Source organism: Prinia subflava, chromosome 3 (assembly GCF_021018805.1).
Source record: "Prinia subflava isolate CZ2003 ecotype Zambia chromosome 3, Cam_Psub_1.2, whole genome shotgun sequence".
Taxonomy (NCBI): Eukaryota; Metazoa; Chordata; class Aves; order Passeriformes; family Cisticolidae; genus Prinia; species Prinia subflava.
In genome coordinates, this window is record NC_086249.1 from 28,087,995 (window position 1) to 28,232,173 (window position 144,179).

Here is a 144,179-nt window from a genome sequence, read left to right on the forward strand (position 1 = left end):
AAGAGAACTATTTCCCAATGAACAATTAACCAGTCTAAATCAAGATCTGCTGACAGAAAGAGGTATTGGACTGGGTAACATCTTCCAAGCTCAGAAAAAAGAAGGCTCCAAGGAGACCTCACAGCACCTTCCAGTACCTAAAGGGGACTTACAGGACGGGGACAAGTTTTTTCACAGTGTCTAGTGATAGAACAAGGGGAAATGGCTTTAAACAGAAACAGAGCACTGTTCACTATGAGGGTGGTGAGACACTGCTGGCACAGGCTGCCCAGACAGGCTCTGGATCCTCTCTCTCAGGGGCAGAGCTGTGCAGATCTTGTTGATGATGTAGGGAAAAATGTAAAGGTGTTTGTTGCTTGCCAGGAGCCACCTCATGGAAAGGCAGTTTTTGAGAACCCGGTGAGTGCATTTACACAGATATTACTCATAGATAACTGCAAAATAAATGAAAATTAAACTCACCCCAAGGTAATAAATTTACCTTTCTCAAAATTAACAGCCAAGAAGACTATAAATATTTATGAGAAAGGAGAAAGAAAATAGAGAAAAAGTCAGGTAGAAGTCATAATTTGTTCCTCTGAGTGTTGAATAGACACTACAACTGTCTGACTGTGAAATTTAGTCTTTTCTATCATTAGTTCTCACCTTTCAGTTCCAGAGTCTTCTCTCCATGTCTCTCCAGAACAGAAAGACCAAGATATGAGACATTACAAAGTCTACATTTTTAAGTGTTTCAGCATTTGGCCAGTAGCTCAGGGTCCGGAGTGTCCTGCAATGTGCGAAAGGAGAAATTCTTTGAATTAAAATGTTTTGAAGCATCTATCATATAAAGCTGGTACATACTTATTAATCTACCAATAGCCAGAAACAAGAAGATACCTTCTTCTATTATCTCTATTCAGTGCAATAAAACAAAAATGAAAGTTCTGAGACTCATAGCTGGGTTATAAAAAGCAACAGAGCCATTGGATGGGATATTTGAGACAAGCAAACATGAGGTGATGGCTCCTCAAGATGATCGGGCAGAAAGATTGGTTTCCTAATGCATGTATGTGTGCCTGCCCTGTTATTTTGGCAAGAAAGAAAGAGGAAATGAGAGGACAAGAGCTGTAGGTGTTTGTCCAATACAGCTGAGAGCTGTGCATGGAGCCCTTCTTGTTGCATGGCACTGATTTTGCTGCACACGTTGAAGCATTCCTAGAAATTTGGAATCAGTTAATCCCAGAGCTCCTCACATGGCTGCAGGGAGTAGGGATTATTCATGAATTAAGCAAATGAAGAGTGAAGCTATGCTTGTAGATGATATAGACAAAGAGACATGGAGGTTGAGATGTACACAGGTAGGGTGACCCCATAGCAGTAACAGAGTTCAGGAAAAAATTAGGAAAGCCTTAATAAAAGTTTCTATGATGATGTAATTTTCTGTTAAAAAAAAAAAAGCAAACCAAACCAACAATACAAATCAAAACAAAAAACCCCCAAATAACTAAAGAGAAAGATAAAAATAATTGCTAGCAAGGTGTTTCATAACACAGAGAAATGACATTTGCTCATGACATGGATCAATCAAACAGAAAATCCTGTTTTGTGCCAAACTTTGATGGAGATAATCGAACATGAGGTGACAATACCTTCATATCTTCTTGTATACTATTCTACAGAGGAGGATGTGTTGCATGGGTAAGACAGCAGCTAATAAATACCTGTAACTTTCAGCAAACATCACCTGAGGTGAGCCACCCCTATCCACATCTCTGTGTGCAGAGCACTGAACATCTGCCATGACTCCCTGATGGATGCTCCCTTCCTAAGTATGGATGTGCTGATAGGAGCCAAGGTCCTCCAAAGTAGCTATCAGACCTGGGCATCCCACTTGCATGCTTGACATGATATATTGCAAAAAAAGAACTTATACTGCAGACAGTTTTGGGTAACTGCCCCTCCAGTTTTGATCGTTTGATAAGAATACAATTGCATTATTGCTCTTGAAGTGTCATCCTTCACCAGCAAAGAAGGGAAAGAAGAAAGAAAACAGGAAAACAGGTATCAGTTATTCCCACCTGCTTAACTGCAATGGTGAGCTAAACCCTTGCTGATGCTGATACAAATCTGAACCATTTCCTCAGAGCATAGCGCACTGGAGATTATTTTACAGAGATGCTTCCGAGGCAATTCAGTGAGCTACAGCTGTCTATAAGTGAGAACATTGCAGACTTTATGGCAGGTACGTTCTTCAGGGGAATGGATTTATTTCCTATGTTTGCTTGTCGAGCCCAGCATCTTTTCTTCCGTGCTAGTAAGAACTTTACTTTCTGTTTGGTTTCAGAGTACTGTGATGGCTTTACACATTTTTCTCTTTTATTCTTTTATGTATTGAACATAACTACTACTCTTGCCATATCACTTCAGCTAACTCTAAAATAACACGGAAAGGGAGAGATAAACCATATAAACCATACAGTCCCAATAAAAAAATGCAAACCCCCCAATTTCTCTCATAAATACAGAGGTGTGAGAGTAAGGGCTGAAATATGGCAGTCAGAAACAACTGCAAAGCCAGAAGTTATGCAGTTTGAAGTAAAGTCTCCAGGCAAGCCAGGGACTTGTTTGCAGCCACAGGGTAGTTGACCTCACCGCAGGACAAATTGCACATTTCTTCCCCTAAGCCCCAAAAGAAACCAACTACACTGGGAAAATAATGTTGCAGCAAATTTTGCTGGCATTGCAGGGTCTGTAAGGGATCATTTGTCATCAAATTGAACAACATGACTGTTGTAGGAGAACTGTGATGCCAGCCTGGCCTCTGGCAGTCACAAGATCCATAGCCCTGTTCTATATAAAAAGCATTATAATTTAGGACATTGAGAAGGGTCATTCTGCTCCATTTTAATTAAGAAATGTAGTACTTATGATTTAACAAAGGAAAAAAGTTCTGTAATTAAATGTTTGACAAGCTTCTTACAAACTTGCCTCTAGAAAAAGCATTTACAAATGGGACAAACGCATAGAAACTCTGATAACTGGCACTGCATATGACAGTGCCAGGCAAGGCATGTTACTGAAATAAAATGTAACATGGCAGAAATGCAATTGCAAAGAGGAAAGATAATCAGCTGAGCTGGTTGAATCTGACAGAAACAAACTGCTGAATAGAGAAGGAAGGAAATATCTGGAAGAACAAGAGCTTGACTGGTGCAGATTTTTGTGAACAAAGCACACCTTCAGTGGGTAGTTTGAGGCTGTAGAAAATAGGCAGGACAGATGGTGAGTCCCAAGCCAGCCTATAAAGGCCTCAGGAAAGAGCTGAGGCCACTGCTTGTTGCTGGTGATTTTCCCAACACCAGATCAGGTCTTGTTAGTTACGACCTCCCTGAGTTGTCCCCCTGCACTTGGACTATATCCAGAAGGGTGTTCCAGCTTCCAGCCTGGATCTTCATCTCAGCTTCTTCAGCTGCATTTCTGCTCAGACATGGTCCACGCCAGAGCTGCTCTCATCCCACCACCCCAGCCCAAATGGTGTGTTTTCCAGAAGAGAGCCATGGCCCACCCTGGCCAGGTCTTTGAACTGAGTGACTGCAGACCAGAGGACACCTCTAGATATTTGAGACACAGCCCGAGTGCCCTCGTGAGCAACCTTTGGAGCTTACCTGAGGGGCTCTGCTGCAGTCACAGGATCATGGCTATTTTAAGGAGATTTTATCAAGGGCACACCTGAGACACTTCTCTCATGGAGTTGAATTAAATTGAATATACCTCATTTTGTTCCTTGGATAACTCCACTGGACACAGGCACATTTGCTTATTAGAATCACTGTCAACAGAATCCTTGAACTTCCCCATATTCTCACCTTTAAAATGAGCTGTGACACCTGGGTTCGATAAAACAAGCAGAAATTTGAGATTCACAAGAAATATAATTCAGATGCATTTACAATATTCAGGTGTTTTGAACGAACAAGGCAGGCATAAACAACAGCTTACAGCATGATGATGAGTACTAAAATTGAGAGCCAGGGACAGAGCTAGCCTTGCATTCTGAGGCAGGAAAGATCATTGGATACAAGGCACAGCAGTGATTTTCAAGAAAATAGCTGAGGTAGGAAGAGAATGGGTAATTTTAATAAACATGTGTATGAAATGCATTTATTTTGATCTATAAAAAGATCCTTTCAACCAAACTGACATGAGTTCAGCAATTAAAACAGAAATATAGAACTTTAGATGGCACAGAATTCACTAAAAATAGAAGAGTAAGGAATCTCCCAGTGACAGTGAAACATTAGGTTGAGAAGACACAAAATTTTCCACGGAGTGATCAGGAGAGAGCATTCAGATGCAATCACCCTGCAGAGGCAGCATACACACCACGGGTTCTAACAGAAACTTGAGACAACAAAGAGTTGTCAAGTGAGGGGAAAGCAAGGGGATGAATCTGATCCAACTATCCAGGCGAATAATCTCAGCAAAATTTTGGAGGTTAAAGTAAAGTAGTACCTGTGTTGCAAAAGCTGTGTAGTCTTTGAAGGGTGGCTTTTAAGGCTGACAAGGTGAAAGAGGCTAAGTTCCCATTGACAGACTTATTCCTGTATATAGGTGGGTCATATTTAGTAACAGTAAGTTTGCTGAGCATTAGGCTGACACCCTCTGGAGCCTACCCAGCAGCAGGAACAAATGGATTCTCTATCCTGTGGGCCAGAATTGCTCCAATAATTTATTATTCAATATGAATCCATTAAAAGCAACAATGTCATAGGCTTTGGAGGAGATGGTGTAGCACAAATGATGCTGAAAGACTAACAAATCCTCTCAATGACTTTTTTAACCCTGGGGAAGTATGAAAAAAGAGCACTGGACTTAGTTTCCCAGGACTTCGGTCTCTCAGGGTTGGCAATTGAAACCAACAAAAAAAAAGTTCTGTTCTGCAAAGAGAATATATTAGATGTGAAGATGGTCCAAAAAAAATCAATAAACTCTAAAATTCCCAACAGCATGTATATGCCAACATTTAGAGGGCTGGATACATTAAAAGATTATTTGAATTTTGGAAAGTTGCTGAAAACTAAAATATAGAACAATCAATTCTCTCTAAGTATCTAAGATACAAATAGAAATGTTCCCAAAATAAAACTTTGTTTCTGAGTACATTTGTAAGAAACTGAAAGGACTTCACTGGCTTCAGTAGTTTGAGTTCACTCATTCAAAGTCAAATAAATCCATCAGGTCAAGAGACAAATATTGTACGGCATAAATTATCCAGAGACGTAATGAAAAACATCTCACAAAATGCCACATCCACAAATTTTAAGAAGCAATTGAGTTTTTTAAAAACCACTAAAGAAACTATTACATAAAGAAAAGGAGCGCTGGGGAAGCACATGCACCTTTTACCTGCAAAATGACAGAAAGGCCAAAGCTCAGCAGTATGAGGCAATGATGCTGAGCCCCAGAAAAACTACTTTTCTCAGGAAATACGAGGCGGGTCTGCTAGGAGCTGCCAAAGCTGGTAGCAGGAAGGAAGTGAGGTTGCCATAGCTTCATATCCAGTGAGGCTGAGCACATACTCCTGATAAGCACATGACTGTGTGTATGCGCACCCCAAGCCAGGGTTTGAGCCAGGTAAGGGAAGAGGCCGATAAGGAGAGGATCCTCCGAGGTCGGATAATGCTTTTTATCATGCCAGTGTTCTCCCAAACACAACTGGCTCAGGTGTGGAAACTCCACTCCAGGGGAGGTATTGGGACATTGTTGTGGGTGGGAGCAGAAGCTTCAGACAAAGTTTACTATAGATGCACTCCCATTGAGTCACAAGGTGCAGAAAAGCCCCCTTGCTTTCTAAACTCCTTCTCAGAGAAAGGAGCCCAGGCACAGCTGGATTCAGTCCTGCTTCAGTGAGAAGACAAGACAGACTGCACTGGTCAGGCACAGGCATGGACAGACTGACACCAGTATTGACCATTCCCAGCTCATATGGGATTGACTGAACCCTTTTATCTCTACATTCACAGAATCAAAAAATTCCATTTTTCCCAATATACTTTGATTCATCTCTTCTCCCACTTTTGGTTGCTACTCCAAATTTCCATTACAAGTCCCATAAATACCCAAAATACACTTCCCATACACCCTACAGGGTGCTCCCTTCCCCCTTTAAGCAGTAATGCTCTCAGTTTATGCAGTGGTCCTACGAGATGTTCCCCAGTCAATCCTCTTTGGTGATTTTCTCACCTGGACCATGGACTGATTGCTGTGCGGTGAAAATCCTAGAAGAAGCCGGGTTGGGGCTCCATTTCTGTGGTGAGGATATTTTGGTTCCCCCCTCCCCTTTGTGCTGAGATTGGTCTTTAGCCACACCAGTGGCCCCTGTTCACTTGCCTTGCTGTGCTACAAGACAGGCGCCTAATCATTTGGTGCAACCTGTGAAACCTGTTCCTTTGAAATCAACCCTCACCTTGTAAGAACAGAAAACAAGGTGAATTTACTTGAAGTGGGGTTCATCCCCTCACAGTTGTGCCTCTGTGCTCCTTTGTGTCTGTGGAGATGAGTGCTTTGCCATATAACCCTGCAGATCCTTTTTCTGTAATTTGAGAGGCACCTCCTTTTGCATCAGAGAAACTTTTGCTGAACTCAAACTGAATGTCTACTTAGATGCTGCCTTCTACACCCCAGCTACCGTCTCCTTGGAGTGAATCTACAGAACTGTAAATTGAGATCAATTCTTAATTGTTAATAAAAGCATTTTAGGAAAAACAAATTACACCAAGAGTAAACAAATTACTGCTACCAGATGGTACTCATCCAAGAATTCTAGAATTTGGAGATGAAACCACCGAGTTCCAAGCTAAGTGCAAACTAATATTTAGACCAGTCTCAGTACATATGTCCAGGGCTGTAGTCAGCTCACAGACCTACATTAGCATCAGAACCATGATTCTAATTAGAATCAGACCTACAATCAGAACCATGTGGGAGTCTGGAGGGTAACTCACCTAACTGTGGGCAAGATTCAGACTTCTTGTGTCACATTAGGATGGTCCAGGATAACCAAAACATCTGTAGATAACACACAAAACCATGGAGAAGGTTCTCCTCCCTTCCTGAAAGCCCACCAAGATGTTGCAGTGGTTTCTCCCATGGACAGCATGAAAAATTAACTTCAATAGATGTTGTAGTTATATTGCTTGTTTTCTACCAGAGAATACTTTGACACTTGAGAACTCTGTAAGCAGCAGAAATACTGATAAATCCATACAGAACCAAATAAATTAAAGCAGAAGAACGGGAGGTCTGACAAGGCTCATAATACATTCCAGTAATTATAGAATGGTAGTGAGTGATGTATACAGCTTCTCTAGTCCTTCATCTGGAAACATTTTAATATAGTATTAATAAAATAATCACTTTTCAATTACATCCCTCTCACCTTTCACTCACCCTGAGATGAACTGAGTGGAAGCTCTTAGGCTGTCCATCAACTAACCTCATTCCTCATTTCTAGTCAAGAGTTTTCCAAGTTAACACTTTCCCTTCTCTGTCAACATCTTGAGAAAGCAATCCATCCTTACAGATAAGGCCAAGTCCAGAGCAAATATGTAGAGGCTTGTCCCATTTTAAAATGTCTGGAATTTTCTTTGTGGTTTTATATATAGGGACTGGAATTTCAGTGAGAACACCTGCATCTCTTTTTACATTTATAAATTATTTACTACAGCACTTCGAAAAAAATGCAGAAGCCTAACTTTAACTGTGCCCTCATGAAAATCCTTTGAGTGGAGGTGGGATTTTTCAAGAGTGTCTGTGTGACTTTAAAGTGAGATTTATTACCAATGAAAAATCAGCTCTGGAGCTTGCCTGTGAGTCTCATGTCAGTCACAATTGCTTGGACAACTTTGAAGGTAAATTCTCCATTAGGACAGCTATTTCTTCTAGTGTCGCAGTAGTGGGGACAGGCAGGATAACACTGAGTTTGCAGGGTAATTTGTAGTTTTATTGAAACAGAAGATTAAAGTTTTACAGAACATCAGGCAAACCCATCCTCTTATTTGCCCAATACTTGAGGATGAACAGTTACAGACAAGAAAATTATTCAGTAAAATTATTACCTGTAGTGCACCTAATGATTAAATTACATTAAAACTGTTAACAATATCATATTGTAAAATATAAGTTCATGTACAGTATATAAATACAATAGCTTTCTGCTCCTTGTCAGGAACATAAGCTAATCACATACGTTTTGCAGTTTAATTTAGCTTGTGCTAAAGTACATTTCCATCTTAAATATATACCTTAATGTAAACCACACCTATGAAATCCCTCAGTTTCACTCCCTGCCTCTTAACTTGCAACTAATATTACAGCACTTTAAAAGCTGAATGGACACTCTTATTCAGAAGAGGTTTCTGTCCGAATGTCCTCTCTTTTAAATCTTTGGCAACGCTTCACAGGACACTCTTATTAGTCAGACTTAGTTTTTTACCACATGACATTTTAATCTTATCCAAAGCAGGACACTCAGATTCCTGACTCTTTCTGTCTGAAAGAGCAGGCCATGCAAATGTGCTGTATGAGTGTTAAAATTATAAAAATCCTACACTGTAGGAGAAAATTGACATTGTGCAAAATATATCAATAAACATTTTAAAGATTCAAAAGATACAACATTGTTAGACTTGGCGACACTGGCCAACTGCATAAAAACACTGCTTCATACCTGGCCAGTTGGTGGCCACTCACTGCTCTGGACACCTGTGCCTTGACAGGTTGCACTGCAGTAAGACAGAGCAGGAAGATGTGCATGGCTTTGTACTGGGGCCAGCCTTTCCAAGGTCTGATGGCTAAGATTAGAACCCTCAAACCTATCAGGCTTCTGAACAAGTTCTCTGACTTTCACAAGGATATGTTACATTCACTGGGTACCAGGGCCACCTTTGTAGGCTGTAGGTATCCAGCTCAGCTCCAGCTCAGCAAATATTCATCAGTAGAACCGTGGCAGTATTCACCTGCACCTGACAAAATCACCACCAAACTCTGAACTGGACAAGTCCTTCTGCACCCTGGTAGAAGCACCTACTCAGAGGTGCTCACCAGGACACAACTGAAGCAGAACAGATATGAATGGACTTCAAAGTCCTTTACTCTCCCAATACACAAGTAGAAAGATGAAAAACCAAGAGGAAACATAACTTGCATTTAAATCCTCTCAGTCCCACTAAAGATGTTTCTTTCAGAAGTATTTCATGTCAAGTAAAATATGCTGCACAGAAATATATTCTGTTGGTGTGTAGTGTGTGGGTTAGGTAAACAACAGATTCACTATGAAACAGATGGAAACACTGACATTTAATGTCTTTTAAAACAGATTAAAAACTAAGAAACCTTCAAGATGAAAAGCCGAAGTTACCTTTTCCTTTTCTGCTAACTACCTGTGTTTGCTCCACTGTGGCACTTCCAAAAGAAAGGTTGATTCTGTGGTATCACACAGGCAGAGACTCATCCCTTCCAAGTGCCTGCCAAGTATTTAACTTTGCTCATGCTAAAATCAAAATTAGAGCATTACTCAGAACTATTGCTTGAACAAATACATGCAGTTTAAACTACATGCTATAAGAAATCCCTATCAGAAATGCCCTCATCAACATGGAGATAAAAGTGCTCATTACAGTCTACCAGATGGTAGATGACAGTGGAAATATTCTTAAGAGAAAATATAAATATAGATATATTTAGCAGTATATTACTCTAGCACTGTAATGCCAAATGGTAGATTTCCAAATGGTAGACTTCTGAGGAATATACTGAAGGCAGGCAAAATATTACATATATTTCTATCTTAATTTGTATGACTACAGTGGAGAGGTTTTGGCATAACATATTTTTTTGGGGAATGTTATGATTAAAAATTTTCCTTAGAAAATTTTGTTTCTTCATAACAGGAATCAGTATGATAAATAGTTATGTTATTGCACAAACTATAGGGTTTTTAGAAAAACAAGACCAAAAATAGTGCTTCAACGTTTGGAGTGAAAGTCATCTATGAAGTGTGAGACAAAAAGTCAAATATGAATCCTAAAAATCAAGATCGTACATGGGGACTCAGCATGCAGGCTTGCTGAATAAAATTAATTTCTACCCAGATACCAACTTATGAACTTATTATTTTTCTCTTCCAAAACAGACAAAAGAAGCAAAAATACGTAAAGAGCATGTTACGTACTACTTAAGGCAGAACATAAGAATGCAAAAATAATTATTATATATTCCAATAGAAATATAGATATGTAGTCTACAGACTTCTAGCCACAGGTAATAAAAAATACAGTATTTCATACTTCTGTATAGTTGAAAACAAGGATAAAGAAATTGTGTAAAAAATGGGTCAGGGTAACAGTTACCAAAATGTACAAAAATAAACTGCTTATCAGGTGTGATGCTGAATGTTTTTGCATGAAAGTAATATTGCTTTCATAAACTAAACAAAATTTTGTAACTTTTCATTCAAAGTCCAGAAGAGATATATAATTACTTTCTAAAAAAATAATGTATTTTCACATGTATATCCTACATCTCCTACAAACTGTACCTCCTTACACAGTACCAGTAGTTGAAAGCAGGTCCTGAGTCAAGAATTTCTAGTTAAGGAATGAAATAGTTCACAGTGCCTGGTTAATTACTTTAACCCAACCACTAAGTCTGTAGCATTTAAATCTGCAGGAAAGCTCCCTGTTGTGTTAGCAAGAACTGTGGATGCAGGATAAATGATTTCTTCAACCGTCACATACGTTCCTGTTAAAAATCCCACAAATCCAACAACAGCTATAAAAACATCTTTAAATATTGTCCATAAACTTAGGTTTTCCTTGTAGAAAGTGAGGATTTCAACCAGAGGTGGCAGAATCAGTCCCAGAGTGCTGCTGCTGACGGCTCCGACAAAAGAAATCACCAGGTCTAGGCGAGGGATCAGAACAGCTACAGCACCTAAAGCACAACAGGAGAAACAGTGACTTCAGATTCAATGTCTTCCTGAGAAACAAAACTGCAACAAACACATCGTCAAGTGGTTCAGGCCTTTCACAAAGCTCCATCATTCAGTATTGTTCCAGCTCTTCCAGAGCTGGAATCAGCTCTGGATTGAAACAGCTCTTCCAGTTTCAATTCTGAATTTCTGCATGAGCTGGCAGAGCATCAAGTTGAAGTGTTCTTGTAGTTACAGAGTAAACAGATTTGGCCTGCAAATCGTAGAGAAATGAAAGATATGAAACTGCAGGGAAATGTTTTACCTTTTTCGTTGTCAATAGATTTTTAGGATGAAAGAATAAAAGCTGAGGAAGAGCAGAAGGAGCTGTTGCATGCTGCCCAGAAGACAGTGGGCAAAAATATATTATTAGTAACTTGTATAACTAATCTGAAGATCACATAAAATTATCCAAAATGAACAAAGCCTGTGGATGGCTTGGCAGTCACACAGTCATTTAAGTGACTTCTACCTACAAACTTGAAAAATTTTGGTTTGTACAATTGCATTCAGATTGTAAAATGTTGCTGTAATAGATGCCTAGTTAACTAAATAAGAACTCAGCCCTGCCAAGAGGAGTCTGAACACAAGGCCCACTAAGTCTTTTAGGCTTGGCCAGTCTCACCTCCTGAAACTCCAAGAGTTACAGAAAAAGAATCTGTCATGTTGGGCCAGAAATACTTCTGGTTTTAACCACTTTGGCTGGCAAGGTCCCCTAGAATTAGCTCAGATACACCAGTTGTCATGTCACATTTTCAGTCCTGGATTAGAAAACAGCTTTCAAAAGCCTCTATGTGACCCCTGCATGTGGTGGAAATATTTTTTTTCCCTTCCATGAATATACTGCCTCCTAACTATCAGACATTAGTGTAAACACCCAGAGCATCAGCCTGTTTGCACCCTTCCACCACATCTCATCAAGACAAAGAAGCAATCATAAAGAAAGGGAAAGCGGAAAAGAGGTGTAAAAGCCACCAGCTCACAAAAAATACCATGTAATATGTTTTGGCTCTTCCACAACTCCCTTCTTCACTCTGAAGACAAAATAAAAGTATGTTTGGTTTTAGAGCAACTTCACTGACCATATGTTATCCAGACAGTGTTTATGGAACAAACAGGAAGGAGATCTCCACATAACATGTAGGATGAAAACCAGAAGGTGTGTATTACCTTTATAACGTATAACTATGAAGTTGTGCTTTCTATTTGCAGAGTGTCTTTGCAGTGGGCTGAATGGCACCAGCTACATCAAATTCTGACACACTGTGATTATGAAAGGCAGCATACTCAAATGATGTTCCTGTTGATGTTCTCCATTGAGAATAACTTGGGGAAAACTCAAAATTCACTTAAGGAACACAACAGTTGTCCCTTGCTACCTGGCAACTGTTTGCTACACATCTTAATGAAACTTGCAACTATAGAGTTCTCAGATAAAGGAACTAAGACTAAAAGGTATAAACCTACAGAGGGACAGATAGGATTCTCTAGCCCATCCTATTTGAAAGGAACATATCATGCACAGATCTGCCAAAAATAAATCAATTAACTTGCTCCTGCTTCAGATTACTATAGTTTGTTAACATTTTGGGATTCTACAGAGATATGAGAGGCACTGTTTGGCCAAAAAAAGACTGGGCAGAGACAGAAGTGGAAACCTTAGAAACACCCTGGCATTCAAAAATACATAGAACAAGTTTTTTTATCGCACTGTTTGGATGGACATACTCAATGCCAAACAGTTTCTTCCATTACCTAATATGACATTTGAAGACTGGAAATGTCACATGTTTATGCATTATCCACGACAATGCAGGACATAAGAAAGGAATTATGCAAAAGTTAATAAAAGTCACCAAATACCCACCACTGTAACTTTTGCAGCCATAATTGCTCAAGACACAAGAGTAGGCACCATAAATGTACAAACAATACAAGATGAGCACTCAGACCAGATTGGCAAGTGTGATACTTACACAGCCATACAGAGTCCAAAAGTAATTGAAAAGTGCAGCTGAAGTGTATTTGCCATGTCGGGTAAAATTCTCAGCTAATGACTATGTTGAATGTGTTGTTCTGAAGTAAAAGAGAGGGCTGCACACTTATTATCTTGCCAATTTAATAGATGTAGTGGGTGTATTCATTAAATATAGATTTTCAACTTCTGCAATAGACCTCTTTCAGTTCCACATGTGTCCAGAGTTTAGAAGGCACTCATTAATTTATAGTTCATAGTTTTGACTCAAACACTTTGCTTTATTAAAATAATGAGACTATGTTTCATATTTTTTAATTGGAAAAAAAATCCAACCGTAGTTTGTAATTGCTTCAAGTTACAGAAAAACAAAGTGCTGTGTGTTGATTTGAATCTCATCAAACGTTTGTCTGACTCATACAAATTTGTATGAATCTGGATATTGCTGTGGGAGGAGGTTTGCAAAAGTATTTCAAGGTTTTAATTAGTGTCTTATTTATTCCCTAACAAGCCAAGAGAAATACAATGCATGTTTATTATCTACCAAAGAATGTATCCAAGAGTTAAGAAAGGGCTCCTTTTTCCAGAAGCAAACAAGGGGCATTCCTACAGGTAGGGAGCCTGATTTTCCAAGCCATTTGTAGGTTTCAAAAATACAATACAAGAAGAAATTCTGATCCTTTATCAGCAGTCATGAAACCTTCTGGTTTGGAACCTCTGACAATCTCAGCTGAAGAAGTAAGTTTGGTATTAGTAACAAGACACCTTTTTTTGGTCAACAGCTAAATTGTCTTCAGGCTTAAATAAAAGAGTGGGGGCCATATGAACAAAGAATTCTGCAGAAATAACAAGAGGTAGCATCACATTGCTTCTTAAACTCTGAAGCCTAATCTCAAAAACTACAACTTATGGTTTTTCCAGCCTCTCTCAGCTCTGTAGGACCACATTGGTGTCAGCTGAGACTTTTTGTGGGGAGGAATGCTACAGTACAAAGTTTAGATTTTCTTAAGAGACATAACACTCCAGTGGGAACATACTCTTTTATTTATTCTCTTTATTTAGTAGTGCTGCTTCTTTTACAACTTTTTCTCTTTGTTACAGAACCAGCATATTACTTGCCAGAGCTGCTTGTTGGGAAGTAATTCCAGCGAGATTACTGGGGAAAAACAAAGTTTTGCCATTTCCACCCAACCTAAATGCATCATACCTGCTGATGAAGTCAAATAGGTGATTACCATATTCCAATACTTCCTCCAGTAATCAAATATTGAGCTACCTTATTTATATCAGAAAGTAATGCATATTCCATGCTAAATCCTTGAGCTAGATGTGCACAACTGTAATTAGGATCTACGGATCTAAGTAAATATTGAATATAACTTTGGTCCTATCCATACACAGTTCAAAAGCAAAGCATATTATGACTTCATCAGGACACTTTAATCACAGAGCTCACTTAAAAAGCCTTTTTCCCATATTTCTAGTAGGACTTAATTAATTTATAAGCATCTTTAGGAAACCAAAAGCCAATTTTGAAATTTAAAATGCTAATAATAATGATAATTTTTGCTGTATTTTCCTTTTGCTCAATAATAAAGCTGTTTAATATTTCTTCACTGACATCATTAAAGGAAATTATTTTTCTGATATCAGATTTTAGATTTTATCTAGGTATTCAAACATAATTCTGACAAAAAACCTAGGTCAGTGGTATTCAAACGTTGCATCTGAAAAAAAGTAGACATGCATCACCAGATCAGTAGTATGGCCCAAGCAAATTGTCCTAACATCGGGTGTCATAAATAGGCATAGTCAAAAAGACTGGGGGCTCCTTAAGTACAAAAAATGTTGGCTATTACTAGGGAATGGGAACTTCACACAGCTGAAAAGCAAAATAATTGTCTCAAGTGACACACAACCAGTTCTCTTCAAATGCAGTGACAGTGCTGAGGAGGCCCCCTGCAGGAAGCCAGCACACCCCAAACTTTCTATTTGTACCACTTTTCCAGGCCCAGATAGCAGACTACAACATTGATGTATTCAAGATGGGTGTCTGACATTCATATGACTTTCTAAAAACACAAAACAAAATTGTATTCTTAGTACATAGATGTCTATGATATGGCAAAGAAAGGATCCCTTCTGGGAGTTAAAAAGGCTTAAATTAAATATTTGGTCAGGAATTCTGACTGTAGGTAAAAAGGCAATTCAAAATATCAGCCTGAATCCTCTTTCCCAATCTAACATCCCAGGCAGCACTCTGTCCATCTTTCTTTACTGCTGTAGTGCTCAGCCACTCAATTTGGCACCCTCTTCTTTCCTTCCACCTTGCTGCAGTTCTTCCTGGATCCCCTTCCTTAATGCAGCACCTTTATTTTTTCTTCCAACTCCCTCCTCCTCTTCTGCAACACTCCTCTCCACATTTCCCAAGGTTTTTTTTTTCCCTTTATCTCCTGTGAGAATGGAAAAACATTTCTCTGATAGGGACTGGCCCAGAAGGCTCAGCCAGTCTGGCTGCTAGGAGCTCACATGTGCAGGCTGGACAACTGGCAAGTCAAGATAAAATGATCTTCTCAAGTCCTACATCACAATTAAAACTATTCACTTTTCAAAAATAAATGTCCAAAATCTAACAAAATTTAATTTTTCCATGAAAGGTTGTTCATATAAATTAATAAAAAATAATGCCTTCCCTGAGAGAATGCCTTCCATAGTGGACACCAAAGTGTTTTGATACATATGTACAAAAGAATGTGAGACCAAATAGAAACTGTTACCCATCTCCAGATAAACCAATGCAAATAATAACTTAAGAACATTTGTTAATAATTTATATGTTGATGGTTAAAAAAGGATTTTAGTTAAAGATCCTGGTATTATATAACTGCAAATTAGAATTTTACTTTTTTTTTCCTAAAAATGGCAATTAACATAGGGTTTTAGCTGGTGTTTGTCTCAACTGTTGAGACATTAAGACTGTAAGATAGATATAGAGGATAAGGTTTTTTTAAAATCTATTTTAGATTGTCTTTATGAAAAGTAATTTTCTTAATCCAATTTTCTTAAATATGCTCAATCTCTTGCTCACTTTTAAATATGCTCAATCCCCAAAGCAAAACCAAATGGGATAAGGAACAAAGCAGAAGACAGATTGCAGTTATACTATGAGGTGACAAATTCTATTTGCACACTGGAGAGAAAAAGAGGGACAGCTTGCACACGGGACAACCACACACATCATCTAGTTTGGCTTTGTTCCCTTTGCAATGAAAAACTCCTTCATCATCATCTTCCTGCAGCATACAGAATGAGAGACAGAAACATAAAGTACTTCACATTACTTGCCCTCCCACGACACCACATTTTTGATTGCTTTGTCCTGTGTTAGTCAGAAAGACCGGACTCACACAGGAGAACATGGTTTCAATATCCTTATCCTTCATAATGGGAGGTGACACAGGACACTGTCCTGACACAGAGCAGGGCCCTGTTCAGGGAATGGGCAGATCCATCCCTTCCCCAGAGCCCTCCACTTTTCTCAAACATGTAAATAAATTCAGTTTTTGCAGCACTTTGCATCCAAGATTTCAAAACTGTTATCAAAAGGTTTTTTATTATTTTTATTCCTTAAGCAGAAAGACACATGAAGAATGACATCAGATCAAAGCGCAATTTAACAGCAGCATTGAGTCCAGTCTCCTTACCAGGCTACTTAAAATACCTACAGCCAGGGCAAAGGACTGGCACATACCACTGCTATGAGACATCTGTTTCAAGGCAGCATTCCCCCCTTGCTCTACGAATAAGATCACTCCCCTCAAGCTGTCTGTGTTCAATGTAACCCCAAAACTCAGGCAGTGCAGCTGGTTCAGATTTCAGCTTCCACAGTCTGCACCCGTTTTGAGAAAAATCCAGCGCCACAACATTCCAACACAGGAGGAGGCTGTGTGAGCAGGTGTAGCTTTACGGGGACAGGGATGAAGCAGCAGTGACACAGCTATGAGGAAATCCCTCTCCTCCTTGGGACCAGCCAGACTGACTTCTCTCTCTAAGCCACCTGTCTAAGTGGTAGTTAATGAACTGCCTGGCCTCTTCCTCCTGTTCTGCCTGCCTCCATTAGATCTTCAGAATTAATCTATTTTAATAAGCATCCCCCTTGGATGGTAACACACCCAGAAAACCAGGCTGTGAGAGGCCAAGGAATGTCCTTGTGCTGCAGTTTGTCCAGAGCTGCCGTACCAAGTGATCTTCATAAGACCAGCAAGCAGATGTGCTTGGTGCAGCACACACCAGTTTAGGTGAAAATCTAACTGACCACTTAGTTAACTACAATCCATGTGGTCAGAAATGGCACCTGTTTTAGGCTGACAGATCTGAAGCATTTTATTTATTCATTTGTCTCTGCAGTAAATTTATTTGAGCTTTGCTGCTGATACTTTATCATACAAATCTTTTTAGACATTCTTCAGTGAAATAATGCAACCAGCTGTTAACATGCATTTCTGGATTTGAGAAATGAATGTAAAGAATACAGCAAAACTCAGTAATACTGAGCTCCAAATGGATGATCCTAGATCATAAGAATGCTGACACTTCCCACTGGCAGTCAGTCTCCTGATTCTACAGGCTCACCAGAAATGAGTCCACAATTGAACTTCTGTCCTCTTTGTCTCACTCTGTCAAAATAATCTGTGGCTCTGAGAGAGCTGAAAGGTTTTGAACTGTGCAAGCAAAAATTAATGCTTGCTTATCCAAGGACAAGACTGTCTTTGCTACAGAGAGCAGAGGTGAAGAAAAGAGTCAGGAGGAGCAGTTAAGCCTTGAAGAGCCAGCCATGCTGCTTCCAATGCTGCTAAAGAGTTTTATTTTCCAATATTTACCATCACCATGCCATACTCCCCAATCTTTCTCTTGGATGCGCTGCATATATCAAGCTATCCCACAGGAAAATAAGCAGGGACACATGGCTGCTACTTTGTTGTCTCATAACAAAAGCAATAATAAATTAAAATAATTTCATATTAAAAATTTTATATTAAAAAGTTTGTCTTGTCATTACCCTTGAAAATAAAATTTTAATTATATACCTTTTGATTACTACATAAAGCAAGAAATAATGTGGTGAAGATGAAATTGAACATACTTAGCTTTAATCTCAAGCTAATATAGTTTGCTCCACAAATACATAAATATGAAGGAAAACATCGCCAAATACACCTTTAGGAATAGTAAAAATTACTTATCTTTATCCTTCAGGCTCCTTTTCCTGTTTCATAATAAAATTTTACATTTCTTTAATAAAGATAATTGAAGAAACAGAATATTAAGATGACAGAAAGTATCTGTTATTTTGGAATCCTTTTGTATGTAATAGAATCCATCAGGCTGCCATAAATTGTAACAATCATGCCAGGTAAATTATCTTCTCTAATCACCATCTAAGGACTAAACAATATATTAAGTAATAGAGTAAGTTAGCTCTCCCTCCTCTCACCAAGTATTAAGGAAACAACATAACAAGGAGATTTTGTTCTTAATAACCTTAAAGAAACTTCTGAATATCTAATCCATGTTTTTGGGGAAGGGGGGATTGTTTATATGTGCTACAGCTTCCACCAGCAGGAACACATTAATCTGCAGAAATTCCAAACAAGGAAGTGTACCAGACCAGTTTGCTTAACAAGAGAATTCATGACAGAGCTCAATACTAAGAAAAATCACAAAGAGGAGATTTAAGTGAGGACATACTACAAAAGAGAAATTTAGAAACATCACATAGACGAGTCTGGATGGTCTCATGAAAGGCAAAATTTTACTAAACAGACACATTTAAGGGATGCTACAGGCAATAAGAAAAGCTCTTACAACCACACCGATAACAAAAGGCTGAACGGAGGAAAGTGAGCCTGCTCCTGGATGGAGTGTGGGATTTATTGACAGCACACCCAGAAAAGGCTGAGGTATCCAGTGCTGCCTTGGCCTTCCAGTCCCTGGTGTCAGTGAAAGATCTCAATAAGAAGAATTTCCATCAGGGGATGAAGATCGAATCACGGATTTTTTGAGACAACTCAAACCTTAAGGATATACAGAACATGAAGGGTTGCACTCAAGAGTGTTGAAGAGAACTGGATATTTCCTTCTAACATCACTCTACATTGTCTTTTACAAGTCATGGAATTCGGGGGAAATCCCTGGGGAGAAGGGAAATTACATGTTGTCAGGAAAGGCCAAAAGAATAATACAGGGGAATACAGGCAAGTCATATTTACTTTGGTCCTTGGAAAAATCATGGAGCAAGTAATCTTGAAGCATATTTCAGGGCACATGAAGGAGCAAAGGGTATCTGAGAACAGAAAATTAATGGATTTATGTAAGAGAAATCATGTCTGACCATCCTGATAGCCTTCTTTGATACAATGTCTGAATTTATGGATGAGAGGAGAGCAGTAGATGTAATTTACCTCAATTTTAGAAAGGTCTTTGACACTGTCCTCCACAATATTCTCATGTCTGAATGGAGGGAAAACAGGTAAGCAAAAAACCTCAATGAACCAAACAACAGTTGTTAATGGGTTGTGCTCTACCTGGAGGCTGGTAAAAATCCTACAGCTAGTAGGGAAAGTAAAAGCTTCCTGTAACTGGTAAAAACATGAAATGATCACTTAAGATGACATGAATTATGTTCTTTAAACTTAGAAAATGATAATGCACTCACTACAACACTAATACCTAAATATGTCCCTGTATCACAAAGTACCAGTGTTGAAAGTGAGTTGACATCACATTTAACTAAACATTAATTTACATAATTAATTTTTAATCCTGATTCAACACTGGATTAAATTTGACATTTTAACAGTGATACTTCACAGTACTTTTATGCAAAATGGCTTAAAAATATATTAATTACTACTTCTTGCTAACTTCAGATTACACATATTTAAGTAGCTGAAGTGCTAAGTACCTTACAAGACAAAATGCTTTATTCCACAGAGAAATTTTAGCTATTTTCACGTGAAGTCACACTCTGATTTCACACAATGTAAAAGGCTTTTCACAAAAAGCAAATACATGGATTCTCATGCTGATTTTAAGTATCTGAATTGACCTGCTTATTTTGGGCTGCGAAAAGCAGAGGTTTTGGGTTTGATTAGCAGCTATAGCATATGGCATATACTCTGTTATTACTGATATAGTAATAAATAACTTGTGAGCTTGCTGCAACACATCAAAAAATATTAAAAAATAATGCCCTTAGAAGATAATCACTAACAATCACACTGCGGTGGGATGACCAATGCATTTCCAAAGTAATGCTTTGCAACAGCTGGTGTCACAGGCACGGGCTAGTTAAAGCCTGCTGTGGTGATTGATGACATAGAAACAAGAAGCTGCCAAGAGCCTTGGCTTCCTGGGGAGGATCACATGCAGTAGCTGGTTGAGGTTCAGCTCCCCGTGCTGTCAGGCTTAGGCAGATTAAGTACTGAATTATGGCCTGCAGTCCAAATCCATCAAAAAATGCAGTCATCTGCAGATGTTTTTAGTCTTAATTTGTTGGTATTTCACCTCACAAAATGAAGTTCAAAGAGAGCAGCTTGCTTCATCATATGGGTGAACTGGCCTCCAGCTCAGCACAGGGAAATTCAGGCACAGCTCGTGTCTGGAGCCCTGTGCTCTCCCAGCACCCCACCAGCCGTGCTGGCTGTGCTGGGGACACGCCTTGCCACGTGGCTGGGGACACTCACCGGGTGCCAGGCATGCCCAAGGGAAGGGGCACCTCCTAGGCATCCTCTCTTAGTTTTTCGTGACCCAAGTAAATCAATGCCCAACACAAATACACGATTGTGTATCAGAAGCATGTACCAACATATCCTTTATCTGTAATTTTCTAAGAGCTCACCATCATCTTTTGATGGGAGAGGAGAAATAATGACCTAGAGCTTACAGCAGTTACACAGGAATAGGGGAACTCAGGTTGGACATGTTCCTTGAGGGACTGAGGTTTAAGTCCCAAATACTGGGTTTTCACCTACAAAATTACCTTTCATTTCTTTATTTATCTAAATAAGGAATTGGGCTTGTGTTATGTGAGCAGAAACATTTTTTTCTGGCTATCCTCAAGTGCTTTACATTCTGTTTTAGGAGTGAGTTTTTTCCCCATACCAACTCTACCTTCAGTATTGCTTTTAAGTAGACAGTGAAATGATTATGTGTAAATATACTTTATAAATCAGTATAAACTCCTGCAGAATAAAAGGCAGTGCTATACATCAAGCACAGGCTATTACTTTGTTATAGTGCCATTTTTTAACTAGCAGACATTACAGCCACCACATCAACTAATACCACCAAAAAAAAAATCTTCAAAGTATGTAATACTACCTCCATACTTTGATACAAATACTTGCCTTAATTAAAATTTATTGGAATATTCTTGTGGGAATTATTATGTACATTTGCTGTCTGTGGTCCTCATATTACTAAAAATGATTTGCAATTAGTTATAAACTAGCTTAAAAAATTTACTTGTAAACTAGCAAAGAAAAAAGGTAAATTCTAGTACATTTGAAATTCATGAAATCCGTAACTTTTTACTGTCCAAAAAATTCCTCCAATAATTTCACTGTTAGCTCTGGATCACACTATTATTTATAATGTAATATTCAAATCTAGAGTAGTTTTGTAAAACAAAATATAGGAAAACAAAAACAAAGTATAGGAAAGATCTTACATTACTTTAGTGTTCCCAAAACACTGATCTGAATGCCGAAGCACTGTTTTGCTCTCAACCTAAATGGAGGGAGCACTTTATTCCTTGCCAAGAGCTTTGTAAACATTGATTTAAGGATGTGATTATAACCATGGAGTTAGAATATTGATCTACCCATTGTCAGCATAAGAATCAATTTAGAAAACAAGTGAAACACAAAATTGCCACAATTTTTTTTCAATTAGAGGAGATAATACTGCTGTTTATAAATCAGATGAGCAAGAATTTAATTAGTTTCCCTCTGGAAAAAAAAAAGTCATGAAAGAAACAAGAAAAGGGAACAATGAAAGTACTCACAGGAGGACAGTATCATCAAATGGTATTTGAATGGTCTAGGATGATTTCCAACATAAATAAAAGGACAAAAACCTATAATAGATCTGTATTTAAGTAAAAGGCAGCTTGTGATAAGGTAGGTCAGTATTGACTGTTGGTTTCTGGGCATAAACAAAAACTGATGGTTGGATCATCTTGAATGTAAACATCAAGTCAAAGAAAGAAACCCTATTTTATAGGTTGGGCACAGCTGAACACCATGGAGAATTTGGAGAACTGTTAACATGGTCAGACAACGCAGCAGGTCAAAATTTTGTTCTCAGTGTCATGAGCAAATATCCATACCTCAGTGGTAATGCTCTCTATTTGCTTTAATGAAAGTTTAGTGTTTTACCCCATGGATGGAAATACTCAGTCTGTTTACTGAGTAATTATATTTAATTAGCAAAATAATTTTTAATGGCTTAATTTTATAAAATGTGGTTATGTAATTTGCATGTATTATATAATATTGATTACAGTTCATTATAAAAATCATACTTCAGATACTGTATCAAAACCCAAAATGTACAAGAAGACATTCTGTATTTACCAGCACCAAGAACAGGTCTATGAGATCCTTTCCCAAAGACCTTGAAGGATCTATTACAAATTGAATGAAGAACAGTTTTTGTGCTAAGGAACATTCTGATTTTATCCCTTCCTTTTGTTATCACAAGACATTTCATACACTGTCAAGTACGGACACAATTTTGGATGAGACAAATCACTCAATAATTATAGTGTAAAAAAAAAAGTCCTTCAATGAGGAGAAAGAGAAAATGACAAGGTTTTATCCATCCCTCCTTCTCATGGCATGACTTTAGCAAGTATATCCATACAAGCAGGTCGTACAGCCATTTCTAAGCATCCTCCTCCTCAGAGTGAGGTGCAGTATTTCAGTAAGCCAGGAGAAGGAATAACACAAAAAAACTCCAAAATAGAGCAATAATGCCAAAAACTGTAACACAACAAGGATTTAATTAATTTAAATATGCTATAAATTTTTCCTTTTCTTTTTTTGCTCTAACACTTTAAAGCTGCCTTTATTATGACAAGCAATCTTTGAAGTCCTAACTCTGCAGTCTGGTGCAATCATTATAATCAATCCACAGAGGACTTAATTCTCAAAGTTCCATCGGCGTGTCAAGACTAAGAGTCTTGGTGCTTATTACACATGGTGAGGGTGGATGAAAGAAAACAAAGATTAAAAATTTGCTTATTTTGAATGCAGTTCTCAAAGCACAACAAGCTGCTACCACTCAGCAAGCGCTCTCCAATCCTTTAAAAACAAGGCAGAAATTTGAAAGCCTTTGTGAGGATCAGCTTATCAAGCCACAAATCATGAGTAACACTCAGACATCATTAATATTCTAGCTTTTATGCTTATTTGAAGCACTAGCAAAGAAAATGCCTGGAGTGACTAATTCCAGCTATGAAGTAATTTTTTTAAGAGACAATTGGAAGCAAGGCAATGTTTCACCCTTATTGAAAAGAAAAAGAGGCACTAGGATGCATGTATACAAACCAGCACAAAAGTTATACTTTAATGGCCCTGAGTATCTGATTTATTTCTGTTTTCAATATATAGTGAAAACCTCTCAAACATCTTCAAGGAATACTTTTGCTACCTTGCAATTTTCAAAACACTTACTTGCAACCTGCTTATCATTTGTGGTATCTTGAAACAACTCATGTACATTTGGCTCTCTGCACAACAATCTATCTATCTATGCTTGAGGAAAAATGTTATTTCCTCATTCAATAAATTAGGAAAGCACTTTGAAAATAAGTTGCAACCCAACTTTGCAGCAGTGGACCTCATTTTAAGAGAGTGACAATCAATTTTTAATTTTTTTTTCACTCAGTATATATTAAATACAGTATTTAGCTATTCGAATTTTAAAAGCTCTCTCACGCTAACCTAGAAATGCAGATGGGTAAGATCAATTTTCACACATTTTTACATGAGCTCATACCTTTTGTGTGATGCTGGCTGCACTTCCCCTGCCTCTCCTGAGACAGAGCTTGCTCTTCAACAAGTAGTGCTGGTACAGAAACATAATCAGACTTCTTGTCACTCTTCAGTTTGCATAAAATCCTACCTAAAAGCCCCCTGTCAGTTGAGTGATCTTCAGAATGCCACAAACATAGCACACAGAAGTATGTGTCAGTTCTCCAGTGAATTCTCCATGTGGACAGAGTCCACCGCAGGGAATTCACTAGACCATAGTTTGTCACTAGAGTCAGTATTTTGCTGGTCTACTTATAGGCCTTAAAAATAATCACCACCAGAAAATCAAAATCAAATGTCTGCAATGTGCAAATGTAAAACATACCGGGAGATGTTCAGCTGAATGATTTCCCTCTTGCTCAGTAGCCAAATCTTTCCATGTGCTGCATTTGTGGCTAAAACATGAAAGTGTGCACATCACTGCTGTAAACACTTCCCTAATCAGTTAGCTGAACTAGTGAAACCATTTTCTTCTACCAGCTTATTGAGAGGACAGCATATCCAAAGAGAAATTAAATCCCATAGGCCACAGCTGAGACAGGGTTCTCTTTTAATTTTGTTTCCCAGTTTGAGATAGAAAGCCATACTCCAAGGGAGAAATGGCTTCTGTGTCTAAGTTGCAAAGACTGGTAACAATCTGACTGGTAACACCTCTTAGCATTTCATTCCACATTTCATCCGTACATTCCTGAAGGGAATTTGACAATAATTTTCAGCTTCCTTTTCTCATAGAATTACCTAGCTCCCCAGTCATATTCATTTCCTTGCTCAGTAGAATGTTTGCTAGGTCTTAATTATAGTATGTATCTGAAAATTACTTTGCATTGTATCTAAATGACTTTCAGAAGTATTTTAAGTAAGGTCATGAGTCTCCCCGTTAAGTACTCAGACTTCACTGTCAATTAGTCAGAGGAATGTCATTGAGCAAACAGTGCTTAGCTGGTTTTGCTCTATGTTTTTTATCTGATTTTCCCAAAGCTGCATCACTCCCTAACTAAAATGTTTACTGAGCTCGCTCCTCTGGAGAGGACAGTGTTCAGCATCTCCCAACTTACTAATTAGCCTGCTTATCTTTACTGGCAACATAAATATCCTGTCTGCAAAGAGCAAAATCAATAAAGGGATTAACTGGCTATCCCACTCTTCTTTTAAGCCACAGCCACAGGGAAGACCACTTGACCAAACACATCACTCTGGGCTGATTGATGCCACTGAACATATAGACAGAACTTTATAAGAAAGTGAAAACAATTTGAGCTAAACAATAAAATTAGGCAGACACAACCATGGGACAGAGTAAAGATTACAAGATACAACAGCCTGAGGCAGATTTCTAACGCTTAAAATTCCCAAGATTTTACTGAGTAGATTCTTCAGACTTCATTTTGTGCTATGCAGAGAAATACAGAGAAATAAATATAAACTTCAGAAATGTATGTTTTTATTAATGGGATGGCTCACATAAGTAGGCTTCTTTATTCAGTGCTGCAAACCAGAGAAGTCATCCCCTGGGTAATGGACCCATTTGTTCTTTCGCTGTAAAGTGGCTTCCACAAAAAGACAGGCACATTCTGTGAAAATCTGTTTTGAGTTACAGAGTCACAAAATATGTCAAGTTGGAAAGAAACCATATGGATCATCGAGTCCCAACTCCCTGTTCTTCACAGATGCCATCTAATCTGGTTTTCCAATGTTAGGAAGACTTCATTTCCCTAGGCCATCAGACGCCGTCCGCACAACACTTTCAGAAGTTTGTTTTCTCTTTGCTGACTCACCTCTGCCCTGAAAGTAGATCAGTTTCATTTTTATGTTAGTCATTCACTGTTGATTAAGAGTTTATCCTGGGCTGTGTAGGCTAGGATTAAGCTAGAAGAGCAAGAGATCAGGAAGAGTAAATGATTTTAAAAGAATTTCTGAAGTGCAAGCTGTAACCTACCACTGAAAGGACAATGGAATACCAATACACTGAGAATTGGTAACAATGCAAACCCAAACCCAACCTACAGGAGGGCTTTGGCCATGACAAAAGCAATCACTTCAGCTGGCTGCTCCACTAAGAGATCACTAAGGTAAAAGACCACTATATAAATTATACTACAACTATGATAGCTTTATGTTTAGAAAACAGTTCTTTTCTTCTTTTATTGGTTTTACCTCTGTTGTTATGATCATTTTATACTTATTCATGCTAGTTCAATTTGCTTTAAACCTCTCCATCAGAAAACTGAAGTTTTTTCATTTTTAACTTCCATACCAAAATCAGTTCAGCATAACTTTTTCCTGAGCTAAGTGCTGTAACTCTGCTAAACACCACAAAAAAAGTTTTGTCCAGAATAGCTTTAATCTTTGCTACAATGTTTAAGATGTTTTCTTTAATTGATGACAACATTGACAAAGGGATTGAACACATACTCAGGAAGTCTACAGATGACACCAAGCTGAGTGGTACAGCTAACACTCCTGAAGGGTGTGATGCCATCCAGAGGGATCTGGACAAGCTCAAGCAATGGGTCCACAGGAACCTTAGGAAGTTTAACAAGACCAGATGCCAGGTGCTGCACCTGGGTTGGAGCAACCCCTGGTATCAGCACAGGCTGGGGATGAACAGATCAGAGCAGCCCTGCCCAGAAGGACTTGGGGGTGCTGGTGATGAGAGGCTGGACATGACCCAGCCATGGACACTCACAGCCCAGGATGCCAAATGTGTCCTGGGCTGCATCCAAAGCAGAGTGGGCAGCAGGGCAGGGAGGGGATTCTGCCCCTCTGCTCTGCTCTGGAGAGACCCCACCTGCAGTCCTGCAGGCAATTCTGGGATCCCCAACATAAGTCTATTGGAACAAGTCCAAGGGAGGGCCACAAAGCTGATCAGAAGAAAGGAACAGCTCTTCTACGAGGAAGGGTTGAGACACTGGTGAGAGTTGGGGTTGTTCAGCCTGGAGAAGAGAAGGCTCTTAGGAGACCTTCTAGCACCTTCCAACACCTAAAAAGGGCTTACAAAAGAGCTGGAGAGGGACTTTTCACAATGGCATGTAGTGACAGAACAAGGAGTAATGGTTTTAAACTGAATGAGGGTTTATATTAGATACTAAGAATAAATTCTTTAACGTGAGAGTGGTGAGGCACTGGCACACATTGCCCAGAGAAGCTGTGGATGCCCCATCCCTGGCAGTGTTCAAGGCCAGGCTGGATGGGGCTTTAAGCAACCTGGGCTAGTGGAAAGTGTCCCTGCCCATGGCAGGGGGTTGGAACTAGAGGGTCTTTAAGGTCCCTTCCAACCCAAACCATTCTATGATTCAAGTGTGCGTGCCCAAATGGAGGCCATCAAGAGCACTGGCTCATATAGTCCTATTGCAGTTGAAATGGCTTCCTGAGAGAAACACAGTTCACTTTTTGATCTCAACAGACACCACTTTCACTACTGGCAGGCTTGCCACTTTCAATTCAATGTACTGAGTGTCAAACAGTAACAAAGCTGCATCAGGATGAGTAGCTGAAAAGAGCGCATCAACTGATTCAGTTGTTGCCATACTAATGCTCTTCTGAAAACCCTGAATTAGCTACACTAAAAGAAATGGAGATGGAAAGAGATGAAACAAAAGGAAAAGTAATGATTCTCAAGGAAGGAAAATACCAGAGTGATGATAAATGTAATAAGGTAAGATACTGTGATTATCAATATTTGGACATCTATAATATAGCTGTGGAAAGAGTTCATTGGGATAAATGCCAAATAAAAATACTTTCAATTTTATTTCACACAGGTCTATTTCCTTCCAGAAAATTTTTCATGCCTTCAGAGAACAAAAATTTCACTTTTGACTTCAGACAATTTTGTTGTAAATAGTTATCAATAGAGAAACATGGAAATACTGTGAGGAGGATATATTTTCATTTTTAATTCTATAATAAAATTGATGCAGAATTGTGCTATTTTGCACCTAGAAGTCTCTGCCATGCAGAATTTATCATCAAACCAAAATCTACATATAAGAGACAGTAGTTGCACATCAGGACACAAATGACTGCCTACTTCAACATGAACTGTGTTTATAGCACAAGTCTAACAAAATATAGTCAGAAATAAAAAGATAGCCTACTCTACGCTACTGTTCAAATGCCTGTAAAATTGAACACTAAAAATGAAGCCTTTCAGAAATGATAGTGAGAAGGATCCAAAATTGTTTCACTTCTCCATTCGAGAAAACAAATTTCAATGTAAAGAAAGGCTTTTCCTGTATAATAATACAGTTTAAAATTATATAAAATAGAAACTTCAGAAATCTAGTGGTGTTGCTGGAAACCCATACTTTTAGAAAATATCTGCTTCAGTTAAGTATGGGGAGCAGCCTACAATGCTTGACAAGCTGCAATCAACACCACAGCACTGCTAGTTGAGGTTTAACTGTGCAACGTGTGATGTAGCAGGTGCAGAACGCTCACAGTCACTCTCCCAACAAGCACACTTCTTACATCCTAAGTGTTGACACAGTAACTCTTTGTAACACTAGTGGAACAGAACTTGGATGTTCTGGTCATCTTTCAAGCTTTTACAGTGTTAAAGACAGAAAGAAAGAATAATTCTATATCAACGTAAAGCACAGTAAGTTTGTTTCATTTTCTTTCCAAATTCAATTCAACATTTAGTTATCAGCTTGGGAATTACTTTAGGGATGAGACTGGTCCTGCTTTTTCTGTTCCCTCATAGATCACACTGAATTTCAACTCAAGTCTGTACCTTAAAAGAAGCCTGCCTAAGCACAACTCCCAGTACCCCTAACGCTGTCACACACATCCAACAGAGAAATCTTTCTGCATATTAAGAGACACAATCTGTTTTCTCAACAGGTTCATATTCAAAAGTTCTAAAAGCTTTGTAGCTGTTTTTATCAAATACTTTAACCTATTTCAAATAAACAAAAACAATGCAAATAAACTTAGAGGCCCTTCATAATCATGTGCATACATTATAATCTATAGATGTTCTGTAATTAACCAAATACTTTACGGTACTGGATATTAAATAGTCTAAACTTTACCTAGTCTCATGTTACCATATTATAGTGCAGATTGGACTATTTATGACCTTACTCAGTTTTGCTGACAAAAAACCCCAAAGTGTGGGACAAAATCAAAAGCATTATAGTACGACCTTAGAACACAGCAGTTTGCACTGACAGTTGTTTTAATGGATCATTTAAATAAAAAAATTCAAATACTAGGAACTTTCGAAGAAATTGGATTAAAGTTACTTCACAGTTGGCTCAGATGTAATACTCAACTGCAGAAAGACTGAAATCAGTGCAACACCATTTTATCCAATGATTTGCTGTGGTCAAGTTCTCCAAGATAGGTCCCCAAAAGTAGTCAGTATTAAACCTCCCCAGTATTGTATCTGTGTATTATGGCATCTAAATAATCTGACTGCTGTCCTCACAGCCTGACCACCTGCAGCTGTATAAGACAAACTAATGAGATAAACCTTGTTGGCACACTGCACAAAAGTATCAGGCTGTGTAAATCTGAGTATGGTTATGTTTTCATACAGTCAAAGCTAAATACCCCTCAGGCACCTCATCAAGCCTTAAATTGCTTCCTATGGATGAACTGAAATTTAAGATGACTTACATGTATCAGCACAAGGATAATTCACTACAGGTGTATGAATGACAGCGTTTAATGTGTCAGACACAGAGCAGTGTGACTTAAAGAACAAAAATAAATCCTCTGCAATATCCAAGGACAGCAAGAGAAAAGCACTAGGAAAAAACTCTGTCTCATACACATCAAGACTTTCTCAAATTTATGTTTAATATTTGAAATTTTTCTATTTGGCCTACTTATGGAAATCAAATTCTAAGGTATATTTTCCCTATTCTACAGAGCTGAATCTTTGGCTCAGTAGTCAAATGAAGGAACTGCTACATTTAATTCAGCAATAATGAAGTCAAAACTTGAAATGCTTAAGCAGAGATAGTGAACATTCAAACAACAGAGTTAATTACATGCAGATCAGACAGGTGATGAGAACATTATGAAAAGTGATTAGTCTGCACTGGGAGAAAAGAAAATGTAGAAATACAGTTAGATTTTTTGAAGGATGATGTTTCAAAAATTCAGTGACTAAAATCCAGATAGAATTGGGCAGGAAATGAAAAATAAAGCTTGATAAGCCTATTTATTTTGGCTCATAAGCATTTGCTTAAAATGAAAGAAAATTGCTTTTTTACTCCAATAGACTTTTCTGATTTTGATTTGGGTTAAAGTATTAATCCCATTCTATGAAAGGTATTTCAATAAATGTGCAATATTTTTACAGGAAGACAAACCCCCTTCCTATGTTACCTGTACCAGGGACAGATGAAGGGGATCCAAACTGCAGAAGTTCAAAATAAAGCCAGGAATGCATTCTGCATCCTTATTGTGTAGGTGAATGTTTAAGGGCCTGGTTTTGAAATTGTAATATGGACAAACTCATGGCATTTTGTAATATGGACAAACTCATGGCATTCACTGCCTTAGTGGCCTATTTGTGAGAGCAGGAGCTCTTACATTAGATCTTTAACGTAAATGCTTTTCACAAATCTTTTGACAACCAGAAGAGCATGTAGGCAATGTACATATTTGTATATATAGAATATGATTTGCTCTTTTGATAACAGGAAGGATCAAGACTGTACAGACAATCTTGATTTCATTTGTAATGTCAAAGCTTCGTAGCAAAAATATGGAATACAAAACAACACAATTTGAGACCAGACTTGAATACAAAACTTCATGTTGCATATTGAATGTGCTTGACTGCTTTAAAATAATACCAAATTTTCCAGGTCGAAATCCATGCAGTTTTTCAGCATTCACCCTATCATATTGACAAATATGTATTTAATCAACAGGAAAAAAAGGCTGGGAAAAACACTAAGAAAATCATTATTCCTGAGTTAACAAATACTTGACAGCATTTTGGTAAATGCTCATTTTCTAGCTGCAGGATTTGATTAAAATGTAAAACACTGAAGTTTTGCACATTTATCATTTTCCTTCCCCTTTGTTTCAATAAAAACCCTAAAATCCCATGTCCCATATCCAACTTACGTAAGCATCTATACTGACAGCTCCCATCATCACACTACTCACATTAGCTTTAAATAATTTCCTTATCAACCTTAGAAAGTTTAGTCCTCCACAGGTATTTCCAGTATGTTCTGCCTTCCATGGGTACCTTGAAAAGCTAGTGCCAAGGGCAATCATGAATTTCCTTCTCATCTAAGAAGAATGAAGTTTCCACCACATTTTCCAATGGAAATGGAAGCCTCCCGAATAACTCAGTTTAAATCAATGCAGAGATAATTAATATGTAAATGATACACACATGTTCCCTCAGGATGCCATAATTCTGGGGTTTTCTCTCAACAGGAATGTGATGGATACAAAGCATACTGAATCTATTTCTGTTTATCATAAAGTTTTTCTACAAAAGCAACCTGAGAAATGTCTCTGCTTTTAGAAGCATTATAATTAGTAAGGACTGGGGTAGGTACATATCACATGTTTCTCTCTCATTCCTTTATTTGCTCATTTTATCTACCAAGACAGAGAACTTCACAGAATCAGTTTTTTAGCTCCTCTGGAACAGGATAAGGTAGGAAAATTATTTCGTTTTGATTATATTTTATTTCTTTTTGTGCAGTGAAGAAGATCTGTCCATGATTACTTCAATGTCCAAGGTATCCTTTATCAGCTTAAGTAAGTATGCTTTATATCATGACTGATTATGAGTAAGAAATCCCTGGGAAGATTTCCAGTTTCATTTATTGGTTTAAGAAGCCTGAATTAAAAAATGCAGCAATGATGCCATAGATCAGGTGTACATAATATGTTTCTTGCAACATAGTAATTCCTAACTTGAGTGCAATGAAAATCTCTCCCCAGAGAACTTCAATTGATAATCCATTCTGCTCCTGAAAGTCACAATACAGCTCTGCCTCACACACTATGGGAAACCTCGCTTCTGTGGTTTCTTCTCCTCTTTGTGTTCCTACAAACTGAGCAATCAGATGTAAATCATCACCACACTTAAGATTTTTGCGTCAATTTTTTTTTTCCTAACTACTAAACAATGTACTGTAAATTATTTTGGCGTAAAGTAAGTTATTGATGCTATTTTCTGAGAGCAGGTTAATTTGCAAACGCAATAGTATTTTACAAATCCTTTATCTACTGTAGAAGTGATGTTTACCTAACTCATGTTTTCAAGGTGCTCTACAATCATGACGCATGTGAAGCACCAGCATCACTTTTCTGCACTGGAATTGCCTTTGGAAATTTGCAATTAGAATGTAATTTCATCACAGTATTGCAAAAGTAGAGAACTCAGTAATCTGTGACTGAGGCACTTCAACACCCACCATTTTAACAAGACCAGCTATCCTCTTGTTGTTTGTCACAACCATCTGACAAAACCCAGTAACTGTTAAAAGAATGAAAACGCAGACACTTCACCAGAAAAGCAAAAATAGCAGAATTGACTCTTCATGCAATGAAAAGTAGACCACATTAAGATCTAGTTATACCACTAGAAAATGAAAGGAGTTTTCATATGCCTGAGAGTACATTCCTGTACCAAGTTTAAGTGGGCTGACTTTGGAAGACTGATTCACTCACAAGAAGCACCTCTGTGTTTGCCTCATCATCAGATACTTCATGAAAAATGCTTATGTAAATGAAACAACCTTGAGAATGTTTTAGATGTATTTTTAAAATGAAATGTTTGTATATTTTTCTATCTCACTTTAGTAATTATTACCTTGTTTCTCCAACTTTCTGCTGCAACCACTGCTTTGCCTGTGTAGAAGTCAATCCCTCAAAGCTGAGTTGAGCTACTCTATGATTTGAAATCGCATTTGTCCCCTCCAAAGGATGCTGATGGCAGAGATGCTCCTAATTTTAGCATAACAGTCTAAAGTTGAACTGAATGAGTCTGGTCTTGTGATTTAAGCTAGATAGGGTAGATCTGTGTGACTCAGAAAAAAATAAGCTAAAATGTTATGGAGTTCTAACATACACCGAAACAGCATATTTTTAAAGTTTTTATGTATGCAATTTTGAGTCTTTTCTCAGAGATAAAAGCACCTCATCAGGAAGCTGTAACTTTTTCTGGTAGCAAAATATTCCTAGTTCACTCTTGCAACAGCATCTCTACTGCCTACATAAATAGGAACTAATGGATTCAGCTCCAGAACTCATTTTTGCCGATGGAAGTTTCAAGGCAACAGGAACCAGCAGATAAAGGAAAAAAATGCTAAGAAAAGGGGAAAGCATCACCCTCTTTAGGAGGCTGGGGGAAAGAGAAAGAGCAGCCTAGAGCAGACCAGTGCTACAGAGCTCCAGAACGAATGGCACAGGAACATACAAACGGTGTGTACCCACTCTTCATGAGCAGGAACCACTCAGAAACTACAAGCACTTGTAAAGCATGATAGACATGAGCCCAACACCTGCAACCACTCTGAGAGAGCTAAATCCTTTTATTACCTCTGCTGTTCAGGGCATGTATTGATTCTGAAAACATTTCCAAATTACTGCAAAGCTGAAGGATCAAATCTATCTTGTTAGCTATGGGTGGATGCTTCAAATTTGCTGAATAACCTCTCAGTAGGAATGTTCCTCACTGACAGGTATCAGGAACTAAACTGTGAAAACAATATTCAAACATCTACTGGATGTCAGAAATGTCAATCACCACTTTTCTTCAGTTACATTTGTTGCGTGGCTCAGCACTTCAGAAAATGAGATAATTGTCTAGATCTAGGCTATACTAATTGCAGGCTTTCATTCCTTAAAATGCTGTCATCTTATAAATATATATACCACATATACCTTACTATTTGGTTTGCCATAAATATAAAAATCTTTTATGTTTATATGATGAGTTTTAAGGAACTGGCTATCTTGTGTCCTACACATCTTTCACTAATAAAGATTTCTTAAGGGCTTTCATATTTGTCTATCTATCAAATGTTCCACTGAGTTGTGACTCATAATCTTATACAGGAAATACTAGGATTTAAAAATGCACTCCTTTTTCAACTAAATCTCATATCTACCCTTCTGAACCCATCCTCTTCCTCATTTCAAGTGTCTCCAAGAGTTAGACTGAATCTTCAAAGTATTGCATTAGCTTTAAGAACATGGAGAACTGAGAGCTAAAGAAAGTTTGCTCCTAAAACATTTGCTTTTAAAATGCTAAATGCATTTAAAATTGTGGTTTTAGACTCAAAGGTTGTACACTTGCATAGCTCATGAACATGCTGGTGCACGTTTGACAAAGAGCCACAAAGATGACTCAAGGATTGAGCATTATTCATGAGAGAGCTGAGAGAGCAGGGACTGCTCAGCCTGGAGAAGAGATGTCTCAGGAAGACCTTGTCAATGTGTACACTTACCTCATGGGACGAAGCAAAGAATACAGTCAGAATCTTCACGGTGCTGCCCAGTCAGAGGACAAGAGGCAGCAGGCACAAACTGAAATATAAGAATTTCTTCCTGAACATGAGAAAGAACATCTTCACTGTGACAGTGGTCAACACCAGAGCCAGTCAACCAGAGGAGCTGTGTAGTCTCCATCCTTGGAGGTGCTCAAAAACCACCTGAGTAGGACAACAGGGCTGACAAGCTCCTCTGGTGCCTTCCTTCCTACCTCTTCCTTCCTTGTCCTATGACTCTAGACTTGCTTTCATGTTTTCAAAGACTGTTTTGTTGTTTGTTTGTATAATGGAACTGCTTTTATACAGGTGCTATTTGTCTATTTTTTTCCAGGTTTTTTTCTTTTTGTTGTTGTTATTGGAAGTAATCCCTGGAAAGGTGCATAAAGCAGCACACATACTTATACACAAATAGATATATTAACAACTCAGAAGTTCAGTATTTTCCAAAAGTCAAAGAAACCCATATCAGATTCAAATAAAAACAATTTGACCAGATAAAGGATATAAAAGTTGCACAGACAGATTAGAAGAACATGACCAATTTAAATGGCAACACTGAACATAAAGTAAGATAGAATAAAGGCTGACTTCATAAAGTCTACACTGAAGAAGTACTTGCATGAACTTGGTAATAAAAGCATTCACATTTTTCAGTGTGACATAATAGCTAATGAAGGTGTAAGGCACAGCATGTTTTCACTAATCTGATTTTTGTATACTTATAAAATAAACAGAATGAAACAATTTAACCTATTGATGTAATGGATTTTACACCACACAGGAAGAACTAGAAGACTTTTCAAGCTTGTATGATTGTAAATTATGTGCAATTCTCGAAGACAGGCATTGTGAATACCAACAAAATACAGACATAAAAGTCTGTATTTTATACTGTCCCAGGTACCGTGTCTTATTATCTCGATACTGAGATTCCTTGTAAATGACCACAGAGTGCTTCTTTTTCTCTAGAGCCTGAACCTCCCAAGGCGATTAACTGCACTGTGAGAACACCGAGCAAAACCAAAGTATTTGCAATGAGTCACGTATGTGCTAAGTGGCAGCAATTCTCCAGAACTCTGAAGTACCTAATGATTAGGACATCTCCTGAGAGCACTTGGATAAGCAAGTAGGTGGCAAGAACATAAGATGGTAACAAAGGAACATCTAATTATCCTAGTATGTGTATGCATCACAAGCTCAGTGGCCATCCTCTACAGAGAAGGTAAGGCCTAATGCAGACAGTGTAAGTACCATGTTTTACAGCTCCACAAGACAAAAATATACACACTAGCATTGCTATTTCAGGGAGAAGAGATGATGTTGATGTAGATAAAGGAAAACAGAAATAATTATTTGTCCACATTAAAAAAAAAAAAAAAAAAAAAAAAAAAAAGATTTAATGTTGATGAAGCTTCAAAACTAACATGAGGTTTCTAACAATGGAATGCAATATTCAATTCTTCCATGAATATATCATATTGCCATAAGTTGGCAACTGACAGAATGAAGGTTTCTTATCCAAGGAAAGGGAAGATTCTGTTGTCACAAAAAGCTGGTAGAGAATTGAGTTGTAAATAGAATATGAAGTCTTTAAAATATCTGATATATTTGAAGTAAATTTTTCCAACAGTTATGCATGCAATTTGTCAGCATTCATAGCAGTATTTTAAAATGGAACTTAAACATATAAGTCATTAAATATTATTTTGCTACAATCAGAAAAAGTCCACAGGCTTTGTACACTCTCAAAGCGCAGGGTCTCTGGATTTGTCTGGACTTCTATTAGCCTGAGTCAATTTTAGCTTGTTTTAACTGTGAGAACAATTCTTTAGCCACCAAACAGTCAAACTGACTTTTGCCTAACTTGTTCTAGCTCAGTCCTGAGACTACAGTACATGTTAACAATCTATTAAGTTCATGTACTCATTGAGCAACCTTCCATTTTGTAAAGCAAATTCACATTACATATAGCTTTTCTATCATAGTTAAGCCCATTTGAGTATTAGTGTCACTATACCCAGACTGGTAACAACTGCACTCTATTTGAATTATACTCATATAATATTAGGCCTAATAAATAAAACCTTGCACCTGTGTAATGCTCTCTGTCTTAGCCCATAGCATAATTTGTGTAAAAAAACCTCCAAACAACAAACGTAGGAAAAAGTTGTAATTGAGATTTTAGCCAAACGTTTGTATTCTTATGTGTTGTTATTGTATCACAATAACAATGATGTTGATAATAGAACTTCAGTCCTAAGACACTGTATGTTTCTTTAACACAGTTACAGTTTCAGAAGAAACCATCAGATTATTTGATACTGATCAACAGCACATTTGTACTAACCCACTTCCACACTTTCTCTTGTGGCTGTTAAACATTTCTCTTTCTGACATACCACCTCATATACGCTGTTTCTTGTCCCATCATAACAATGAATGTGTTTCACTTCTCTAAAACAAGGATTCATCTTTTCCCATTCATTTGCAGGAAACTGCTACACACAAACAGATCCCAGATTTGTTCACCTGTCTTATCCTTCAGGATCTATAAAAACCACACACACGAAGGCTCAGCCCCAAACACTTCACTCAGTTCACTGGCTTGGGATCAGGTCAACGGCTAGGGAGATTTTTCTTTTTTTCCTACTAAACATCTAATTAAAGTTTTCAGTTATTTAAGGGTTTTTTTAACTACGTGTTGATAAGCATCAGCATTTATAAAATGGAAAATCCCTACAATTACATTATAGTTTTCAGCTTTCTCACATGAAGGTCATTGGAATGAAATGAAAATGGAGAGAAAATTGCAATTTGATCCATAAGACAGAATTACTACCTGATTATATAGCAGAGTAATTAAACTAGACTTAATTGAGATACTGCAGCATGTCTGCCACTGCCAGCTATGTGCAGTGTTAGCCTGGTCTTGACTAGGGTCTCTGCCTTTGTTTCTGTACTGTGAAAGCACTGTCTTTAACAGGACTCTGCATTTTATATTGAAATATACTTTTTACAAAAAAATTATCTCCTTATTTTAAAAAAAATTCTCCCATGTCCTGGATTGTAGGAGTACCACACCAGCTACAGACAACTTCAGGAGAGAGCAAATCCCCGCACTTAAAAGATGGAGATGCAAACAATACTGTGGAGGACCATAAAAGTTGGGAGCCATTCCCTAGAAGTACATGGAGTGTCTTTAGTACAACACTACAGCAGTGCTTGACATTTCAAAATCCAGGTTGAAAACCACCATACATACCGCATGAAAATCCTGGAATGGATGGGACTTGATGGCTCTGATAGCAGATGGTTCTGCTTTATATGCTTTGGAAAGGAAATCAATCACATTCCCAACATGAACAATTGAAAAGTCAATTCACATGCCTGTTAAAGGGAAAAGTTTTGCTTGGTTTTGAATCCTCTGCTGCCTTTTAGAAGGATGAGAAGCTATTGCCTGTATCTGTAAACAATTTATTGGAAAAGATCACAGAAGTTCAACCACTATTTACACTGCTGTAGAATATTTGTTTTCTATTTATGGAAATCTCAGATCCTGACTGCTACATTTTAAATGAGATATCCAGTTGCAAAATTAAAGGTCCGAATTTGTTTGCTCCCAAAAGCATAAGTACAACATTGAAACAGATTGTGCAATTTGTCTCCTAATTTCCAAATAAACATAGGAGACAATGCAATTAAAATCTGGAATGTAGAAGCACACACAAAAATCGATTTTTGTTCAGAATAATGAAAGATTTGGACCTGTACAGAAAGAAGCTAAATCCATCTGAGATAATCTGTGCATGCATTGATCAGCTTAGCACATAAACTACTAACAGCTGTATCAAACTGCTCTAGTCTCTCCATCCGTGTTAATGTTGTTGATTGGAACTTCCTTGGCACCAGAAAGAAACATTTCCTGCACCATCAGCACTCTCTCTTTCCTGGAGGTAACGGATCTCCAGGAAAAAACGATGGTATCACCTTTCTCCTGCCATTCGGCTGTTTGGCCCTACTTCTCCATGTGTAACCTGTCCTTGCAAAAACATGCCTTTCCTGCATGAGCTCCAGAAACTCCCAGATCCCCAGTGGATTGTTTTAAGCTTTGCCATCATCCCTCCTCACTGAGATAGAGGCCAGACAGACACATCACCTGCTCTGCAGCTCTCTGCAGTGGTGCTGCAGCCAATTCCAGCACCCACCCCTGGAGAGCAAATAATATCTCGCTCCTTTGCGTCATAGTTTGCACAGTTCTCCACCGATTTAAAAAACTGTGATGAAAAGCAAATTGCAACCTTCTGAAAAGGCTATGGAATTATGAAATTAAGGGAACTACAATTATATACTCAATTACCTGGTATTGTTATTTGAAAAAGCTGCCATTTCAGAAACTCAATTCTAAATCAGGAGCTGTAGTAAATTACTTCACTGTACATACTAGATCAATTTAAGGTCAAACTAAATTACATTTTAAGTAACTCACTGGTCTTTGAACAAGTCTCAAGATTCTAGTGCAACTTTAGGATTCAAAAAGTAACCAACAAGATAATGAAATTATCAACCTCAAAAAGTTCACATTCATCTGTAAACAAAAGCTTATACATTCTAATCACCGCCTTTGCTCCAAAATTTAAACTGTACCATTCTCAAAAGTACTACAATGCAGGAGTAAATCAGCACAGAAGAACTTCCATCAAAATGAAGAAAAGCACAAAAGAGTTAAGTTTTGTTTTGTAAACTTACTGGTACTAAGGATGGAAGATTTGTTCAGATATAAAAGCTGAAATTTATGTCCAATTTTAGAAATTCTTATGCTCTCAAAATGCATTACTATTATTACCAGTAATTCAGTTAATATTCCTGCAAGTGAAATACTTAAAAATATTACAAGTCTTTCTCCTTCAAAATTATTTTTTCCTATGCTTTATTTTAACAGTATTTATGACAAGAGTATTTTCAAAACCATTGAATTTTTATATTAGGAAACTGAAACTTTACCTTAGGAAACTATTTCATTTCTGTGAAACTCCAATTTTCCATGGTTCTATGCACATGAAAAAAATTAAATATTTAATACTGCTGCACAGTGTAGGAATTCCAAACAAATGAACTTTGTGATGAGAAAATGGCAAAAGAAACTAGGAAATTAGTAATAAAAGAGACCTTGAAAGGACATACAAGCACATTCTCTCTCAGGCCCTCTCAACACATATAAGTAGCCCGTTGAAATTTTTAATAGCCCAGGCAATACTGAAGATCATAGCATGAGTTCCAAATAGAGAACAACATAAGTATAAAAGCTTTTAAAAAAAGAGCAGGTGTTTTCATGCAGAAAAAGAACAGCAACAGATAATTTTTATCTTTTAATTTCCTGTGGTCCAGTGAATTGCATCAAAACCCATCCTAATGTTCAGTATCCCATGCAGGATTTATGCTTTCACAAACAAAGAACGAGGTGATTCTTGAAGCAGTTACTGACACCTTGAGCATTATCTCCAAACTATGCACTATCCCTGTGGTAATACTGTCAACCATTGGCTTCTATAGAGTCTCTTCAAGGTCCTCTAATTTCATAGTTACCTGAAGTGCATCAGTGAGAACACAGTCTCATGACTCCTGATTCAGCCAAGGAATTGATACCAGCAAGGGATGCATTTTATTGAGTCTGTCCATAGACATAGGTATCAGGACTCTGTTGTTGCAGATTTTTTTAAAGTCAATTTTAGAATTTCACTTTAACTTCATATATCACCTTTGCAGAAGCTCTGTCACCAGCCACTGGCTTGCAGCAGAGCTGCACTCTGAATTGTGAAGACTAAAGAAGCAGAACATGAACTTCTCAGCTGATTTTCCTCAAAATATTTCCTGCATCATCTATATGCCCAATAGCTAGGAATTTCTCAGTGAACTAAGCTACAACCCCCTCAGTCAGTAAAATACAGTATTAACTTACATGTGCCAGTATTCTACCATTTATGATTTTTTCTTTAACTTATAATATCCAGTCCAGTAGCCACTGTCCAATATCCATTAATGCTGTACCATTTTCAAGTACAACGAATTTGTGGAAGGAGAGGGGTATGCTAAATTGCCTTTGGTTGAAAAAAAGAAAAGCTACACATCACATCATTCCTTCAGATGACAGTGATGAAACTGAAATTACATGGGGTTTTGTTCATGACTTCAAATATGTTTGATGTTTCCTGTCTTTACTCACTTTACTCCATTTTTTTTTCTCTGTTATACATACACCATCCAAATTCTCCAGTGTCAGATAAAAATATTGTTGGAGGCATCCAGCAAGTGGTTTTCTTGAAAATTATTGATATAAGCACAATAGATACTTTAAACAGGTCACAAGAAAGTGGTCTGCAGGTAGGAGAAATACATTTACTGGAAGTGAAATGCAGGAAGTGCCTTGGTGCTTTAGTGCCTGAAAAGCTGCTGTGCGACTCACCACCAGTCAGGGAAAAAGGCTAACTCGTATTTTAGCTGTTATGCATGTTTTTTGATCCCAGCTATTATTTTGGTGATTTCTAGTCTTACTTCATACATTACAGCCAATAGTATAAGGAATGCTCACCTACTCTACTGCTGTGTGAGACTCAATGAACCTGACTTTACACCAGAGTGGTTAGGGTCTGCTTCATAAATTTTCTCTCTCTCTTATGTTCTCTCTCTCTTTATGTGTTCAGCATACGAAATACATAGGCATATATCTGAATATACATCATAGTCCATTTTGTTGCATAATGTATTTTGCAGTTTATTTCTGTGATATTATTAGAGAAAATTATTTTGATTCTCAGCTTGTGGGATAACTTTATAGCTGTATATAAGCCAGCAGGCAGCTTTATGGAAACACTAAGCCTTTCCAAAACACAGAACAACAAATACTAATGATATCCTACATTGAAACTCCTTCTCCAGTCTTCTCTAAAGCTTCAAAGGAGGTTCAGCATGTCTAGTGTTTGCAAATACAACACACAGAAAACCAGCCTTAGATGAACTATCCTGAAAATAACCATAGCAGTTTTTCTAGGATCTTTATAGTATAGCTATATACTATATTGATTCCAAGCAACGGAGCTGAATAAATGAGTCGCAAAAAAAGTTAGCCATAATTTCTCTGTGTTCTTTTTTATCTAAGAAAGACCCTTCAATAACAAGTAGAAACGAGACCTTGCCTACCTAAGGATCTAACTTGTTATTATGCTCCATGTGCTGGCAAGTGAGAGGGGCCATATTCAGCACTGAGAATTGAATTTGGAACTTGCTCCATGAACTTGCTCTAGGTTCACATCTTCTAGATTTAAGTTGGAAAATCAAGAACCACAGGATCCAAGATCCTTCTGAGAAATCTTCTCATGCTTTTTATTACACACAGTCCTTTGTTGCAAACTAGTTGAAGACTGATTATCTTTGGTGGATTCAAAATGTTACCCTGGACTTTGGTAACCAAATCAGTAATACTGTATTCTTGCTCTATATTTTGCTATCAAGTACTTTGTATTTAATCATAGCAATTATTTCTATTGTGCTTACCCCCTGTAATTTTATGTTATATAGAATGACAGTTATTTGAGCTAAAACAATTGCTCACAATAATTTGTGTGTTTATTTTTATTGTGATTATTGCCATTCCAGCTCTCTCATGGCAATAGCAGAGCACTCTAAGTTACGCATATACACCATTTAATAATTAAGCTGTTCTTTTCCTTGGGGTTCAATCACCTACTTAATAAAAAAACACAACAACTATGCACAGAATGAAAAAGTAAATGAAAATAATAAGTTATCTTTTTACTCCTCTGATAATTGCCAATGAAAATTGTAAGAGTAATATGAGAAAATAGCTACTGTATTATTTATTTTTGCATTGAACTATCATATATATATTTTTTTTCTTTTGGCAAGGAATGGCTTTTAAAGACATATACTTACCAGCATGTGTCAATAAGAAACTGCCTCCCCCAGAGCTGAATGTGGGCTGAAGTCAGAGAACACTTCTTTTTCTCCACATTCTCCCTCTCATACCAGTATGTCCTTGCCAAAATACAGAGTCCAGAACTGCACTGACACTTAAACCATAGAAAGCCAAGATTTATATTATAGAAAAACAAAGCCCTTTGTCTTGCTTTCTGACAATTTCACTGTCCTTTTTGTTGCCAGTGGATACTGAGCTCACGGCTTCAGAAATCTCTGGACAATGACTCCAAGATCCCTTCCCAAATTTTAATGTGTACGTCTAAGCCCAGCACTATTGTAAGCACAATTTAAACTACTTTCCCCTTGATGGATAAGAGAATAGAGACATAGCACCTTCCAGTACTTAAAAGGGGCTTACAAGAAAGCTGGACAGGGACTTTTATCAAATGCCTGGATTGACAGAACAAGTGGTAATGCTTTTCAACTAAAACAAGGTAGATTTGGATTAGATATTAGGAAGAAAATACTTCAAGAGGGTAGTGAAGCACTGGGAGAAGTTGCCCAGAGAAGTCGTGAATGCCGCATTTCTGGAAGTGTTCAGTGTCAGGCTAGACAGGGCTTTGAGCAGACTGGTCCAGTGTAGAGTGTCCCTGCTCAGTGCAGGGAGGTTGGAAATGAATGATCCTTAAGGTCCCTTCCAACCCAAACAGATGTGAAAGAGACTGTACGAATGTTAGCATTCTTTTGTTCTGGGTATGAAAAATTATCTTAAACATGAAGTATTGGAAAATGCCTCCTAACATCAGTCTTTTTAGTTTATGAAAGAGTAAACCAACAGCAAGCTTATCATGGCCTGCTTGTATTAACGTGTGGAACAAAATATGTGTGAGAAAGGATCCTTAAAACTAGCAGACAAAAGAATGGCACCTAAAAGCTGTAGCTTGATAAATGCAACACAGAAAAAGGCAAATTTTAAATACACTGGTGAAAGAGCAAGGATAGTAACTTAGTGGATTGATCTTTACAATCAAGATGCATATGCCCAACACTTCAAGTACTTTTCTCTGCTTTGAAGCAGACACTACCAGAGTTACATAGGACAATTCCTTTCAGCAATTAAAAAAAGATAAAAAGAGTTGTTTCTAAAACAATGATTCATGAAAATGTACCTGGGATAACCCAAAACATAAAGGATTCTGGTTACTTTTCTCATACTGAATAAATGCTAACACTGCCAAATAATTCATATTTTTTCCTAATTCCACAGCAGACTCTTGTATCCTCAGAAGGCAGGTTAATTTATCACTACTCCACAGTTTATTTGGCACAAAGATGAATAAGAATTATATCTTAGATATCCAGCTCAAAAGAGCCACAAAAATGAATAATTTTAGTTTTCATTCATGATTCTTTAACCTTTCCTTCACTTCAGCTGGCTGCCTTTCAATTTCTTCCCAGCTCATTAAATATTATTTTGACTTGACTTTGTTAAAAATTAGCTAACTGTACAGACAGGTCTTTAGTTAACACAATGAAGTCCAAAATTACTACCCCTTTTTTTCCCAAAAGTAATAAATCTAGAATCTGTGCTTCTGTAATCAAAAGTCATTCATGTCTCTGAGCTGTATCCTAATTCTACTGGACACTTCCACAAAGTAAGTAACTTCTAGACGTCCACCTTGAAGGAGGATCAAAATGTTAAATCACACTCCACATACACTTAGAATGTACATTTAACTGCACAGTAAATTCTTCTAGCCCAGTCTATATGCTTAAGTATCAGGTCTTAAAATTAAGCTCCTGCCATATTCTCAGTGGTGTACTTTGCAGCAAGCATTAGCAATCATTCTGCCTTCCAGCAAGAAATATAGTGTGTAGCTATCAAGTAGGGATAATTAAAGTAAACATAAAACACATAATTGCAGCTTCCATCACCACTTAGTCTTTAGAGCTGGAATACATCATGTCAAGTTGATTACTTGTCACATAACAATAATGGCTCATTTGATACATTTATAGTAATAATCCTCTGGCTTCCTGTCTGATATCACAGATGAATTATGTCCAACAATTAAAGCATGAAATAAAGGGAAAGGCATAGAAATAAAAATGGAAAAATAAATGCAGCAAAGTTATAAAATATAAAGTTTATGGTTACTGAGTAAGTAGTGGACAAACACAGAACAGGATACTGAGTGGCTTTTCAAAAAAAAAAAGCAAAAATGGGGGGTTGAAAAGTCACAGAGGATGCAATTACCAAGATCATGGTGAGGTACCAGTGAGGGGAGTAAAAAAGCAAGAAGAACAAAAATATGGCATCTGATCTTGTTCCAGCAAAGACAGAACCACTTTTGGGGGAAAATGTTGATGGAACAACTATATACACCTAATTCCTTTGATCTTTCCTAAAGACCTGACTTTGAACCAAGGAGTCTTCAGTAAGGAGGTTCACATCAGTTTAGTAAGACAGCAACAAGATTCAAGATGTCTTTTACTGAAGGAAGAACTATAGTTGAGATAACCTTATCACAACACCCCATATTAAATAAGAACATCATTCCACCTCAAAGAACAAGACACAGAATTTTTGACATCAAAACAACATTATTGTGACAACAGAAGAGCTTTATCAGTAAGCATTACTGCAAGTTAAAACACAATATGTTCCATTGTTGCTGAATGAAAAAATACACTAAATAGCTAAACAGAGAACAGGGGGGTTGTGATTAGTGAAGCCAATCTGCTCTTTTCTGACTGAATGCTAGAGCTAGCATGATGAAGAATATGGAATTACGTGCTGTGGTGGGATAAAGAAAACCAAAGCCAAGACAGAAGATACTCTACATTTGTAAGCAGTAAGATGTTAATTTGACTCACATATCATAAAAATATACTGTAAAGGTATTCCTCTTTCTCCCCCCATTCCCTAAACTCTAGAAAACAGCTTTTCTGTTTGTGCCAGGACAACAATCTGGGGCGACAGTGCAAGTCAGCTCTAGGAAAACCTCCAGGTTAAAAAAAAAACTCAAGGTAGAATAAGGTTTGCAGGATACAACAGAAGGGAACAAACTACAGAATCTTTGAACGTGATGAAAACAAAAGAATTAAAAAGTGAATGGGATGTCATTTGTGTTACAAGTTCCTTAGACTTTCTGTAGAAGCAAATTAATGTTGCTCATTATCACAACATCTACACTGATGGACCTTATCAAACAAAAACGTACAGATTAATATTCAACACTACTCAACTCACATCAACCAACTAAGTGAAGCACGGCATGCTATTACTTTTCATATGTCCATGAACTCAATATACTTTTCTATTCTGTGCTGTTTCACATCAGGAAGACATATGCCAATGTTCTGGAAAAAAATGGGGAAATTTTTAAAATGCCAAACACTGTTATCTATTTCTTCTAACTGTGCACTAAGAAACGGATGTTTTTCCATCTGCTGAATCCTTTACTTTCCCCTTAGGAAACTCTGGATCTTAAAGGAAATTGCAAGTTTACGAAGCACCGAAGAGATGTAAAATGCATAAGGGGTACATACAAAAATAGCTGCTCCACTCAGTAAGCATGACAGAAAATCACTGGCTTGTGTATGACATTTAAGAAGAAACCTGATAAATGACCTTCTCTTCTAAGTCAGTTCATGCATAGAAATATAATGGGCTAAAATAATGGAAAAACACAAATTCATGAATTATTGAAATATTACAAATAAAGTTCACTTTCTATGAGTTAGAGAACATATATATATATATATATATATATATATATATGTATGTATTTGTTATTTGGACAAAGAGTTTTCACATCACCACTTTAGTATATTTGTAAGCACACAGATGGAAAATATAGAGATGAACTAAAAAATAAAAGCAGGCCTGATTAGTTTTAAAATTATTGTTAGAAAGGGAAAATGGGATTTAACTGCAGGCAGCTGAGCATGATATTCAGCATCATTTCTCACTTTTCCCGAGAAGGACTCATCATACCAAATGCTGGATATATTTCTCACCTATACTACTTCAAACATGCCAAAAGGAGAATAAGCACTTCTGTGGTCCACTTCAACTTGTCCAGAAGCAAATATGTAAACCAGATCAGAGCAACTGTGCCCTTCCACCAATTCCTCTTGCTTCCAAGGAGTCTAGCTTGGATAACCACTGCAGCTGTAGAGGTGCAGAGAACAGAGTTCTCCATACTAAATGAGACAAATCTTAACACATGTAGCTCTTTGCAATTTATGCAAGGCATGACCTCAAATCTCCAGAGCAGCGACTGGCAGGTACATTTACACTGTAAATAGTATTAGGAATCTTCTACTTGTACTTCACCAAAAGTGAATACAATTTACAAAGGAGATTTCTAAAAGGACTCATAAATTGTTTTTAAAAAGATTAATAATGAAAAAGTTAATGCAAATAATTTAATAATTAAAATAATTATTGCTCCAGAATATGATCAGCTGCTTCAGAGTGCATGAAAGAATTGCTTAACTATTTGTTCTTCATTTGTTTTGTAAATTCTGGAACAAATGTCTCAGAATGAAAATCAAGCTAATTTCATGACAAGCCCTAAATTACTTTTTAGTTTTCTTTTTACATCTTTCAAAATTTTCTATTTTTCACTTCAATCACAAATCATAGAATCACAGAGTTACAGAATGGGTCAGGTTGGAAAGGACCACAGTGGGGTCATCTGGTCCAACCTCCCTGCTCAAGCAGGGCCATCCCAGAGCACATGGCAAAGGATTGTGTCCAGACAGTTCTTGAATATATCCAGTGCCCAATATTCAGGCCCATAAGTTTTCCTTCTTTCCCATAAAATTTTGTACAAAATCATAATTTATTCAGAATCCTAACTAATACCTGAACAGAAGAAGTCTAACATACTCCAAAGTAATTAAAAAACCCCAAACAGATAAAGCAGGACTTGTTTTAGCTTTTCAGGAATTTACTTTACAACCTGAACTTTCTATATAAAGCTTTTAAAAAATGAAATTTTGCAATGCAACATCAGACCATTCTGTGAGTTCCTGTGGCTCTATTTGGAAAATCTATTTCCACATTAATGTCTCTACAACCATGAGCAATAAGAAACACTTCTAGCACCATTCAAATAAACCATAGCATTTAACCATTAATCATAAACCACAGGTATCTGGTGATTTATAGCTGACATATTAATATATACCCATATATTAGAATTGGGTAAAAAAAAAAAGAATATTTGCACAGTTAAAAAGAATGTAAGTTACTGTATGCCCATAAATTGATGCCTACACCAGTGGCATCATGAGTGGCATGATGATGAGTCTTATGAGTGGCAACTCACAAGACAATTCATAATGGAACATCAATACAAAGGACTCATGATCAGGATATATTAACCCTGAAATGAAGAGATTTCTTTTTCTTGCAAAGATACTCAAAAAGGTTGGAAAAATCTGTTTCACATATCTATTTTTCATGCCCAAAGAATATGTCAAAAAAACACAAAGGGATCATCTCCCAGCTTAAAACCAAAGTACAGGATCTTCTACTTGGAAGCAAGAATTATGCTCACCAGCTCCCCATATCCAAAAAAGCCTGAGATAAAACCCCAATACACAGTGGGGAAAAACTAACTGAATTAATTAAGTACTATTTTATTCCTTTGACAATTCATAAACAATTACTTTGTGGTAAAGCCCACTTTGATGAACCTGTTAGCAGAAGCCCACTTTGATGAACCTGTTAGCAGTCTACACAAATATTTATACAACGTCTGGAATTTTCTTAAATCACTAATTTAACTATTCCATTTTTATGTCATTAATATTACTCTCTGAAATGAACAAACTCTTATTAAAAAACTCTGTGTCTAATAACTGATACATACGCCTCTTCTACATAAATGATCACCACTTTATCCTAAGGGTATGCATTAAGATCTATTAGATCTTAAAACTCCTTCATGTTACCTCTCCTGAACCTACTCTAAGCAAGTATTTTATTGGCACAATTTCAAAAAACAGTGTAAGACATCTGGTAAACATCATTTTATCTTGTGTCTAATTGTTCAGCATGAAGAACTGCTCCTTTCTAAAATCAGGTACACTTACAATAGGGAAATATTTAGAAAATGCAACTGATAAGCTCAACTGAATAATGCATTTATTCTCCTCTTGGTAAAATTACACACTAAGCTCAGACTTAATGGCAAGCAGCTCAGTAACAGCTTCATTCATGCTCAGCTGGATCAGCCCTTCAATTAAATTTCTTTCATTTCAAGGTAATAATCAAAACAGCTGACAATTCAAGTGATATCCCCACATCCACATCCACAACCACATGCAAATGCAGTATTTCTTAATTTTCCTTTTAACAGGAGAACCACAGCTGCAGGAACACAGCCCTAAATTATGCCATTAAAAAATAATATTATAAACTTCTTGTGTGGATGAAAGATACTATTAATGCTCAACTCCAGTTTTCTCCATTGTATTTGCTGATATTCTTAAGCAGCTATTATCAAGTCACAAAAAAATTCCTTTCACTACTATCTTTAATAAATCAAACACAACTTATTCTTTAAAAATGAAAGTAATGCTAGAATTGTTCTTTTCTATTTTATTCCCTTACTTCTTCAAGGATTTGCTGCCACCTTTTCAGATAAAATATTTTCTCAGTACTACTTTTTTTCCCATACTTCTTCCAACACATCCAGCAAGCAGATTTAATTTCAGTGTCCTTTAGTCAGAAGACAAGAGGAGGCCTTTGCTAGACAGTGAAATATTTACATTTTCATTATAGCAGAAACTTATATTCTTACTCATTCTAAATGTTTTACCACAACTCCTACTGTGAGGCACCAGAAGTGACTATGTCTGATGCCATTTAGCATCAATACTGACTAAAGCCTGGCAGATCTTCTCTCAATCTCCAAGTTCTCAGCACATTTTGAAGCTGTTAACACAGGAGAATTAATTGCTTAAGCTGAAAAAAATAGTCTCTGAATTCTCACCTCCCAGAATCACTATGATGTCAGTACCAAGTAAGCAAAAGAGAGTAAAGAACACTCATGATGTAACACCAGTTTATTTCAAGCAATGGGCATAACTGATTTGAGTAAAAAGAGGTTTTTTCTTTTTTTCCCAGACAAACTGACCTCTGGAAAGGTAAAACTTACAGCTTTCTACATAAAAATATTAAATGATCTTTTAAAAATTCATCCAGGATGGTCCAGTTCCTTCAGAAGTAAACTAAAAAAGCTTCACATTTTACCAGTTAATCCCAAGGTGCTGGATGTACAATTCTGTCGTGTAACAGGCTTGGCTAAGGGCTGAACCTTGAGCAAGATGCCCAAACTTCACCCAAGCAGATGCAGCAAACACACATCCAAACTATATTTGTGACATGTGTTTTAAATACGTAAGATCAGGGTAAATACTTTCAACATTATAAAAATTCCATCCCGACAAATATTTCCAAGCACTGAGGTAATCTGACATCCCAATATCACAAATACCAAGGCAGTATCCGCACGAAATTGCACCTGCATATCTCTTCTAGTGCTGTCCAAATCCCTGGGCACTCTTGTTCTATTCCTTCTATTTTCCTATGTTCCTAATTTCTTACTTAGCCCACCACAGTGATGCTTAGTCCAACTTTCAATCCTATTTCTGCCTAGCTAGCTAGACAACCAGCTCCCACCTGCTTTCAGCACCCACCAAACCCAGTCCCCAGCTCTAGGCTGGACTTTAAACACAAGCTTAGCCCACTCGTCCACTCAGTGCACCACGTGCTCATCTGAGTTTGTAAAACAATGATTTGTGTCATGATCCATGAAGTATGGTGGGATCTTCCACCATATACAGTGAAATCCAAGCGAAGATGAAGAGACCTTTGTCTCTTGAAAATGAAATAGAACAAAGCAGAAGAAGCACAACATGGAAACCCAAAAATCCAAAAGATTCTTGTGATCATTCTGCTGCAACACTGAGTGTCCAAAAGTGAGCAAGTAAGTAATGAAAAGGCCTAAGCAATACAGATGGCTTTTGGCTGTGTGTTACATCCCCAGTCAATTGTCAAGTCCTTACTTAAAACAAACCTTATCAGACCAGAAAAAATAATTTAAAAAAAAGACTCCTGAGTCTGCTCCTTCCAAAAAAGTTTCTCATATACTCCAACAATAAAACAATGACATAATTTTTGAGTAATGCAAATGCCCCAAGAATTAGTAATAAGTGATTTCTCCTGTCTTCTCTTAAAAAGCTAATGTGTTACTAACAACACAGCTTAAGTTTCTCTTCTTAAAGAATTATTTTCAAGCAAGCAGATTCCCTCTAATCAGTGTGACCTCTGAATGGTCCAGACATTACAACATACCCTGTCACTGATATCAAAACCATTTAATTTCTAAAACTCAATTTAGAAGGTTTTGGAATTTTACTTTTTATTAAAGAAACCGTTTCTGAATCATTTTAGGAACCATGTTCTGCAGTTAGACTAAGTGCAGCTAAGTGAAAAGTGATGCTATTAAATTAATTCTGTTTAAAACCAGTGCTTCAATGAATAACGATAAACAGAAGATGAATGTAAGCATAGGAGTGTACACAATTGTTGGTGAAAAAGTATTACAGCTACTGCATGTATGCAAGTTGTAGAAATCAGTTGGGAAGCACCAAACATGCCATTAGGATAATATAATATATATGCAAGAGCCTGGCAAATATCAAACCTTTAAGAGCAAACTTTTAATGCTACTTTTTTGTGCCTTGCAGCAAACAATTTAATATCCTCAAATATCCCAGTAAGACCCGTAACACTTCAGCAGGTCCATTTGAGAGACTCATATCACAGCTGAGTTGCAATGGCATATACTAGGTACAATTTTACTATACATATTTTTCAAAGACATAAAGATACAGTATTCTAATGTTACATCTTTTTAATATATAGCTATGTCTTTTGTATATATGTATCCTTACATATATAGCTAATTTCCTTTATTTTTCTTTATACTTTCTTTTCTTGGAGATTGTTTCCCAGATTTCCCTTTTCAGACCACCCAGAAATTACAAATATTAATGAAAAAATTAAGAAAAAAACCTATGGGCTGAATATTATGAAGTAATTTATAATTTTCCCAAGTCAACCAGGAAAATGTGTCTTTAAGCCAATTCACCATTGGCTCTTCTCATCAGATGCATACATGAAACTATTTTTCACCTATAAATCCTTGAAGCCTTTGGCTGTAAGCAACAGTTTGGATCTCCAAGACTTTTAGCTTTTCAAATCTATTGTGATATCATTACCAGGGCAGGTGATAAGGGGCACATAAAGGGCAACAGAGAGTGAGCAGGAGTTGAGGGTCTCAAGACAGCAAGGCGTGGTTAGGACTGGAGATCTTACTGGTGACCTTTTAGTGTCCTGGAGAGACACTAAGAAGTGCTTTGAACCTTGAAGTTTTTTGATCTAGATGTCTCTCAAGTATTACAAGAGCTCATCTATCCTCAATCTTAAAATCTTAACGACTTGATGACTTGAAATAGAATACAGGCTATATGATGCTTCAGGAGATACGTACTTCATCATCCAAAAAAGGATGGGTTTTCTTTTGATATTTTTAATCTCACAAAGCAGATATACTTTCAGAGCAGCAAGTTATTAGATTGATGGTATTTCCCTTTGTTTACTGTGGTAATTAAATTGCACTGACATTAAACTGTTTTTCTCAACAGGCTTGACCTTAAGAAGGTCTCACTGAATGTTAAAATTCTCTTTGACAACAATCCTTAGGTGTCATCCAGCACATTAGCTACTGCATTCATCAAGGGAATGGAGACAATAAGCCAGATATCTTCTCTTTCATAAATACTTTCCCCTAAAACACAAAGTTTAGCATTTTTTTGCTTATTTATCAGTTTTGATTGTTTTTAAGGTATTAGCAGCTTATTTCAATACAAATGGTGAAGTCAAGAAGCCAGCTTTGTACTAGAAACAATTTTTTAACAATGTCTTAGAGAAAAGGTTGCTACATTATTGAGCACTTTGGCTGGGAGCTGTAAAGGCAAAGCTGAACTTCCCCCACAGTTCATTATCTTCAGGAGTATTGATTCCTAGATAAGACCACACTCACCATTCAATGTCAGCTCTGCTGACTCCTACTAGTAGATCTCAGCCAGCTGTGAGAAAGCAGGGACACAGTGGGAGGGATGGGAAGATTAGGGGACAAGCAAGAAAAACAACAGTAGTAACAGGCAGTGAAGGTAGCAGATGCAAAACTACTTTGGAGCACTATCACCTAAAATGAGTGGCACTTCATGAATTCTGTGACCGGGCATCCATGTTTGCCAATGCTACTTTATGGATACAGACCCAGCATACCTTTAGGCTTAATCCTCAGATCAACAAAATTAGAAATGATTTCTCCATGACAAGCATGTACTGAAGATCACATAGATAAATGCTGACAAATCTCAGTAATGTGTGTCTCACTTAAAAAAAAAATATTTGAAAAAGGGTTATTTTCCAGTTGGCAACTTTAGGGTATTACCGACAAAAGATACTGTTGTCAAATAATTGGTCACACCTATTAACAAATGGGGTTAAAATACAAATACAACATTAGTTTCACTTATTCATAGAAGTCAAAATGTAGTGAAGTACTGAAACAAAATTTCAGATTTGCTAGCCTCTGGAAAAATAAACAACAAAACATATATTTTAAAAGTAGGTCCCAACAAAATGTAATAGCAAGTTTTTTAATGGATGCTCTGTACATACTTACAGGTTGAGCAGACTAATAGTGCTCTGGCCACAAGCTCGCTGAGTAACTTCCACTTCTGCCTCACTCTGGAGGTGACAGCTGGAATGAGAATCTCTGCAGGGACGTAGAACTGAATCGAATACGTCACAAAAATCCCAAAGGAGTACAGAATTTTTACAGACTGATATAACCTGTTGAAAACATTTACAGTCATGTAAGTATGTAAGTTGCAAATTCTTCATAAAAAATTAGCTTGATAACAGCCCTAAGAAGATACATACATATTTATTTATTTATTTATTTATTTATTTTATATATGAAAAAATATTTTTCCCCCAGCAAATATGAATGTAATATTTTAACTGCCTAAGAAACTGCAGAAGATAAGCCAGCTAGAGTAAAACTTCCAATAAAGTGCAGACAGCCTTACCACTGTTACTTGTGGCAGAGTAAACAAATGACAAAGAGCTATCCATGCCTCCAACAGTTTTAAATTTGGATATATTTTTAATTCATGATGCATTAACTACAAGCATTTGTCATTGCTTGCAGCAAACTGACAGAAATTATGAGTCTCTTTGAAATTATGATTTTCTTTCTACGGACATTATAAAAATTTTGGGTGAGGGCTTGGTTCATTTGCCATGGGATGTTGTGTGTCACGAACGGCAGAGGGAATATTTCTCATAAACAACCTGTTTTGAAGATGATGCCAAGTAGCCCAAGTGCTGAAAACCTTGGCTTTTGCTTCAGTCCTTAAAAAGATGTTCAACTGAGGCAAAGCCAACACACATAAGTAAGAAAATAAAAAACAGCAGCAAGAGTAGGGATAGAACAAATAGAACCTTGATCTCTGTATCTCTCAAAGCCTAGCAAGGGTCACTTAAAGCATCCTCTCTTTGAGTACCACAGTCTGTATCTGCATTAGGAAATAAAATCCAGCCAGGACTGCTTTTGGCCCCTTATCCTGTGACCAAATGGCATGGCATGGCAAAAATTGCATCTGTACCACTCAGCTCTTTTCCACCGTACTTTCCATGATTGCATGATATGAGGAAGAAAAGAAAAATAAGCTCCAATAAAAATATTTTATATTTTATTTGACTAATAGGTCCTAAATTATCTGTATCAAAGGTTTGGCCATCACTGTACATAACTTAGGGAATCTCCAAAGGCACATTCAAGTGGACAGAAAAACGATTACATCAATTTACATGTTGACATAATGGTGCAGCTAGTTTAGAAGCCACTGTTTTTGTGACACACAACTTTTTGACTGCTGACTAGCTTTTAGAAATCTAGAGAGAACAAGAACTCTGCAAGACTGTCCTTATTCCAGAAGCTTAGACAGATTTTAGTTGGTTAAATTTCAGCTGACCAGATACCCAGAATTCACCTCTACTCCTCAGCCTTTAGACTGCCCCAAGCCTTTACAAAAGTAATTTCTAGAAGATATTCAAAAACAGGATTCAAAACTTTAAACACACTGTAGTTCAAAGTACGCATCTCCATTACCCTATTTTTCTACAGCTCTATGAGGATTAAAACTTTCAAAATTAAAAAAATACTTTTTTATTACTGAGGTAATTTTACTAGTAATTCAATATTATATTCCAATCAGAAAAAGATGACTCCTTAGGCTACCTTTTAATAAAAATCTAAATCATTCGTATGTGCTAAACCTCTTTTCAATTCTACATTTCAGATTTCATTACACCCATTTTAAGGGTACAAACATTGGCAAGTAGAGCAACAAAACTTGCAGAACAACACTTTGCTGGACCAAACAGAGCCGTAACTATGCGAAGCTTTCACTGGAACTAGTCCCATGTGAAGTCTTGTCGAACTTCAACACATAAACGTTTGTATGGTCATTAACCTCTGGGATTCACAGTAAGGGAACTGTTGCACAAGGACTGTCACTTAGATCTTAACAAAGAACAGATGGTGGGAAGAACCTTCATATTCAGCCTCAAGAAGACAAGAACCCAAGCGATAACAACAAAGAAGAATTTTTTTACAGTGAGGGTAATGAAGCTGTGGATGCCCCATCCCTGGAAGTGTTCATGGCCAGGCTGGATGGAGCTTGGAGCAATCTGGTCTTGTGAAAGACTTCTCTGCTCACGGCACGGGGATCAGAACAGATGATCCTCAAAGGTCCTCTCCAACCCATTTTACAAATCTGTGAGACCCAAACCAAGGACACTACCAAGTACTAAAGCAGAATTTTCTATCATTTACATCTGCAAATACTAAAAACTACTCTTTAAGTCCATTTTCAACATATTCTAAGTAGTATATTATACTGAGTGACAATTTGTACTTCCAAACACTATCTAAAATAGAACAGCACCAAGTCATTTATCCAAAAGCACTAATCTAGCAGGAATTTTTTAAGAATACCAGCAGTTCTCTACTGAAATTAAACTTAAGAACTTAACCAGTCTAGGGCCTGTGTATGCCTTCCAGTTAATTCATCTGTGAGGACATCAAATAAAACTCAGAAAGCAGCAGAATTCTAATTTAATTTTCGTTATGAGGAAAGGCTTATTTTTAAGACAGGGGTTGTCCAGCTGGAATTAAACACATAAGCCAAGTGTCACTGCTTAGATACATTCCAGGCTCTCTTGCCGGACTGTCTTCTTATAAAAAAAATTCCTCTGCTCCTCACAATTCCTCTAGTTCAAACTGGCAACTTACTGGCTTTTTATGTGAGGACCAAATAGCAAAATACTGTCCTATGGTTCACTGGAAATTTGTTTTGCTAGCCCAGTTAATTACAACCATTTGTCCCTCAGTACTGTATCAGGTAGACCCATGGTCCTGCAGAGCAACAGCATCGTACATCACAATCCCTGAGCACACCACTGAGCTGCTTCTCCTAATTTTGTTTGGTGCTCTGGGGTACTCTCCAGGGTAACACAAAAACAGATGACTTTGTTAACTGTGGATACGTGCCCTGAGTAGCTTTGAGGTTATTACACTTATAATGCCAACTTCCAACCCTATAGAGCACCAGTTTCCATCTCTTTTATTATCTGTTTCCTGCATTAGGCCTGCAAAGCCATCAGGACAAATATCATCATCATCACATCTGCACTGTAGCCAAGAGCTATTTGAAAATTCGTATGTGAACAGCTCAGTTAGACAGCAGGGATGCAGAATAAAGTTCACTCTGTTGCTTCCATGAGCACAATAAAAAGCAACAGTGAGTAGCAACCTTAGCTTATTCCACATTCCTCTCACTCCTTATTTTTTAACAGCACCTCTCTTAAGGCACAAATAAACCCAAAGCTACCATTTAAAACAAGCTTTTCACTAATCTTATAAACAACAAGGACTGCCATGTTATATTAGAAATAAAAGTATTTTTTCTTTCAGCTGCATCACATAGAATAAATAAACATTTGCAGATTTCAGTTTGCTTTTTTTTTTTAATGTCAGAGAATCACAGAATAGTTTGGGCTGAAAGGAACCTCAAAGATCATCCAAGTTCCAATCCTCCTGCCATGGGTAGCACCTTTCACTAGATCAGGTTACTCAGAACCCCATTTAGCCTGATCTTTAACACTTCCAGGGATGGGGAGTCCTCTCTGGTCAACCTGTTCCAATGCCTCACCACCCTCACACTACAGAATTTTTTCCTAATTTCTAATCTAAATCCACTCTTCTTTAACATAAAGGCATTCCCTCTTGTCCTGTCACTACATGCCCTTGTGGAAAGTTCCTCTCCAGCTTTCTTATAAGCCCTCTTTAGGTACTGGAAGGTGCTGTAAGGTCTTCCCAATGCCTTCTCGTCTCCAGGCTGAAAATCCCTCACCTTCCTCAACCTGTCATAGGAGAGGTGCTCCAGCCCTCTGATCATCTTGGGCTGTCCTCTGGACTTGTTCCAACAGGTCAACACCTTTCTTGTGTTTGGGGTTCCAGAGTTGGCTGCAGCACTGCAGGTGGGGTCTCAGCAGAGCAGAGGGACAGAATCCCCTCCCAGCCCTGCTGCCCACGCTGCTTTGGATGCAGCCCAGGATGAGGTTGGGTTTCTGGGCTGGGAGTGCACATTGCCAGGTCATGAAGAGCTTTTCATCCACCCCAAGACTTTCTCCCCAGAGCTGCTCTCAATCCACTCTCTGCCCAGCCTGTACCTATGCTTGGGATTGCTGTGCCTTGCTAAGCTTCTTGTGTATGTATGTACAATGAAAGGATATAAATATATATGATGAGCACTATCCTCAAGAGAGGGAGGGAGGGAGGCAGGCAGGCAGGAAGGAAGGAAGGCAGGAAGGAAGGAAGGAAGGCAGGAAATGAAAAAACATTAGGGCCCAAATCTCAGTTGTTACAATAGCAGTATAAAAATAGAGTAAGCAAACAAATAGTAAGAAATAGATGGAAGTTCTAGCAATGAAAAAAACATTCATCCTTCAAGACACATTTTTTTATACTTTCATGTATTAAACATTGGAATCAGTCTGGCAATTAAACAAAACCTAAGAATATTAAAAATGCATAGTTCACATTGACTTCAAGGAACAAAAAGGAAGAAAAGAGAGTGAAAAAGTAACACTTAAAAATTAAGAACATTCTTTACATGTGTTCTCCTCTTTTTCTTTTAAAGAATAAAAGAGTCAGCATTCAGCTCCTCAAAGCAGGGGGTTTTATTCCCATAATTTGAGATTTCACTACTTTACTAAGCTAGTACAACAGATAATGAGCAAGTAGATGCAAGTATATAACCTGTAAGACATTATTTGATCAGAATGAAAACAATAAAATACTTTTCAGTTTTAGCACTTCTGCACTGCACTTCTGCACTGGTGATATACCTAATTTTAGGACTTTCAGATGAAAGTGCTAAAAAAATAAACTATATTAGAGGATAGTTAGTGTATATCCATCCACAGGCAGATACAAAACTAACAATACAGCAGTTGAAATCATCTTCGGTGCATCTGCAGCAGGCGACATGTGCAGCCCTCATAGCACTGAAAAAAAAAAAGCTAAATAAAAACTGTAGTACCCTCGAGACACTGGCAAACATAACCTTCATTCTGCTGATAGGAAGTCATCATATACACTACCCATGGACTTGCACCTGAACTATAAACCTATTCATCTTTGATATCTTCAATTCCATTTGTTCACCTGCTAAACTCAGTGATTACACTAAAAAAGGGCACTATTTACCAGGATATCCAAGGTAAAAGTAGATCATTTCAAAACTGCATGACAGCTTGTTGCAAACTGCATATTCCCTCCTTCAACAGTCCTGGAACTAGTTCCTTCTAGAGATGGAAGGATTTATAATATCATTGACCAGTCTCCATATGCAAGTCCTTTTAATGTGGAAGAAGTTACTGGCTAGGACCACAGCTCTATTGCAGATACATTAAAAGTCTGAGCACCCTGATGGCACTGAGGCATGGAACAACCTTGGCAATATTTCTGCCTTCTAGCTTACTGCTTTTAAATCACAGAGGCACTTACCACTTATCCTGTGGCAGGTTTAAAGTTATGCTGCCTTTGACTTCATCCCCAAAGCGCAGATACCCCAGGGTGGCCAGGGAGATGTACAATGCCATGACTATTGCCATCCCGATGTTCAGTGCCTGGGGGAAACGTGTGGGGTCCTTCATTCTGTTTTCCAATGGCAGTACCTGGAAATACAGGGACAATCAATTACATTTTATGTTCTCAGAGTAAAACTACTTGTCTTCCCTCTTTCAATGTCAACTTCCAAAATTTAGGTGATTTCATAAATAAGTAAGATTATTCTACAATAATGTTTTACCGCCTGGATGGCCACAATGTTTTATGTACGCAACAGAAATACCCCATCTTGAAAAGCACGTATTTTGGTTGGAAAAAGGCATCAGTGTGGAATTATAAAGCAGTAATTAAAGGTTAGAAAAACTGTCAAGAGAAACTTACGGTGTCCAGATGAAAATACAATGAGAGTAATATGATTTTTTGTTTGTTTGTTTTGTTTTGTTTTTGGTGGTTTTTTGTTTGTTTGTTTTTGGTTTTTGTTGTTGTTGTTGTTGTTGTTGTTGTTGTTGGTTTGGTTTGGTTTGGTTTGGTTTGGTTTTTTGGTGGGTTTTTTTTGTTATGAAGTTTTCAGAATCCAAGGATATTTCTCCAATTCCCGTCAGGTATGCCTGCACTATCAGCCTCCATAGCAGACAAACCTGGAGCCCATGACTAACGCAGTCCCATGCTCTCTTCCATCTCTCTGACAGAAACAGGGCCAGGCAAACTAAGCACTGATTTTCCTAAAGCCTTCAAGCCTCATACAGTCAAGCCATCTCACTGGGCCTGCCACCACTTCAAAAAGTTAAGACACAGGCGTTGCAACCATTACTGCATGAAAATTTCTGAAGATTGCCTTTTACTTGTACTATACAGCATTCAGAAAAATAAACTCAGTAAGTTCCAACTTAAGTTTTTAGACATCCAAACAAAATTTCCAGGCAAGGCAGTAAAACCAAGTGACAAGCTCACATATTGCTCTTCCCACCTTCAATTTCAACAGCAAAACAAATCCTTTTACATCATTAAAACACCAACTGAAGGTACATGGATACTCCTAGACCAGCACAATTTCCTCACCTCTTTCAGGAGAACTGTACAGTCATCTCAAATACTCAGTATGGGATATTGTCCAAGATTAAGACACCTAATACTGTATGTCTATATCTAGGTGAAACATCTAAGCTTCTATTCATACCCTGGGACTTTGGCTTTAATATTTTTCATATATTTTTAATCCTGCAATTCTTTAGTGTATAACTCTAAACTCCATATAGAGTGTTAGCTACTCTTTTCCCACTTTGGTCAGACAAAACAATTCCTCTCTAGGCCTGGGGATCAAGGACACCTTACTGCCTCGGGCCTGAGAGATGTAAAAAAAAGTGAGTTGGGGAGGAGAACAAACTTGGGGTAAAATTAAGTCATTACCTGAAGGTCTAATTGGATGATTAACCCCCAATATGCAAATGGACCAAATTTATAAAAGTATGGAAACCCATCCATTTTTGGATGTAGCCCCACGGGGGGTCTTCGTCTGCCCTAAATATATTTGAAGGCCCTTTAATAAATATAACCACTTTTTATTATCTTAATTTTGTCTGCCCTCTGTTTTTAGGTAGTCCCAAAAAGGCATCACTATAATGAAGTTAGGTAATGAAGATCTAGGCAATACAGACAGTGAAATAAAGTTCCCAGTTCAGCTTATCTTTCAGTAGACATGCAGGTTATATTTGATGAACAGTGTGGCACTGTTAATTACAGAAGCTTGTCATCCCTGGTTAGCACTTATGTCGTATCTAATACAGACAAACAGTCTCAGTGCAATAGGCTTGCCCTGTAAAAGCTACTGTTCATCATACAGAATTGCTTTTTAATTGACTGAATATTTACTATTTAAGCAATATGAGTTATGAAAAAAAGCAGATTTCATCCTCTAATTAACTAACAAATTGACATATCTGAATTCCTGGCATATTTTCTATAGAATAATTACTCTTTTCCTCCTAGTCACCCACTGACATTTACTTCCTGACTTGTAGTAGCATATCACCACTGCCAATCTATCCCACATGGCTCTATTTCTCCTATATTTGAAATCCCAAAGTAATTTTACACTTGGAACCAAGAGGTCCCTAAAAAGGTGCACTTTTAGTGGCAATTTTCAATCCTATTCAATTAAAATGCATTATACATGTTAACTTCTTCATATATTTCAGAGCCTCCACTGTTGATGTTGTTTCTCAAGAAAAGAACCTGAGCTTGGACTATAACTTGATCTGCTGGAGAATACAAAATTTTTTAAAAAAAGAGGTTCAAAAATTAAATCAATTTTCAAATTAGTGTTGAGCAGCAAGAAGAATACAAAAAGCGATGGGGTCTGTAACAGACTGTGACCAGGATATTTGCCTTTTTAATCTTTTTACATTTTAACAGAATTCTTTTCACAGGCAGACAAGATTATCATAGAATTGTGTATCTGAAAATTAGTTCATAAATAAAGGACTAGTGGCAAACACTATGTTCAATGTGCTTGAGTCCAAAAGAAGCACTGAAATTTTCTTCTTTAATTTCTAACCATACTGAAATTTTTTATCTTTAGCATTTAAACCCAACCAGTTTAACATTCAAATCCAGAAGACCCATATTTCTCCAAGAATACAAAAGCTTAAAAAAATTAAAAGCAATTTAAAACCATTATAGTACAATGTTCTTAAGAATACACACTCTGCTTTTTAACTACCCAGTAAACCAAGTTTATTCATTAAACGCAATGGTATAATTTCCTGTATACTTATAAGTAAGTCAGAATAAACCGCACCCATTTAAACTCATGTTCTCATATCATCATCCTCTTTAATGTTACAACTTTCATTTTTGCTGAGTTTAAGGAAATGAGACACTAAAAGAAACACTGGATACTAAGACTGTTGGTGAGAGACCATTAACATATGTAGATCTTGAAATTATATTTAAAAATGGTAATCCTTCTCAGCTAATCCTTGAGTTAGTACTGGGACTACAAGTGCCTCCAGGCTGAACAGATGAGAATGTTAATGTGGCCTTTCCTGCATCACTCAGTCCAGGTGAGAGTGTCCCTTCCCAGCTCAGCACCAGCCTCTCCAGGTTCAAGTACCCTCTCTGAGCAGCAACAGCAGCAGCAATCTCAAGATAGCTGTCACTGCAGGAGATGCTTCCCTCAGTAAAACTGATCACCAAAGAAATTAAGCAAAGAACTTAAGCCAGATTTTATCGAGTATCCCGTATCACCTACTCCAGACAAGCTAAAAAGTTCTGTAATTCACGGGATTAACATGACGCCGAGTAACACCCAATTACACATACATTACACAAACACCCAGCTCCCTAAGCTGTTGAAGCCCAGCAGGATCCAAAAGATCAGTGGAGCGTTCACAAGGAGACAGAGGCTGATGGGAGATATGAAGTGAGCCAGTGCTTGTTCTGACACTGAGTCACTGGTGGGCAGCTGCTGCATATGTCTCTATAAAATATTTTTCCAGCCCCTGCACAGTTCCTCTTGCAATGACTTCAGAAAACCTAACATTCCTCTGAAAGCAAGAGACCAGGTTCTTTTGACAAATGCTTCTTAGTTCTGGCTTTGTTGCTCCCTTTCTGGAACCAGGAGGTGAGATGAGTTAAAGTTCAGTGTCAAAGATATATTTTTTAACCTTTTAGTTTACTGACTCTTTTCTGTGCTTCTGACTTCCATGCTGTGCCTCCTTCAAGCTCTTTCTCCTTCACTTCACGCTAATCCCTGTCATAGCCCTAAATGCCTATGAAATCAGATATTTTTGACTAAGCTTATTTTTTTCATAATCTCTCCATTTCCATGCTTTTTTCTTCCTCCTCATTGAATGAACTGTCTATCATTTTTCTCTGTCACCTGCTTCACAGGGTTTTTCCTATAATTTTTGAGACATTTGCACACATCACTACTATTATACTCCTTGAAATTTAATACCAGGTTCTTTTAGTTATAATCAACCTTTGGTTTCTTAAAATCGCAAAACAAACACAGTACATCTTGCTTTCATCCACCAAATAAATTCAAAAGTACCCATAATTAACTGGCAAAGAATCATAACTGAATGTTTGAAATAACCTAGCTAATCTGATATCATCCATTATGCAAAGTGCTTTCCCCTTCATTTCAAGCTGCTTGAAGTAGGTATAAACATCCCCAGTAACACCATTGCCTCCTCATCCCTTGCCTTGAATATCCTGCTACACTCACTGTCTTCCTGCAAATAAGATGCAGGGGACTGCCTAATTTTAATCAGAAATCTCTATTGTATTTTTCATGTAACTGTATCAAAAAAAAAACCAACCCAAAAACAAACCACAAGAGAATTCGACCTGCAGGCAGTGAGATAAACTTTTATTTAATTTTCATAGCCACTGAAAGATAATCTTGTAAGGGATAGCTTAAGAGCAGACATGCTTAATATTTAAAAACGTATAGCCACTTTTCCATTTCTCAGGAAATCCCATTAAAATGGCCATCCTTTATTCCCTGCATTTTTAAAGTAAGTATTTCAGGTAGACAGCTGTATAGAAGTTTTGACTGGCTTAAGTCAGAGACAACTCAAGAATTCTGGAAAATTAAAACAAATATATTTCTCAATTTACTGAGTGAAAAAAACTCTATCTCTAATCATGCCCTACAGCAGCAAAACAAAGCTCTGTTCAGTCAATGCAAAAAAGGTACCAAAGATATTCAAAATATGTAAACCTAAATTCTACTACCCAATCTCCAAAGTATTCAATCCTTAGCAAATCAATGCAGTGCAGGCCTGGCCCCTTCCTTCTTGTCTGAAGAAGGTACCAATGAATTCATCTGCTCACTGAAAGGTGGATTTACAACCACACAGCCCATGGGGGAACTGTCTGCAGAAGAAGTATAGTTACATCAAGTAAAAGAATAATAACAACATACATCATTATTACACTGCCATGTTTGCTTGCCTGTCCTAGTGCATCTTCTCTTGCACTGCACAGAAAAAGGCCCATGCAACATTCTGAGCAACAGCCTTCTATTCCATCCCTTTTAGATACATTTGTAAAGCTCACTCTCTTTAGGAAGCTACAGAGCATCACTATTTGCAACACGTACAATAAACAATCCAATTTTCCTTAACAGATCCCTCATGACTGCAAACAAAAGGGCAGCTACTATTATCCAAGAAAAAATGCAAGCCAAATGGTGACTGTACATCAATTTTTATAGTAAAAGTTTTATATGAAATAAATAAATCCAGAAGACAAGTTCTCACTACAGAACACACTACCTTCTGAAATCTGCTGAGCAATTCCAATCACTCCAAAAACCAATCTCCTCAGATTCCAGTAAAGCCCCCTTCAGCTCGTTTCACCAGGAAGAAGAATTACTCACCTACACAAAAAAACCCAAACCCAATCTACTGCCCTATTCTGATGGCCTTGATTTAACAGTGCTTGAAGGAATTGTGTAAATCTTACTTAGCTTGCCATCCAAACCTTGCATTTTTACCCTTAGGGGTTCTTTTTTTCTTTTATTATGTTCAAGAGTTTATTTATCACTTCATGATTATATTAATCTTTAGCTTGCTCTGAAACGTAACAGAAGTTCTGCAAGCTTTTGTATTATCATGTCTTATGTGACTTTGTGAACAAAATCAAAAAAATTTCTCTCCTACGCAAGTTGCATTTTGTTCAGTCATAAACATTTTCAAATATTTTTAAATATTTTTAAATATTTGTCCTGTCACAATCACTGAAGTGTTATATGCTTTGCTGGCTTTTACAGCAGTATGCAATTTTATCCAGCAAAAGATACATGTTAATAGAAGATTGCGTTTCTAATTTATCAGACAGTTCCAACCCCCAGTCACTTGGACTGCAGCCTACAGAATTTACAGTACTATGGTCTAACATGTTCTGTATAAGTTATGCTACTCTCAAAATTTCTACACGGTAAGTGATAAAAGAAAAAAATTACATAGAAATGCAAGTGTTACTGGAGGGTATATTTCAATCTACTGCAATAATACATAAAGATATAGTATTTGATTGTGTATTTTCGGACTCTTTCTGGCTCAGGAGGTAAAAAGGAAATTTCCCAAAGCTGCACTGGCACTTAAATGTTTATGCCAGCCAATGATCAAACCCACATTGAATTTAAGTACCCTCAAAATAAGTCATAATGATTCCTAAGTTCTAACCTATCTGTATCTGCTTCTTCATAGGCAAGACACAAAAAATTTACAAACTTCAACGGGTTTCAATGCAAATGATTTAAAATAAAATGTCTTCCCAAAAGGTCTTTTGTCTTTTATCTGAAATGCTCCTCCACCCATATGTTGCTTTAGCTTCTAAAGGGATACACAACAAAGTATACACATATTGCAAGGCCCTGAATGGGGCTGTGCAAATGCCATTACTGCAGAGGTGAAAAAATAAATTACAATGCTTTCCACTAAGGATTAATGAGTATGACAGGAAATAAATGGGATTAAGGATCTACAAATTTTTATAATTCTAAATACAGGAATTTCTCTGCCCTGGGATAAGGAGCCTTGAAAATACAGCTGTGTACACTCTAGATCAACAGTTAATAAACAACAGGACCCCAACACAGAAAGTGTTTAGCACGTCATACCTTACATTTTACATGGCCATCACTAAAAGAAATAACCATCCAATTCTGAAAAAAAAACCCAATCAATCCAAATAGAAGGAAGAGAAGACATTGATGATTTTACTTTTCCTAGAACAATTCCATACACTTGAGCTTGCCTTGAGAGCTCACCACCTTGACAGCTGCACTGCGCATCACCTCTCCCGTGAAGTGCTCACACAGCTCAAGCACAACGCAAACCAAAGAGCACACCAAGACAAGCTCAGGAACACACATCACTTCCTGCTATAATCTTCTCATTCCAAATGCCATCACCATTACAACATTTTCCCTTCCCACCTCTCCCATTTCTTTTAGGTTTCTTTCTTCTGCTGCTCCTGACAAATCAGTATAATTTTTCAACCACGGTGTTTATTAGGGAGCTGTTACTGATGCCTGCAGAAGTGTTCAGCACTACCTTATTAGGGCTCTCAACTCTGGGAGAACATGGATTAATGAAAAAGTTGAGGTCCAGGAAAGGTACTCTTCAGTGAACCTTCAAGAACGTTACTGAGTTAAAAATTCCTTTGACAAAAGGATATTAAGTCTAGTCTATAAAAGGTCTATCAATACCTAGTATTTTCAGCCATACAGTAAAATAACTTTTTTCCCCAGGTGTTGTCTCTATCATCCTTGCTTCAGTAAATGTAAATTATTCATGATTTACAACAGATTTAACTAAAAAAATAAATATGTTGGCAAAATATTAAAGAGGTAAACTAGAACTTAAAAGTTTATTTACTGTTACATGTAGACACAAACATGCACACACTGCAATGCTACCTTCATCAATGAAAAGCCTGCACAGAGCCTATTATAGATGGCAAAGTTAAGATGCTGCTGATTAAATGACAGACATGAAAGTCTAAAACCAAGTATGTAAGTACTTAGTCTAGCTAGCTGCTCTCTCTAGGAAAAGTTATTAACATTTCTGCCTCTTCAGGGTTACATTCAAAACCTTAGTCAAACCATGAAGACATACACTTAAATATGAGATAATTCAATACACTGCAGGTAAGTACTCACTCAGAACACAACACAACGGAAATCTTATTCAACCATCACAACTACATTCAAAAAAGCAGCAGTTTAGAAGACTTACAGAATGATGGGCCAGGGGAAAATCTGGCTCCAAATAAGCAAAATAAACTGGATAAATATTCCTGCCTGAAATTATTTAACTATGCTTCTTAATTACATGTAATATCAGCATAAGTAGTATGTGCAGCACTCTGCCTCTACTGCATGTGTAATTGAGGCAGATTCATCTAGGACAGGATCACATCTAAAAGGAAAACTAGCTTCTGTACCTCACTGAAGCTGTGTCTCAGACCCTAAAGCCCACCGGCCATAAGCTGGCAAGGCAGAGCATGACAGCTTGGCACCTGGTCACTCTGGCTCTTTGCCCCCTTCTCCAAAGTCAACAATCACATAATGATTAAAAAAAGTTTCAGGCTAGTAAGCAGTAAACTTAAAATGCGTTTGTTCTGTGATTGTGTAAATGCAGGTGTATCTTAGGCTTCCTACGGAAAAAGAAACATTTGAATGTTGCAAGCATGTGTGTGGGACGCTGCCTGAAAGAAAGTTATCCTAAGGGGCCTTCTGTTTGTGTTATTAAGAATTGCCTTTAAAAGAAGTAATGAAAGTACAATATGTACAAACAAATAGTTCTCCAGGGTGAAAGCAAGTTTCTCCATTTTCAGGAAGTGCAGATGACTGGTAAGGAATATTTAACTTCATAAAGAGATGATATCAATTGATACTTTATCAACATTCATCTGAATTGGGCAGATGTATCTTTTTTACAGTTTTGGATACAACATCTTTTATCTGGTGTATCTAACAACATTCTCTGTTTCTAACACATTTGCTCATAATTTTTGATTTTTGATAGTTTTAATTTGATAATTTTTGATAGTTTCCTGATTTTGCACAGTAGCTACAACACACTTCTTGCTGACACAACTAAAACCCACATTTACCATGTACGTTTAGTAGTAGGGCATCTCCACAGTCATCAAATCCAGTCAGCTTGCTTGTCCTAATACAAAAGAACTCCCACCTTTCATATTTTGAGGATACAAGCCTTTGCATCATCTCAAAAGAACAACAATTTAATTGATATACCTCGGTCCAAAGAGCTGATGCCGCAAGTAGATTTAGATGATGTCATGGTATCTGTTGAATGTCTGCTTCTGACAAATACAGTCTGGTCTTAAGGACAAGGAAAGCATGCCACTGGGTTTCTTTTTTTTTTTTTTTTTTTAAGGACAATACTAATCTGGCAAAAGAGTTTTTGACAATGAGAGGCTTTTATCTCAAAGCCACAGGCCTAACAAGCTCATCTGCATTACTTTCAAAATCCAAATAATGACATTTTAAAATGATAATCCACTTAGTTTTCTCTTTTTAAATCTTCTGGAATTGGTTAGCTGTTGCCTAATGTGATTCCAGAGCCTGTCTTCTGGTATACAAATACCACCCTATCTTCGGCTGCAGAGCTGTGATATCCAAGTTCAAAAGCAGTTTGAATAGACATCTTCAAGTAATAGGCCAAAATATAAGAAGTCTTATTTTCCAAACCTGAAATTAACATTGGAAAGTAATGTTTTTCTCTTCACTAAGCTAATCTGTCTGCAGGACTCAACAGGAGGGAAAAAAAAATCATACTCAATTGTAAAACCTGTAGTTAACTTAGCATATTTATATGTAATGGAGAAGGAAAATTATATTTCTTGCTTAAATGTTATGATTCTATTGCTTGCTGCTTCCTCCTGAAGCTTATTATAAAAGATCACTTCCACATTTGGATTTGTTTTTTTATATCTAGAACAAGAACCCCAACCAGACGTTTGACGCAAAACATTCATTAGGTGTAACTGGTATTACATAAGCACAACATTATGCAAAGCTATTACCTGCACATGGCAATGCTACAGACAGAGCCAAGCCTGAAGGCGTTGGTTTACACCCTTCTAAAAAGGGCGTTCAAGACTCTTAACTTCATTTTGGGCAAACTTAGTCTGAAGTTACTTTTAATTCAGTAACAAAATCTCACATCAGTTTTAAAACCAGGCCCACTCACCTTTGGAATATGAAAGAGCCACAGAAACATGGTTATTACAAAATAATGTTACATGTTCTCTGAAAGACACCTTCAAATCAACATCACCAACAGCTCCTGAATTCAAGAAGTAGCATTGGTGCTCTCTTCTGTACTGTGGCCTGAACACCAGCCCTGTGATTTGCCAGGCAGCATCATCTGGCACAGGGAACCCACAACCAGAGAGAACCAAACTACAGAGGGAAAGCAGCAAGCTGCACAATCTCCCAGCCCTAGCACAGCCCTATATTCAAAAAGGTTCACTGAAGGCTGAATATACATTTTCTCGACTTCTGAATCAACATTTTGCCTGCTGAAGTGAAATCTTCACTTGAAAGCTTAAACAAAACCAAGTATTTTATATGGTTTGTTGCATCCACTTAAGAGTACTGCATTTCTGTTGCCACTGCTGTTCCACAAACGGAACTGATGTCAGTAGTCAGTAGGATTTTCACAAGGTCACCCCGATGATCTTAAAATTGAAGCTTACAAGTGTTGAAATCCCAAAGCCACTCTCAACACTACAAATGGTAACCCCGAGACTGACAGTACTGAGCTCTCAGCTGCTGTTTGCTAACTCGGGGTCACTGGGTGCCCCTGCTGCCAACTTCTCTGTTCCTGCACAGTAATGATCCCCACCCAGCTGTCAAGAGAGCCACCATTTGCAGCAGCAACCTTAGACTAATCTGCAGTAACCCCATTGCTACAGACATCTCTAAAAGGCAGCAACTAAATTAATAGCACAAGCAACTGACTGCAGCACTTCTTAATCCTGTTACAAGCATCACTCAGAGTGTGATGCTTGTAACAGAGGAATTAACATTAACCAGGTCTTCAATAGCACTAACCTTACTCCTTCTACAGCAGTTGTAGCAACAAACAACTTGCCTGGACTTTAGCAAAATGACAGAATTGTTCAAACCTGCCATCAAGCAAGAGTCTAGACAGACCACATAAGCAGATATGAACAGCTCAATTCATCACATTCTTATCATCAATTCATCATATTAATTGTTTTTTTATTTTAATGAAAAATATCTCAAAATAGTTTTACAACACTGGCTGGTGAAATGTTTAAACTAGCTCTTAGTGTTATCCAACTGCTACTTTCTAGGCACCAGCCTGGTTTCTTTGAGATTCTATATTTCAATTATAAATAGTCCACCTTTGAGTTATTACAGACTCAAATCAGTAAAACTGAGGTTCTTCAAGCCTACTTATTTAGGGATGGACTACAGCCAAAGCAGCGATATTCCAAATTCCATACTGCCATTTTTCTTATAACACTATGACAGCTAATTAGTCCTAAGCTAACGATAGGTTTTAACCAAAATCCATGTTCATACACTCATCATCTGTAAGACAAACATGATCTCTCAAGATCAAGAAGAAAATTCTAGTAGGAATCTGCTGAATCATTGTAGCTCTCTGAAACACATTCCATTTAGTGAATAGGTCCTCTGTTTTATTAGTGTCATTAATTTTTATGAGTTACTAATGAACCATAGTAATATTTTAGGTGATGACAGGTGCCAAACAAAATGAAAAAAAATATATATATATATATATATATGAACAAAGGGATGAAAAAAACCCAAACAAACACACTGAGGGCAGTTTTCCTCTCTTGTCAGGTTCTGCTTAAGATGACTGCATCAGCCCAAAACCTCAGAATTTCACTATCCCTTTTTGTAACACCCAGTAATCTGGCAGCTCTCAAGATGAGAATTGGCATAACACACATTCAGATGCAAGGAAAAGGAAAACGAGACCTCATAACTGCTTCAGGCCAACTTATGTATAAAAATTAAACAATCAAAATCAACTTTTCTGAGAATTAAGACCTTAAGGCTTCTATTTATAATGCCATGTTTAGACAGCTTCACAGTAATATGAGATATTTGCAAGACATTCTAGAACAGAATCTAAAATCAAGTCTCTAAAATCAAGACCAAGATGACATAAATCCATTTTAAGTGCCTGCAGTCAGACAGAGTAGACTAAGGAGCCAATCTAATTAAATGGAGCTTTTTTTTTCCTTACCAGAACAATTTAACCACATGAATATAGGAGCAACAGTAAGACAGGGGCTAACAAGTTACCACATACCAGCTACACAACAGGTTTACTGATGGTAACTACCTGTAATAACTAGTTATCAATTAAATCATTCACCAAGAATTATATGAAATATTAATTATGTAAAGAGGAAATGTCTTGTCTTGCTTTAGCTCACATCTTTTTTTTTATTTCATGCTTCAACAACTTTGTTTAGTTCTGATTATTCAAAAATATGAAATAATTTTTTCTTCAAATCTTCTATATAGTGCATGTAAATATAGCATAAGTATGCACAGCAAACATTCTGCATGTCCAAAATATCCCTGAGAGGCAGGGACATCTTAATATCATTCTGCATATAAGGAACAGACATTAAGCTATAGATTTTCACTTTCATTTCAGTTTGTAAAGCCATGTTATATTAATGGTTTTGTGTAATATAAGCACACACATAAAGTGTGCACATAAAGCACACACGTAAACATTTAATTAGTTTGCAAACACTAATAACAAGGTGAAATCTTAACCATGCTTTCCACTTGCTTTGAAGAGGGAGTAAATTATGACCAAGTAAAAAATAGAGACAGCCTATGCAGAAACGCATGCAAAACCTATAGAATGCTAATATCTAATAATATAAAGTAGTATTTTGACATTTTAAAGGTATAAATAGAATAAACCCAAAATCATTAAGCTCTTGAATAAAAGAGAGAAAAAAATCTGGAGTTCTTAAAGATGTCCTTAGTAACAACCATCTACTGTGATGACACACACAGCAAGGGCTGTCTGTCCCAGGCAGAATATAACCTAAAAGTAACAAGCTTAGGGTAGTCCACTCTGATTCTTTGAGCCTGGGGAGGTTTCTTTGCCCAAGACCTGTAGGCATCAAATAATCTCAGACAAACAGCTGATTTCCTATAATGAAACTTCCAGATGACAAAAGGAAAGATGTTCAAATACAGTCAGATACATGGTAGCTGAACCTCTGCATCCATCAGTTCATATGTGAGAAACAGTGGAAAACTGTTTGAAAACACTTTTGTAACATAGTAAGCTAAAAGGTTTTCATATTTGGCTCTTCTGCCATCGATAACACAGCAGTAAGGTAAAATAATCTGGTTTAAGTAAGAGCTGACAAATCCAAAAAAGAAAATAGAACTGAAAATCATCTGTGTTATATGAGTGACAGATGATCATTTCAGATTAATTGCATGCTTAATTGGAGTTGTTTTAGCTGGGGTTTGTTCAGGGTTCTTTTGGGGGATGGGGTGGGGACAGAAGGAGGGATTGGTTGGCTGGTTGGTTTCTAATCTTAAGCATAAACTTTACGCGTAACACTTGCTTAAGTATGTAAATATATAACAAATAAAGCATATACAGTAATTTCCCAACAATTTATGACCTACCATTCCCAGAAGCCTCTTTAAAATATATCATGTGGAACAAAAGTGGTTACCTAATGAGAGGAATGTCTTTGCAAATAATTTGATGGGTGAAAGTATGGGTGTTAACATCTCTGAAATGGCTCTTAATGTCTCCCCTAACTCTGGGCAGCAGGTTTGTTGCAGAGACCAGACCATTTGGCTCCTGAAACAACCACATGGGTCTGCACAAGCCTGAACTTCTGAACTTTGGGGTAAAATAGTAGGTTCAAGGGGAGAGTATGTGGTCGGCAGTTCAGGAAGGCCATCTAAATAAATAGATAAAGTTGGAGGACTCCTCTGTCTCCTTTTTGGACATAAACCTTAGGTGTTTGTGGATTTTCCTGACACTTACTATTTGAGATTAAAGGCATTCTTGCAATTTGGGACAGGGTTAATCATCCAAGTGATGGGGAAGCTGTGTCCACAACTTTCACCTTATTTGACCAGACAAAATAATCCTTTTCATACCAAAACAGGAGATTAGTGCTTCAACAAAACCAACAAAATAACAACAGGAATAAAACTGCCTGTATCCCCAGCACAGAACCAATGATTCTGAAGACTCAGTGAAAAGCACTTACCACACCGATTCCTTCAAAAGCAAATACTGCAGTCCCAAAAAACAGTGGGTATTTCTTCCAGCCAACCACAGGAGGCAGCTTTCGAGGATCTGCTAGATCCTGAAGGAAACAAAGCAAAACACTGCATTAGCTCTTGCTACAATTTCGATTGACACATTATGTTATGCGAAAGAAAACTCAGTACATGTTGACAGTGGTGTATATGTTGCTATTTATAATCCCTGGTTTTCCTCCCAACTCAGTCCTTTACACACATTTATAGCCACCTTCCCACACAGAAACTTGCAGATGTATTTATTCTATGTTCTACCACTGTCACTAGAAATTTTCATATTTAAAGTATCCCATTGGTGTGCATAAGGGAGAATCAATTAAAACAGAATGGAAAATGAACATCTCACGTTTTATCTTCTGCAAACTTCTTAGTGTACTGCTCTTTCTAATCTGTTTTCATACTGCACAGACACTCTTCATAACCACGAGGGACACTAAAAAACATCTCTTCAATACAAGCCAAAGTTCTGCAGAATGATTAATCACTATCTTACCCATTTTTTTTTCAAAACTTCTCCTGCCTCCTTGCCCAGTCTATGTCTCTCATTGCCTTTCTCCCCATGCTCCATTTCCCACTCATCAAAATACATATTTTTATTATCTTAAATTAAGATGCTTCAAATACAAGATAACACTGCCTTTCAGAAACCATCAGTCAGTATATACCTATCAGAAACCAACTGCCACGTTCAACAAACACAACTTGTCACACTGAAAAAAACAAGTAATAAACTTTTTATACTCACTCTAACAATATACTGGTAAATAATCACCAGGCTGACAGCCATGGACAGATTGGCAAGCAGTGAAAGCAAGGACATGCTCTTAAGGTCACGAATGAAGACCAGGAGGACCAGGAATGGCAGGAAGCACAGCATGTATATTCGTAAATCAGTACTCCTTTTCTCAGAGGAACTGCTGGTGGTACTAATGTTCATGGGCATGGGAGCAATCTTACTTTCCAAGAATCCTTCATGGACCTTTATTAAAACAAAGAAACAAACAAAACCAACACGTGAAACAGCGGTGGCAGTGAGTATATGGTCAAATTCCTGTTTTCCTATAGGGAAGTTTGTGTCTCAGCTTCAGCTGTGAGTGACAGGAATTTTGAGATCCCTGTACATGTACTCTTGGTGCAGAGGGGAAGACAAGGCACCTCCAGCAAGTGTTTCACACTTAAGGCAAATGATGACATCAGGGCTTGAAAGCATCATTATCCCATCACTGACTAAAGAGGAAATTCACACATGCAGTTTAGATCAGAGTCCTTTCAGAAAGGGAGGGTTTGGGAAACTGGAAGGAAACCAGATCTGGGCCTAAATCTTAAGAGTTTGATTTTTTTCTAGGGAGAGTAAGGGAGTTAGATGATAAAATGTTATTGCACCTGAGTTCAGTGCCTAACAACTTTATGCCTTCACCACGCACATCACAGCAGCATACATACAAAATAATGTTAAAATATTAACATCTTTCATATTGGGTATTTCATATTTGGGTTTCAAAAACCCAAATCAAAAATTCAGTTCAAATGATTTTTTTTGTTCTTTTTTATTAATATACATTAACTCAATTTTAAAAACCATGAGCTCCAACAGAATTGAGAGTCCTGTATCTAATTAACTGATATAAATTAATGCCTATAAATTTCACACAGTGTGAAAGTGCATTAGATTTTTTGTACATAACATTACAATAGTCGCCTGTAGTGCAAATCAGAAGATTGAGTTTGGGACTACTCATGACTCTCATTGCTTCTTTTGGGAAAAAGTCAGCATGGCTGCAACTGCCAAAAATTTGTTTTGTGGAAATGTACACAGCCATCTGTGCTGTGTGCACACCAGAATCAAAACATCCCGAGCTGGTGGTTATTCTGCTTGCTGCAAAATGAGAACAGTTCAATTTGTTTTAAATCTCATCATGCTGTTTCCCTTAGGTATCCTTTCCTTCTCTACCATTGCATTCACCATCTTACAAATTAGCCTATGACTGTACTTAATCTGCTTATGCTGCATAAAGCCTTTGGCTTGATAGCTACAAAAAGATACCTAGACAGTGAAAAAATAATTCCTTATAGCACAGAGATAAACAAAAATGCTAAACCGATATACAGCTGAAAAAAATCACTTGATTTCCATTGTTTCAAACAATCCACAAATTCAGGAAAGAGAATTAACTTAAAACTATTCTGTCTGTAACCAAAAGTACTGTACTTTTTTTTTTCCACAATGAAAAAGGGAAAGCTAAATGATACAATTCTGCAACCACATGTTTTCCAGAAATCTCACTTTATATGAAAACATCACTGGTCATTATGGAAACACTAATGGTTTCTACCTTACAAGAATCTAAACTGTCACTTGCAAGACATTTAACATCTGTTAGTTTTCATTAAGATTCCATTTTTAGAAAGCTACAAAGAAGTTCTAATTACATTTAGAATTGAATTCACACAGCTACAATAACTTGATTTTGCCAAGCAGTAAGTCAAACACTTAACCAAATTACTTCCCTAATGCCACATGAAGTAAAGCTCTCTGTAGAAGTTTCTTGCTCTCCCATCATACTTAAAACAAATACAGAGCAAGCACTCTAGGCCTTCCACTTTAACAGGTCTTGTGTGTTTACTTTCTTGCATGCACTTGCAGATAGCCAGAGCTGCTCTGCACACAAGGACATGTGAAAGAGCTTCAAAGAATCACAAAGTGATTTGAGCACATCAACTCTCTGCTGCAATAAATACTTAGCCCAGCATATCTTCAGTTTATACAAATATCTGTAGCCTGATGAGCTATTAGAAAAAAAAGATAAATAAAACATTTATTCCTTTACAAACCCAAATCAAACAAGAAACCACCAGCAAGATACAGTTCAGGTTATAAAATACATTTTACAATACCACAATATCAACCAGCTTCTACTCAAATAATTTCAAGCATTCGAACACTTCAATCTTCTCTTAAAGACAGAGGCATTCCCTTAGTACACATAAACTCCATTAGAAAAGTGCCTGAAGTCAGAAATATTTTTTTCTTATTACCACCACCAAATTCCAACCAGACATTCAACTGGAGTTTACTGGCTAATACAGCTGGAAAAATGCAATGTACAATACTCTATAAAATGGTATTGAAATTTTGGCCCAATGTGATCAGATACCCTGACACATGGATGTGATGAGATCACATCTCCACCTTGTGTTAGGTAAGTGTGGTCATACAAAATAGCCTTTACAATTATCTGCCTTTTGCTTTCACAAGGGTACTGAGGAAAGCACCGAGAAAGAATACGATGGCTACTCACAAACTCTCCATAACCTTCCTCAGGTGAATGGATACTGATGCACAATCAGCAAAACACAGCTGACTAAAATTCTCAGACTGACTCCCAGGCCCTACCTTCCCACCTCCCATTTGCACCTTTCAGATATGAGTTATATTCCTGCAATAAACCACAACACTATAACCTGCTTTACAATATAGTGAGCGTGCTAACCCTTCTCCCTACATTGTTCCCTGCTCCAGAATTCACTGGAGAAGGAAATGAAGGCCAAACAGATTCTCAAAACCCTCATGACTTGCAGGAGCCTGTAGCAGGTCTTGTTCCTTGAAATACAGTTTAAAGAAAAAAGTCAGGGCATCAAAGACATTCTAGCTGGGAGAGGAAAACAATAAAAAAAATATAAATGGTGACATTCTGAATCTGCTCAGTACAGATTATTATTCTGCATTAACTAGATTTGCAGTCACAGTTGTCTTAAGTCTGAGACAGGAAAGGCATCTACTTCTTGAATGTTTTCTGACAACTTTCTCTTGTCCTCCTATTTGACCTCACCAAGTACAGAACTTGACTTCATTTTCTAGACAAACCCTTTGCAGTCCTCACTGCTCCTAAGTCCTCCAAAAGCCACTTCTCCAAGCTGAGCAAGCCCAGTTTCCCCAGCCTTCAAGGACAAGTGCTTCAGCCCAAATCATTTCAGCAAATTCCCCTAAACTCTGTTGAGTCTGTCAATGACATTCCAGTACTAAGGATATCAAAACTCAGCAGAGTATGCTACATATGGTCTAACAAACGGGAAGTGAAGGATGACAATCACTTTCCTCCATCTGCCAGCAATTCTTCTGTTCATACAACCCAGGATGCTGTTGCTTTCAGGTCAAATTGCTGGCCCTGAATCATGACCTCTGAATCTGTCCATACAAACAGCTTTTTTCCCCCCCAACTAGTTACCCATCCATCCATCCATCTGTCCATCCATCTATCTATCCATGCATCCGATAACAACCTTACTTGGATACAAGTATGTAGTCAGAGACAGCACGGAAGAACTTGCTAAATTCAAAGCGGCATCCAGTGCTTTTTTATTGTACAAATTCAGACTCACGGACACAGTTATACTGATAAAAATGCACAGTTTATTAGGAGGACACAGTTTATTCCCTTTTGTGAACATTCCTTTAAATCAACTTCGTATCAAGAGAAGACAGAGCAGTACCACTTATGGGCTTAGGCAAGACCAGAGAAAATATCCTGCAAAGGTGGATTTTGAGATGGGACAGAACAGAGATCCTATACATTAACTCAGAAGAGGCATACCAGGTAAGATCCAGCAAGGGTTAATCTTGTGGGAGAACTAAACAAACAGGCACAAGTTACTGATGAGTTACTGAGTCAGACTGTAAAATGCAAAAGTTATACAAAGTAAGGATCACTCTCTCTTAAAATGGAGCAATTGGCTGTGGGAGATCTGACAGCAGAGTAGCAAAGGAAAACTTTAATGAAGATGAGATTATACAGACTTTTTCAGGAGAGGGCTAACATCACCATGACTTTGAAAGTGTTTTCCTAAATTCTGCTTTTAAAAATTGATCAGACAACATTTAAAACTGTTCCAAAAGTACCAAAATATGAGTAGCAGGAAGAATTTTGGGTTTTTAAACTTTTTCATGTGCTTTTTAGTTCTGTGCAAATCTACTGCTGATTGTGCTAGGATGGACTATGACGCTCTTTCTATCTAACCTAGTCTCCTAAATATTAGAATTAATATTACCTCAGATTCCTATTCTGGACAATAATCACTTTCAATCTCCTGCTGCTCTCTGCTAGTGCATTACTGCATATGGCAGTCATGGTGAGCCAAGAACAGCCAACACTCTATGCAATCATCTTTGTCCCAAACACAGCAACATGATCTGGTATCAAACATTTCCTCAAACCATACAAGGAAATATCATTATAGTTTTAGAAAGGAAGCAGCCACGGAAGTCTCTAAGCATAGTGATGTCCCCACACACAAGATTCATCAGTAGTTACTTCAGTTACTCAAACATTAATTTACCATGCTGGTGTGATGTCTGAAACAGTTTTTTTCACTCATTTACACAGCCCAAGCATAGCATTCATCAGCTTCAGCTGAATCCAGGAAGATCAAACACTTGCACAAATCTAGATATCAAGTTCCTTCTCCACTCAGAAAACTAACACACAATTAGAGGCTGCAAAAAATCAGTTGAACCAATGAACACTCTTCCTTGTTACAGGAACTATCTCAGAAGGAAGAAATAATTCTATTTCCTTAATCTTTTCAACTGAGATCACTGTTTCCTTGCCTTGTTTCCTTTCCTTGTGTCCCAAACCACACTGTGTCATGCAATTTTATGGACTTTTCAACATCTAGTAAGCTCAAAACTGCAGTCCTTGAACTCACTGGTTCCTACTAATTTCTTCCTTTCTCAGCTCAGAGCAACAGCCAGTGCAAAACACAAGGTCAGATCTGGGACAAAATCAATATGTTACCAGAGAGATAAAGGCTATATTATAACCCTGTAATTTTGCATGAACAGGCCAAATAAATGTTTCGCAGTTCATTTAGTTCTGGCACTTCATTACATACTGTACTTTGCAACATTTTTAACACATCCAGTTTTATGACTAAGCATGGTTTCCAAAGTTTTGTGAGGTTTTTCCCTAAAAAATGGAAAAAATCAGAATTCCACTACACAGTATGCTACTGATGGGTCATCTTCAGGGTGCTAAAGATCTAAAAAAATGCTCACATTAATCAAGAAGGTGTTTTCATTTCTTAGCTTTATCAGCAAACAATGAAAGAGGACACTTTTCCAGAGAACTCAGCAAATATACATGAGACAGCTGATAAACTTTCCTTCACTAAAAAGGGTGGTCAGGCATTGGAAGAAGTTGTCCAGGGAAGTCTTGGAGTCACCACCCTTTTAAGTGTTCAAGAAATGTCTGGATGTGGCATTTAGGAACAGGGTTTATTGATGAATGTGGCAGTATTGGTTGCTCTCAATAAAAATCTTTGCAAAGCCAACCTTCCCAACTCCATGCCTCAGAAATGCCAAGACACTAGATGAAGGGTCTTCTGCTGTCCAAGCAGGAAATGCAAAGCAACTATGGGGGGATCATGTTTTTTGAGCACAGCTTCTCTTTTCCTATCGTTCCCTAGCCTTGCTGCATCAAGATTTTTGTTCCAGCTTTGCTGTTCTTCTCCAGTCTGAAACATTTGCACCCATAAGCCTCTTATGATCTCCTGACAGAGTTAACCACAACTTTTGTCACCAGGCTAAGTTTCTTTGGTGCTCCTGTAAAATATTCCTTAGGAAAAGCTTGACTTGCTATTCAGTATAACTGAAAATAGGATCTTGGAGCACAGTGTCTGGGAAACACTAATGTAACGCAGAAAAATCCCAGTGTAAGTTCCCACCAGTTTTGATGGGTTTAATTTGCACACAACATGCAAATATGATTACATTATATATAACATGCAAAGTACAGATTATGATGCAGATGTATTGGTCAAGGTGTGCTATTAGTAAGATTTTTACTATGTTTTTCCTTTATCTGAGTTCTCCCCTTCCCCCCTCCCTCTGTCCACCTTCCCCAAACCATTTGATTTAGGCTGTACCAATTTTTGTTCTTTGGTGCCCTCTACGGGACTGATTTCTGCAACAGAAAGTTGCCAGTTCCCCTCACAGAAGAGCAGGTACAGGGCAGTGCAAATCAAGCACATTTGGAAGTGGAAGTTCTGAACTGTTAATGACTTTAATCCACCCATCCATAGGGTCCACGTCACAGGTCACTGCAGCTACTGCTTTTGCAGCAGTTATCTTCCTGTAAGAGCTTTTTTTTTCCTCAAGAAAGTAAAAAGTTTCCTGAAAAACATTTTAGGGGTTTTTTTTTCTTCCAAATCTACAAAAGCCAAGGTCAGCAAGTATTCAATCTCATCTTTTGCCTAAGGCCACAGCACATGCATAATCAGTTGATCAGATAAGTATTTGGTAAGAAAGGTTTTAATTTAAACTTACATTACAAAGTATGCATTAGAGATCTCATTTCAGAAGGCTAGCAAAATGACATCAGATAGTACTTTTAGCTTTAGAGATAGATTCTGACAGTAAGAGTGTAGTTTTTAAAGCTGGGACATTTTTTTTTCTCTCACAACATACAAATTACAGAGTACTCAGCTTCCAAATACACCAATTAGCCTCATTGTGACACATCTTCATCCACAGAACTTGGAGCACTTCTTAAACACAGTATAAATACTCATCCACAGTGGGATGAAAAAACCCAAACTATCTTCTATGTGCCAACTGCCCAAGGGACACCCTTCTTCCTAATTAAATTAAGGAAAGCTATGCCAAGACACCTGTTGCCTACATTATGGGAAGAGTAAGAATCCATATGGACAACTAATGCTCAACAACCTACCACACCTTATTCCTCACTTCACTACTCACAGGAGCACACACAGAATCAGTCACAGAAACATTTGGGTTGGAAAAGACCCCCAAGATCACTGAGTCCAGCCTTTGACCAATCATCACCTTGTCAACTAGACCATGGCACTGTGGGCCACGTCCAGTTGTTTCTGGAACACCTCCAGGAACAGTGACTTCACCACCTCCACGTGTAGTCTGTTCCAGTGCTTAACAAGCCTTTCCATGAAGATGGATGCCCAACCTGAACCTTCCATGGCACAACTTCGGGCTATGTCCTTTCACCCTGTCACTGGTTGCCTGGGAGAAAACAACAACAGCCTCCTATCAGGCAGTTGCAGTGAGTGATAAGGTCACTCCTGAGCTTCCTTTTCTCCATGTTTAACACCCTCAGCTCCCTCAGTCACTCCTCATACTCTCTAGACTCTGCCCCAGCTTCACTGCCCTTCTCCAGACTCACTCCAGCATCTCAATGTCTTTCTTAAAGTGAGGGACAGAACTCAAGGTGGTGCCTCATGAGTGCTTGTATGGATACAGGCCCAGATTTAGACCCCTTAAGCTTTATGACGACTGACTAAGCAGTCTCCTGAGCAGAAAACACAGTGGAGCAGAGCCCATGGAAGAGGGAGCACCACAAGCCCAACGTGTCTGAGCAACCATCCTGTGCTGGCTGACCCTCCACATGCTCAGACACACAAACTGCTGACTGCAACAGCCCAGTGTGCCCCAAGGAAGGACCAACACCCACCAGGACCCCACCAACAGAATCCCCCTGGGAGAAAGAGCTTAGAAGGGCTGGAGAGCAAGAGACAAAGCAGGTGAATGAAAGCAGGAGCAGCTCTCACAAAAGTGACAGGCATGGTTTTGTTTGCTCTTGTCGGTGATGGATGGCTGTAGGGAAGAAAAGGGGTACTTGGGTTTTATTGGGGTTGCTTTCAATGTGTAAAGCATTAGGGGTTGTGGCGATCCATTTGCAATGTTTAGTTGACTTAAGCAACTTCAGGAATAAAACTTGAAAGAAAGAGATGTGACTAAATGTAAAGCATTCACAGAAGAGCAAGAACAATTTTAAGATTGTATCATGTCTCCCATCTATTAGATAAAGGCAAAGCAGGATAAAAATATTCAAAAATATAAAAGGTATCCACAAATAGAAAAGAAAAAATTACTTATAGCTAGAACATGAAATAAAGAACTTACAATATCAGTAGAAATCTGAAGCTTCTACAAAGAAGCAGCTGTCTAACAGATAAAGAAAGCATTTGAACTGACTACTGAGGAAGCTGTAGAAATGTCAATGTCAGGCATTTTTTGGAACAAGAATCAGGATTCATTTAGATACAGAGGATTCTGTGAATAGAAGGGACTAAACAAGAATCAAAAAAAAAAAATCCAGTAACATGAAAAAGATAAAATATGCCCAGGAGTTTGGGGAGAAAAAAAAGGGAAGTCAGCAGAAAGACTAGGGAAAAAAATCTGGAACAACTGGCTCCTACACCATTTTATGCCTTATTTTCCATAATTTCCACAATTAATTTTTAAACTCAACAAACAAGTCAGGAAATATACACTTTCACAAGATCTGAATTTAGTTCATCTTGCCCAGTGCCTCTTTTAACCAAAAGCTTTATAGGAAATAAAAGTAAGGGAAAATGAATCTAAACCCATAACTGCTCCCATATGGCCACATTACTCACTTGTTTCACATTTTCTGCCAAGAACACAACATAAACGCCACAAAATCCTAGCTGTGTTATCACTAGGAAAAAGTCCACAATACACCTGAAGAAGAAAAAACAAGCATATATTATACTTAAGATCCAAACAATCACCCATTGCTACCTAATACTGCTCCTTTTCAGAGTAGTTCAAATGCTAGATTCAAATGCTACATTAATCTCACAAGCAGTGCAGTGCAGGTTCCTCCTGTGTCAAAACAGGGTGGTGATCATTGAAAGACCACCGTGGCTCAGACTGTTTTTGAAAAAAGTGATACACAGTGGTGGCCTGGAGACAGACCGTAATGAAACTCTGCTAGAGTCAAGCACAGAGCAAAGATCTGCCCCAGAGAATGGATCTGCTGCAGCACAGAGTCTCTGGAGACCCAATTGCCCATTTGAGGCTTGAAACTCTTTGGTGCAATAGAAAATTGTCATTATATATCAGAACAAACCAATTTTCCTTCTAATTGAGCTCTACTCCACCCCTATGAAGTCATCACAACACATCTTAAAACACTAGCTCACTAGCAAGATGTTGCATCCTTGAAACTAACAGAATATAAAAAATTCTTCCGCAAGTGAGGTAAAAACCATTTTAAATTAAGGCTAAGCAACATGCCTGTTTCAGATACACAATTTCACTACTGTGCAGTCATACCATAAACTCTACAAACAGCAACAGATGGCAAAGCAAAAATAATGTGTTTTTTGTAAAAGAGCGATAAAATATATAACAGACACAACAAACCATTTATAAACCATCTTCATGTCTTTGTTGAAAAAACAGTAAATATTTCTACATTTTTGTATATTACTGTTTTCCTGTTATTTAAACAGGAACCAAAGAATTGGTTTGCTTCCTCTCAGAATACATAAATTAAACTAATTAACCTTTGCAGTGTCAACTTGCAATGCAGAGAAATGTTGCGAAAAGGGAATCAAAACTTAAACTACTTCACTGGATTAGACAACACAGAATACATTTCTAGCTATAAGACATCTCTTCCTATATTACTAAACAGAATTCTTTTTCTTCAGAGCTCTTGTAGAACTGAAAATTGAAATGCCTAATAAAGTCAGACATTCTCCAATCTCACCACTACCAGCTGGCAGCAGGAAATAACAAATCACACCGCATAAAAGCATTTTTAAGGAAGGTAAAATCTTAGTAAAATGGAAATCTCCTAATCACTCCAAGTGTAGCCATTAAAATTTAAACATGAATTTCCTCAATTAAATTCTAGTTCAAACTTACCGGCCCCAAGAAGATCGTTTCTGAAGAGCAGGCAGGGGTCCCACTTCCATTGCACAGCTAACTGTATCACTATATCCCAGGGAGGATTTCTTCATCCTAAAATCAAGTAGTGAAGAAAAAACAGAGTTACCAAAAACTATGAGAACCTAGAACCCTACTTTGAAAATACTGTTGGTCTTCCATGATTATAACAAGTTGTCTCCTGTGGCAACACTCTGCTGCTGCTGAATTTCAGAGGTATGGTTTGGGCTTCTTTACCCCAGAAAGAGCTATTTTGCACTCTACAAGCATGTGAAACACAGTGTTTCTTCCCTCTAGTTCAATAGCATTAAACGAGCTTCTTACAAAACAGGAGGTTTTTTTGATAAACTACTGCAAAATCATACTATATGAGCTTAAGAAATTAATCTCAAATCTAAAAGTCACAAAGAACTTAAACAGAATTCAACTCTTGTTGCACAAGCAGTTAATCACAATTGATTCAATGATCTTATTTTAGTCATCAACTTTAAAGACCATTCAAAACTACTGAAGAAAAATTCAGGAATGACAGGGTCCATTCACAGTACAATATCGTATTAATGTGGTAAAATAGATTTTCCAGTACAGGAACATGAACAGTTTTGTGATTCTACTCAGTTCAAAAGTTCATTGCACTTTGAAACATGAGACCCTCCCACTGCTTCTCTTTAACACTTGACAGTACAATAAAAATGTTTAATGAAAGTCACTACTAATCAAAATACTCTGTCAGTCAAAACTGAGTAACTGCTTCCTTGCAGTACAGCACATCTCACTTGGGGAATATTTAATATTTACCTGCTCAATACCATCATTTTAAGACATTCCTTCAGCTACAACTACAACTTCTAAGAATCAAGTTGCCACAACTCAGAGACAAGCTCACATATAATCATGAAACACATCATCAGCATTTCTTAGTTAATCTTTTGCTCCTATAAAGTATTTATAAACTGTGTATTCATAAATTATTTACATTTTTCAAAGCTATGAAGACTCAGAAGCTCTATGAATATAAGAAGGACTGAAAATAAACAAAAACTGCAATCAGAAAGACCTGATTTGCCAGCAGGGAAGAAGGTACTGGGCAACACAAGTTAAACCAGCCTCACTTTGTGTATGAGCAGAGAACAAATAGGTTTTTCCAGTGTGTTGCACAAAGCATAGCTATCATTATTAGGTGCAGACTAAGAATTTGAGAAGATTCTAAACTGATAGAAGAAACTGCTACAGCATCAGACTGTCCTGTAGACCAAAAATAATAAGCAGAAAAGAGGAATTAATAAGAAAAAATACTTCAACTCAGCAACTGAATGAGTAGTTCCACATTTACCTCTGACATAGACAGTGGCTGCAACGTACCAAGATGTGCATACAGTGAACAGATATAAATCCTATGAGCACAAGGCTGATTGGTCCAACCTGGCATGGAAAAAAAAAGGGATGACACAGGAGACACAGAAATTTTCATGAAAATATGCTGCGGAAAAAATCTTTACATGAAAAAATTTCACATTGTAGCAAATAAAGTAATAATTAAAAAGTTCTGCCCCTCAGTGGGGTGTTGCTGCTGATATTTTATGTCATCCCTCAGTTTCAGTTCACTGCTTAAGAGAAGGCTGTCCAGGGGTGACCAAGCCATAACTTCCAAATAAGTACTTCACTCCTCTAATTGTTTCACTTGCCAAAAAAGGTTTGTCAAGAAGACTGCATAGACTGCACAATTCAGGGGTTTGAACCACTTGGAAGTGGCAATGACAGCAAAAATTACAAGTTACAGATAACTATCAAATTACATCATTTGTTTCAGAATAGAAGCTTGACCAGAAGTTTTCACAGAAGGAACTTGCCTTACACACATGGAACTTTCACTCTCAAACTGAAAAACCCGTACTATGGAATTACAGGATTATTTAGCTGTAAGGTGAAAATTTCATTTGATTAAATTTACCCTGCCCTAGGAAATGAATTGTTTCTTACCAGGTATAAACAACCTGGGCTATATCCTATTTCTGAAGAAACACTAGATGGATTTAACAAGCTGATGCTTCATCCTAAGACATACAATCTGTCTCTAGAGAAGTTTGTACAAAGGTAAGACAACCCCACAGAAACAACCCCATGAGACATCACAGGAGTCTGCGTAAATAAAAATATTTCTTTTTCTGAAAAACTTATTGCTTGGACCAGAAAAAATACTTTGGCTAAGCAAAAATGCAACACATGCAATGAAGTCTTCAGGGTGAAGCAGTAACTTTCTTTAAAACAATAAAATCTTAATCTTCAGTACTGATTTCCGTAAATTAAAGAGAAGAAATGACACAACTCTATTAAGATGGCAGTGACAAATAAGAAGTATTGAGATTTTAGTTTTTCAGGACATATATCTGTAAATCCTTCTAGATGATCTTTCTAGTCAATGAAAAAAGAATCCTTACCACAATGCCAGCATTTTTTATTGCAAGTGGAAGACCAAGAAGTCCAGTCCCGATGTTTCCCTTGAGGAGGTGAGTCAGTGTTTGTATAAACCTGAGGATAAAATGTCACATTAGAAGTACACATAGATGGGGCAGAGGGCAAAAAACAAAAAACCCTATTATTTGTCTATAATAAAGTGATAAATTTCAAGTTTCAATTTACAATTTACAGGGGTCCAGCTATTTTAAAGGAAGTCCAGCACATTCAAATAATGTTTTTATTCATCCTTACATGTGAGCACCCTCAAATAGAACACACAAGTCTGCTCTTCAGTTCTTTACTCCAGCTTGTCAAATGCTAATTTCTCAGCAATTCCATAGTTCTTTTGCTCAGAGTTAAAATTACCAAGTTTTATCAGTTATTTTAAAACCTATAACATTTGAAACAATCATCAGCTGCAGATCACAATTTTGTCAGCCAAAGCTTTATCCAAAGGAAAAAAATCCCAAAACATTTACAAGCTTTTCTAATCAAACTTTTGAAACGGGTTATTTCCAGAGTCTCTCAAAATCTGTTTCAAATCATGATTGGACTTCGAGTAGCCTAATCACTTTACAAATAAAACCTTGAAATATTTTACAGCCAATACACTGTGACCTTCAAAAGAAGTGAGAACCTACTCAAAATGGGCTGCTTTTGGGGAGAATTATGCAAAGCCCTTATGTATAACCACCAAACTGTTATGCAGGTGCAAGAAGACCCCTTCAGAGTTCAGAAAACTGCTCATAAGAAACAAGTCAGAGGCAGGAAATTTGAACAAGCTGATACTTAAGATTAACACATACGTAATGCCTTCTTTATTATCAAGCTGGTAGTGTGTCTTAACTGGCAGGAAAGTATTTTCATGCTCTTCATCTGATATGCCATCTGAGTCTTCTTCATCAATTAATGGCTTCATTACTTCCATGCCTGTACAACAGAGTTAACATGACATTAGCTTTAGAAACAAGCTTACAGTTCAGAAGTAAAACATGATTTAAACTTTCCATGGCCCTTGGTTTTAACATGTTCCTAACTATAAAGATGATTTAAGCAGCTATATAGAGCACAAGTTTGCACAGGATATTCTCTCTTTAAAGTGGCACATCATCTAATTATTATTATTATTATTATTATTATTATTATTATTATTATTATTATTATTATGGCCAAACACTACAGTTTTTCATTAAGAAAGGCAACTTTCTATCATGTAAATTATACTGGTTTAAATCACTTTGCAAGCTAATGCAACACAAAGCAAAACAGAAAAGTCATCCAGCATTACAAAAAGGTGAGATTTGTCTTAACCACTGGTAGCTACTTCAGAATTAAACACTCAGTCTGCACTCAGAGAGGTAAGACAGATACCACAGAAAGTATCTCCATTCATTGAAGAAAGAACTAAAATACAGGAATCAGGTTGCATGCTTTGAAAGCTGCAGTTACAGGAACCTTTTAAACTAGCACAAGATTCCATCTAAATAACAGCACCAAGTAACAGCAAGCAGTCAGTAGTGAACAAAATTGCCTTTCAGGCAAAACTAACTGCTTATGCCAGTTTAATGTTGAGGAAATTATAACCATTTTAAATTACTACAGTTAAGCAAAGCAAATCCTGCCAAGAGCAAAAACATTATTTATCCTACACTTGCCTACCACAGTATTCATTCATAAAATATACTGAGTAAGTCTTAAGTTCCATAACTTTCACCGAAAAACAGAGAAATCCCTGTGATGTTGACATTTTGTATTAAAAACAAACAAACAAACCACACCACATTTACATTACACAACAGCCACTGCATGTCAGGGTTTTGGTAGTGATGGGGCTGCCAGAATGGTTTCAGTGAGAAGCTGCTGGAAGCTTCCCCCATGTTAACAGAGCCAATGCCAGCTGCGCCCAGGATAGATCTGCTGCAGGACATGTCCAAGCCCATCAGCAATGTCGGCAGCACCTCTGCAATAACACAGTTAAGAAGGGAAAAAATACCTGCCAAGCAACTACAGCGGGAGAGTGGACTGAGAATATGCCACAGGAACAGCCCTGCAGACCCACGGTCAGTGCAGAGGGAGGGACACAAGGTGCTCCAGGCTCCAGAGCAGAGATTCCCCTGCAGCTGCTGGTGCAGCCCTTGGTGGGGCAGCTGTGTCCCTGCAGCCCATGGAGGGCCATGGGGGAGCAGAGATCCACCTGCAGCCCCTGGAGCATCCCAGCCAGAGCAGGGGGATGCCCAAAGAAGGCTCAAGGGAAGCCCACACTGGAGCAGACTTCCTGGCAGAGGACCTGTGGCCCCATACACAGAAGAGTCTAAGTTTGGAGCAGGTTTGCTGGCACGTTTCTGACCCCATGGGGACCCACACTGGAGCAGTTTCTGGAAGACTTTCTCCCATGGGAGGGGAACATGGAAAGAGTGTGAGGAGTCCTCCCACTGAGGAGAAAGGAACAGAAGAAACCACAGGGTGAACTGATCACAGCCCCCACTCCCCATCTCCCTGCACCACTGGAGGGGAGGAAGTAGAGAAATTGTAAGTAAAGTTGAACCTGGGAAGAATGGAGAGATGGGTGGAAGGTTTTTTTAGATTTATCCTTATTTCCCATTAGCCTGCTCTGATTTGACTGATAAGAAATTCAATTAATTGACCCAAGTTGAGTCTGTTTTGCCCATGACTGCAATTGGTGAGTGATCTCTCCTTGTCCTTTTCTCAACCCACACACACAAGCATTTGTTTTATTTTCTCCAGCTAAGGAGGGGAGTGATAGACTAGCTTTTGTGGAAACCCAGGGTCAACCCACCACAGCCATTACACAAACCATTAAGGTTGTTATGAAGCCTTAGAGAGATGTCTAACCCACCAGCAGAGCACTGAAGCCAATGCTAAACAACTTCTAAAGAACTGTTGAACAAGTATAAAAATCCCACAAAGCAGAAGGCAGTTTATCCAAGTCATTAAAATTAAATCATATAGCTCAAACTCCCCTGAAAACACCACAGGGTTGTAAAAATTTCATGTCTGAAAAGTTGAAAGCAGTAGTGAGAGCACTTGACAGAAACAAAGATGCCCAGTCAAGAGCAAAAATCAGAGGTCACAGACTCAACCAGAAAGTACACTGTAAAGCAAATTTATACTCAGTGATATTCTAATTATACAAGTCAGGATGAACTTCACATTTCTCTACACAGCACACAGCCTACAAATTGATCAAAAGAAGGATCACCAAAGTTCCTTCCCTCTACTCCCACAGCATTGTGCTGAGTAGTTCTCGAGGATGCCATGACCATCCTCCCCCTCAGCTCTGAGTCCCTGTCAGGCTCACTTGATGCTCACAAAGACCTGTATACCCTGGATCTGGAGTAAAAGTTTGCCTCCTCAGGGATCAGAGGGAGCAGGAAATTTCACCCAGTGCACAATTGATTAGGTTGACTTTCATTCTTTAAAGTATTGATTCTAAACTAACAATCTGAAGTAACAAGCCAAACTACAAGTGTGCGAGTCTGTGATCACATGAAATTCAACAACATATAAAAGAAATAATAATTAATTTTCCATCTTTGTCCCCATCACATTTTGTAGGATGCTCTTCATAATGCTAAACAATAATGTCAACATGTAGCAAGTAGAGCTCTTATTTAGCTGTAGCAGGGCACCAGCATGACCCATAGGACCAATAGCTTTGGTGAGTATCAGCAACTGCTCAGTCAAGGGAGAAGAGTAAAATTTTCTTCTTTCATTGCAACCTGAGACTGGAACGCTTGGTATATACATATATCTACACTCTTTACCATGATGACACAGCTACACTCACACCATGATGACTCTGAACTTTATTTAGACATCCCATTTTACTTTCTCTCCCAACTTCCTGATCCACCTTCTGATCACAAAGGTAGTCTGTTAAGAATAGATTTAGACATATGCAAGCATTCCCTCATCTTTCAAGGAATAAAAATTTTCCTAATACAAGCTATTTTTCTTCTGAAAAGTCATTTCCCCATGCTTAAAGCCATCTAGTCATCTCAGGGTTATTGTTATCACTGTCCCACTGCCTCATTCACCCACTTTCTCAGAAAAGGCTTAAATCAGATCAGAGAATGTCCATTTACAATATGCACACTAAGGCTGAGAGTTTGCTGTTCCTATTCTAATGTAATAATGCATTTGAAAATAAAGTCCATTAGAAGTTCTAAACAGGCTACAGCAATGTGAGTTCATCAACTCACACTGTCATAACTATACAGGTTATGACTTACTACAGGTTCCTCTGAAACACTGCATTATATAAAACATTCCAACAATGCTACTTGGTCTCTATCCTACCCATAAAATACTCTTGAATTGCTTCTTTTCCTCATCATTCCTCCTTCATCCCATGACTGCTTTACAGTTTTGGCCTAAATATGTGAACTCATTGACAGTAATGGTACTGAGACATTAATGGGAGGTTTGGATCCTGTGACTTTCTAAGCACGGGTTTTCATTTGATAATAGATCTCTACTGTTGAAATACCGTGGTTGTGTCCCACAGTACATACCCACAGTGACATCCACATTGAATGTGTCCCATTTTGTAGTCTAGAGAATATGAGACAAAAAAGCTTGAGTTTTGCATACGTGAATCTAGCTTGAAATTAATTATTCTGCAACATTTGTAGTCACTGCCAGAAAACTGGCACTGATTACCCACATTTACCTTGATTCCTTCCTACAAATATCCAGTATGTGCAATTTAAATACAATCTCAAACTGCAGCACAAAAACAGCATATGCATGTCATACCTGAATCAGAGCACACCTCAGCCAACTTAGATCCATGCTCCACCAAACCATCCTGGCTGCATCCAAACACACTGTGAATAACCCAACCCAGTGCCATGGAACTCACTGAAAATTTTCCATTATTATTATTCAGCACAAGCAAGAATAAGGAAACTCATTTCTGCACACCCTTTTGTTGTCACTTAGACAAAGCGCCAGCCAATTTTCAGCCCTGTCCTTCCATCACCCAATATGCATTTCTTTTCTCCTTGTTCCACCACAGAGATCTTTTCAGATCAAATGCTGTCTTCTGATTGTCTTTAACAGTTAATTAAACTGATATTGTTTTTGCTGTCTTCTGTGAACATCCATGAAAGCAGAGTGCCAAAAAGCTCTGCAAATACTCCTACTATCAACCAAGGCAACACAAAGTGCATTTCAACTTCTCCCAGCATTATCACTGCAATGCTGAAACTAATTCCTTAAGCCACTAGAGAGACAAATCTCTGATTCATTATCATTCATTATCTCTGCTACACATCACACTGTAATCATGCATAAATGTCAACACTGTATCCTCAAAGATCCAAATTTCAATCACTAATCAGCCCTTAGTTAAACAATGAGATTAAATCCGTAGTGTTAAAATTGTTACGACTACTATTTGCAGTTTTGTATCTTCATGTGTACTTTTCTATCCCCTAGAATTTGCCAGCATCTTGCCAACACTTATGGACATACTGCCAAAGAAACTTTTGAACTTTTACTAAGTTTACTTAATTCTCAAGCTTTCCAAGCACACTGAAGAAATTCTCTGGCTCAAAAGTACAGCAAAGAAATTAATTTTCACTGAGAACTTTAGTCAATTTTTCTATACTGCTCACGTAATTAACACTTCCAAATTTAACTGAACCACTCAGCACCACAGGGGATAAAACTGATCTCCATCATTTTCATTTTATGGAAGAAACAGTGACAAAAGAATGAAGCAGTTTGCTAACCAGGCATAGCAACCTAAAGGAGATATTAAAAATAAAAGCCAAGTACAATCTTCTAATGTTCCTTTGAAGAAGGTCATGCCCCAGACGAATTCATGTCTAAAACCCCTTTTCCAAATGCAATTTAACAATACAGTCTGGTTCTTATTTGCTTGGGATTTTTTTCCCTTCAGGTTTTTGAAGTCAGTGTCAGCAAATGGAATGAACTGGATTTGACATACAAGCATATAAAGATTTGGGGGACAGGATATAGCACACCATTGCTTGCATCAGCTGGTTTTACTCATTTAACAAGAGGGAACACACAGGTCTTGTTGGAGCAACACTTCACATGCATGTTAAGTGCTCAGCAAAAAGCAATAGGCAAAGGAGGTCTTGTACACACTTCACTGCTCAGTCAGCTTCTACACAAGAACGAGCCCACAGGGGCCAGAAACACTGCCCAGGATTCACAAACTGTGAACTGTGTTTATTAAATAGAGGATGACCCAGTGCCTCTGTAATTGTGATAAAGATTCAGTTTAGCAGGCAGCTGTTTTGACTGCTCCATAAAAGAGAAAATCAGCACCACATCATCACAGTAGCCTAAAATGCAGGTTTATGCTAATATTTTCCCACAGGCTATGGAAAGTCATATTCATGATCCTGGGGCATACCCAGAGCTTCTGTCACTAACCAGGACTGGCTGCTCTTACGGGACAATTTAGTGAGTGAATCTATGAACAAGCAGACACGTTCAAGGAGTTTTCACTGCAGTGTTAACACAGAAGAAGCATTTATATCTGGCACCAACCACATCTGTGACAACAGGAGAGGCTCAGTGTTCCAGTAACTGCACTCAGTTCACAGATGATCAGTGTATTACCTCCGTGCTGCAAGACGCTCTTCAATTCAGCATTCAGAACCAGGGTTCTCAAGACAAATTTAAGCACAAAGAAAACATTGTCACTAATTATTTTCAAAGTAATGCTCGGTTACTCCCTCAACCACAGAAGGAAATACCTGTTTAGCTGCTTGGGTACTTTAGCCTACAAATATCCCTCCCAGCAGAAGACATGTAACCATACAGTACAGCTTTGTCCACACAGCACACATGATCGGTGCCTTACTCAGTCACATGCTGCCACCACCTCCAAAGAAATTACAGAGCAAGACAAAGTCACTGTGAATGGTACTGCCAGAGGCATGCTGGCCCAGATGGATAAACCTTTGTAAATTTTCCTAGCTCAAGGGGGAAATAAAGATAAGGCCATTAAATCATACAGAAGCCAGCTCCCTTTTTATTTTCCACTACAGCTACTCCTATTGAATATAAGAGGCATAAAAACAAACAAACAGCTCAAAATAAAATATTCAGTTTGAAAATTGAAAATCTCTTCTGGTTTTAAACGTCCTGTTATAAGTAATAATTACTTTTTCCAAAATAGTCAAAGTGAGCATTAGCTTTTGTTGTGTTTATTTGTCAAGAACTCCAAGCTATGCATTGTGGAGTTATTTGAATCCCTTTTTATTTCTCTTTGGAAAATAAATCTTGGGTTATTTATTTCTCTCCATTACAGACTGTAACTCAATAAAGTAGATTTATTTAGCTTTATGGTAGAATGTATTAATCTTGAGAATGGTTATTTCTAAGCAAATGTTGAAAGTCAATAATGCCCCTGAATAAGCAGGAAGAACTGTTTGCTTTTGCGTCATAACTGTAGGATCCAGAAGGCTCATAAAATGGGACACATGAGTTATTAAACCAAAGTGCACACAGGTCTGCATAGCTATTACACACTTTCAGAGGAGCAATTTTACCCCAACCCACAATGGATCACTTATTTGGACAGATGCTAGTCTTAAATAAGCCACTATCCTGTCTAGACCAAGCCACACATCTCTACAATTAACACACTCTTAAGTGACAACGCATTGGCAAGACCAGTTTTATTGAGTATTCAATAGCAGCGAACGATCCAAAAGATTTTGGAATTTTTATCAGGTGTGGAAGTGCATTTTTAAACAGTAAATCCCATAGAAAATCCCGTTTCTATGAGTTCTGACAGAAAAATTGCCCAATGTGTCAGCTTCTGGGAGAAAAAAAAGAAAAATTTATTTCAGCAACCTTTCCTCCAAAGCGACAGTCTCTCCAGGCAAGATGGATCAGCCTTGGGGACAATAAAATTTGAAGCATGTCTTCTGAGTTCTATCATTGCCACTGCACAGGACAAAATCTGCACATTTCCAGCAGGGGGAACAAGGATGACCGGGGGACTTGGAGCACCTCTTATGAAGAAAGGCTGAGGGAGGCTGGGCCTGTTCAGCCTCAAGAAGAGGCAGCTGAGAGGGCACCTCAGAATTAGTGCCACCTGAACCAGAGGAAGAGCTTCTTTACAGCGCAGGTGACCACGCAGGTAACCCAGAGAGGCTGTGGGCTGTTCCTCTCTGGGGATACTCAAACACCATTTGGACGCAATCCTGTGCCATGAGCTCCAGAATGGCCCTGCTTGAGCAGGGAGGTTGGGCCACATGAACCCACCGTGCTCCCTTCCAACCTGAGCCGTTCTGTGGTTCTGTAAACACAGCTCTGAGATTTTCCATCAGTTCAGCCCAGCCCCAACTATACTTTATAACTAAACCTGCTACGTGCTAACTCGTCCATCCATGGGGAAAAAGACGAGGAGATGAACATCTGAGTGCCCTCCATCAACTAGATTTAAAGGTGGAAAATCTAATATACAGTAAATAAAATAAATACAATACCGCTAATATATAAACATACATACGGCCGGGAAAACCCAACCCAGTCTTCCACGGCAGATAAATGCATCACCTAACGATGCAAAGAGAACGTATTTCCATGAACTTCTATGGAGGCCGCGACTTCACCAAGAAACCGAGCGCCAGCCAGGTGCGACTGACGCTCCCGGGGAGCGGCCCCTGTCGCCCCGCAGAGCCCCCGGCTGCGCTGCGCTCCCCTCAGCCCGCCCGGCCCCGGCGACTCAGCCCTCGGCCCCGGCGCGGCGGCGACGGTGGAGACACCGCAGCACGGCGCCCACCCCCACCGCAGGTGGGATGGTTCATCCCGCCCGCCTCGGTGCGCCGAGCGCCGCAGCGCATCCCCGGCGGGCTGAACCATCTCTCCTGAAGCGGAGGGGGGGTAGGGGCTAGCCGGCCGGTCCCGGCGCTCACGCCCCCTCCTCTCCGTCCCGCAGCCAGCCGCCATCCCGCCGCCCCTCGGCCACTGCCGCCGCCGCCGGGCTGCGCGGCTCGGGTCGCCTCACCCAGCTCCTCCCTGCCCGCGCCGGCCATCGCCCCGCCGGGCTCCGCTCGCCCTTCCGCCGATGTGGAGCCGGCCGGCGCGGCGCATGCGCCCGGCGGGAGCGCAGCGCGGAGGGCGGCGGGCAGGCGGGCCCTGCTCGGGCTGCGGGGGGCGGTGCCGGCTCGGGGCGCGGCTCCGGCTCCACCGCCTTCCTCAGCCCCCTGCCCCGTTAGCAGCCCCTGCCCAAGGAATCCTGGAGTATCTCAACTTGGAAGGGACCCATAAGGGTCTTCCACGCCCACGCAGGACCACCTAAAACTAAAGCCTGTGACTAAGAGCACTGTCCACACGCTCCTTGAACCATGACATCGTTATCATCAGTGATGCTCCTTGGCTTTGCTGCGGCCCCAGCTGCGGTGGCCCCAATAGGCGGTGCCCCTCGGCAGGGCAGGGGAGCCCGGCTTCGATGGGGCACTGCAAGCTTTGAGCCGTAATTAACCAGCACAGACTGCAAACAAGGCTGGGTGTGAAGAGTTCAGCAGAGCTTGACAGCTTGAACGCTTGGAGATGAACCACTAACCTCACACCCCACCTTAACCTAACTCTTATGCTGTTTGCTCCCAGAATAACCTGCCAGTATTTCTTCATCAGAACTACCTATAGCTATGGCTGATTTGACATAAGAAATAAGGTTTCCAGCTGCTGCTTTCCTAAATAACGTGTGTTTTTGGTTTTTTTTTTTAATGGAGAATACAGGATAAAGTAATTTGATTTTTTTCCTACACAAGAGAAATGCAATCTTCTGAAGCTTCTCATAAACTTCAGTCATCTTCAGACATAGATCATTAATTAGTTTATCTACGATGAAGACTTTCCAGTGAGAAATGCATCCATTTTCAATTGTCAAATTTATGTGATTTCCAAATACTCCTCCAAACTTTCATTTATTTATTTTGGAAATTTATTTAATCAAAGGGTTCTCACTGGGCAATCCAGGACTGCAGGTTATTGATTTAAGGAACTGACTCACTAATTACAATATTTGTGTCAAGCATTTATGCAATATTCTACTTTGTTTCTAACAATGCCAAACTTTGTTCAAGAAAATATATAACTAACAGATCTTCAAAAGGTGTATTAAGAATGTTCATTCCTTCTACCTTGTCATTTCATCTCAGGACTTGACTCACAATATGTCCTATGTAGACATTAAAGAGGTGTTAAGGACATGATACATCTTTATTTCACATCCTACCCAATGGAAATCACTTTGTTTCTACTACTTGCTGCTACTTGCATGAAAATTCTTCTGGGAGCAGGTTGTTTTGTGCTTGGAGAGATTTTTCTAATATGCTTCAAAAGTTACATCTAGCATGTGAGTAACCAGTGGTGATCAATGGATATTCAGAAATACATAGGAGATACTATAATGTGATAGAAATTAACGACTTTATAATCTGCATTTTGTTTCTCTTTGGTAAGAATAGAAGGATTTGCTTTGGTGCACACATCTGATTAAATTCTAGACACCCAACCATCAAAGCAAAATTAGTTCAAATGATGTGAATATTTCAGACACCAAACACTTGTTTACCCTAAGTTTCAGATTCTGAATAGCATATACAGCTTCTGTCTTAGAAACCATAGATTCAATTCATGTTGTTTTTGATGGTCCAGACCAAGGCTAGATAGGTTACAATACCCAGCTTCTTCTGTTTTTAATTTTTTTAATTAAAAGCTAACCCTGAAATCTTTGAGGGCCATTTTCAGTTTGGTTTTTGGTTGTTTTTTTTTTTTTTTGTCTTGTCTGCTTAAACCCTCCTTGTTAGAATAGAGGCTCTGCTAGGTCTATCTGAACAAAAATTATACTCTGGCTAAATAGCCAGACTTTTTTTAGGGAAAAGATGCAAGAACCAATTAAATATACAGAAATACTGTTTCAATATGCAATCTGTCCTCACAGATGCCAGCTGGCTTTAGCTTTGGGGCTGCTCAAGTCTTGAGGGACTTCCATTTCTTCATGGAATCTTCATTTTGTGATGCTTTATGTTTGGATTCCAGACCATCCACTGGCAGTGAGTTCCATAATTTAATTATGCATTGTACAAAAAAATGTGCCTTTTGAGCCTGCTACCTGATATTCACCAGATAACCTCTAGACTTGCAATACAAAAATAATTACTGGACTTTCCCTTTCTAAGTCATTCTTGACAGATCACTGCCATACTCTGTCTCCTGTCTCTTTTCCAGGCTGAATAGACCTAATCTATTTAAATCTCCCATCACAGAGATGCCATTCCATCTTTTCGTAATTTCTGTTCCCTTCTTCTATGAGTTCTAGGTCTCCCATGTGCTATTGCATTTGAGGACACCAGAACTGCAACCATATAAAGACACTAAAACCCTTCTGCCTACATCTGAGGGGGTTTCACTCCTGGTTTTTGTAATAACTTGTATTTTAACATCTACTCAGGTACTACTTTGCAAGGTGATTACTTTGCATGATGTTTTAATGAGCCATTGGTAGGCCTCAATTAAGTTGCCATCCACCTGTCTGTAGACTATAATTCTATCTGGTTGGCAAATGATTGACATTCCTCTAAGATTTATATCACTGGTTGATATCTAAGAGCACATTTCAAAATCACCTTGAATATGAATATGGCATCTACATTTCATGAGATCCTGGATAGCAAATTGCTCATCTGGGTATCAAAGAGCAATACCTCCTGGTAATTCATCACTGAACATCATGGTTCAAACAGAAAGAGGGATGTTTAGGCTAGATATACAGAAGAAATCCTTTACTGGCAGGGTGATAAGGCACTGGAATAGACTGCTCAGAGAAACTGTGGGTGCCCCATCCCTGGAAGTGTTCTGTTTTCAGCAGTCTGGTCCAGTGAATGACTTCCTGCACATGGCAGGGGGGTTCATAGACTCATAGAATATTCTGAGTTGGAAGGGATCTGTCAGGATCATCGAGTCCAACTCCTGGCCCTGCACAGGACACCCCAAGAGTCACACCATGCGCCTGAGACCATTGTCCAAATGCTCTTGAATTCTGTGAGGCTGGTGCTGTGATCACTTCCCTGGGGAGCCTGTTCCAGTGTCCAGTCACCTTCTAGGTGAAGAACGTTTTCCTAATATGCAACTTAAACCTCCCCTGACTCAGCTTTATGCAAGGTTGGAACTTTCCAACCCAAACTATTCTATGATTCTAGGATTATACAATCTGAAAATATGTAAATATCTCTATCTCTTTTCATTTCCTTAGTTACAAGCATGAGCTTCCTTTCACAGCAGTTCCTGATGATCAATATGCTGATCTGCAACAGCCCATTTCCAAGGGTTCTTATTTTCCTTCTTTTCTTGGTACAAAAATTGAGCACTGGACATCTTAAACTGTGGTTAAAAACTCAGTGTCTTAATGCAGCTTTAAAAATTTGCAGTTGATAGAAGGAGACTCTTGAGCTTTTAGAAGGCCTTGGTTTGATGTATATTGAATGGGGAACTGTTTTGTAATAACTTGATATGAAGTTTCATGCCATGCCCACTTTTCTTTGCTATGAAAAAATTTTGAAAGGAGGTCCAGATGTTGATTTCCATTTTATTTCCTAGAATCAGAGAATGGTTGAGGTTAGAAGGGATCATTGAAAAATGATCTGATCCAACCATCCTGGCAAAGCATGGCCTCATGGCATCTTTAAATATTTTCACAAAGGGAGACTCCACAGTGTCTCTGGAGAGTCTGTGCCAGTGCCTGGTCACCCTCACATGAGAAAAGTATTTCCTGGTATTCAGAGAGAACCTCATGTGTTCAGTTTGTGCTCATTGCCTCTGGTCCTGGAACTAAATGCCACTTAAAAGAGCCTGGCTCCATCCTCTTTGCAGCTTCCCTTCAGTTATTTGTAGATACTGATGGGATCCCTCTGAGCCTTCTCTTCTCCCAGCTGAGCAGTCCCAGCTCTTTACATCTTCTCATCATGAAAGAGATGCTCCACTCCCTTCATTCTTGTGGCCCTTGCTTGGACTCCCTCCAGTCGGTTTACATCTCTCTTGCACTGAGGAGCCCAGCACTGAACACAGCACTCCAGATGAGGCCACACTGGTGCTGAGCAGGGGGGAAAGACTGGTCACCCCCTTGCCATGGTGTCAGTACTTTGCCCAGTACAGCCCAGGATGTCACAGGCCATCAAGAGTTCCCTGCTGTCTCCCATTCAGCTTGGTGTCCACCAGGGCCCCCGCTCCTCTCTTGCCAAGCTGCTTTCCAGCTGGGTGGCCCCCAGCATCCACTGGTGCCTGCAGTTGTTCATGAGGTGTGTGGCTGAAGATGGCAGGCATGTTGTCAATGTCACCAGTTAAGAACACAGATCATAAAAGGCCCATTGTGTTCAACAATTACACTTCAGACTCCAAAACTGCTGCTCAAAAGTTTGATTGCTACAGCTGTAACACAGAAACGTTAGATGGCACCCACTGGAATCCATAAAATATAGCTGTTTAGTAACAAAACGTTAAGATCTTGGGATGTGTTGACTCTCCCTAAGGTTTGATGAAGAATAAATATGATTACAGGAGATACTGCAGCTGTCAAAAGTGCTGGTGGCAGTTCATACTTTAAATAGAAATTATCAGTACATTTAAAATACCGGAAACATTTGAGAAAGCCACCAGGATTTTTCCCAACATGAATCATTATCATGTCAGTAAAGCAAGGTATTTTATCTGTCACTTAATGAAAATAAAATATCTTTATTTGCATATAGATCTGTGTGTGCTGGGACTTACTAGTCAAGCATTGCCAACATCAAGGTTTGCTTTTGTTGTTTAATTTGGTGGGCTGCCAGTGTCAACTTTCTTTCGGTACAGTTCAAAGTCAGAGTACAGCATCCCTTCAATAAGTAGGTCACTTGGGAAAATGTCACAAATGTTTGTATACTTGTGAATCTTTGTCAGCTCTTATTCATCTTTAAATTAAAAAACAGATGTTCTGCATGATAAACATACCCAGCTGCATTAAAGGAGATCATATAATAATTTTGGGCAGTGCTTCAGATTCACAACACTTCTCCATATTACCCTGCTAACTTCACGACTCCTACAATCTGAAAAATAGTACTTGAAATCTGAGGGTGTCCAAGAAATATAGCACTCCATATACTCTTAAGCATCTGCATAGACCTACCTTGATGCTTGTGAAATTAGGTAGATGTCTGTAGTTCTGCACATGACCAGAGACACTGTCAAATCTTGACATCTGCCTCCAACTTATGGTCAGTTGTGTCTCATCCTGGAGTATTCAGTAATGAAAGGATCAGGGAGGTCTTAGTCATGGCCCTGTCCTGGAGTTCTAACTAGATTTCTCCAAGACTATGTCCCAGAATTGTCAGGGAGCGACTGACAATCTCTTCAAGTCAGCTCCCAAAAAGCACTGTGGACAAGAATGGACAAAATCTGTCTTCCTCCATTTCCACAGTCCCCCACAGTATTCCAGCAGGCTTTACACCTTCAAGCAGCTCACATGTTCTCATGTAATGTTTCTAGGGCATTTAGTATACTCACAAGAACTGAAAACAGATGACAGGAGAGGGGAGAAGAACTGTGGTGGTATAAGACAAATCATTCCTGTTTTAAAAATTCTACCATTCATAGTTTCTCACAGCTAGATATAATTCATCAACGTAGGTCTCTTGGTGCCCATAGCTGTAATATTGCCAAAAGTCATGGCCCACCAGCAGAGCCTATGAGCCACCCTCCCCCTCCTATGATTCACACCAGCTTTGGGAACTAGTACAGCCCATGGCACAAAGCATTACTCCCAAGGCTGCTCTAATTCATGAGGAAGCTCCAAGGAACTACAGCTCAGAGCAACTAAAAATCCACATTGCAGCCTGCACTGCAGGGACTTCTTTCATGTGTCTTGGGAGGATTCTCCTTCCACCAGCTGCAAGGCTTTTACAGCCCTTGTATCCCTGTGAAGCACTGTTCAAAGAGGAGTGTGAAGAGGAGGATGATCATCTGCCTGCTTGAGCTTCGTGAGGTAAAAGTAGTTGTAGGACACTGTAAACCATAGCCAGTTAGTGATTAAAATGTGATACTGAAAGTACTTTCTAAAGCTGAGGGAAATATTAATTATAGGAATTTAAAAATAGCTGCATAGATATTTTCCATTTACTTCAGAGGACAAATCAAATCCAATTAAAAAAAAACGCCTCCTGGAAAGGGTTAGAAAGCACGAGATGTTAGGAAATCTATGAGCATTCAGACAACTGAGCACCAGAGTAAGGACATCTGTAGGATTTTCCTAGGATCAGTTTGTTGCTCTGAAATTTGCAACTGCTGTATACATACAAGTACCTATATTGGTAATGATTTATTCAGTGAACATGGTAATCAAGCTCTTTCTCATCTGTTCTTAGCTTTATTTAATGTCTGTGAAAACAAAAGTGTACCATTTGGCATTTATCTTAGAAACTCAGGTCAGCCACTCATATTCAGGAAGCATTTAGAAGCTGTCCTTTTATCCACAGGAGCCACCCGACTGAACAGAGTAAAAATCAATGACACACACCTTCTTTCTAGCCAGACTCAATGTGAGTAGTTTAGAAAATAATTGATGGCCAGTTTCTGCCTGTGTAACATATTCAGTGTGCAAGCGAGCAAATCTCTCTGTCTGGACAGCTGCACTTTGGTGTTGTCCTGGAGAACAGCCACCATTCCACCCCCTGCCCACTGGATCTGCATAAGCATGGTTTCACATTCTGCCCCTCTTCTGAGCTGCTCTGCTTCACACCTTGGAGGTAATGCTCATCCCACTGTGGTGGGTTGACCTGTGCTGTCCACCTGAAGCCCACCTACCCTGCTCACCTGGACAGGGGAGAGGAAATATGATGAAAGGTCTGTGAGTTGAGATAAGGACAGGAAGAGATCACTCAGCTTTTACCATCACATGTAAAACAGACTCAGCTTGGGGAAATTATTTTAATTTATTGCCAATGAAACAGAGAAGGATAATGACAAATAACAAAAAAAAAAATATCCAGAAACACCTTTCTCTCAGCCTTCCTTCCTTCTGGGACTCAACTCCCAGGATGAGGGTAAAGGGGAGGAGTAAAAAATTCCCTTCCATTCATGGAGTGTCAGTGTCACAAATTATCAGCCATTGTTTCATCTTTCTGTTTAAACACAATGAAATGGTGTCTTCCATTCATGAAGAAGTTCTGCTACACTATAATTAGAAGCTAATTTTAGTACATGACAAAAACCATTTTCCTCCTTAAAGATCTAACTCTTTGTTAGCTGCAATGTTTGCTTTTGAATTGTCAGCTGTATAAAACTCCATTGCAAACCCCATAAATAAAGCATTTACCAGAACAAAAGGATGCACTGACAATGTTGTCTTTTTCTGGAGTACTGACTTTCAATGGTATTTATCAATACAGTGAACGACTCCCATTCTATACAAAAGTTCATTCTGCTCTTTATTTCACAAGGATATTTTCAAAATAATGAGCATATCCATCTTTTACAAGTGCTGCACATTTAGACTGAAGTAAATAATAATTCATATTAATTTAATGTTGAGTATTATACTTAGTTGTGGACTTCTAACAATAGAATGGGTACTAGTACCCATTTACAGCTACAGTTCCGTGTGTAGCATAAAAAGAAATGACACCATTAACTTTATCCTTTTTTTTTCCTTTTTGCTCACCCTTTTCATTATTCCTTCCTTCTCCTTTCTCAGCTGCAAAGTCTGAGATAAGCGTGATGTCAGCAGCAAAAATAGCAAAGCATTTAATAGTTAAAGATGAGACTACAAAGAGGGACTGAGGTGACAAAGAGCTGCTTCATGGAAGCCATGGCTGCTCCCAGTAAGATCTCTGCATCTGGTAAGGTCTCTGCCCCTGCTGGTTTGCACCAAAGGATTACATACAGTCTGGAAATAATTCTTATATGTATATGTATATGTGTGTATATATATATATATGTATGTGTGTGTGTGTAGATATATAGATGTATAAATATAGATATATTTTGAAATCCACCAATTTACATCACCAAATTATGTTCTAAATAGGAAAATTTTGGTGGAGACTGCTATTGATTAACAAGGGGCTATCATGACTTCAAAATCCAAAAGGTAATATCCTGGTGCCTGTGTGCCAGCCCTGGTTTGTGGGTAGGCTGCATATCCCAAAAAAACAGGCACATAGACTGACTATACCAGTAAACTTATTAGATGGTGAGTAAAATCAGTGTTCTATGATAATCTATATTAAATTCTAATCCAAAACCTGGCATAATTCAGAGCTGAGCTTGCACTTTCCCAGACACAACTGGCACATGAAGTATTCCCAACCAGGTTGTACATGGCAATCTCATTTTGGAGAGTCGTAAACTTTATGTATATGGGATCCTACCTTATCACCGTGGAGGCCCAACCAGGAACACAGACTGGGGACACAGATCTGGGTGCATCAGGAGCAGCAGGGCAGAAGACCCTGCCCTTAGTTTATTTTTCCATTATATATCTGTGGCAAGGTGACCATGGATTGGAGAAGGGTATCGCCACCTCTCCTGTCACATTGGTCCAGGAGGCTGTCATTCAACCTCCCCTTGTCTTGGAGAAAGTATTCATAACATTGCCAATATTTACAAAACATGGTCCTGTGTTTACAATTCACCAGCGTGAGAAACTGCACGTTTCTCCTTTAATATGAACGCTCAGCAAACCAGGAAAATTCATGGCAACATCTCACCCTTTTAAGTATATTAAAAAGAAAACAAAAAAAGAAAAATGAACAATTCTATGACAGGAAAAAAGAAAGAAAAAAAACCTGTATAAAGTTCACCGACCTTCATTTAGGTGACGGTGTGAGGGCTACATGTTGGTCTGATTCTGCCTTTGCTACCCAGGGTTTCACCCTGAACCCCTTGCAATAACTTGCTCAAAATATCTCGAGCATAGTCTAACATAATTCAACCAACACCCTCATATTTTTAAATTTTTATAAGATACAAGGGAATATACGGTGCAAAAGGCAGGAGCATTCCAAGAAAAATTTAACCACTCAATTGAAAATTCTGAACCCCAAAAGTTCTGTCCCAAAAGCACAACCCCCAAACAACGTGCCCTTTCCCCACAGAGGTCACAATGGCTACCATACATAAAACTGAACCGTAGCAAACAATTCCTCTGAGTCCATGATTAACAGTCCGCTGGCTCTCAGCATCACACTGCTTCAGTCTGTCCTTGTCCAGCAGCTCCACAGGATCCAAAGTCTCTATGGAGGCCATATAGGAAAAGAGAGGATGCCAGTCCGTGTCCATGTCAATCAGATCTCGAAGAGGCTTCTGTGATGGGTGGCACTAGGGTGGCACAGGGTGCACAAGGTTTCAGGATCAAACAGGATCAGTCCAATGCACCTGAGGCAGCTCAGCAGACTTTCAGCGGCCACCTCCATGGCAAAGATCCCAGAACCTGAGGATAGAGAACTTAGAAAACACAAATTGAGCAATTGACTTTTTCTCAAAGAATGCATGCAACATAGGATGTGGACGTAGAAACCCACTGCAAGGTCCAAGGAAAACTGACCATAGCTATGTGGCAACATCAACACTTCCTACACTTGATATGATGGCTGTACACCAGCCAGAGAATTTTGCTCTTGTTCTAGAGCTTGGGAAACTGTTTCGTCCCCCTGACGTCTTCGTCTTTTTCTTCGCCTCCGAGTTTTCGGGCTTGGCGTGGGCTCATCATGACCCACTGCTTTACAAGTTTCTGCAGTATGGTCTGGACCCACACCTTGTGCGCAGAAAAACAAGGGAGTCACTTTCTGTGCCTCCTTTTCCTGTTCTCCACTAGGCTGAATATCTGCCTGTGTCTCATGTCCATCATTCTGCCTCTTTTCTGCCGGCTGTGAAGCAGCCGTTGGGGTTATCACCATAGAATCACAGGTGTTTAGAACTGCACAGGTCTGGACCATCTCCAGGACAGTAGAAGTCTCTGGAATGGTTTCCAGGAGCCTCTGGCAAGCAGAATTAGCATGGCTTCTTGCTAATTGCTCCAAAATTATCATTGTCAAAGTTACATCCTCGACTCTCGTCTTTAAAAATTGCATCAGACGCGATATAAATTCATTAAAAGCTTCCTCTGGCTTCTGTGCTATGTCTAAGAAGTCTTCCTTTGGGGAGAAGGATAACTTGGTTTTTATCAGTGCAGATATCCCTATGTATCTGCACGAATCTAAAACCCTGAAAGAAAGGCCAGCTTGCACATCAGGGCAAGCATATTGACTCCTCCCCATAAGTAGGTCAACTCCGACCCCAAACAAGGGATCATCTCGAGGCAGGTGGCTATTTTTGACAGCCATTTGTCCAGCTAGGAATTTCCAATTTCTTTCAAAGGTAGAAACCTGTTGAGGTTCAAGCATCATTGTTGCAAGACCTCTTATTACATAAGGAAAGATCAGATCCTCAAATTCTGCACTGATCCATTGAATTGCCTCAGTGAAGCTTATATTATCTTCTGCCACGTCCCTTGATAAGGGAAGCGGGACTGCCCATGATGGGTCATCATGGATATGATGCTGTGGAACCACGTCCACAGGTCCCTGAACTGGCTCGGGCAAAGCTGCATCTTCAGGCAGCAGCTCCGTTAGGTCAGCAGCCTGGTTCACCTGCGGACTAAAAGCCTCATCCGATTTCATGTCAGGAAAAGCGTGCACATCAGACAACGCTTTTGCCCCGTTATCATCTCCCACAGCCGACCCGGCCCCGTAGGGCGGGCGGGCGGGGGACAGTGACTCGCTCAGACTCCTCTCTGAGCGGGGGGGCGATTGTCGCGCTGGGCAGGGAGGCGCGGCCGATCGGCCACAGCTTTCAGCTCCTGTTCCATCAGCCGATGGGTCGGTGGCCGGGGCCAGAGCCGGCAGCAGCTCTGCGGCTCCAGCGCTCGGCCCCGCCCCCTCTGAACGGAGGGGGCATGCGGGGGGGCTGTCCATCGCGGGTGGCCCCGCAGCAGCGGGCAGCGTTGCGCCCAGCCCTCCCCCTGCGGCGCCGGACCGGCACCGGACGCGTGGGGCGGGGCGCGGCGCGGCGGGCGGCGGCGGCGGCTCCGCTGCGGGCACCGCACAGACCGCCGGCGGCGGCGACCCCGCGCACAGCATTTGGCGCGGCGGGGGGACGGGGCAAGGAGGGGCCGTCCCCGCCGCTCTCGCCTGCCGAATCCTGCGCGGAGCAGGTCGCGGCGGGGCGGGGCGGGCCGGGGAGGCGGCGCACGGCGGCCCCCCCGGCTCCCCGCAGGGGGCCCGAGGCGGCGCGGCTCCGCGCGGCAGCTGCAGGGCGGACCCCGCAGCGGTGGCGGGCAGCGGGGGGGGCGCCGCGGCACGGCGGCCCGGGGCGGCGCGGGCGATCCCCCGCGCTCGGCGTGGGACCCGATGCCGAGCGCTCCGCCCCCTCGGCACCCCAGCTCCCCGCCCGGCCAACCGCGCGGGGAGCGGACCGAAAAAAGCTTCCCCGCCCTTCCAAAAACCCCGCTGGGCGCGCCCAACCCCCGACATGGGGGTGGGGGTCTCCTGCATCGGCTCTAACCCTGCATCAGAGCAATCCTCGTCAGAAGCGACGGAGCTCACAGGGGAGCCAGTCCTGCTTCCTGTCGAAAGCCCAGAATCAACTTCAAAGTCCTCTCCAGCCTCTTTTAGAAGTGGGAAGACTGTTGTCCATGCCCGTAAAAGAGTGCCTGCCTTAGAGTTTCCGTCAAGGACGGCAGAGAAAAGGCTTTTTCCCAGGGTTCTCCATGGGCCAATATAAAGTGCCTTTTCAGCAGTATAAAAAATTCCAAGTTTCTTTCCCCAGCTAAATAGTTCTCTCACGTGTTTCCTGGTTAAGTCAGCGTCACAGGACAACAAAAAGGAGTGGAGCAGTTCCATCATCAATCGTTCTTCTGAGAACATCGTGGGTTTCTTCTTCTTGCAGCTGTAGAAGGCAGATTTTTTTTCTTTCTTCTTTTTTCTTTCCTCACTAGCTTGCAACTTGACCACGTGGGCGCCAGTTATCACCGTGGAGGCCCAACCAGGAACACAGACTGGGGACACAGATCTGGGTGCATCAGGAGCAGCAGGGCAGAAGACCCTGCCCTTAGTTTATTTTTCCATTATATATCTGTGGCAAGGTGACCATGGATTGGAGAAGGGTATCGCCACCTCTCCTGTCACATTGGTCCAGGAGGCTGTCATTCAACCTCCCCTTGTCTTGGAGAAAGTATTCATAACATTGCCAATATTTACAAAACATGGTCCTGTGTTTACAATTCACCAGCGTGAGAAACTGCACGTTTCTCCTTTAATATGAACGCTCAGCAAACCAGGAAAATTCATGGCAACACTACCTCATGCTCAGAAAAAAAAGATCATGCCCTGTCTTGGTTACAAGTACAGAATTTGTTCCCTGGTATAGATGCACTGAAGAAGGGATCAACAAGCACGGGGTTCCTGAAGGATTTTGTTTGTCTGTAGCCAGAACAAGAGCAGAGCAAGTTCAAGGGGGAGAGAGAAAACAGATGTTTGCTGTGCAAGGTGCTTCTTTCCAGTGTAAAGCAATGCTGTGAATCAGCCATGTCTGGTGTAGCCAATGGACACAGAAATGAATGCCAGAATCTTCTGAGCCCAATTCTCCCTGCCACTCCAATTAAAAATGCCTGCAATGTCCTTTTTCAGTCACAGCTTGCTCCACAACACCAGACCTAGTGATAACCACTAATGAAAATGGGACATAGTTATTTTTTCCTTAGCTTGTTCAGACAAATTAAGACAGTATGAAAACAGAAATATTAGCTGCTGACATTTACCAGCTGGTTCTGGTGGCACAGCAGTGGGAGGCTTGAAGGAAAGTATGGATGTGATTTCTGCTCAGTTCACTCAGTGTGAGTCAACTTCCCCTCTGTACACTACAGCACTATAATTAGTAGCAGTTCAATTGCATTTCACAAATTAAAATGTTGTGTAAATTGTTCCCCTATTCAGCACAACACTTCTGCTCCTGAGGGATCATCCAGGCCAAGGAAGCATCCTGAGACTTCACGGAGAAAGACTATCACTTCTTGCAGAGTGGAGGGGAGAGAAGCAAATGAGCAATATCTATTTATGTATCTGTATTCCAGGTATGTGGTAGTTTGTCAGATTTTAGCCAGAAGTAGGATTGAAACTAGATGATCTTTAAGGTCTCTTTCAGCCCAAACCAATCTATGATTCTAACACTTTGCTAATGAAAGACTGTTAATGTACGAAAGAAGAGACAGAAGCAGAGGAGGAGACAAAATATTGCTGGGACAGGAAACCATCCTGGACAAATCCTTCCTTCACTGTATAATAAAGCTTGTTTAAGAACATGGGAGGAGAGACTAAAAGATATCTGAGTGCCTAGTCAGAGTACATGGTCTTTAAATGCTATTAAGCCCTCCATGAAGGTTTTAAAACTCTGTACTGAGGACACAGATATATTCATAAGTGCATTAACATCTGGCCAGTGCCAACCCCTGACAGAAGGCTTTTTAACATGGGCTAATGCTCCTGTGTCAGCAGCACAGCGGGTCATGTAACAGAAGTGGCTGCCTTGTCCTTCCTAGATACCACAGGTACAACAGAAGACAGCAGCTCTTTTGGGATCTCTCCACATATCCTTAATCAGGCTCTAACATCTACAGCATTATTTGAGGTTTGACCTCCAGGGTCAGACAAGGCACTTACTCTTTTTGGGGGTGCAGACACACCTGTCTGAATTTGGGCAGCAGCAAATAATGAACAACACTAAACAGCAGGGTTGCAGTGGTGAGCTCAGGGTTGGCAACCCTTACTCTTAACACTGGACTGCAGCTGGGCAACTGTTAAAATATCCGTTTTTGTACGTGTCACGGGATTGAACTTTGGAAGCTCAAATTTATATCTGCCAGAATATGCTTCTACTTCTCCAAAGCAAAATCCACCTTCTCCACGTACCATATTTAAAGCACAGTTTCAGCAACAGGTATGCAAGATCTATTACCCATCTTTTCAGCGTGACTATTAAAGTGCCTCAGACAGGAAAAGTTCTTAGTGCTTGGAGGTTTTTTTGATAAATAATCAGTTTTATGGTATTTTTGGTGAACCAAATGGGTACAGAAGTAAAAAGCATTGGTAAGACTCAGCGTGAGACTAATAATAGAATATTAAATTATAGGAAGATCTGAGTCAAGATTTGAGATTTAGGCTGCTTCAATGTCATGGCAAACATTATTAAAACTTTTTAAAGGAGAAATAGTGACAATATTGATTAAGTTTTAATTTTAACAACATGAGTTAATGTCTTTCTCTTTTGCAAAAGAGAGGGAAACTTTCAACATTTGGCCATCATTTAGATCATGCTTTGTAGGGAGATGAAAGAATTTCTCTGGGAGATGGTCTGAAGTTGTTAGTATTGCTGTCCTGTTTCCTTGAGGATAAAGTAAGAAGAAAGAAGTAGCAAGGAAAGCAGCAAGGATGGCAAATGCAGTGTCAGGGAGCAGCAGGAGCAGGTGAGACAGAAGGCACAGGTGACAGTGAGGGACAGGACAGTGCCCCACTCCCCACTGACATGGTCCCATCTCACAGCACCCAGCCAGAAGAGCTGAGCAGCGCCAGCAAGTCAGCAGGGCAGGATCTGCAAAAAACCAAGGGCAAGGCCCTGAGCTCAGTGAGACCACGTCAGAGCTGGCCTTGGCCACAGGCAGCCAGACTCCAACAAGGTCTTGGTGTATAGCTTCTGCTTTGGGTGTTCTTATTTGGGTTTTTTTGGAAGAATGTTAGTGTGATTCACTCAGCTGCTCTGTGCACAGGCCAGCTCTGTCAGCAGCATTACCAAACACGCTTTCTCAGCTAAAGGAGAAAAAAAAAAGTAAGAGAAGAATAAAAAACACACAAAAAAGTACAAGTGAGGGGGAAAAGGCAAAAGAAGCTCCAGATCTAATGTTAAGACATTGCCAAAGCTGGTAAAAGTGGAGGTGAGAGATCTTTTGGGTCCCTCTGTCTGTCTCAGGAAAGTCACTCTGACTCCCAACATGGGACATGCCAGTGCAGTCATATTGGATTGCACTTCCAGGTTCTACCAGGATGTTACAGAAGTCATTTGTCACAGGTCCAAATTATACTGTTTGTGTTGCTATATTAAAAGCTTCAGCAAAGGGTCTAGGGTTAAACTGAGTTTTTTCTTATTTTTTCATCTGATGCTCCTAATTTCTTACGTTACCAGCTTAGTCCTCTGGTTACTCAAACCACACCCTTTTTGGCTAATATTACTATGTCTCTTTGTTTCTAATTATTCAATTTCTTTATTTTTTACTTGGTCAGTTTCTACAAATAGTTTTAGGTAACTGGCTGGATCAGATTCCTGTTATCCTGGCTAAAGTTAAATATAAAAAGCCACAGAAAGCTTTGAAAATTGCAACTTTTTCTTATTAAAAAGTGGATCCACAAATTGCTTGAAGACATTTCTGTATTGTGTAGTATTATGATAGCACAGTCTTATTATTAACACAGTATTAATCTCCACGGGGAAAGACATGAAATTCCATTATATGTCAATTCAATAGGAAAAAAAAAAAAAAGAGAAGCCGAGGAAGAACTGAAATACAGAGAAAAAAAAATCAGCTTGCCTGAAGCTACACAGAAAGTCTGCGACATTGTAAGGACTTGAATTCCATCCTCCTAACACATAGTCCCCATAAAAGCCTTTGGCAGTTTTATTTGTAACAGACCTCATGTAGATGAGTTTATGTGAACAGTGTTCATTTCCATCACCACTGGAGATGAAAGAGAATTTCCTAAGGCAGAGCCATTTAGAGGCAAAGAATTAACACAGTTATTTTTAAAATATCCCACTCCTTCAACAGTTCATCACCATCACTATCAATTAATAAAAAAATTGCAGTTCAATGAATAACCTCCCTGTGTACACTGGTAAAAGTGATCCCAGATGTGTTAGTGTGCAGCTCCAGGGTGGCATGTCACAGCCGGCAGTGGTAGCTGATAGGAGTTCCCTAAGTGCAGCCCCAGTTCAAGCTCCCAGTTCCTAACCAGCTCTTGCCTCCCATCTAGTGGCTACATCCATGCAACAAATAGTTCATTCAGGTTTTTTGGGTTTTTTTAATTAAGGTACTGAACAAGTAAGAATCTTGTCTGTGGTGGAATAATGTAAAAAATTATCACACGTTTTCAGAATTTTCTAAATAACTTTGCATAACTCTTCAGAGTAACTTCAGTAAACTCAGTTACTCAAATATTGTTGGTTCCTTCTAAAGTCACTACCAGAATTTCCAAGCTAGGAGATTAAAAAAATAAATTGAGATGTGGAATTCTTCTCTTACCTCCATGAGTGTGAAGAAGCTGTGTTCACAAACCTTTCATTGACGATGTAAAAACAGAAAGCTTACTTCTCATCTCCAAAGGCAGGGTTAAAATCCTGTGTGGAAAACTGTCTCCAGAACAGCAGCCTGTAGGGGAAAAAATAGGAGACGAAAGAAGAACAATAAAATCCCAAAAGTGAGCACAGACTCTTGACTTTACATCCTGCAACAACCACAGAACCTGGAAGGGACCTCCAAAGATCATCTAGTCCAGCCTTTCATGGGATGGGGAGCCTCCCTGAGATTAGGACCCTGTCCAGTCATGTCTTGAAAATCCCTGGTGAATAAGGAATTCCCTCCCTCCAACCATGAGCCAACCCCCTCCTGTTTTGCAGAAGCCATCTCCAGAGGAGGCAGAGCCTGTAGCTACATCACCTGAACAAAGAGCGGCACTGGCTGAAGTCACGCCTGAGTGTGGCTCACACAACCAGAGCTGCAGCAAGGAGGTGGCAGGAGGGATGCCAAACAGCAGAGCCTGGCTCCTCACTGCTCCCAAAAAGCAAATGTGTGTTTGCAGGGAAGGCTGCAGCCAGAAATGCCACTCTGCATCTGTAGTGTACAGAGTGCTGTATGTGGGGGAGGGAGGGCAAAGCAGAGATGTTGCTAGGGGATAACAAGGCCCAGGACCAGCTTTGGTGTAGCTGGCTTCTCATCCACTTGGGATTGTTACTTTTATAGGACATCTATAAATATTAATCATCCATCTTGTTGGTGAGTATAGCAGGCAGAATACAAAGCAGGGAGTTATCCCGTGTGAGAGTATGCTGGCATGTATTGCTAGTCAACAGGTGTTTGTAGTACTTTAGTGGGAAATATCTCCTTTTGAGTTTATTTCAGTATAGAACCTATCTATTTCTGGATTGTATTCAGCATCTAAGCCCAGCTCAGAACTGATAAAGCCTGAGATACTTTATATTACCGGCATGTACTCCTACTAGCAATAACAGTAAATTAAACAAAGCCTGGGCACAGTCTTTAGACACAGCAAGTGATTGTTTAAGCTGTTTAATTGTTAGGATATAGCCTGGGGTACTTTTATGCTCAAAGTTTCCTAAACAACTCCCAGGCATAATTTAGGACTTGGCATATGCCATGCATCATTCTCAATTAAATTGTCTCCCTATTTGGAAGGGGAAAAGGGCTGGAAAGTTGGCCCCTGTGCGAAAGAAGTCATTTAACATGGTACTACAGGCATTGCTTTTGGCTACATCCACTCTGCTGGGAAATAAAAGAAGCAGACTAAAATTTTAAATAATGTTCCCCTAAATATGTAAGCTCTAGGGTTTCAGGAGCTTCTAAAAATAGCTTCCCATCATCATGGGCTGCAGAAATCAGATTCAATTTTTTTTTCAGGAAGCAGCTTGCAGAGTTCAGAAGTTCTACCAGTATTTGGAGCCATTGTTTATAAAAATTTAAATGTGGAATTAATTTCTTATTTGCTTTGCTGTTCTTCAAATAAAAGACAAAAATTCCCTGATGGTGTCTATTCTTGAGTAAAGAATTGTGTCCTGAATCTTTATGGAGTAGTGGCATAGGGAAGCATTTCCTTGGTAAAGTCACCAAATTACAGAATCACAGAATGGTTTGGGATGGAAGGGACCTTAAACATCCCCCAGATCCAATCCCCCTCTCATGGTCAGGGTCACTTTCCAACAGACCAGGTTGCTCAGAGCCCCATCCACCTTGGTTATTAATTAGACCAAATAGTTAATTAATTAACTAATCTGCACAATTATTTAACAAATATTAACTTAACAAATATTAACTAATAAGCACAATTTAGTTAATTTCAATTCCAAAGAGCTACAATAACTCTGAGAATGTGTCCAGCATTTTTAACCAGTCCTAATTAGGTTGTATATGTCATGAAGACTATGCAGAAAGAAAAAGAAGTGATTTACCTAGAGAATTACAGGACTTATCAGTGTGCCATTGGCATGTAAAGAATTAATATTGAATGATTATAGGTGAATGCACAGAAGGCTGGAAATTTGCAGAGTCCTCTAACCACTGCCCTTAAATGTACCAGGTATCCTGGTTAAAAAAAGTACTATTTGAAGTACAAGCAGCCTGAAAGAAACAAAAGTACTGCCTGAAAATGATGTGCTAAAATTTCTAAAACTCCCCAAGGAATTACCTAATTAAATTTAATTCCAAAAATCAGCCCTTTTTTCACTTTTCAAGTCTCACTTGATCTATTTCTACTTTACAAGTTAAACGGCAGATTTGCAAATGGATTTGACTTATTCTCAGTCTCTTTTACAATCCTTATTCTCTTCTACACCCAATGTGATATAAAGGAGCTTCACCATAGGCAGTCTGATCCAAAGTCTGACAAAGAAAATGGTAACCTTCCCACAACTTAAATAATTGTAGTGTTAGGCTCTAAATAGTGACAGATCTCAAAGCCTGAAGTAGTAAAATGGAGGGATGTATCAATTAATAAAGAATCTTATACTTATTTAGGCACAACCATTTCTGTAAATACTTCTATAAATAAATATCTGCAGAACTAATACTTTGAGCCACTTAATTTAGCAATGATTTCCTGCATTGAAGCTAATAAGATCTCATTGGAATAAATATTATCATAGCTGATCCAAGGCAGAAGCGTAATCAAGCAAGATTGGGGAAATAACACACTAGTATCTTAAACGCTAGCCATATTTATTTAATAAATGATGCTTCAGGCAGAGTCCCCAAGCAAAATATCCTTAAAGCCCAAAGATTTTTGAACCCTGTTTCCACTACTGAATGATGGATGTGCAGATCTGTAAATCTGTAGTAGGCAACAGTCAGAGATAAGTCACAGAAGATTTTGTTTAAAAAAAAAAAAAAAAAAGTATGCTAAAAATTATCATGGTATGCTTTCCTTTTTCCACTGAAATCAGCTGTTTTTCTAGAAACAGCATTCTTCTAGACACCATACTACAGTGATGGCTGTGGTGTGACTGGTGCTGTGCCTGAGATAGAGTTTGAAGTCTCTCTGGCAACAAAGTCCCAGCTGTGTCTTTGTCTCAGGTAGTAGTTTTGTGTTGAGATCGACTGCAAAATAGTTTTGCAGATTTCAGCCAATGAAGGTCTTTAGTGTGATGTCTGCACAAAGATAGCATATAGTCATCAAGCTATTTTGCACATGTCAAGCCCATTGAGTTTGTATCCAAAGCATATAACTTGCTATGTTTGGAAGCTGTCTAAATGGTACCTGATTTTCTAGTGATGATCATGGTTTTGTGTTAACATGTATTGTAGTGCAAATAGAGGTAAGCAATGCTAATTCCATGCGGGAGAAAATATATCACTATGTTACACTCTAATAACCTTTATAATTGCCTCTAAACAATTAGCTCCAAGCCTTTTTAGCTCCTTTTATCACTATGAAGATATTGTGACCTTAGTCTTTGTCTTGGTTACATTAATTAATTCACATTACACTCTTGGCAATGACTGGTGATATTGACACAGGAGACCATTTTATTTTTCTGGTGCAAACAATGAGATGCTCATAGGTCCACTGAGGGTAGTTTGGGAAGCAGATGTTAGAGATGAGGTGTTATTTGTTTGTATCAAAACACAGTTCTCATCTGTGCTGCTTGCAGTGCTGTTGTGGCAAACACAGGGCTCATAGGCAGTGTGTGAAGAGCTGTGTACATTGCCCTTCTCAATGCCTTTCTTCTGCTTGAAAAAGTTAATAACTTCTTCAGTTATGCACACATTCTGCAAAGAATGTCGCTGTACAGGAACTGTACATCTCTAAGTCTTGAGCTGCTTCTTTTCAAACTCAGGGCAGTTGGAGCGGGAGAAATGAGTTGAAGTTAGTTTCCATTCAGCAATGAGTTGTCAATAATAAATAGTTATAGTTGTATGCATTCTTGGGCTTGTAAGACTTGATTGGTTTAGCATTTAATCAACACAAGTGTCTTTATCTATTGCAGTTGGTCTCATAAGAGGGGGGGAATTTCTAAGCTGGGAGAAAAAAACCTAAATATTCCTAGATAGAGAGCACATGCCTAAATGCTATTTAGGTACAGCAGGACAGGATGGTAACAGAACATGTTTTAGTATAAGCCAATAGTACTTTCAAAGCATGTATTTGAATATTTTGCTGGAAGAAAACTAGTTAGAGGTTCCAATGGCATTTGTGTGAGTGATGTTTGCTTAAATAAATGTTTGCTTTTATTAACGATAAAGAGTGGGTGGTTTTTTGTTTCCAACTGCTTGTATTAATGTTCAGCCATAACTAGGCCAGTTTCTTTGATAATATTCCATTGGGCTTAATCCCTACAGGATGAAGACATAACTAAACAATAAATGGGACTCTTCACTCTTAGGTGCTATGGCTCCTTTCTAAGGTTGTGTTCCTTGAGGAGTCCTTGGTTAAGGAATAGTACTAATGAAATACTGTCATGGCTCCCATTGTAGTATTTAAACTGTGAAAATCACACCAAAAAGGCAAAAGTCTAATGTGACAGAAAAGAGCTGCTAACAGTATTGCTCTATGGTTCCATCTGGTGACAGCCTTACTCTGTCATCAGTGGTCTGGTGTGATTGCAATGGGATCATAAGCATCAAAGGAAGCTTATCCCAAAGTGCTAATGTGGTGAAGGTGAACAAAACTGTTCCCAAGTCAATAAACAATGTTGCTTTTTTTCTTCCCCGATTATTTTATATTTTTTTACAAGGACAAGGGATCAGCCAGCCATTTAGGCCACCTGCAGTCAGGAAATGGACTTGTCATTTAATGCCATTTGCAAACTTACTGAGCTCAGTCATAAACTAGTGAGATTTCTTCCCCTGCTGCTTCCTCCTGGAGGATTGTCCCAGTCTTCTGAGTGGGAAGAGTCAAATCTACATGCAAGACTGTGTTTCTTTGGTCAGCATTTTCCTGAATGCAGAGTACAGGTAAATCAGCATTGCTACTCCTGAAACACAGAACTTAGGAAGAAGCAGGCAGATAGGTAACAGTAACAACTCCAGGCCATTCACATATGCTTCTTATTTTAAAAAAAGTGCTTTAAAAATCTTCATCAACCAAGATAATCTCACTCCGTGTGGTAGGACAAGGGAACATTGCACAACAACGAAAGGATCTTCAGGTCCTTCAGGAATCGAAGAGGATCCTCACGTTTTTTCAAGGATATGATCTCTTATGTAAATCAATGAAAGGAACTGATTCCTGAAAGGAATTCAATAAAACCAGTGGAAATAAACAAAGTACTATTATCCACAGTAACAGAACAGCACCACTTCAATTTCACAATCAAGCAAGCTGAAAAAAATGCCTTGTTTTTCATGAAGAAAAAATGGGGGGTTTAAAAAAAAAACAAAAGAGAGATCTACTTTTAAATTAAAATATCTCCTCCACAAGTGCAAAGACAGTGTGGTTAGCATGCAGTTTGGAAAATCTGGAGAGATATTTCCCTGGTGTACCTACCACACCCTTCCCGAAGATGAATGACAAAATGTCCAGTTCTACTCTAAACACTGAGAACTGTCATTCCAAATTAAGTGGGCCAAGTAAATCCTGGATTTATGACAAATTTTGCTACTTAATGCTTAGTGAACTGGTCTTTCACCAACAGAAGGTCTGCAGTAGATAGGTCACAACAGCCTAGGCTCTTGCCCCTGTTCTGTGACTTAGCCTGGAGCTGAAGGGTGCACCGGGGACAAGCTGGAGAGTACTGATGACAGAGGAGTCATGCTGTGGCCATGCTATTCAGTCCTCTGTATTGTGTTCTAAAACTCCTTGTAAGTTAGATATATATTTGTTAAAAATTAGGTGAGAAGTTATTTGGACAGAAATTATTTTTAAAATACAGTGTTCCAGACTAACATGGAATGGAAACCAACTTCTTATAGAGCTTTTGCATTTTAGTTCTGTTTGGTTCTAGCTTCCTTTCAGAAAGCACATCTCTTACAACTCTGGCCTCAGAATCATTTGTCTCTTTGTGTCCAGGGACAATGCAGTTTTCACTGACTATTTTTTAATTTCTCTTTATTTGCACAAAATGTTTCCCACCATGTGATAAGCGGTGTTATTTTGCTGCACAGTCCTAAACATATTCAATGGAGTCCCCTTGGGGACAGAGGAATGGAGCCTTAGGATCACTAATTGTGTTTCTAAATATGTCTCACAGTAGCCTAGCAGGCTGTAAAGAATTCCAATATCTATAAGGAAGAACTGCACAACAATAAAATCTTATTGACAAAAGCCAACACGTGGCTAATGCAGAAAAATGGTGGAAATCTGCCAATAATGGCAATGTCATTTCTTTCCCAGCTGTTCTTGGGGGCAATGCTCAAATTATTTTTCTTATTGACCCCTTTCAGAAAAAAAAAAATCCTTTCCTGCTCGCTATTTATTGACCATATTTAGAACTGAACAGAATGAAATTATATTGACATAGGTTAGCCTGTAGGGTTTAATTATCACTGCTGAGAAGTCTGATGCCCAGAAGGCACAGCTGCTTTCATATGGCATGAGCTGGTAGAGTCAAAGCCAGGAGGAGAGCCCAAGTGCCAGTGATGAATTCTGCATCTGACGAGCACGGCTGCTGGAGACCTCCTGGAGTTAATCTGAAGGGTTAGAATGTGCTCCTTGCCAGAACATACCACATACCACACAGCTTTGTAGAGTAATGCCTTGAGTTAGAATCAAAGTGAAAAGAGCCAGGCAGGGAATATTGGTGAATGGCTCTTTTTTGTTCTACAGAGAACAAGGGCAGGGCTCCGGTGTGCTTCATTGTGCATCAGGTATGCAGATGCACATGAGAATCATGTCTTCATCCTTCCCACTGCTTTGTTATCCAATCGCTGACTACAGTTCAAGTAACTCACCCAAGTCAAGGGCTTGATTACCATCAAAAGATGCATGAACTGCTAGCTCTGTGATACAGAGAAGTGGGTAGTAGGTTATACTGTTCCCTTCTGAAGAATCCGGTGGTCAGATCGTAATTTGAAGAGCTTTTCCAGAGAAGTCCAGTGAGGACTAAGAAGTGGTTTTGGATAACAAAAAGAGGAGCTGCTTGCTGCCTGCCTTCCAGCGATACCACTTTACCCTTACATATTCTTTTGTCACTTTCTTTATCATAATTTTAGAGAGGATGAGACAGATGTAACAGGGCAGCCTTTCTCCAGAGAGGAGGTACTAGAATGGAAGTAATACAGCCAAGTGAAATTGCTCAAGCCCTTCCCATGGAGTTCACTGGTTTGGTCTCAAAAACATAATTCAGTGGCATGAGAGATACCTAAGCCAGTTCTGAACAAGGCAGCTGAGGTACCAAAAACTGCTTAACAGCCCTGTTTGAGCCTGCAGCAGTCAAAGAAAGTGGAGCAGACTGAGAAGGGACAGCAGTGTGCAAAGGAAAAGGGAAAAAGGCTGGAGAAGTTTGGCCAGCAACCAGCATCTCTTGTAAGCTGTCCATAAAATGTCTTCAAGTACAGGCTAAATAGTTTTTCCAGAGTTTAATTTATGTATGTGTACTAGTGTGCTACTCTGGGGGGAGCTTTGGGGGCATTTATACCCCCAGTCTTTCTGAAAGACTAATTTGGCTACTAAAAGTAAATGACAAACTAATGACAGAAAAGTACTGTAGAAGTGGTCTTTAAGCAAACTGTAAAAGCTGTATAATGTTCACATATGCAGCTGGCCTGTGCTGCTGTACGACCACTACAGCACACACAAAATCCAGCACTCCTGACACTGCATAAGAAACATCCTCTCCCTACCAGAACTGACAATAGAAGATGGTCCTGTGTGATCGATTCTCCTTCTGTAGGAAGGGTTCACACTATTTGCAGGTATTTTTTCTATGTAGAGGTTGCTCAATTTTGCAGTAGCAACTCCCTGAAGAAGTTTCTAGGCTGGCCAGATTCTGCACTCAGGATACTAGTGAACTCATTTTTATTTCTTGGTAGCCATGACAGACTTCAGCTATATTATATATAACATATTCTATATAACACATAATATGTACTGTGTACCTTATATCTATGTATCTCACCTTGCTGTTTGAAACTATCATGTGCAATAAAAAGATATGGAGCATCTATGAGCAGATGAAGATCTAAAGAGTTATTTATGTTTTCAGGCCTGTAAGAATCCTTTAAAATATGGTTTTAGATTTCAGCTTCATAACAAGTCAAGCCTGTTTGAACCTGGAACTGTGAAGCTCTGCTTGGCATAAAAAATCAAGGAAATTTTGATACTGTTTACTCTTTGACTGGGACTAGGCTAGATGAATCTGCTGCTGCTTCAGCATCAGATCGCACAGGAGTGGAGAGGCAGAAGCAGACAAGAAGGATTTGCAAGTGCTTAATGAGGGGACATTTCTCACTCAATTATTGGGTTTTGACAGCTTATTTTGAAATCTTGCAGTATTTGCATGAGGCAAACAACAAAGAGCATTCACAATTTAAACTGACACTATCCATCCAAGTTTTAAAATATGAAGAGCTTCAGTACCGGGGAAACACTTTATTCTTTAGATCTTTTTACTTTAAAATTGTTAAGCTGGTTTATTCCCCTAATTACCCTGGCTGGGATTTATATTTCCATTTCTGTGAAAAATCTTCTGATACTAGTTCTGAAACGGAACTTTCCACATATGTGGGGAAAGGCATTGCTCATCTGATTAACTGTGGAATTGGCAATGTGAAAGGAAACAGATGAAGTAATATTTTTCTCTGCAAATTTGCCTGAACCAGACTAAACTCAATGGCCTAAGTAATTAGTAGAAGATAAATGCAACAGAGATAGCTGTAGTATTTCCAGATGAAAATATCTTGTCAAGTTAGTGCTTGACTTGATGACACTCATCTGATGTACAGTGATTGCATATTTTTTAATTATCACAGTTCTCTTTTACTCATTTATTGTTCGAACAAAACTGCTGAAGTAACTTCATTTTAAGTCTAAAGCCCAAGAATTAGAAATATAAGTTTCAATTTTAAATGAAGCTAACATGATTAATTGTCAATTTTTAAAATTTCCATTAAAATATGATAGGACCTGACAGCATCAATAACTATTTTGTGTATCAGTAACTGTTGTCTGGAATAAAAAATTGTAAAGGAAGTCAATAAATGTGATCTGAGGACTGGAGGTTTAGAATTCACATAAAGCACGTGTGAGGTTGTCAGAGTGGTCCCACTGAGTACATACACACAACTGGTGTTCTTAAAGATTTGTACTTGCATGTCATCTTATCCAAGAACAGACTTTCAAAATAGCTTATCTTCCATTTAGGCTCAAAAAATACACAGTCAGGTATATTTTGGTCCATTTCAAGTACTGAAGTGGTTTTGAAGCCTTATTTCCACAGCTTTCTGGAAGCTTGAAGTGTGCAAGAGTGTGGTTCTGATTATGGTGCTAATTCTGGCCTGCCAAAGATATTTGGAAAAATCCCAGCTAGCTCTCTGCCAGGCAATACTCAAGTGGATCTGGGAAAGATCTCCCAAAATACAGTGTGGGTGAGACTGCACCAGTTTTTTGCCTTACTCCTTCAGGGGAGAAAAGCTGACAGCTCCCAAGTGCTCTCAAGCCTTGTGTCCAGCTGGCAACATGTAACTGCAGTTTAATGCGCTGAAGACACCAATTGCTCTGAATCAGCTCTTACACCATTACAGACACCCCAAAATGTGAACATGCAGAAGAGTAACCTCATTGAGAGCTACAGGGGTACCAAACAACATCTGGAGGAGACCAATGTCCGAGTCTAAAGCAGTGTGGATGCCGATGGACAACTTGCCTTCAGCTGGTTAGACTTGGCCAAGACCACACTCATTTAATTGTGCGAATGTGCCCTCAGCATACACTCTGGATAGTGATGAGCTGTAGCTCTGAGAACTGCAACCCTCCTCACAGCCTGAGGACACATTTAAGTGTACTTTCAAGTTAGTCCCAAATCTTGTACACCACCTGCAGATCTACAGCAGCTGAATCAGAAAGTATGATAAAACTGCTAAGTTAAAGTTGCATCTTCAGTTTTGGAGTTTTGTACAGTTTAACTACTTTTTTAATTTTCAAATTTATTCCTCATTTAGATGGTGAAGCTTTCTACAGCAAAGAGAATTTTTTTAAATGTTTGGAAAACAACCTCCTGACCAGGCTGTAAGCCCAGAAGTAGAGCTACGTAATATAAACCATTACTAGTAGCACCTTGACACCTTGTTTAAAGGATAAGATTCTGCACCAATGCTCCATTCGTTCTGCTGAAGTAACCGGGCCTGCACTGATTTACACCAGCTACTGCTTTGGTCCCTTTGTAAAAGTACAGCAATTCTTTAGACATATCCATGGTTGATGGTACAGGTCTTTATGAGTTAGCCCAGCTGGTATTAATTTCTCCTTGAGATTTCTTATTTTTAGATCTATACATTAAGTACCATTAAGCAGTCTTTAATTTTAAACTTTTATGTCCCATTATATTACTTTTAAATTGTCAGCCAGATGATATAACAGGTAACATGATGGACACATCCGGCATCAATTAAGACTTAAAAGCTAATAATGGTCTAAAAATATAGATGATTGGAATTACGTGAGAACAGTTTTGTCAGAGCATCTTTAGACAAGTGTAGGTCTATTATTCTAATGGTAAATGATCTTATCCTATGGCTGTCTTGCTCTTCCCAAGTACAGCTGAAGGTCAGACAGATATTCCAGCCTTGAAAGTGGAAGAGACCAGCAGAGGGATTCTTGTTTTCCAACTAAAAGTAGAACAAAGATTCATTCTCAGCTATGTTTGTTGCACATTGATTTGGGGCACTTTACATCACTCCTGCATAAAAAACATAGAGAAGTTAGAGCAGGTAGAAAGGAGACTGAGGGATGCACGCTGAGACTTGCAGCTTTTACATCTAGAGGAGTTCTCCATGGAAATGGGAGAAAAGAGAAGATTTGTGGTTTGTTGACTAAAACCTTCACTGGAATAAAGTTTCACCAGAAGTTTTTATCATTTTTCTAACTTTTATCTTTTTGTTTTCTCTGACTTTATCTTCTCTGTACTCAGAAGAGTTTCATTTCCGTCTTGTCAAGCTGCCTTGTTATTTTTCAATTTAAAAAATACAAAAAATAAAACTTAAAACTGTTAAGATTGTTCATTCTATTGCATTTAATGCCAGAAGAGGAAAAGAGGAGAAAGAAAATATTGTCAAAACTATGAAAACTTCTACCGTATTTTATTTCTAAAAGCTGAAAAAACAGGAGTTTTTTGTTTAATTTTTGAGATCAACAGATGTCTAAATGAGGAGAGACAACCCACCCTCCGTTGAAGGAATCCAGCTGAGAAATTAATTTCCATAGGAAATTAGGCTGATACAGAGATTTTTTCAGTATTTTTTTAGTCTGACCAGAATAACTTCTGTAATTTCTATTCCCCTTGTTGCTCTATTCAGGACTTTGCATGAGCAAAAGTTAGTCTCCATTTTGTTTAATTGGAACTTTGTTACCTAATCTATACAGAAATGATTGAAAGTGTTGGACATAGCCCTATAATGTCTGTATAAAGAAATTCAGTCTCCAAAACTTCCTAGCTGTAACTTAGGTGTTTCTCATACCTCTGTCACTATACAGCAACTTCAAAAACATCTCACCCCCAAAAACTGAATCAGTAGGTATTTAATACCTCCCACATAGAAGAAAGTAAGTGACAAAATAAGTGCTTAGGCTATTTAGGCTATTCCCAAAAAGAAAATAAAAGTAATTCTTTACAGAAAATAAAGTTTACAAGAAGAGGTTTCTATGTGCACATGTGTACATGCATGTGTATGAAGAAGATTCTAGTCTGACAGGAAAATCACATACTTGGCAAAGAAAAGCTTCTGAATACAGGGCTTGCCTTTCTGGGTGGATCTGAATGGCTGATTGTCACATGTAATGTTTTGAAAGGTTTGAAATATGTAATTTTGTAAAATAGCAGGGCCCAGATCCTGTCCCATCTCTGAGAAAATGGCCTAACAAAGCCCTGGGTAAGAGCTAGTAGTTGCCATTTTTAGGAATGACCCTCAATTTGCCTTGTTCTATCACAGGAGTTGTCCCCTGAGATATCAGGGATCCAGAGTCTGGAAACTGTTATGCATTAAGCAGTCGTGTTCCTATTACTGTCTTTACCAGGTCACACTGCAACCAAGGAGGTAGAAAATCTATTGGCATTTTATTCAAGAGCTGTTCCAGCAGCAAAGCTCAGAGCCACATCTGACTGATAGTCAAAGATTGCACCTTTTCATCCACTATTAAGTACTTCTAACTCCCCACATGCCGTGCCTTCAAACTCTTTGTAATTAAGTGACCAAACCACAGCAAATACTAGATTACACATTTTTATGCTGTTTCATACAGATGTTAGGTAGTGTGTGGAGCAATAAACATCAGAGTATACCACAGTTTATAGGAGTGGTAGCACTGAGTTGTAAGAGCAGCTCTGCATCAACAAATACCCGGAAAGTCTTAATTTCTGCATGTGACACAAGGAGGCAAGATGCTGAGTTGTGCCAAAGCATTGTTATTTTCCACTTCCACTCAGCCTCACACTTCTCCACGGGCAAGGATGTGTCATTCTCTGAGGAATACCTAGGACACCTCCTACCAAAACGGAGTTAAAGCAAAATGCAGATGGCCCAGTCTCCATACCACACCTCAAAATAAGCTTTTTATATTAATAAATAAACCATTAGCATCTGAAACTCATTTCCCAGGTAAAATATCTCAATCATGGCACTCAAAAGCAAGCTGGAAAATATCTATCTCCAAAAGATGACTTAACAGTAGGAAAGGTCTCTGTGAGCAGAATTAGTCTCTCCAGTGGAGGCACCCACATATCCATCTCACATGGATTCATTAAGAAGCTCCTGACAAGATTCCATGCCTTTAATTGTCACAGACAAATGCAGCGTGCCAGGTTTTGTTCTCCCAGTGTCATTCAGTTTCAGTATTGGGTGAATCAGGCAGCAAGGAAAGGAAGGTGGTAATGGCACTGCAGAAACCACTGCAGTGAACTGTCATCTAGGCCCCTATGTACTACTGGCCAAGAAGGATAAATTCAGCAAAAACAGGTGCTTTGAAGGATGGTCACTTCAGTCAGAGGAGGAGAGGATCTGAGGGGAAAGCATAGAGATGGGCTTGTTTAGTCTAACAAAACAAGAGCTGAGACATAGCTGGCTGAGAAAATAAACAGTGAGCAGAAAATATATGTAAGGTGAAGCAACAACATGTATTCATAACAGGTTATGAATAAGTTTTAGTCTTCAAATTGGAGGAATGTCTTTGAATTCTGCCTGAATTAAAACTATTTTTCAATTTTCTGGTTAAAAAAGAGGATGATACATGATGGCTTTCTATACCATGAGAACTTGGACCCACTGATCCAGAAAAGCTTTTCACAGATCCCAAATCTCTATTTCTGTGCTGAATTTTAAAAAACCCTCTCTCTTGACAAATTTTCACAAATATCAAAAACGTGAAGAACTACACAGTGTTCAAAGACCTGAACATTTAATGTGGAAAAGAAGCTATTTGTTTGATTTTTATTATTAGATTTTCATGTCTATTTGAAAAGTGACATCTACCTAAATGCCTTTGCAAATCACTTTCCAATTCATGTCACAATTTCAAAACTTTGTGAATAACAGTAATGGAAATCTGTCCACACCACTGACTGTTACCCTCTAAATAATATCAAAGATCAAATAGATGCACCAATGAACATGTAGGTCTAATGAAATCAAGTATTATAATGTTATAAAAGGAGCAATAATTATGTTTAAACAGATTATACTACATGGAAAAGGAAATTTTTATTATATCATTCTTTTGATTTGAACGAGAATCAAATTATACCTGTGAAAATGCTGAATGCCTTAATGCATAGTTAAATGCACAAAAATAGCTGGATATTCACCAAGGAGCAGTAAGTATTCAGGTGGGAGCAAGATCTTGATATAGCCAGCAGCATTAAGCAATTATTTATAGGTAACAAAATAATCTGTCAATAGAGCAAAGGAAAAAAAAAAAAGTCTTTTCCGGTTGTTACTGTTTGGAATCTGTCACCAGCTTTCCCTTTGATCTGACCTTGTCTCACTGGGAATGGTGTGCAGTGTTTGTTCAAAAACTCAGTTGCTGTAGAAGCAGTGCAGCTGCCTGGTGACCACTCCATCCTGGGGTCTAGTGCTAACACTGGAGATTGCTTCATGAGAAATTTCACAGAAATTGTCACCAAGAAAGTTCAAATGTTTCAGAAAAATAAATATGAATCAAATTTGCCTGCAAGGGAGAGCTGCAAACATTACTGCATATGTAATAAATTTCCTAATAAATGGTTATTTCAAGAAATGTAGCATTCTTTTGTGACTCCAGTAGGTGAATGCTTATCCATAACCACAGGTTAGAAACCCTTTTGATGTGCTTTTGCTTGATTTACAACTGCAATATATTTGTAATGGTTAATAATGTATTAATTATTTAATAGACCTTCAAGAATCTAAATACCTAAACAAGTTTAAAATTTTGACAGTCCTGGCAATGATGATTGTGTCAGAGGCATATAACATATTCCCCATATTCCCCAAAAATTATAATAAATTGTGATTCTTGGAATTTTAGAAATGTGTCATGTACTGCAGCCATAGATTAATTTTGGTCAAAAACCAGTGCATATCAATGCAGTTGATGAACAGATTTTCTCACACAGTCCTATCTCAAAGTAGTGAATTAGCAAATCAGAACATTGACTAGCGTGACAGATATCTGTAGTGTACAGAAGTTACTAAACCACAAACATATGCTTCAGTAAATTAAAAATAATAGAGTAGGGAAAAACATTTGGAAGCAGTAATTTTTAAAAGGTTCAGAAAAAGAAAGTAAGCATCATTCTCTGTGCCTCTGTTGTCTCTGGCAGCTCCCTTGATCATCATCCCACCTCACATGCCATAACCTCTCACAGTCTCTGTAAAGTTAGTCTTGTGGGGAACTTGAAGCACGGAAAAAAAAAATGAAAGCAGAAGCTGGATTGACATGTCCACTCTATAAGGCCTTACTTCACTTCCCTGAGCCTTCCTCATGATAAACAGAGGAAGAACTTGAAAGTAACTCAGTCTTGAATATCACTGCTATTCCTCCTGACTCCTTCTACAGCCCCTGCCGTATGTGAAACACCAAAATTCCAGCTGAAAGATAAAGAGGTGTAAGATGAGACAAGGGGTTATATGTTAACCTCATCGATTTTTGTAACAAAGTGCTTTTTATCATGGCTTTGATTTTGTAGGGTTTATGTTCTTTTGAAGGTACACAAGGTGATGGAGTGGTATATTTAGTGTCAAAAAAAGCAAATGTCAGGAATGGACTTGTCAGGGAAAGCTGTAGATGGGCTTTCTGGGGACTTCTGATTTCCTCCATTAAGTTTTTCTGCCCTGCTTTCCATGCAACAAAAATAACATGGCACTTGCAATTCAACCAGAATCCAAGAAACAGAGATGTCCAATGGAGATTTTGGCTGTTTCCTTAAGTTTACAGAGTATACAACTTTACAATGAGAAACTAAGTATTTTTAAAAACTATTATTTATCCTTGCAGGAAAATAGAGAGCCATTAAATAGCAATGGCAAACATTACCAAGGTGATGAGAATAATATTTAATTCATTTTTATACTCGTGTCTGATGTGATTTGAAAAATACATATACTATTTCTGTTAATGTAACCTTGGAACCAAGACAAGAATGAAAAAAGCAGCCTCTGTTTCAGACCTTTCAGTATGCCAAAAGAGTTCAAAAACACAGTAAATTATGCAGCTGTCAGGTGACATGTGGGAGATAGGGCTCAGAAAAGTTCAAGCTCCTCTGGTTTACTCCAAATGATGTTTTCCTCCAAAGATGATTAGGCTCTTAGGAAACACCTGCAAATATAGACCTAATTAAAACCCTGACTTGCCTACAGAGCAGCTACCTTGCAAAAAATGCTCTTTCTGTAAATCTGTGTCCTTATTGCACTTCTCTATTTATTCTCTGAAATTATTTTCATTTTGCTCCTTCTGTGAACACTTCCCTGAAAAGAATTGTAAAGTCCATGCCAAAAACTGGAAACTGGCTCAGCCTGATAAACTTCTGGCTGCCTTCTAATTGCAGAGCACACCAAAATTCAGAACAAACCTTTTATACTGAAAGCAGATAAAACTAACATGAAATATGAAATATTTTCACTGAATTTTTCTAAGAAATTTTGAGAACACCTGGTCTCATACGTAGTTACAGTGGGGGAGATTTCATCTCCTGCACAAGACCCTGTATTTGTGCCTCCCAGCTTGAGAAACAGGCAGGAGGACACCAGTTCTTGTCAGAGCTGGTCTCACTGCCACTCTACATTCGCAATCCATATTATTATCCATACATCCAAATGATCCAAATCTATATTATCCAAATATGCTGAATATTCTTCTTTTTACTGTGAGGGCTCATCGTCTGCCATTCACCATCAGCAATAACCAGACCTGCTCTCAGACCTGCCCGCTCCCGTTGCAGTGGGCTCTGCTGCCATCAAGTGGAAACCAGCATGAACTCTAAGGACCTCATCTCAAAAACCAGGCGGTGCTGGTGTATTAACGCCTCAGGAGCCCCCTGAGGCTGCGGAAAGGGATGGATGGATGGATGGATGGATGGATGGATGGATGGATGGATGGATGGATGGATGGATGGATGGATGGATGGATGGATGGATGGATGGATGGATGGATTGGTGGATAACCCACAGCAGAGCACGGCTGATAGCAAAACTGGCTCCTCCAAAATATTCTGGAGTCTATGCCATAGAGCAACCACTGAGTAGTCATGCAAGTCTGCTCTGTGGCAAAGGAGCACCTACTCATCCTCTTTGAAGTGTTGGAGTCAGCAGGGCGATTTCTAATGCACATACAGATACCCAAAACCTTGCACAGACTGAGATGTCCCTCAGAGCACCAGGCAGGGATGCAGCAAGGGCAGGAGAGATGGGGACTGAGCGTGAGAGTGAGGGCAAGGGTAGTGCCATTCCTGACCACAGAATCATAGAATCACGGAATGGTTTGGGTTGGAATGGACCTTAAAGATCACCCCATTGCAGCCCCTTGCTGAGGACAGGGACACCTTCTGCTAGACCAGGGTGCCCAACCTAGCCTTGAAGAATTCCAGGGATGGGACATCCACAACTCCACATGTCCCAGAGCACCCAGTCAGAAAAGCACAGCAGATGAAGGGACAGGGACTGAGGTCAGCCATAGCCCAGGGGTGGCCAGCCCAGCCAAAGGTGACAGGCAGGTCTCAGTCTGTCAAGTCTGCCCCCCGCCTGAGCAAACAGCACAAGTATAGGCTGGTCCCAGTGATGCCTTCCCATCACTGCTGCTGAAGCTGAGCTGCCTTGTAGCATAAGCATTCAGACCGGCACCACGATCCCCTTCACTTCCCCTTCCTCTGGGCATACATATATCTCACAAAAACCTTTTTGGTGCAGAGAGTGACTTCTCTGTTTGACAGTGCATAGACACTTACCTGGCTGGCTTCTATGTGCTACAACATCATGTAGAGTCATATTCAACCCACAGGTGTGGATAAGAAAATATGCTAAGAAAGAAAATCGCAAAATAATTTCTGCCTTGTAGATCTTTGTGCTAGTACGTATTGCATACTGCAAATGGTGCAGGAATCTTTTCAATCATTAAGTGATGAGTGCAAGAAGAGCAGCAAACAGCAAGCATTTAACTCTTCATACAGGAGCAACCCCATTTCCCTTCCAGCAGCAGGCACAAGGTTGGCCAACAAATCACATCACCAGCCACAGTAGCTATCCAAGCACCCTAAAATGTTAAATCAATGTTCAGCTGTCATCTATCACAATGATAGATGTGATTCTGAGGATAGCCTATCTCTGACAGCAGGTTTCACCTGGGAAGCCAAAGACACTTTCCCTAAGCCAATTTAACCACATCTGCAGACAAAACTGCAATTCCAAATATTTAGAATTAATGCTGCCCACTGAGGGGTAGTTTGTTTTCCATTTAATGTAGACAGTTTATATTGACAATCTCAACTCTTTTAGGAATGAGATGACACCTCAATTTTTCTGGTTCATGTTTGCCCAGGATTCAAGGATTCAAGAATTCAGTTCATCATACAGATACATTTTGGCAAATTATTTATCCATGTCTGCATTTATGTGGTGTACGGGGAAGTAGTGCTGTGATCCCTTGACACATTTAATGCTGGATTTGTAGATAATGAGAGAAGTTCTATATACTTCTTTAAAGTGTGAATAAGACACAAAACAGTCACAAAGGTCCTCGGTTATTATGTCATATAAGCCTTTTTATAAACTGATCAGGTTCCATCCTAAACATACTCTTCTATTCCCTGTAGTCTCCTTAAATTTACTTTCCAGGGAGTTAAAAATTTTCCTAACTTAGTTCTTTCACATGTTCATTTAAGCTTTTTCACCAATGTTGTCTTTCATTTTAAATCATCATATTCACTCAGTAAATATTTTCTCCTTTCTTGACATGTCTATGTGGATGTATTTAAATGGAGTAACTGTATTACTTGGTAACTTTGGTTGGGAAAGATAAACAAGCCAAAGTCTCGCCAGCTTTTTCTGCATTAGCAATATCAAATAGGCTTGTACTTGCCTTCCATTGCACAAATGTGTATGACCAAGTAAAAGAACAGCAATTGAAAGTAAGAACCAAAAATACTGTGTAAAGGGAGAAGGAACTCAAAGCCCAGTAAATAGGGGTGGGAATGTGTCTCTGTTCCACAGCCATACTGAAAACCGCAGCAGGAATTTGGTCTGAATGGAAATATAAAAAGATTTATATTCACCAAAGAAATACAACAAATATTCAACTATTTTTTTCAAATAAAACTGAAACAAATAGTTTTGGCTTACATTGAAGTCTCTTATTCAGTCCTAAATGAAGTGTTTAATTTTGTTCTCTTTTTAATTATTTAGTCTTTTGTAGGCACTCCACTCCTTGCACTCCACTTTCTTGTTCAGAAAAGAACTCTGTAGGTTTCAGGTAGATAATGTCAAAACAAACAATTAAGCAATACCAAATATTTCATTCTGAAAATGTTAAAATTAAATGTTTTGACATTTCCCCAATTCATCCTCCTCTTTTGCAGTCTTAACTATTTATCACATTTGACATGACCCCACAGTTTGCTTACTAGAATGTCCATTTTTGGCAAAGTTACTGATCCTCAGAACAGAAAATGGTCCTTATCTACCTACTGGATCTGCCTCATCTTACTCCTCATCCTGTCAAAAAAGCTGGTTTATAGCAGTATCAGCAAAATGACAAGTGAGATGTAGGGGGTGAACAGGTTTCAGGTATTATCTGCTTCTCCAAATAGAAAAGCTACAAAATACCAAATGTAGTAGCAGATGGCAGGTTAAAAAAAAAAAAGTATTTTTACCACAGAGTTCCTTTGTACAGAATATTATGAAGACTAAGAAGTTTACATGGAGTAGAGGGATAAAATTATGGAAAAAGAAAGCTTAAGAGGATGGCTAAAAAAACAGACATCACCTGTGGCTCAGAAAGTGGCCAAGCTGCAAACTGTTGAAGGCTAGAATAATGTTTTGGCAAATGATTGTTGCAGTCCTCTGTTCCCTGTGGATGTACCTCTGGGCATTTTCTGAGGAAGGATACTGAGCCAGACAAACCCTTGATCTGACCTATTCATCTGGTCTAAAGTGCGTTCAGTGCAAATAATGCAAAGGAACAGAATTAATGAAAGAACCAAGCTTGGCCACTCTGCCTGTTGAGCACAGCTGTGTTTCAATGGTCAAACCGTATTAAAAATGTCACATTTGATGTCTGCAATGCTCTTCTGAGTTCCTACTGAAAACTGAGCATCTGCCCATCTGGGAAGCTTTAACAACATGGATGTTCTGTTTTATTTCCCTATTGGTAAGGGAAATGATAGCTTGACCTATCAAACAGTTTACTGTACCATACCAGTCTACTTTATTTCTTTTTGTCTTATAAAGTGATTCAGATATGTTGAAAACAACAGTGTCAATAAATAAGCAGCAGGCATCTGCTAATGTCTTCTGCCAAGAAAAGAAGAGTGGGGAAACGAACATAATTAAATTTAGACATTTACTCAATAGCTTTAAGCCCATCAAACACCAATACTATAGTTCCCTTCACTTTGCATAAACATTTAGCACAACATTTAGGGTGAATCTGTTCCTCAAACCCAGCTCTCCCCACTCAATGTTGATTTCATTGCATCCTTTCAAGAAAGGGCTAAAAGCATTACTCTGCTTTCTCTTCTGGAATTAGCAGAGAGAAAATTAAACTGATTAAGTTTTTTCATTGAAGCCTCAGTCCTTTAGCTGGGTTCTTAAGCATCATGGTGACAGCTGTTGGTCTCACTTGAATATGTAGCCTTGAAAATCTGTTCTGTGATTAATAAACACTATGTTGAAGTCACTGTCAGGGGAGTTGAAGAGCCAATGTGTGGATCACTGCAAGAAGAGTCAGGCTACACAGAGGAAATTCCTGGTTTTGTAACACCTGCAATAGCTTTTCCATTAATTACAACTCAAAACAGTAATTGTTTTTGTCACTTTTAGAGACATAGGAAGTGCCTCCTCAAAGATAAAGGTAGTAATGCTACACTATGTTTAAAAGCTAAGTTAGTTCTTGAAGCCTTGATTCATGGATTGCTTGCTAGAAGTCTGTACACATTAAAAAAAATACATTTGGTATCTTCTGATTCTCAGCTGCATTACAATTGCAAATACTCAATATTGTCTAAATGGTATTTTGTCTGTAAACAGCTCCTGATTTCATTACTGGAATGGTGTAATTCTGTAACTGGGAGTTTATATCCATGATGGTGAAGGGGGTGACAAATGTCACAAATGTCATGAATGACATACCAAAAATCAGAGTAAGGTTGCAGAAGAAACATTATGTGACGACTCAGTGCTTCAGGACTATGTTAATTAAATATTAGTCAGGGCCTGAAGTGTCACATTGAGAGCTCACTTCAATTTGTGGCCCCAGTTACAGCTACAAACAGCTGGAAATGTGCCCAGTCATACACAAAACACACTGCTGAAGTACTTGGGCACAGCTCTTCAAGTTGTGCATGCAACTGCATGAAGGGAGAGAAAATGAGGAAGAAAAATGAGGGTGGAGAAAAACACTGGAGCCATAAGCATTTATACCACAGAAAAATGCTACTGGAAGAGGAATAGTGAGAGGCGGGTAAATGTGGAGAAAGAAGAGAGGAGGCCACTGTTATTAGGGAAGGTGCCAAGAGAAATGGTGGGCTCAGGATGAAGGAAGCCCACCCCTGCCCTGCACTGCAGTAGTCTACCCTTGCCTCTGCCCTAGTGCTCCCAATGCAGTGCCAGCCACAGAGCCTGGACATCCCCCAGTGAGACTGGGATTTGCTTTCAGCCTAAAAATGAGTTCTAAACTAAGTCAGCTGTTGGTGCTACAACTGAGGAGCTGATACTGAGGGTTTTTTCTAAAGTGGGATGCTGTATTGATGCAGCAGTGGCTGCTAGTTGGGTGTTCAGGAAGTGACACCTGGGTTCCTTATTTCACCAGGGAAAGATTTCACTTCTGTTTCTCAATTCTCATTTTGTAAAATGAGATTATCTCCCCTCCACCCTAAAGGACTTTGTGACAGTAAACATATGACTGGACATTCTGGTTATAAAAAACGCGTGGAAAGTTGCAAAAGGAAATGAACACCTTTTGTTTTCAGAGTAGGCTTTAAAGTTTTAAAGCAATAAAGAATATTGGTCATTCACTGAATGAGGGAAAAGTTGATGATAAAAGACAGCCTGCAGGTAAAAAAAATGTATTTAATAATGCATGTGATAATTAAAACACATGTAATAATGGAGCTGGACAAGAAGTCTGACATAGGATTGTGCAGTGCTCACCTTGCAATTTTAATAACATTCATTTACTTCTGACTGGGTAGCACACATCAGAGATATCTCCAACCTCACTCCTTAATTGCTCTAAAATATGTAGTAGGTATTTGCATGTAGTAAGATGCACTTTTTTGAAAGTATCTTTTTTCTAAGCTGGTATCTAATACTTCAGAGATTAGAATCTCAAGAAGCACATAAGGAACTGAAATTACTAGTTGCTGCATTGTAGCTTTGTGCACCAGCTAGCTCAAAAGTACAATGGTAGAGTTGATGAATCCATATAAACTTTTCTGACATGCAGTCATACATCTACAAATAGACACACACATGCATACCCCTACCTCTCTCATTATAACTTTCTCTTGGTCTGAGTCTCTCTCATTGAGGGTTTTGTAGAGCTTTAAAACAACCTCAGTTATGTTCTCCTGTACTGTATTTTTCTTCAAAAGTGTTTTCCAGTGTTTCCCATTTCCTCCTGGTTTGGTGTCCTCTGCAGATCTGACAAGAGGGCACACTCTCCTTTCCAGACTGTTGGTAAAGATGCTAAATGGGACAGGTCCCAGGACAGATCCATGTGTTAATGGCCTCCAAGGTAGAGTGTGATCCATTAAATGTGACCCTTTAAGCCCAATCATGACACCAGTTTTTCTGATTTTGTTTTATCCCCCTGCTGCTCACAGTGCCCTAACTTGAAACATACTTGTTTTATCAATTTTCCTGTCCACATCCCTATGTAACATCAAAACATCAAAAGACTGGTAGTAGCAAACATCAATAAGGTGTACATAGGAATTTGTATTCTCCTGGGAGACAAAGGAAGTTGCATCCTAATATACGTCCTTACAATAATACTAAGTAGTCCTGTTAATGCAATGATGGTGAAAATGCCACAAGACAGACAAAAATCCAGGTTCACGGGGTGCAGGAACACAAGAGGACAACAGTCATTAGCAGAGACATTGAAAGAAAAGAAAATGCCTTAGAAAAAAGGCACTGAATGCTAATTCTCTGCTGATTGTCGTTATTTCAGGGAAATGGGACTCTTTCCAAAGTCAAGCACTTTGTGCATTGCTGTGCAACAATGAAAGAGCCATTTGGGGTCAGCAGTAACTGTAAAATGAATGGACAGCTAAGGAGTGCCTCATTACTCAGCTTGACTGAAGACAGGGGAGTATTTGATGATCACTTTTATATTCTGTCTCTGAAGCTGACCACAATTAAGCCAAGCCAAAATGTTGATGGCTAATGGGATGCCACTGAGATTTAAATGTTATGTAGAATCCCATGGTATGTAAAGTCGGAGCCAGTAACACATTTCTGTGGTCTAATTAAAAACAAGTACAGAAATTTAATGAACACTGTCTTAGTGCAAAACATTGTCCTAATGAGAGATGATGGAACACTTCTGTGAGCTAAAAAAAAGCCCAGCTGGCCAAAGGATCAAAAGGTCAAACACATTTCACCACAGTTTTTAGTCTTCTCCAGGAAATATAAATGGAAGGAACTCTGAGGAACTTAAGCAAGAAAAATAGCTACAGTAGCACCTGAAACTACAGCGGGCAGAGGAATTTCAATGGCATTCATTGAGCCTGAAAGAAAAAATTGCACACTTCACTGGGTGAAATGTATTAACCTCTAAAAGGCAGTGAGTCAATAAAAATGATTTAAGACTTCTTTCTGGCCTGAAATTCTGTAAAATCTATGAATACCAGATGACACCTGTGCAAAGCCAACTGCTTTATCATTCACACCATGATCTGCTTTGTTTCCTCAAGTATTAAATGGACAATGTTATTCTTCTCTATCTGCCTACTTGCACATCTTAAAGAGTTTGTAATGATATACCAGAGACTCTGACTTGTTGCTGCCCTCCATGCAACCTACTTGAACCACTTGTGAACTTGGGATACATGCACAGAATTGCAGCTGTGTTCTACCAGCACGTGATAAAAGTGAGAATACGACTAGGCCCTGGTTCTTTTATTTTTACCAAATTCTTAATTCCAAACTATGGATTTTCCATAAATCCCATAGTTTTCACAACACTGCCAGGTCATAAACAGCAACACTGACTTCAGATTGTGACCCCTGGTGTAGTCCCACCATAAGACACAGAAGGAGACAAGGACACCTTTGAGTGAAACAATTGCTTAGCCATAAAGTTTTGAAAAGATCTTCCATGAGCTAGGGAAGAAAATACAAGTTCCTCTTAGGGAGAATGAATAGTTTTCCAAAAGTCAGACGGATGGGAAGGGTGACAGGCAGAGACAGGTTTGTTTGGGAATTCTCTCTTGGTGCTCAACCTTTGGTGTTATGGAAAGCACTCCATGTCTCTCCCTGGCTGCAGCAATCAGCTGCTTCCCTGGAAGATCAGAGGGGATTTTATTGCCCTGTGCCACAGCCCAACCAGAAGAGTCCGTCTGTGACTTGTGAAATGCCAGGAGCTTTCTGTTTTTACCTCTGCTGCTTTTCCCTGGCTTTTTTCCACTGCAATCTGACAGTCACCTTCCTGTGCAACTGTGCACTCTCATATCTCAAAGGTGTTGGGGCAGAGTTTTGTACCCCTCTATCCAACATGCTGTCATCCTCCCAGCTTTGCACTCCGTGCTCTGGACCACAGCCATTGCTTTGGATTTCTTATGAGAAGAAATTGCTACCACTGTGTGAATCACTCTTTTTGTTTTTCTCTTCCTCTTCACCCTTTGTTTTCTGGCTTGAACACGAACTGCCATTAGGAGATAGCAGTGATTTAGGTAGCCAACCAGCATTACCCAGTTATACATTTGCAAAAAGCTGAGGAGACCATTAGCATGGGCAATGTGTGTGTAATCAAACCATGCTCTGAGCAATATGATTAGCACAAGAAATAAGGATGATTAATAAAGAGGTGGAGTGCATCAGGGTGAAACCACACAATTACTGTAAAAGAATATCTGGGAGAGAAAACCAGACAGAGCACCAGAAGACTCTTGGGGAATGCCCACCACTACCACTAGTACCAGAACTACCACTTCACCTCCTAGATAGCTGCCATGCAAGATTCCCTTTTCTGTATCACTTTCCCTTTTTTCTTTCTCATATTCCATTTCTCCTTTCTTTTTTTCCTTTTCCATTTTCTTTTTCCATTTTTAAATTTGTGGATCTTTTAGTCTTTCCTTGCAAATGGCTATTCCTGCCAGAGCTGATGTCCCCCAGTTTTTTTATAACATCATATTACTCTCTGTAAAACATCTATGTAGATGCTGCTGGATAAAACAGCTGGGTAATGAGTCACTTCAGTGATTTATTGCTGCTGCCTGGAGTTCATAGGGTTTCCACTTTGAAGCTTTCTAACAATTTCCCATGAATTAATACAAATTAGTACCTAACAACCCGAAAAGATCTTGCTTCTTCTTGTCTGTTCTTTGTACATATAAAAACTCTTGTCGACAAAATTCTGTATCTTTGTTTCTTAGCCAAACACTTCTTTCAAAGAACTGTGCTCTTTGCCTCTCTTGCTTTCCTCTAACAGCCTGGAAGAATTCCTGCTGGATAGTTACTGTTCCAGAAGTACTACAGGTCATCTCTGAAAATTGTTCTGCTACTCATTTGTGAGAGACAGCAGGCACCAGTAGACAAGGCAATATACAGAGACTCAAGTCTGCTGGGGTCTGTTCCTGTGCATGACTCCCTTTTCTGTATTTTTTGGCAAGATTTGCCACCTTTGGGCCCTAGTTTCTTTATCTGTGGTAAACAGAGCATTGATACAAGGTTTTTACAGTTATCTGCAAAGTACTTTGACTCTAAAGATGAGAGGGGACTTAGATAAGTATGGGTGTTTTTGTTAGATTGAGCTTGTTGGCAATTTAATCTTTATGAACAAATAGGTCCTAAAATTAGACCATTGTGAGGTCAGCTTAGTTCACCAAATCTGGGAACTTGGTGACAAAGGAGAAAGGAAGCTCCTGGAAAACACATGGAGAGGTGCTTGGTCAGGTTCTTCTGCTGTTCTTTTATACAATCTGCTTAAATGAAAAATCTCTCATTCACAGCTTATTAATAGAAGTGTGACATTTCACCTGATTTATCCATATAGAAAGTAGAAATCTAATTCAGATATCTAATTTTCTGCTATAGTTGAGAGGGAGACATTGCTGGATGAGTAGTCCCTCCAGCTGTTAGGATACCACCCTGCACAATGGCATCTTAACCTGGTATCTGTTTTTCTACTAAAACTACTGTAACTGCAATGCCCTGGCATTATTTGTACAGCTTTCTAGTTGCATTTCTTTGGTTGCTCATAATCTTTTTGTGAAAAAGCAGTCTGCTGAAATCTCCCTTCTCAGTTTTTTTTTTCCAAGACATGTCTTGTTCAATGACTCCAGAAATTCTTTTTATTATTCCTTTAATTCATGCTTTGACATTTTTTCCACATATGTGAATTTTTTTCCCATTTCAAGTACTTTGAATCTGAAGATCATCTATTTATTGCTTGTGTGATAGCCTGAACTTCTCTTGTATTAATCATGTCCCATAACACAATAACTTAAGCGAGTTTTGTCAGCCTGTTTTCATGTTAATCCTAAAAGAGTGAAAACAGTTAAGACATCAGTCACTGGACTACTCCTTAAGGAATTCCACTCCTGACTTTCCTCTGCATAGTGCATTCCCCTTCAAAGGCACCTATTGCTGTCTCTCCTCTGTCTAATTCCTATTCACCTGAAATTTCTTCCACTAATTTGCATCTTTTCCAATTTCCCATATGGCTGGTAGGCCAGACAGATGACATCGATGCCATTTCTTTTGTCTAGAAAATAAGTTAGCAAAGAAGGATGTCAGGCAATTCAAATGCAATTCACATTCAGTAAACCCAAGCTGCAATTTATCTCATTCTCCATTTTTTCATTGTCTTTGGGTTTTTTTTCCATGGAAATATGTGCCAGGGCCCTGAGGGCACTCATAGTCCTTAATTGCCTGATCAGCCTTGCCTGAGGCCTCCACCCACCCCTGCCAGCTCCTCTGCAACTGCCAGCCCTCCTTGTTCTCTGACAGTATTTTCTTAAACTTCTCATACCTTTAGGATCAGAATAATGTGCCTGTAGTTGCACAAAGAGCCATCCCTGGGTTCATCACTGGGTTTTTATGCTTTCCCTGACTTGAGGTCTGTGTGGATGTACTGCTGTTACACCAACAGCTTTGTGTATTCCCAGGTTTCTTTACAGAGGAAGATCACACTCTGTCCCTGACCTGAGCTCACCAATTTCACTGACAGTTCCGTGTGTGCCTCATTTCTGGCACACACGGAACTGTCAGTAAAACTGGCAGTTTAACTTCTACATTCTTAAGCACAGAATGTATCCTGCCTTTGCCCGTATGTTGAGCACAATCATCTTTACTAACAAGTGAGAAGTTGTTAGTAAACAGCAACAATTAATGCTTCATCAGAAAACTTCCTGTAGACCCTCCCTCAGCCAGGTTGTTAGGTATATGCCAAACTTAGAGGCCATTGAGAACATTTGAATGTTTAAACACTTCACTATACTGGAAACCTGCACCCAGTTGCCAAGGTTGCTGTCACAAGATTAGTGACATCCTGCACTTCAGCTCACATAATGCAGTCTTCAGACATCTCAAGGAGCTGACACAGGTGTCAAGACACTTTCCAAGGCTAAATATTGGAGCTTGCATTTTAATACAGTACATTATTACCAGCAAATATTCTCATCTAGCAGCCATGCACCATATGTTTATCTAGTTTCAAGCAGATTGCTAACCCCAGACAGCCTTAATTCAAATAAATCACGGCATTCTCTTAATATATTGGAGACTGCATCTGTTATCCTGCACCTGTCACTGCTGCAGCAATAGAATGATTTATGGCTCTCAACTTCAAGGTGTTATGAAGTGGCAGATGGATAGATGCATGTGCCACCATCAGTTTGGGGACAGGTGGAAGTGTAGCAGTGTCATAAACTTTAGAAGTTTCCTGATAATATCAAAGCTCTCTTTTCTTTTGGGAAACACACCTAGAAACTGGTTACTCACCAACATTTCCATGACTGTTTGATAACTGGAACTGTGCTTAACATCTGGTTTAACTTGTCATATATGACAGGAAGTTCACTTAAAAAAATTGTCCACACCGGAGAAATGAAGATCAGTACATAACTTTGAAATACAAACAAGAAAAAAACCTCTCTAATTATTTATTGTTTGCACTAAATTTAAAAATGACTTTGGTGTAATTCAATGTGTGTGTGTGTGTGTGTGTGTATTTGTGTGTATGTACACCTTAGAGAAAACAGACCTCCTACTTATTCAAAAATGAGCAATGAAAAATATTCATAAGTTGACAAATAAAAACAACTGCAATCTTATTTTTAAGTTGCTCTTTCTGAAAGATAGGATTAATTTCACCTAGCCTTAAAAATCTCATAAAAACATGTGTATCTCTTGTGGCCCTATGGATAATGAAGGGCAGCTCCCTTCAGGTTAAAAATACATGCCAAAGAGAGCTACCTTTTAAATAAATGCAAAGTACTTTTTTTAAATTGCGTGCCAAAATTTCGTTGCTTAGAAGAAGATCAACCCCAAGACTTTTCTAAACATTAAAGTTAGAGATATATTAAGGTTATGACATAGCATGACTTGCTCAGTTTAAGTTACTAATTCATCTATTTGCCCTATTTTTTTTCACTTAGTCCTTGCCCTAGCTTTCATCTACCAGTTGATTGAATAATCATATATTACCAAGAACCTCTTCTTATGTCGGCTCTTTTCAAGGTATTTAAATATAGCTGGTAATATTTTCAATTATAGACTGTTTGAACACCATGAAAATAAATCAAGTAGCTTGAATTATTGCCAAACATCTTGAAGATATTTACTTCGAAGAGTCTTCGGGTTTTTTATTTTATGATTTCAGCTTTCATAATTATCCCATTGTATGCTTGGAGAGCAGCAGAACATGGTTTTCTCCATTGTCACATAAGCATAATACCTTAGACAACAAGATGAGGCGGATCAGAAATATATTTCCAGATAGTCTTTCTGCTCTTTCATTACCAAATTGGAGCAACTGAATTTCTAATGCCATATAATGTTACACATTAGTAAAGGCAGACTATTTTTGATTGTGCTTTTCATTCATACCAAGAATCTGTAAATGACACCTGAGCTGATCTGAAATTTTCTGTAAAAAATTGTTATATGAGAGCCTTTCATTCATATTACTTTTTGATGGTTGCTTACCTCCTTCCATGCCAACTTGCTTCCTCAGCAGCCACCAAGGGACCTAGAAAAATTTCAGATTCCTCAGCTTTTGATCTTTGTGACTACAGAGAATTAAACACAACAGTGAAATTCACTGGTTCTTTAGAAAATTAATGGCTGACTAATGAAAGAACACTTGATTAGTTACCTCTACATTTCGGTTCTTAAGACCTTCATCCTGTCCAAAACAAAAAAACCCTGTTAGAGCTCCAACTGCAAAACTCCCAGACTCTTCTATGGGCCACCAAGCAGGATATGGTGGAACAGAAGACCTCTAGATACCTGGAGTATATCTGCAGCTAAATATTAAGGAATTATAATTCCATTAAAAGTTCTGGAGTATTAATTACTTACCCCTGTTCTCAAAACTATTTTTTTAAGATGCAGAATTTGCTTTTTCAGCAAGCTATGAACTAGACACCATGCACTAACAGATGTTACTATATATCTCAGTAGACATCTCACAGCCCACTGGAGTTTTCATATTTGTTTGATGCCATGCTGCAAGATTTTCAAGGTTTTTATATATGCAAATTTGCAGCTAGAGTACTTTAAAGGCTTTTCAGAATGGCCTATAGACATCTCATTCCACAGATTTCAAGCTTGCTTTTGCATTCTGTGTAATGAAAACAAATATTTCTGAAGTTGTCATTATTGCCTCTGTGGCAAATACTCTGCAACAGGAGACCATGTTCTGTAGAGTCTAAATTTCTCTGTATATTTCAAGAATTACTGATGTTTTACAGTTGGGCTTTAGAGCCTAGAAGATATTCAAAGTGCAAAGTTATTGTCAAACCGTGAGCAAATTAGCACCGTTTTCTAAAAATTGCATGTATGGATTTCCATCCCTGAATGGAAACTGATCTTTAATATAACATAAATAAACTTTACAGCGGGACAAATTCTGCCTTAACAGAAACACAGTAAATTCTCTGTATTTTCCTGACAATTAATAGACTGCAAATCAAGACAGATTTTCACCAGTACTGAGCAATGGAAAAGTACCAGTCTTGGGGGAGATATAGTTAATTTTTCCTATCAAAATTGAGCTGGCTCAGACAAACCACAATTCTCAGTCAACAGCTTTACCCATATGAGAAACAAAATACGATGCCAATCTTATGCTTTCAAGTGAAAATACATTCTCAATGTTATTAGTTATTTAAGGATGAGTCCAAAACCTGTGGAAGCCTGCCATGTATTTTAATAGACTTCAGAAAAAGTCTTTCAGAATCATGAACAGAGTAATAGTAAATAGAAAATACTACAGAAAGCAATCTCAGTGATCGTTCATTATTTTAGAATGCCTACCACTGGAAAACTACATATAGAAGTTATAAACATATTTCTGATTTATGAAACTACATATGCAGAGAAACCTGCACACAGACATAAACGTTCTTCATGTTTTATCTTTTGTTTTCTCCGTTGCACACAGGCTATTTCAACCTGAAACTCAGCAGCCTGAAGAAAGTCATAAAGTTGTTAAAAATTTTAATAAAATAGAGAAGACAAACAAATCATATGTCTGAAAGTCTGATAGAAAGCTTAGTTGAGTTTAAAATGTTTCTGTAGATTACCAACAATTACATACAAATGGACTTATTTAAGAAATCAATGGTTGTCAGATTAATATTCTTGAAGGAAATTACTAATGTCACCCATTTGCTGAATTCAGTCATATTTTTTGTGATATTTATTTCTATTCTAATAGTTCTAGATTCTTTGAATACAGTAATATTGTAGTAATTCTAGGCTTCATGAGAAGCTAAATTAAGTTTCTAATCCCTAGAGCTAAAGAGAAAGCAAAATGCCAAGGCACAAAACCAAATAACTAACAAAAGGATCAATTAAATCTACAGGGGGTTTTTATCCCAAATCATACTTTCTAGAACTACTAGGATTTAGCAGCTGTTAAGAACTACTGTTAAGAATACAAAAAATGCTAATCTTGCATAAATTGGGGTCTTATATTCTCATTATATCATTATATGATTATATTCTCGTTCAGGCTTCGTTAATCGATGTAATTTGGGGCTGGAAGTTGGATTTTGTTGGTGAGCCAATTTTTTTCTTATGCTACTAGCAGTCCCTTTATTTCCCTCCTGAGATGTATACTTGTCTCAAAAGAAGACTGGAATCCCAGGTCGTGCTCCCAAAGGAGTTATTTGAGCAGAGTCAGTCAAAGAGAGAGCAGTAGCAAATGTTAATACTTGGTTCAGAAAATATGACCTGCTGGAGGAAGTTGAAACAATCAGGACAGCTTAGACTAAATGAAAGAAAAGACACTATGTTTGTATGCTCTTACATAAAATGTTGCCAAAAAGCAAGCTCATTCTGCATTCCTCTGATGGACAGGAGGAGAAGTCACAGGATTCAGCTGCAAGAAGGCTCTTTTAGGTTAGATATTTATTAAATCTAATTTGACTTGGTTTTACAATAGCCCTTTAACATGTCCTTCACAAACCCTATCAATGTATGTGTGTTAGGGGAAAAAGCAGGCCTACAGAGAGGATATTCCTTACATTAGTGGTAACAGGAAAATATTACAGCATTCAATTCTAAATATGAGTAGCCTCTAGGTTCTTTAAAATGTAGAAGGAAAAAACATCAAGAAGGCAGAAGAGTAGAAATTAAGAGGTGACTTACGGATGTTTTTCCTATACCCTTCAAGTGTACATTTTATCATAATGAATTAGTAATCATAATTATAGTTATAATAATGCAGGATTCCCCACATGCTAGAAGTATTGTGCCATCATTCCCATCCAATTAATAAAAATTAATAATTCTTTTCTTGAACCGCACTAATCCAGTCCCTTTTACGGGAAGTTTCATATAACAAGAGTTTGACGTAAAGGGCTCAATATGCCAACCAGTGAAATTATAAATAAACTTCTGCCAATTGCAACTTCTTTTTTTACTTCACTAGAAAAATTATGTAGTTACATTTACTTACTCTTTTTACATGGAGATATCAAAATACTTGAGAAATTTAAATTATCCTCACAGCAATCCAACAAAATAGCAAAGTGTTAGGGTGGCCTACTTAAATCATAAGAAAATTGAATGACAAAGACTAAGTCACTTTCCTCAGATCATGCAGAAAATAAGTGACTATCACTAGAGCAAATTAAATAATTCTTCTTTTCTATTTACTAGATAGTGCTTCCTCTCTAACTATGATAATGTCATGATTGCTTATTTATGGCAGAATCATGCAGCAGTAATTTCACTACATTGCAATAACTGATGGAAATAAAATGATAATCTGGTCCATCAGGTGTGGCATTTCTACTTCTACTGTCATTTGCTCCTTCTCTCAGTTTTAACATACAAATTTGATGTTCCATAACAGCATCTGAACAGATCAAGATTTCAGAACATCCAATTCACTGAAGCTGAAAGTAGAATACTTCACTAGGGAGAACAGACTCAATGCAAGTGGTTAAAGGTCAGCTGCAAGATATTCTGCTTTCTAAACTGCATGTGGAAATCGTATTACTTGTGCAGTATCATAATAGAACAGCTTTCCATTAGACAAAAAGTTGCAATGCAGAAATCTCATGGTGATAATACCGTCTTTCAATAATGTAATTACTTCATTTACCTTACAGCTTCATTTAGGTTGGAAAAGATTGAGTCCACCCATTAATCCAACACTCTAAGTTCACCACTAAACCATGTCCCTAAATGCCCCATCTACACATTTTGCATACC

At 38.8% G+C, this 144,179-nt stretch overlaps 1 protein-coding gene across 2 annotated transcripts; it reads right to left on the bottom strand.

Annotated features, from left to right (window-relative positions):
* Positions 1 to 7,969: 7,969 nt before the first annotated feature.
* Positions 7,970 to 95,842, bottom strand: SLC36A4 (solute carrier family 36 member 4). Of its 2 annotated transcripts, XM_063394469.1 has the most exons (11): positions 94,890 to 95,842; positions 86,674 to 86,797; positions 85,849 to 85,939; positions 84,744 to 84,832; positions 83,390 to 83,485; positions 82,111 to 82,195; positions 73,424 to 73,657; positions 72,624 to 72,722; positions 58,740 to 58,909; positions 53,283 to 53,452; positions 7,970 to 10,974 (listed from the first exon to the last, which is right to left on the bottom strand). In XM_063394469.1, the coding sequence occupies exons 1-11, from the start codon at positions 94,915 to 94,917 to the stop codon at positions 10,667 to 10,669; spliced, it is 1,494 nt and encodes a 497-aa protein (XP_063250539.1). In that variant the 5' UTR covers positions 94,918 to 95,842; the 3' UTR covers positions 7,970 to 10,666. The 2 variants fall into 2 exon arrangements, with proteins under 2 accessions (XP_063250539.1, XP_063250540.1); XM_063394470.1 differs by lacking the exons at positions 86,674 to 86,797; positions 94,890 to 95,842 and having other exon boundaries at positions 84,773 to 84,832; positions 85,849 to 85,899.
* Positions 95,843 to 144,179: the final 48,337 nt, after the last annotated feature.

Coding starts and splice junctions, on each gene's coding strand:
- SLC36A4 (XM_063394469.1), bottom strand. CDS start 94,917: ATGGCCGGCGCGGGCAGGGAGGAGCTGG. Junction 85,940..86,673: donor GATAATAAAGAAGGCATTAC/GTATGTGTTAAT, acceptor TTTTATCCTCAG/GTTTATACAAACACTGACTC. Junction 72,723..73,423: donor TTTACCAGTATATTGTTAGA/GTGAGTATAAAA, acceptor TGTTTCCTTCAG/GATCTAGCAGATCCTCGAAA.